This window comes from Engystomops pustulosus, chromosome 9, assembly GCF_040894005.1.
Source record: "Engystomops pustulosus chromosome 9, aEngPut4.maternal, whole genome shotgun sequence".
Taxonomy (NCBI): Eukaryota; Metazoa; Chordata; class Amphibia; order Anura; family Leptodactylidae; genus Engystomops; species Engystomops pustulosus.
In genome coordinates, this window is record NC_092419.1 from 52,251,385 (window position 1) to 52,395,563 (window position 144,179).

The following is a 144,179-nucleotide window of genomic DNA, read 5'->3' on the forward strand; positions in this document are numbered from 1 at the left end:
TAAAGTGATTGGTTACAGTTTAGTAAAATGAGGGGCAGAATGAAATGTATTAAATGAAACAGTCAGTGGGGCTCATTTTCTAAGGTTCGCAGAGCGCACTTCCGTCGGATTTTGGCGCACGCGACCGGATTTTGGTAAGCTGTGCTGGCTTCACTGCAGCGTGTGCCATCGGACGATATGACTGATTCGGACTGAGCACGGGATTTAACTTTCAAATTGTGTTGCAAGGCCAAGCACTTACATGCACCATGGAAAAGATGGTGAACTCTTTTGGACCTGAGTGTGGAAGCGGCACATTAGTGAATCGAGGTTCATTCTTAGTGAATCGAGGCACAGTGCTATTTCATTGGACAATGCCCTTTCGGTGAACTCCAGCGGCCGGCTAAGTATATGAGCCCCAGTGTGTTTAGGGTTAAACAACTGTAGGGCTTCTACCAGGCATACTGATATGTCAGGTCTCAGTGTATTTGTAAGCTGAGGAGAAGGAGGAGGGGGTCCTGCACACAGCATGGGGTCTTGTGTGGAGGAGAGCCAACAGCAGGATGAATGGGATGTAAACAAAGATCAGTGTTGTTACCATCCCTGATGGAAAATGTAGCAGAAGGATTATGGATGCCAATGAGTGTAGCAGAGTTATATTGGTGATGTCTAACTGGCGGCCTAACTTTCCAATATTCGCTGACTTGGGAAAAATTGAGTGCCAAAGTGACTGAAACCCTCTAGAAGCAGGTTGTCCATATGAAGGCCGAAAGGGGTGACCCTATCAGCCATAGCAAGGGAAGCAAGTCGTTCCAAGTCTGTGATTTCTAGAATATTGCAGGTTTACAATATCACAAACTTACTAAGTCCCCCAATAAGGCTGGTCAGCCTTGAAAGACAAAAGAGAGGACCAGAGAATGCAGAGAATCTCCATGGGTTATCATTGCAACACTGCAACTGGAATTATTCGCCAGTTCAGCACTGAAGAGGGTAAGGGCGCGTTCACATGATGCATTGCATCACGTTTTTTGATGCATTTTTGACCCATTACAAAGGCTTCAGCCTGGATCACATGCTGAGGTAACATTGCGTTTCCATTGCATTTGCAGAAATGCAATGTTACTTAAGGCTGAAGCCTTTGGAATGTGTCAAAAACGCATCAAAAAATGTGAGGCAACGCATCATGTGAACGCGCCCTCAGGATCTGTCTCATCATATAGGCGGCATAGATATATTAAGGTCCTTGCAATAGTCTTTTGTTTAAGTATTTGTGCCACTTGTGTCATGGCAACACTTTGTCCGGCAGTTTAGAAAACAATGCACCTAAGCGTGGTAATGCTTAGTAGGAGTTCACCACATTTATTGCTGACGTGCACCACAATTCTGGGCCATGGTCAATATTGCAAAAAACAATGGTGCAACTGTGCACACTCTTAAGAGCAGCGCAGATTGTGCCAGATAATTGAACCCTGTGTGCCACTATTTAATTATCTGTTGCAACCTCTACATTAGTGAGACATGTTGCATAGAGGCAGTTTGCACCACTTTTTCACTGGCCAATAGTGTATTGACATTTAAGAGCATTTTTTTACTGAAAGCCCATGAAGAGCATATTATGTCGACAGAGGAGAAGTTTTCTACAATTAATTTTAACGATAAAGGCAAGTTTACTTTATTTGGATTTGATGGGAAGCAAACTTGGGAAAATCTGAAGCCAAAGTTGGTCAAGAAGTCAGTGAAAGGTGTTGGAGGAAGTATCATGGTTTGGGAGGTGTTTTCTGCAGCAGGAGTTGGACCTCTCAAACAGCTACAAGGCAGGGTAATTGAAAGTGTGTTTCAAAAACTCTGTCAACAACACCTGGTTCTCTACTTGTACTTGCACTCAATCAGCCAGCATTTTCCATGCAGGACAATACTTTGTGTCACTTAGCTAGGAGGCTGGAGGACAGGAGGCCACAGTATGAGGAGGATGGAGGACAGGTGGCCACGGTAAGAGGAAAATAGAGAACAGGGGCCACACCATGTGAGGAAGGATGGGTGTAGGAGAACAGATAGTATTATGTATAAGTTTGGGGCGATAAATGAAAGTGAAAAATCAAATGTAATGGGAGGATAAAATTAAAAAGGGGTTTTATATGGATCCATACGAGAATTGGCCACAGTATGGGGGCATTATATTATGTGGGGACCATTATAGTTGATATTACACTATGCTTGCGGGTGGGGCTATAGGCGTGGCTTCGAAAAAAGGGGAGGGAATTTTTATACCTCTTTCTTTGATCAAAGGTTGGGAGGTATGGGAATAGTATATGTAAGTATACGGTGCTGCACATGAATCAGGACACGCAGTATATATATTCTGTATAATACATCGCCCCAAAATATATACAATTCTCCCTTTATAACTGCACCCCCATTAAATTTATACATAGTGCCCCCCTATGAAATATATATAGTCCCCCATCCCCACAAGCAGTGTCCATAGAACACAATGTAAACTTGAGGAATCGAGATATTCACCTGCTACATGTGAGCTCTGCCTTCTTCTACTGCTGTGATATTTTCCAGGCCCCAGCAGCATGATCAGGCAATGTCTAAATGCAGCTTAAGAGCCCCTATCTATACTCCGTTTTACTTTGTCATTTAATGACTTTATATTTTGCCTAGGTCTTATATTGGTTTCCTATTCACTGGGTTGTATTATTGGGATAAACCACGACAAGATAGTGTGATAACAGCATCAAGTGTGAAGTGGGTGATTTGCAGGGCCAGCAAGAGCCTCAAAGGGCCCTTTGCAGTGAACTCATGAGGTGGCATTAAAAATTCAGAACCTAACTAAAATATTCCATAGTTTATCATTCCAAAAAGCCTTGTTATTTTATAAACAGCCACCTAATAGTTTAATTATTTACACCCTATAAAATCTCCTTGGTTTTGGGGTGCCAATTAATATTAAATTAACAACAATATTCAATGGATATTTATAGGGGATTTATTAAGGGTACAATACAGGGAAATATACACTCACTGGCCACTTTATTAGGTACACCTGTCCAGCTGCTCGTTAACACTTAATTTCTAATCAGCCAATCACATGGCGGCAACTCAGTGCATTTAGGCATGTAGACATGGTCAAGACAATCTCCTGCAGTTCAAACCGAGCATCAGTATGGGGAAGGAAGGTGATTTGATGCCTTTGAATGTGGCATGGTTGTTGGTGCCAGAAGGGCTGGTCTGAGTATTTCAGAAACTGCTGATCTACTGGGATTTTCACGCAGAACCATCTCTAGGGTTTACAGAGAATGGTCTGAAAAAGAAAAAACATCCAGTGAGCGGCAGTTCTGTGGGCGGAAATGCCTTGTTGATGCCAGAGGTCAGAGGAGAATGGGCAGACTAGTTCGAACTGATAGAAAGGCAACAGTGACTCAAATCGCCACCCGTTACAACCAAGGTAGGCAGAAGAGCATCTCTGAACGCACAGTACGTCGAACTTTGAGGCAGATGTGCTACAGCAGCAGAAGACCACACCGGGTGCCACTCCTTTCAGCTAAGAACAGGAGGTTACAATTTGCACAAGCTCATCGAAATTGGACAGTAGAAGATTGGAAAAACGTTGCCTGGTCTGATGAGTCTGGATTTCTGCTGCGACATTCGGATGGTAGGGTCAGAATTTGGCGTCACCAACATGAAAGCATGGATCCATCCTGCCTTGTATCAACGGTTCAGGCTTGTGGTGTTGGTGTCATGGTGTGGGGAATATTTTCTTTGGGCCCATTGGTACCAATTGAGCATCGTTGCAACGCCACAGCCTACCTGAGTATTGTTGCTGACCATGTCCATCCCTTTATGACCACAATGTACCCAACATCTGATGGCTACTTTCAGCAGGATAATGCGCCATGTGTCATAAAGCTGAAATCATCTCAGACTAGTTTCTTGAACATGACAATGAGTTCACTGTACTCAAATGGCCTCCACAGTCACCAGATCTCAATCCAATAGAGCATCTTTGGGATGTGGTGGAACGGGAGATACGCATCATGCAAGTGCAGCCGACAAATCTGCGGCAACTGTGTGATGCCATCATGTCAATATGGACCAAAATCTCTGAGAAATGCTTCCAGCAACTTGTTGAATCTATGCCACGAAGAATTGAGGCAGTTCTGAAGGCAAAAGGGGGTCCAACCCGTTACTAGCATGGTGTACCTAATAAAGTGGCCGGTGAGTGTAACTAAACTAACTAAGAGACAGAGAGAGGGTAGGGGAGGAAGTGCTCTAACTAAAGATCTGTATACATTTTTATATTCATACACACATAGCCCACACACATTGCCCATCCCCATAACACCTCCACCACTGTCTTGGCAAATCTGATGGTGATGTAGAGACAATAGGTGGCATCCTTGCTTCCATATCTTCTTATCACACAAACTTGCAGGACAAGCAATTTGAATCTTTGTTTCCCCCGGATCTGGGAGAATCCCCAGGGGGCAATGACATGCAGTGTTTTCTTGTCATGATAGCCTTAGAACCTTCAGGCTTAATCACACTGCCCTTGTTATCAGATGAAGGCTGTTTATACGCTTCACTCTTCAATTCCATGGGCACTTACAGGGACCAACTTCACCAAATAAGCGAAGCGGGAACGCAGCCTGACAAGGTAATGTCTGTGCCAGCTCTAAAGGACTGAGGACTGAGCAAGATCCCACTATAACATTAAAGAGTGCACTCTTATTACACTGACATCAGATGATTCCATAGATCGGGACAGAACGCGTGGGAAGCCCTCCACCTCCTCCACAACCACTCCACCATTCTGTAGACTGACTACTACTACACTGACTGGTGTATTGCAGTTCCATATGTCGTGTTATATATTATGGCACCTTATGGTCTTGATGCCTTGTACCTTTATACTAAAAGGAAATTTCTTTGATAAGTACTTGTTTATATAGACTTGTGTACTATCTGGTACTAATATACAATATCAGGAGTGGTCTCAACATGTTTTTTGTGAGAGGGGGTGTTATTGGCCTACACTTACCTGTGTGGCCAACCATTTTTTTCATATATGTACTTGGTACATTTTTAATTGATTTTAATTCAGTGTTCCCTGTTTGAGACACAATGGGGGTCATTTACTAAGGGCCCGATTTGCGTTTTCCCGACGTGTCACCCGAATATTTCAGATTTGCGGCGATTTTTCCTGAATTGCCCCGGGATTTAGCCGCACGCGATCGGATTGTGGCGCATCGGCGCCGGCATGCACGCAACAGAAATCAGGGGGCGTGACCGTAAAAAAAATCTGACGGATTCGGAAAAACCGTCGCAATTTAAAAAAAAGTGTCGCTCGACACGTGCTTACCTCCACCCAGCGGAGGACGGTGAAGTTCAGTGCATTCCGATGAACTTCAGCGCAACAGCGACACCTGGTGGACGTCGGAGGAACTGCCTTAGTGAATCCCTGCCGGACCCGAATCCTCCGCAGAGAACGCGCCGCTGGATCGCAAATGGACCGGGTAATTAAATCTGCCCCAATATGTTTAATCAATAAAGTCTTTTTCACCTTGTATTATATCTGCCTTGGGACACACTTTCTTTCTTCTAATTTATGCATTCTCATATGGTGTGTCGGGATTTGTTTAATTAAACCCTTCCCGCCGCAGCCCTTTTTCGTTTTTGCGTTTTCATTTTTCACTCCCCACCTTCAAAAATCGGAGCTGTGTTATGGCTTATTTTCTGCATAACAAATTACGCTTCAAAATGGTGGTATGTAATGTTCCATGCCGTGTACTGGGAAGCGGGAAAAAAATTCCAAATGCAGTGGGCTTGGAATTTACGGATTTCACTGTATGCCCCAAATTACATGTCTACTTTATTCTTTGGGTCGGTATGATTACGGGGATAGCAAATTTGTATAGGTTTTATAATGTTTTTATACATTTACAAAAATTAAAACCTCCTGTACAAAAAAATTTGGGGGGATTTTGCCATCTTCTAATGCTAATAACTGTTTTATACTTTAGTGTGAAAAGCTGTGGGGGGTGTTGTTTTTTTGAGGCTTTTGATGATGTTTAGAAAGTTACCATTTTTAGGACTGTACGACCTTTTGATCACTTTTTATAGAATTTTTTTTTTAATGGCAAAAAAAGTACCATTTTCGACTTTGGGCGCTATTTTCTGTTACGGGGTTAAACGCAATGAAAAACCTTTATTATATTTTAATAGATCAGGCATGCGTCGATACTTAATGTGTTTATGATTTTTACTGTTTATTTATATTTGTATCAGTTCTAGGGAAAAGGGGTGATTTGAGTTTTTAGGTTTTTTATTATAATTTTTTTAAAACTTTTTATTTTTTATTTTTACTATTTTTCAGACTCCCTTGGGTACTTTAATCCTAGGTTGTCTGTACGATCCTATCATATACTGCCATACTACAGTATGTTAGTATATGGGTATTTTCCTCCTCATTCATTTCAATGAGGAGGAAGACCCGAGGCTGTCATGGATCGCCACTCCCTGATGACATCACTGGGAGCGTCCATCCTCGGCAAGATGGCGGCCCCATGCACAGCCATCTTTTTGAAGCCGCCGGCAGCTTTGCCTGCACCGATCGCGGGTGTTACTGGTAAGCCTTTGCTGCAATATGCAGCAAAGACATACCGGCTATGGAGAGGGCTCAGCCCGTGAGCCCTCTCCATGCACCCGGCATGTGACATACTATTACGTCACATGTCGGTAAGGGGTTAACAGATTTGGGTTGTGCAGGGTCCATTCTTTAATGGTGACAGAACCTGTTATGTTAAACGCTGATACATGTAGAAACCACCCAAAAGAGTGGAGAGGGTGTCGGCAGTAATTTTGCACTGACGTCACTGATCATTTTGCCCTTTTTTCACCCGTCGGTGTCCTCTTTCAATCGGTCAATAATCCATCAGTATTGCTAAAGCCAAAAACAAACAGGAGTCCAAAAGAGAGATGACCAGTTAATTGGATACTTGCATGTCCTCTGTGTTCTGTATCCACTCCTGCTTTTGGCTATCAATCCTGAAGCTTTTCATTCCTTCTGACAGATGAAATGAAGGGGAAAACCAAACATAGTGGTAACGTCATAGAGTGGTGGAGGGTGAAAACAGCATTATGGAAATCACAGGTTGTTCCTGGGAGACAGCGGTCAGTTGGCAGCAGCATGAGTAGGCCGCAGAGTGGCACAATGACAAACTATGGAGCTGGCAGCAACATGGTAGGCCACAGTGTAGCACAATGACCACAATGAGTGTGGGGGTGGCGGCAGCAACAACATGAGGTCAGAGAGTGGCACAATCCCAGTGTGTGTACGTGGGCCGCAGCATTATGAGGCCAGAGAGTGGCACAATGACAAATTCTGGTGGTGGCAGCAACATGGTAGGCCACAGTGTGGCACAATGACAGAATGTGAAGGTACCGGCAGCAGCAGCAGTAGGTCAGAAAGTGGCACAATGATAAAGTGTGGAGGTGGGTGACAATTCCAGTCCCTGGTAAAGATAGTGGGAGGCAGATGGAGCAACCGGCAGCAGATGTATGGCATCAGGTGGGTGGCAGCATCAGAATAGTGTCTGAGGCAGGTAGTTAGATTCCAGACTCATTTCTCAACGTTTGGGGGAGGTGTCATGGCTGATCTAATCTGATGCATAAGTCATTGGTGTCGAAATCCTGGCCGATCCATGCCTGATTCATCTTGACAAAGGTCAGTCTCTCCACAATACAGGTGGACAAGCGGTTTCTCCTTGGGGTAACGATGGCCCCCTGGACACTCTGGATCCACTCTCCTACAGCGTCCAGAGTCTGAACTTTAATTCTTGAAAAAGGGGATCCTTGTTCCCTGAAATGCATTGTGACTACCTGTTTTTTGGCCCTTTTAACAATGATAACACCTTTGGAGAATAGTTAGGCCGTGCGCCTACCGTTTTTAACCTACCTGAACCTACTCCTTGACTCCAACCAAAATTTTGCCCTTCTTTTCATCCGTCAGTGTCGACTTTCAATCGGTCAATAATACATCAGTATTGCTAAAGTCAAAAACAAACAGGACTTGATCCAAAACGGAGATTACCAGTAAATGGGATATTTGCATGTCCTCTGTGTTCTGTATCCACTCCTGCTTTTGGCTATCAACCCTGAAGCTTTTCATTCCTTCTGAAAGATGAAATGAAGGGGAAAACCCAACATAGGTCAAACATAGGTCAGAGAGTGGCACAATGACAAATTCTGGAGGTGGCAGCAACATGGTAGGCCACAGAGTGGCACAATGACAAAGTGTGGAGGTGGCGGCAGCAGCAGGAGGTCAGAGAGTGGCACAATCACAATGTGTGTAGGTGGGCGTCAGCCGTAGTAGCAGCATGAGGCCAGAGAGTGCACAATGACAAATTCTGGTGGTGGCAGCAACATCGTAGGCCACAGTGTGGCACAATGACAGAGGATGGAGGTACGGGCAGCAGCAGCAGTAGGTTAGAAAGTGGCACACAGTGTGGAGGTGGGTGACAATTCCAATCCCTGATAAAGATGGTGGGAGGCAGATGGAGAAACTGGCAGCAGATGTGTGGCATCAGGCGGGTGGCAGCATCAGAATAGTATCTGAGGCAGGTAATTAGAATCCAGACTAATTTCTCAACATTTGGGGGAGGCGTCATGGCTATTCTAATCTGATGCATAAAGAATTGGTGTGGTGAAATCCTGGCCAATCCACGCCTGATTCATCGTGACAAAGGTCAGTCTCACCACATTACGAGTGGACAAGCGGGTTCTCCTTGGGGTAATGATGGCCCACTGGACACTCTGGATCCACTCTCTTACAGCGACCAGAGTCTGAACTTTAAAGGAAACCTACCACTTGAAGTGGTAGGTGTAAGATGGGAATACTGAGCACCAGCTCAGGGTGAGCTGGTGCCGGAGCTTATTTTTGTTAAGTGTTTTAAACCGCTGTATCGCGGTTTAAAACACTTTTAAAACTTTATGGCTGAAGCTGCTTCGGCGCACTAAGCACGGGACCGTGTGTGCGGCTACATAAGAAGTGAAGGAGAGCTGCGCGCACGGTCGCATGCATGGTGCGCCGAAGCAGCTTCGGCTATAAAGTTTAAAAAGGTTTCCTTTAATTCTTGAAAAAGGGGATCCTTGTTCCACAAAACCCGTTGTGACTATCTGTTTTTCGTCCCTTTTAACAATTATAAAAATTTGGAGAATAATACCCTCGGTTGTGCCTACTGTTTTTGACCCCCCTGAACCTACTCCTTGACTCCAACCGACATAGCTTCCGGTGTTTGGAGAACACAAAAACCACTGACCACCATCCTACACGCCAACACTAGAGTTGTGCCTTATGCTGAGCACAACTCGACAAGGTGAGCAACCACCAACTACATTACATACCCGGAACCAAACAATATTACCTTATGAGCACTGTTTTGTTTCTACTATTCTTCAACACTACTGGCCGGGCAGGATAGCTTCTCTACTGCAAACCCTGCAAGTTGCGGTCACACATCAAGTTTGGCCGCCCAGTAGTCCAGAGTATCCTCTACCTGGGGTGGTAGAGTGCTGTCCAAGTAGGCCACCACCTGCAGGGTCTGCTCCATGTCCTGCTGCTGCTGCTGGTGGCGGCTATCCTCCTCACTAGGCGGGTGAATGAAGCTGCTCATTAAGGACTCCAGACTTAAGCTGCTGCTGATGGAGCTGCTACTGCTCCTACCCCTCCATCTCCCCACAGCAGCCGTGGCAGTAGTATGTGAGCGATGACTGCCAGGAATCCTCTGGACAGAACTGACAGAGGATGGACAATGGCGCACATAGGCGCAGCGGCCAACTGTCTGCACAGTATTCCTCTATAGTACGCCAGTTGTTCTTCCCTCTCGGCAGCTGGAAAAAAAAAGGCACCCATTTTGGACTGGTAGCGAGAATCCAAGAGGGTGAAGAGCCAAAAGTCATACCTATGCCGGATATTGACTATTTGGCTGTCACTAGTTAGGCAAAGCAGCATGCTGCGGGCCATCTGCGCAAGTGACTCTGAGGGACTCCCAGCCTCAGACTGTATCTGCACTGTATACTGCCATGGTGCTTCTGGGTCAAAGCGTTCAGCTGAGGGCTACTGCACAGAATTTAGGAAGTGGGGGAGCTCATTCTAGGGGTCACCCCTGACACAGACTGTCTGAACTAACATGTCATAACACTGTCCAACAAGCACAAGGGCTATTCGTGGATGGCCATCAAGAGGGGACTGGCCCTTGTTGGATTCCTTGGAACATGAATTCCAGAACTTTGTGCACTGGAGCACCATGACCTACTCTCTTGTGGTTTATGGTTTGTTTCAAGGAGCACAAACTGTGGGAGTGATCCAGGGTGCCTGGAGCCTTATCATTTATTTTAAGGACTTTATTTGGTACACCGGGAGATGCCTTTGTCTACTGTGGATTGTCAGCAGCTGGTTCTTAGAACTCTTAGGGAAAATACTATCTAGGATAGCCAGAGAGACAATAAGGAAGAGGAAAGTAAAGTCATTGGACTGTACCATCAAACTTATTTCCCTTGAAAAAGAGGAAATGGATGCCAGTGCCAACAACAATCACATTAGTATTCTACAACAATAATTGCTATGCAATTACAGGTAAATGAAAGGGCATAAGTCAAAGTATCATACATTTGCACATACATACAGCATATACTGTGTCGCAGCAAAGACAACAACATTGAAAGACAGACACAGAAGGGGGAAAAATAAGGAAGGGAACCTGCCAAAAGTCCACTTTCTTGTTTGAGCCATTTGCATAATGTATGCAAAAGTCCAAATCAAGTGAAAAGTGAGTGTTTTCTGGTGTTTGCCAGATAAACACAGCCTGAAATTCCTAACACACCTAATCTAAGCAAAGTCCAGCATTTCATACAAAAGTCCTGAACTTGTGCAAAGCGTAGATGTCTTGTAAAGTTCAAAAAAGCGGCTGCAGCCTGGATTCTCCCTGAGTGAGGCGGTGAGCGCCCGGGGAGGCGAACTGTGTCCTCACATGGACACTTGCTTAGACACTGCAGTATTGTCATTTGCCACCGATCAGTAAACTTAGGAGAATGGGGAGGAATTTGCCAGGTCTTCAGGAGTTAGCTCAGTGAAGCTTCTCCTTCTTGTTCTCCTGGTGTACCATATGGCATCTTTATAGCAATTTATAAGAAGCCAGGTGGCCTATATATTCTCTATGGCATGAGTGCCCTGGAACAGCCCATAAAGCACCATGTGGTGTGTCATGGAGCTTCTTGGCACAGAGTCTTGGAAATGGGGCTCCAGGGCGTCCAACAGGCTCTGAGCAAAGGGGCACCCCCAAAGCAGGTGCAGAGGGGTCTTCTCCATCTGGGGCAGTAGGGGGTGTTGCTCAGTCTTCGGGCATATGTGAAGGCCCGCAGGAGCACCCCCCCCTTGGATGGCCACCCATGTTATGTCCTGTTGAGCAGTCTGCCCCAAGACACGTTGGCCCAGACAGTCTGGGCCGTGTCCTGGGTGACTCCTGGAACTAATTCCAACAAATCTTTGGCTCGGATGAGCTTGTGCACGTTCTTTGGTTTCCACAGGTCGGGCTTGAGTCCCTCCAGTTGGTGCTTCCTCACAAAGCGGACGGCCTGGTCGTAGTACCAGTTGTAAGGGATGGAGCTGTCCCACTTGTCCCAGCCGAGCCCCCTCCAGAGGGGCAGGAGGAAAAAGCAGGACAGGGACTTTCCCGCAGATCTTGCAGAGTTCCTCAGGGTCCTGCGCACACAGTCGCAAACAAAGAAGATCCAGAGCAAAGTGGAGATGTCTGGGACACCTTTGCCCCCCTTGCTTGGCTCCTTGAACATGACCGCTCACTTGACCTGGTCCATCTTTGAGCCCCAAACAAAATGAAAAACGGTCCTGGTTACAGCCTTGCAGACGGGGGACAGGGGCAGCCACGCCTGCGCCGCATACTGGAGTACGGGCAGCACCTCGTTACGCAGGATGAGTGTTTTCCCCTCCAAGTAGAGCTGTCTGAGGCTCCACGGGGTGACTCTTATGTTGACTTTGGACAAGCGTTCTTAAGATTCACCCTTCGCATTAACAGCACACAGGAGTATAATTCTCAACTAGGAAATATAAACACTACACTAGCACACTGCTCGGTCAATGAACCTAACTAAACACACATTGCTTTTCAATTATGTAACAACAAACTATGAATTTGGGAAAGGATGTGGGGTGAAAGGGGAGAGGGTGGGGGTAACACTTGCCTGAAGCTTTATTGAAATACAGACACACAAGGGGGAAAAAGAGGAAGGGGAAACTGCCAAAAGTCCACTTCCTGGTTTGGGCTATTTGCATAATTTATGCATAACCCCTGCAAACAAAAGAAATCCAGAGCAAAGTGGAGATGTCTGTGACACCTTTGCCCCCATTGCTTGGCTCCTTGAACATGACTGCTCGCCTGACCCGGTCGATCTTCGAGCCCCAAACAAAATGGAAAACGGTCCTGGTAACGGCCTTGCAGATGGGGGTTGGGGGTGGCCACACCTGGGCTGTGTACTGGAGTACGGGCAGCACCTCGTTACGCAGGACAAGAGTTTTCCCCTCCAGGGAAAGCTGTCTGAGGCTCCACAGGGTGACTCTGGTGTTGACTTTGGCCAAGCGTTTTTGACAGGTCTTCAGGGCTGCGCCTTCCTTCCTTAACCAAATCCCCAGAACCTTCATGAAATCCTGCTGGATGGTGAAGGGGAAAGGGGCAGAAGAAGCGAGCTGTCAGTCTCTGAAAAGCAAGGCCTCCGACTTCTTGCAGTTGACTTTTGCCCCCAAAGCCTGTCTGAACTCCTCGCAGGTCTGGACGAGCGTCATCACCGAACTCCAACACCGGCCGGAGCAGAAGACATGTCGCGTTGTCCATGTATAGCGAGCACTTAACCTTGTCGCGTCCCGGTCCCTGTGCGGTGATCCCTCTGATCTCTTTGTTCTACCGGATGGACTCTGCGAACAGCTCTATAACTCAAACAAAAAGAGCTGTGGATGTCAAGGTACATTAGGTCAACAAATGAGCAGAACGTCTTACCCAACCCCTACCTGTGCAGGGCCCGGCCCATGAAGCGGTGCGAAACTTGAATTCTTTTGAGCATTCCCGGGAATTATGGGACTTTTGCCTCATTTGCGTGTATTATGCAAATTGTGGCAATTAGGAAGTAGAGACCTACAATCCTCTCCTTCCTCCAATTTTCCTTTTGGTGGCTCTGTATTTTTAATAAAGCTACAGCCCTGTGCCCCCCCACGCTCCACTTCTTCCTTCTCCCCATTCCTCACTGTCACCATTATTGAAATTACATGTGTATTTGATGTGATGCATTTATTGAGTTTGTGTGCTAGAGTAATATTACATTGTGATGTAGAGCATTGGTGCACAACCTATTTCAGTCCGGCAGCATTGTCATGGCGCTACCCTTCATAAGGCTGCACTATTAACCAAAACTATTAACCAAGATGCGCCATAGTACAGAGTAAATACCCCCCAGAAAGCACTACTGAATAATACTGCATTTGTATAATAAGTAACACAGACCTCAGAGCAGAGTACAATACAGCGCACAAACAATGGTGGAAATTGTCTGAACCCATGCAGCAGGTAATTGTGAATAACTGGCAGGAGCATGGGCTCTGGTAGATCCCAGTACTGTGCCCTGCCCAGTATTCAAGTTCCCCCATTCCTACTCCCTGTTCTAGTCCCCCCTTCTACCCCCAGTTCTAGTTCCCCCCGCTGCCCCCAGTTCTAGTCCCCCCCCCTTGCCCTCAGTTCTAGTTCCACTCCTGCTGCCCTTAGTTCTAGTTCCCCTCCCCAAGTTATTAGAATCAAATGTTGCCCTATGCAGACAGTCTACATCACATGTCATGAAAGGATTAACCAGTTCAAGACTTGGCCATTCTTCATGTTTTTTTTTTAATTTTTTTATTTCTTTGGGGGGTTACACGGGGCTTCTGAATCCAACACAACAGAGACACTTACACTAATTGTTTTCACCTCACTGCATATTATAGAAGCAGATCTAAGTAGCTACATGTTTATAAAGCAAAGTAAATGTTCTTTTCTCATCTAGAACTAACCTGGATACAGCAGTACAAGAGGCATTTGGCATGTACACCTTGCATAACTGCAAGTGTGCAGAATGTGGAGGAGGCTTATGAAGCATATTGACCAGTGGCACGTTATTCAAGCTATGACTGAACACCATCCCCAAGACTCATCACAGGTCATTGGAACATGACACAAACTGCTCTTATGGAAGAATTGTAGAAGGATATCACTTTGTTACTGTCCTGGGTAACAGCCTGGTGATGGTGTGGGGGCCTAAATCCTGCTGACCTCACAAATCTGTGTAAAAAATGTGTGCCTTAGGGGACATCAACACAGGCTCTATTTGCATTGGGTTCCCTGCACAAGGCTCATTGCTGCGTAATCCTCTGCAATATACAGTACAAGCATACAAACATAATACTTTATCTCATCCACATGCGTTGTGTTGTAGCACAAAGGTTGCTCTACAACAAATGCTGATGTACAACCATTGCAGACAATTTTTGCTGCAATAATATTTTTGTTGAAAATTCCGCATTGGCTTTGACCCATAAAGTTTTTGCCTCTTCCAATGATAATGTTGAAATTACTGTATACTAATATAGCGCCATTTATTGGGGTTGCGTCAATAATATGTCTCATTGCTAATACTACATGCAGTGTGAGTTCCCACCAAATCAATATTCTGTTTATAAACCATTGGTCGCTAGATAAACACATGTCTACTACTAGATAACACACGTCTACGGTCTGCCTATGATAAAGTGTTTCATTACAAATACAAAATATATCATTCCCATTTTCATCAGCTATGATCAGCGTTCTCTAACTTACTATGTTTGTGCCCATGTCTCTCTAGAGTCTGTTGCATGGCAACCAACCTGCCTCATGGAGCAGATACCTTACACCCACCCACTGAATCAACTGGTCTATTAAATTTAAGCTGTTTCTTCATGTAACATGGTTCACCCCCTCTATTGTATTTTATTAGAAACCCTGGTATTTTCTAATTATTTTCGTACAAACATTTGACAAAATAAAGGTTCCATGTACTTTGTATACCACAAGTGAATCAATTTGCTTCAGTCAGGTTGTGCTGAGGTGAGAAGCGTGGTGAAAAAGATGTCAAAGCTTATTAGTTATATTTCTGGACCCGTCAATTATTATACAGAAAATGAATTGTTTTCCGTAACACCATGTGGATATTGTGAAGGTGAATCAAACATGAGTAAGCTCTTTATAGGATGATAATATAAAGTATCCGAAAGGCAGGGGTTCACCTTCGTCCTCACGGGTGTAGATGAAAGATAGGACTATATCCACAGCACTATCCGATCCAATAAAACAATTTTATTATAAATAAAATGAATTAAATCATAAGCTTAAGACAACGTGTTTCGCGTCCTACTGCATGGACACTTCGTCAGGTCTGAATTGCTCTTTCCGGCATAGCGATATAAATATCCATTTTACAGGAAATTATGTCATACAGTCTCTAGTATTCTGATTTAAAAACACTTCATGTTAATTATAATCCTATTGTACATATATCATATTAATATATTATGCAGTATAAACACAGGAACTAAATATGTTTGTGCCCCTCTGATCGAGGAGGAGGGTCCTATGGAAATTAGCTAGTTGGTGGAAGGCAAGGTTCTGGAAGTGGTACTTGGAACGCTAATGGAATGCAAAATTCCGGAAGTGCCACTATGACGATTCAGTCACGTGATCGGACTTCGTTACAATGACCCGTAGTGTTGTTTACAGAATGCCATTGGTGTATATATGCCCCGTAAAGGAACTGGATCTAACAACTTCATGTCCTGCAGAGAGTTAGATATAGAAAAATCCTGATACGCTAAGGGTAAGTATAAAACTAAAATTAAAGTCACAAATGTGTTTAAAAAGATTAAAAAGAGGGGAGTTACATAATGGTTTCAGACACTTCATTCATACCTTCAGGACAAAGGGTCTGTAGCTTAAAGTATATTTCCCTACGACATAAGGTCTGGAATCTATTATTGCCACTTTCTCTGGAATATAGTCTATGGGCAGGAATGTGAGTAGATTTTCATTTTTATGATGTTTAAGCAGAAAGTGTTTTGAAAGACCATGCTTAAGGAAACCTTTTTTGATATTGTTTCTGTATCCAGTGACCCGATCATGTAGTTCCTGTGTGGTCCTTCCTATATACTGGAGGCCGCACTGACATTCTGCTAAATAGATCACATAACTAGACTTACATGACAGTTTTTATCGTATAGGACTGCTGGTTGACATTAGATCTAAAGGAAACGGCTTCGTTTTTAATAATGGAACAACACAAACACAGCTTATGGTTGCATCTCTTGACCATTGGAGTGCCGTTTTTTGACATGTTGGTATTCGTATCACCTATTGCTTTGTGTTGCTTAATTTGGCTAGGGGCCAAAATATTCTTAAGGGTTGAGGCCCGTCGGTAGGTGATTTTAGGCTTAGAAGGAAGAACAGTATTAAGGATTTTATCTTTTTGTAGAATGGGCCAGTGCTTGTTTAGTATTTTCGTGATCTCCCTAAACTTATCGTTATAACGAGTCATGAAGTTAAGAGAGTGGTCATTTGTCTGAGCCTCCATATGTTTCGATTCTGATGTTTTTTTTGTGAGACAATCCTGTTGAGTTAGGGTACTGGTCTTTTTGTACGCTTGTTTCAAAATGTACTTGGGGTACCCTTTTTCTAGAAACCATTCTTTTAGAATTATAGATTGCTGTTTAAAAACATGTGGGTCAGTACAATTTTTTCTGACTCTCGTGTACTGACTGAACTGTAGACTATAGTAATTCAAATAGCTATTTGTATTTACTTTTTTTTAAAAAAAAGTAGATGTATAGATAGATTGATCTTTAATATATAGATTAAGGTCCAAAAATGTGATGGAGTCTTTTTGATGTTCTGCGGAAAAAGATATCCCCCAGTCATTTGCACAAAGATATTTAGAGAAGGCGATGGCATCTTCCGGTGACCCTGTCCATATAAAGATAAGGTCATCTATATAATGACGATAAAAATGTATATATTGTCTATATGGATGGTCACATAATGGGGCACATTTACTAAGGGTCCGCAGCCGCGAATCCGTTGGGTTATTCCCGAATATTTCCGCTTTGCGCTGTATTTCACGGGATTGTGGCGCACGCGATCGATTTTTGGCGCAATCACGCCGACTTTCACGTGACAGAAATCGGGGGGCGTGGCCACCGGACAACCCGAAGGATTCGGAAAAACCGCGGAATTTAAAAAGCCATTTGTGTCGTAAGATCAAGCACTCACATACACCAGAAAAAAGCAGGTGAACTCCGGCGGACCTCGCCGCAGCAGCGACACCTGGTGAATATCGGCGCACGGACCTTAGTGAATCCCGGCAGAACCCGAATCAGCGTCGGAGAACCTGCCGCTGGATTGCGACTGGACCGGGTAAGTAAATGTGCCCCAAAATGTATTTGGTCTCCAACGCCCCCATAAACAGGTTTGCATAGGCCGGTGCCAGTTTTGTGCCCATCACTGTTCCACATGTCTGATGAAACAGGGCAGTATTATAGGAAAAATAGTTGTTCTCTAATATTAACGTAAGGAGTTCCAAAAGTAGAGATTTGAAGTCGGGTAGAAGGGTGTTCACACTATACAGAGCAAACACCCACGATGTGCACCACCAAAGGATTAAAGTACAGGCAGTCCCCGGGTTACGTACAAGATAGGGTCTGGAGGTTTGTTCTTGGCATTTGGAGTTTAAACATTTTTTGCTGTAATGGGACCAAGGGTTATCATTAAGCTTCATTACAGACACCTTACAGCTGATTATTGCAGTCTGGGAATATAGTAAAGCATTCAGAAAGCTTCATCAGAGGTCAGAGGGGTCTGTCTGTAACTATGGGTTGTCTGTAAGTCGGGTGTCCTTAAGTAGGGGACCGCCTGTATATATGAAGGGGGGTTTTGGGGAGGAGGGAAAAGTTGTGAGTGTATCACTTTAAAATGTAACTTTTATTTGTTCTTACATTAAAATAACCAAGACTTGTGTGCGTCTACATACACCATGAGGTTCCAGTGTGGTAATGCAAACCACACTTAATCAATGTCACCGTGGCTATGCACCGTGGCTATGCACTGGCTCACTATTGGTATGTATGCTAGCACTGTTCCTCAGTTAATTGTCCCTATTCTAGGGGCCCCTAGAAGAAGCCAGGGTGACCTGGCGAAACACGTGTCAGGACACTATTCACTAATCAATGCTCACAGAATAGGGACAATTATTAAGAGGACGTGACATTGGATTACAGGAGGACTGATCAAACTAAGGGGACCTCCTCCTGTATTACTGTCCCAGGCTTACAGTATATAGCCACGGTGACATTGATTAAGTGTGGTTTGAATTACCACACTGGAACCTCATGGTGTATGTAGACGCACACGAGTCTTGGTTATTTTAATGTAAGAACAAATAAAAGTTACATTTTAAAGTGATACACTCACAACTTTTCTCTCTTCCCCAAAATCCCCCCTTCATATAGAGATTTGAAGTTGTCAGTAAGGGATAAATCATTATTAAGGTATAATTCAATACCTTTTATACCAATCTTATGTTTAATATTGGAATATAGAGATGTGACATCTAGTGTAAGGAATGAGAAGGATGCCGGAAGATCCAAATTACAAAGTTCGCTAATCAGCTGGTCTTTAAGATAACTAACCAATTTAATGACATACGGCTGAAGATATAGATCCACAAAATCGGAAATGTTCCAAGTAGCGGAACCCATACTCCATATAATGGGGCGTCCTGGAGGTGTTTCGGCATTTTTATGTATTTTAGGCAGGAAATAGAAATGAGACATGGACGGAAAAGGGACAAAAAGGAATTTTTGTTCCTCTTTTGTAATGGTGTGAGACAGCAAATCTGCATCCAGTATTGTTTTAATTTTCTTTTTAAGTGCAGGAAGAGGATTGGTACTGATTTTCATATAATAATTGGGATATGATAGAATTTGACAAGATTCTTGTTCATAGTAAGCATGAGTAAGAATGACAAGTCCTCCGCCTTTATTGGCCGGGCGGAACACAATGGGGCAGATTTATCAAGCAGTCTGAAAGTCAGAATATTTCCAGTTGCCCATGGCAACCAATCACAGCTCCCCTTTAAAATATTCATGAGCAGTGGTGAAATGAAAGCTGAGCTGTGATTGGTTGCCATGGGCAACTGGAAATAGTCTGACTTTCAGACTGCTTGATAAATCTGCCCCAATGTCCCTATTTGCTGCCAATTTTTTGAGCGCTAGAGTTTCGCCTTTAGTAAGATTTTTATTTTTCATATTGTGACTGGGGTTTAGAGAGATGTTACCTTTATTTCTTCCACTGGTAAGTGATTTAAAATCTTCTTGTATCATATCGTGGAAGAATTTGATGTAATGACCTTGATCATGCACAGGATAAAATTTAGATTTATTTCTAACTTTGGAAGGGTTTTCTTCTGAGGGCTTAGGGTCATTGGTTGCCAAATCCCCATTAAGAGTAGCGGAATTTAGATCTTTTTGCTTATCTGACAGGGCAAAGTAACGTTAATTTCCTAATGAACATATTTATGTCTAAAAAAAAGTTCTAAATCATTAGGGGGGCTGATTGGGGCATAAAGACAACCCTTTCGATAATAACGATGTATCATCAGGGGTTAGAACATAATCAGTTAGATTAAAGATTTTTACTGAACTTGTTTGTTCGGGTCTTTGTTTGATTTTTATTTTATTTTGTCCTCCTCGTGTCCTCCGTTTGTTTTTTTCTTTTCTTTTGTTGGTAGAGGTTGAAAAAACGATTAAATTTTCCTAGTTCTCATAGATGTAGCCGGTAACGACTGTGTACTGGTTAGCAAAGAGCCGGGGCATGGCACAACCATGGGACTGGTACCTCTAATTGTGGGACTATGTGAACATGAGTAAATGCTGATGTTAGTAATATCATTTTGTAAATCAGTGGGTGGTGGGGAGTGGGGGTCTTTTTACCGGTAGATTTTTATTGATGGAATAGTGTGCTGTAGGCTGAGACCCCGTGGGCCTCTCTGATGGTAATGTGTCTCTACTCTTTATAGATGGTGTGGTGCTTTTTGTAGATGATATCATGCTCTTGCCCAGATTAGATGTATGTATATTGGATGAAGTATCTGTACGATTATTCCTATTGTTTTTGGTATTCCTATGCCAGATCCAAATTTCCGAAAATATGTTTAACAGATTCTCTCAACATTGTGAGAAATCACAGTCCTCAGGGAAAGAGGACAAAAAACTGGGTCTTAGCCCACGAGATGTATACATCTCCAGGAATATAATGTCCACAGAGAGTTGTAATTCCTCTTTGAGACAAGTCTCAAGAGTATGTCAACATCGATCAAGTCTCTTCTTCATTGAAGGTTCCACATTCCGTGACTGGATCCGGGACCAAGGTCCTATTGTTCATAGATAATTGCTGTATCGTCATTGTGGCACTTCCGGAACCTTGCGTTCCACCAACCAGCTAATTTCCATAGGACCCTCTTCCTCGATCAGAGGGGCACAAACGTATTTTGTTCCTGTGTTTACACTGCGTAATATAGTAATATGATACATGTATATTAGGATTATAATTAACATGAAGTGTTTTTATGTCAGAATACTAGAGATGGATATTTATATCGCTATGCCGGCAAGAGCAATTCAGACCTGACGAAGCGTCCATGCAGTAGGACGCGAAACGCATTGTCTTGAGCTTATAATTTAATTGATTTTATTTATTTATAATAAAATTGTTTTATTGGATCGGATAGTGCTGTGGATATAGTCCTATCTTTCATCTACAACCGTGAGGACGGAGGTGAACCCCTGCCTTTCGGATACTTTATGCTTTCAACCCGGTATTTTCCAACCGGGAAGGACTAGGCTGCGTCCGATATGTGATTCTACAGTGTTGTGCCTGTCTGCACAACACGCAAAGGTGAGCGCGATATATACATTTTTAAGCAACAGCGATCTGTTTTAGAATTTATTACACCAGAGAGCGCTTGTTTATCTTCCTTTTTAGGATGATAATATAGTGGGCTATCCTATTTATTTAGACCCCTACTAACTTTGTACCCTCAAGATATATTTAGCTCCACACAATTAACAAAAAATGTTTAAGTCCAACCCATAACCCTACTATGAAGGCATAAATCCCCACATAACCCCATATTAGTTAAAAAGTTGCCTCTTTACTCGTTCGCCGGTACAAGCTGTTGTGAGACAAAATCCTAAGCCAGCCAACTGTTGCTAATCGTGTGTTGCTGGATTTTATGAAATGCCTATTTTACTACATTTGTAAGTAGAAGATTTAAATAAACAGAGAACTTTAAACCCCTTGCCTCCGACACCAGTTTTCACCTCTGTGACTAGGTCCTATTTTTAGAATCTGATGTGTAACGATAATTGGCAATAACTTTTGAATGTTTTAAAATATCCAGGAGACCGTTTTCTTGTGACACATTGTACTTCAAGTTCAAGTTCTCAATTTTCAAAGTTTGAAATGTTCGGCTTTCCAGGCAGATATTCAGACCACCCAAAAAGCTTGATATCTAATATTTCCAGAATGTCTGTGTCAGGATCAGTTGTAGTGGATCCTCTGTACCACCATGGATGATGACGTAAGCCGAACCGGAGTCTAAGTGGTAACCGGTTTTCACCAGAGCCCGCCACAAAGCAGGATGGACTTGTTGTGGCGTGATACCACCAGGTCATTCCACAGGCCCAGCAATGTCCGCGGTGGCGACCAAGGCGAAGCACAGAATCGTAAGGCAAACTCGTGGTCGGGAACAGGCAGGAGATCGAGACAGGTTGCAAAGAAACGGAGTCGGGGACATAGCAGTAGGTCAGGACAGGCAGCACGGGATCAGAGTCAAAAAACGGAATCGGGGTCACAATGTGGTCACAACTTTTCTAGGATGATGTGAGGCAATTTTTCTCATTTTCATGAAAATCACCAAGACTCATGTTTTGAGGGACAACTCAGCTCTCAGCTTTCAAGTGACTTTAAGAGGCTTAAATAAGTTTTTCCCCATAAAGCAATAGCTCTTGGGATGTAAAACAAAATTGGGGCAGATTTACTTACCCGGTCCATTCGCGATCCAGTGATGCGTTCTCTGCGCTGGATTCGGGATTGGAGTTCACCGAGCCGGGCTGAGTGAAGGTAAGTGCAAGCTCCGCGAAAGTTTTTTTGTTTTAAATGCGGCGGTTTTTCCGAATCCGTTGGGTTTTCGTTCGACCACACCCCCCATTTCTGCCGTGTGCATGCCAGCGCCGATGCGCCACAATCCGATCGCGTGTGCCAAAATCCAGGGGCAATTCAGGGGAAATCAGCGCAAATCGGAAATATTCGGGTAACACGTCGGGAAACCGCGAATCGGGCCCTTAGTAAATGACCCACATTATCTTTGTTACCTATATTTGATAGTTTCATTGCTATACCCCTCTTATCTTAGTGCTGCTTCCTCTGCCTGTTGACAAGCCCTGGAGTCCATAGTATAAACAAACTCTAAAAACTCTATGGACTCCTGGGAGGGACTCTCTCTGTGTATGTAGCAGGATTGGATGTGCTGCACAGAATTCTTCAGAGCTTTCTCTGTCTCTCTCTCTGCACCTCATGCTGCTCCATTCCCCCACCTTGTACTCCGCACTGAGTCCTCTGATAAAGATATTTGTCAAACACTTTCAGAACAGAAAATGACATAACTTTGGAAAGAAAAGGATGAGCAGCACAAAGTAGCCATCTTCTGTTTGTCTTTAACCGGTTCGCGACCACCCGCCGTGTATTCACGGCGGCGGTCGCGTTCCGATGCATGGAGAGGGCTCGCGGGCCGAGCCCTCTCCATAGCCGGTAAGTCTCTGCTTCATATTGCAGCAAAGGCTTACCGGTAACACCCGCGATCGGTGCCGACACCGATCGCGGGTGTTTTCTTGCTGATCGCCGCCGGCTTCAAACAGATGGCGGTGCATGGGCGCTCCGTGACGTCATCAGGGAGTGCCGATCCGTCGCCATGGTAGCTTCGTGTCTCACGAAGACCCGAAGCTACTTCGGGTTAACCCATTCATTACAATGTGCTATCAGTAAAATCCCCATATACTGCCATACTGTACTGGAGCTGGCACACGGAACAGGAACACAGAATACGCTGTAGACACAGGACCGCTGGAGACACAGGACAGCCGGAGACACAGGCACTGGAACACGGAGGAACATTGGTAACACTGCAGACACAGGAACAAGGAGGGCTTTCACTTCACAGGGATGGCTTGAAGATCCGGCGGGTAATGATGGGAACCCTGGGGTACACCACTCATAACTGGTGACCATTCCGAGTAGAAATCATTGACCACAACTCTCTGGATACAATCCTTCAGCCAGTTCTCAATCCAATTGCAAATGATTCCTGCCAAACCAATAGACCTTATTTTACCCATCAGGCGTCTATGAGGGACAGCGTCAAATGCCTTTGCAAAGTCCAAGAACACAATGGGGCTCATTTACTAAGGGTCTGCGAACCACGATTCCGTCAGGTTTCCCGACATTTTTCTGTTTTGCAGGATGCATGACTCACACTGGCACCACCCACGTCAGAAGTTCTTTCTTCTATCATATAAACGGAGCTAAAAAAAAATAGCCATGAATAAGGGTATAGTTCTTACCCGAAAAGCGTAGGAGATTTCTCTTTTACCTTGATGTACCCTGTGTGACTGTGTCTATCCGTAATGAAGATAATAAAGATTTGGATATTTTAACATTACAAGTGGATCTTGATGTCTTGGAGCCGGATCGTGTGTTTTTCTATTGTACTAAGTCCAAAGGAAGCTGGAGGAACAGAGCTCGATTAGTCCACTTGTCAAGGGGTATAATTCACTCCAGGTGAGCTGTCTTACAACACTTTGTTTGCTAAAAAAAAGTAGCTCCGCCTTCTCTTGGTCTCCAGTCACCGATGCCCCATTTTAAGAATAAAGGGGTCAAACTTGCTCTGGCCCATTTTTTTTGCCTTGATATACTTAAAACATTTCTTGGGATTTGTTTTGCTATCATTGGCCACCTATCTTTCATTTTGTATTTTGGCTGATTTGATTTCATTTTTACAGATTTTGGTAAGTTTTTTTGTAAGTATTACAAAAGCCGTAGGTGACCCATCAGATTTGTATTTTTTGCCCTATTTTTATCATTAATTGCCCTTTTAGCTGCAGATGTAAGCTGCCAGGGGTGTAATCTCGCCCGTCTATACTTGTTACCTATTGGAATAAATGTAGAAATATAATAATAATAATAACAATAATAATAATAATAATATAATAACCCCCGATAGATTTGAATTTCTCCCATTTAATATTAATAGCATCACATGACAGAGTCTGATCCACATGCAGCCCTAAATTTCTGGAAATTAGCCCTCTTAAATTTCAAAGTTTTCGATTTTCCCATCTGGTTTAGCTTTTTACAGTTTAACCCCTTAAGGACGGAGGGTTTTTCGGCTAATTTCTCGCTCTCCAACTTCAAAAATCCATAACTTTTTCATTTTTACGTGTACAGACCTGTGTGAGGGCTTATTTTGTGCGTAACAAATTTTACTTTCCCGTAATGTTATTTATTTTAACATGCCGTGTACTGCGAAGCTGAAAAAAATTCCAAATGTGGAAAAATTGAAAAAAAACCGCACGTGCGTCACGTTCTTGTGGGCTCAGTTTTTACGACTTTCACTCTTCGCTCCAAATAACACGCCTACTTTATTCTTTGGTTCGGTGCGATCGCGGTGATACCAAATTTATATAGATTTTATTGTGTTTTAATACATTTTCAAAAATTAAACTAATGTGTACAAAAAAAGAAAAAAATTTTTTTGCCATCTTCTGACGCTAATAACTTTTTCATACTTTGGCGCACAGAAATGTGTGAGGGGTCATTTTTTGCGAAATGAGGCGACGTTTTCATTGCTACCATTTTGAGGTCTGTGCGACATTTTGATCATTTTTTATTTCATTTTTTATGTTATGTAAAAAGGTGTAAAAGTCGCATTTCGGACATTTGGGCGCCATTTCCCGCCTCGGAGGTCACCGCCGGCCGTAACCGTTTTTATATTTTGATAGATCGGGCATTTTGGGACGCGGCGATACCTAATATGTCTGTGATTTTTACTGTTTGTTATGTTTTATATCCGTTCTAGGGAAAGGGGGGTGATTTGAACTTTTAATATTTTATTAATTTTTTTTATTTTTTAAACTTTTTTTTTTCTTTTTTTTTTCACTATTTTTTAGACCATCTAGGGTACATTAACCCTAGATAGTCAGATCGCTCCTACCATGTACTGCAATACTACAGTATTGCAATATATGGCATTTTTGCAGGTCATACATTACAATGAGCCACTGGCATGAACCTGCATAAACCATGTAGCCTCGTGTCAAAAGAAGACCCGAGGCTACCATGGTAACCGATCGCCGCCCCCCGATGCCGTTCGGGGGCATGGCGATCGAAAAAAAGATGGTGGCGCCCGCGCGCCGCCGTCTTTTAAACGCCGCCCGCGACTTTGCGGGCGGCGTTTAGAGGGTTAATAGCCGCGATCGTTGCAAGCACCGACCGCGGTTATTAGCGGTGGGGGTTTTGTGCAAAATGCAAAAACCCCCACCTCTGTATGAAGAGGACTCAGCCCGTGAGCCCTCTTCATACATCCCTTATACCTCTGCGCCGTAGAGCTACGGCGCAGAGCGTTAAGGGGTTAAGAGGAAAATAATTATATTATGATCGCTGTTCCCAAGGGGTTCCCGGACACTGACATTTTGGACAATCTCCGCATTTTTAGAAATCACAAGGTCCAACAATACATAACCTTTTGTGGGATCTTCTAGAATTTGCACCATAAAATTTTCCTGCAGAAAGTTGATAAAATGTCTGCCTTCACAGATGAAGACGAGCCCTGACCCCAATTTATTTTTGGAAAGTTAAAGTCTCCCATTATCATTACTGTTCCCTTCTGTGCAGCCCGCCCCATCTGTTTATATAGGTGACCATCTATTTGATCAGAGATGTTAGGGGGTCTATAAATTGCACCAAAAATTATTTTCTCAAAGCTCTTCTGGCTTTGAATTTCAACCCACAAAGTTTCAGCCTCATCACACTCTTTGGAGACCACTGTCTCATTCACAATCGCTTTTAAGTCTCTTCTGACATACAGACATACACTACCCTCTCCTATTACACATACACATACACCACCTCCTCTCCTATTTGCCCTGTCTTTCCGAAAGAGTGTAAAACTTTGAATATTAACACCTCAATCATGTGATGCTTCGAGCCATGTCTCCACTACACCAACAACATCCAACTGTTCCTCTAATACCAGAGCCTCAAGCTCACCCATTTTTCCATCTGATACTTCTGGCATTTGTGAACATACACTTTATTTTTCCAGTAATTTTAGTGGCACATACATCCTCACCATTGTTTTGTAACTTGTGGATCCCCTTATCCACCGCCTTAGTACCCCATACACCGCCCAACTTCACCACCCACCTTTAGTGTCTACCCCTTTAGTGTCTTCCTTTTCCTCCTCCCCCAATCCTAGTTTAAATACTCCGCCACCCCTGCTAAGAATCTTCTCCCCCAGGACAACAGCCCCCTTCCATTTATCTGCAGAAAACAGCTTATACCCCAATGAAAAGTCAGCCCAGTGCTCTAGGAACCAAAATCCCTCAACAGGATCTGAGCCATGCATTTAACTCCCTGAGCTCCTGCTGTCTGCTCTGTGTAGCTGCATGGCATACATGGAATACTACCTTGGAGGTCCTTCCCTTAAGCAGAACAGATTTGTATTGTTACATTGTACAGGCTATTGTTCAGGCTATGAGATACTTCATTTTGGGGAGTCTATAGCTTATTCATAAGATTTTATTAAAGGGCTTTTTCCGGGAATATGAACTTCTGCTACAAAAACCTCATAATGCTATAAATAAATGAATACAACAAAACTCAATGTCATTAATCACAAAATGGAGCTTAAATAGTTTGCTTTTATGATTCACAAAATGTTATGGGATTTCAAAAATAGGTGTAGATATCTCAAAGATTGCTACCATCTACAACTCCCATGATCCTTCAGTTCTCAGTAATCGGTCCTACCTCTAACAGAGTGTTCTTCTCTGTTACCATAGTAATGATGCGTGTAATTGCCATCACTGCACATTACCTAACTGCGATAATGTCTCACCACGACACTGGCCATACACTGGCCATATTGGTTGCACTTCAAGCAACTGACTGTCACGGGTGCTCCCGCGATCCCTGTCTCGGATGGCGGGTGCACCCGTGCCGCTCTGGGGTCCGGTTCCCGGCTGCACTCACCTCCCCCGGCTCCAGCGGCGTCCTCGCAGCTCCCACGGCTCCTAGGGGGCGCGCATGCTGGTTCGCTAAAATTTAAAGGGCCAGCGCGCCAATAATTGCCACTGGCCTGATTTAAATTCCAGCCCCTTTCTGTTGCTCTTGCTGGATCTTCAAACTCCCTAAAGAGAAAGCTCCTGTGATTCCTGCGTTCCTGTGGTCCTGTGTGCCAGTCCGTTCCTGTGGTCCTGCGATTCCTGATGTGAGTCCTGGTGTGCCTTCCTGTGCTATTCTCTTGCCATCTCTCCGGGTACAGACTGTCTCCTGTGTTACTACCTTGGCAGCCACCGCGGGCTAGTCGCACCTGTGGAACGACCTGGTGGTTTCCCGCCGAAGCAAGTCCATCCCGCTTTGCGGCGGGCTCTGGGGAACACCGGGTTCCACTTAGGCTCCAGTCCCAGGTCGGCTGGTACCATCTCCCGGGGTGGTCCAGAGCGTCCACAGACTCTCAGTCCTGAGAGTAAGATCTGGCCATGGACCCCGCCAAGGAGCCATGTCAGATACTGGCTGAACTTTCGAGTGTTGTCGCCTGGCAGTCGAAGCAGATTGCTGCCCAAGGAGAACTTTTAGGCCAAGTCGCTTCCACTCTTCAACAGCTGCTTGACTCCAGGCCTCAGCAACATGTTCCGGTGACTACTCCTGTAGCAGTTTCATTGACTACTCCTGCGACTTCGCCTGTCATCCCGGGTTGTTCGCCGGCACCAGAACCTAGGATGAGTCTCTCTATGCCTAACAAATATGATGACGATCCCAAATAGTGCTAAGGATTCATCAACTTGTGCTCACTGTATATTGAACTAAAGTCATCTCAGTTGGTCAGCGAGCGTTCCAAGGTGGCGTTCATCATCAGCCTCCTCACTGGGAAGGCCCTGGCCTGGGCTACTCCTCTGTGGGACAGGAACGATCCAGTTACGGCCACCCTTTCCAACTTCCTGGCAGAGTTCCGGTCCGTGTTTGATAAGCTAGCAATGTGGAAACAGCATTAATGAACCTACGCCCTGTCCTCACGGGTTAAGGATTCTTTGGCTGCCCGTGATCTGCCGACTACTCTGAGTGGTCTTATCACCTTGGCCACCCGTATTGATGTGCGGTTCTTGGAACGAGCTGAAGAGTTGTGGCACGAGCGTCCTCTAGTCCAGCTTCCATGTCCACGGTGCTCCAGTTTTCCAGCAGCCATTCCAGTCTCCCGTTACTCAGTCTGCTGGTGAACCTATGCAGGTTGATAGAGCTAGACTTACACCTGGGGAATGATCCAGACATTTCCAAGAACACCTTTGTCTATACTGTGCCATTTCCAAGCATCTCATCGGGACTTGTCCAGTGCGTCCCCAACGTCTGGGAAACGGCAGCACTTAGGGCTTTTGGGAGAGACGTCCCTAAGTGTGAATTCAGCTTCTCCACGTCTGATTATTCCGGTGCTTCTCAGTATTGGCACCAGTGCTCCCGTGCAGGTCTCAGCATTCCTGGATTCCGGTTCGGTGGGGAACTTTGTGGATGCCGCTCTCGTTTCCCAGCATCACATTTCGGTGGTTCCCCTCAAGTCTCCCCTCGTAATTTCTCGTAAGCGGACAGCGCACGGAACCTATCCGACTTCAGGTTGGAGCCTTACATCAAGAAGATTTGGTCTTCTATGTCTTGCCTCGCTCCACGTCAGCTCTTCTTCTGGGTCTTCCCTGGCTCCAGCTCCATGCCCCGATTCTCAATTGGAACACTGGTGAAATCCTGCGTTGGAGTCCTGAATGCCAATCCCGATGTATGGTGGCTCCACTTCCGGTCTTATCCTCTTCTGTGTCTTCCAACTCTCTGGAGGGTCTGCCAGCTTGTTACCGGAACTTTTCTGCTGTTTTTTCTAAGAAGCAAGCGGAGACCTTGCCACCACATCGTCCCTATGATTGCCCAGTGGATCCCCTGCCTGGCACCACCCCTCCCAGAGGTCGAGTCTATCCACTTTCGGTTCCAGAGACAGTTGCCATGTCTGAATACATCAAGGAGAACCTGCAGAGGGGATTCATACGCAAGTCCTCCTCTCCGGCTGGTGCAGGTTTTTTCTTTGTCACCAAGAAGGAAGGCTCCTTACGTCCCTGTATAGACTATCGAGGGCTGAACAAGATCACAGTTAAAAATCGCTACCCTCTGCCGTTGATTACGGAACTTTTTGATCGCCTACGCGGTTTCAGGGTGTTCTCCAAGCTGTATCTTCAGGGTGCATACAATCTCATCCGGATCCACAAAGGTGACGACTAGAAGACGGCGTTTAATACCCGTGACGGACATTTTGAATACTTAGTAATGCCCTTCGGACTGTGTAACGCCCCTGCCGTTTTTCAAGAATTTGTGAACGACATTTTCCGGGATCTTCTCTATACGTGTGTCGTGGTCTACCTGGATTACATTTTGGTATACTCTCCAGAGACACGTACGTCAAGTTCTTGGTCGACTTTGTGCCAAACATCTGAACGCCTGTCAAGGAGATATTAATTGTGAATGTATAAGATTGGTTTAACTATAGGGTAATTACAAACTTTGTTTAAATATTTGGCATCTATTGAAGCGTCCAGGCAGCTTTTATGACATCCTGGAGCTTTAACAGCCTGATAACCTCTGAACTGAAGACTGGTCTGTTCAGACCCCAAAGGACATTTGGTCTCCCTACCCCCCCCCCCCCCTCTTCTGCATCAGGATTTGGAAACAAAAGACTGTTTAAATATTCCTGGACTCTCCCCCCTCATTAAAACTGACCCTCTGGACTAATTAATGAATGGGAGGTTCTGAAATCTGAACCAAACTGAGAAGTTATAAAACAATATGAAATCCAAGAATTGGTGTTCACATTTTGGGGGCTGCTTGACAAGCTGAGTGTGTTCCTCATTTCTCCCACCTCCAGGGATCAGGATTTACTTTAAGTTTGTAAGTTTCTGTTATTTTCTCCCTTTTTATTTTATAACTGTTTTGCCGTGTTGTGTGTCATTTTATTTTATAATTCTTTTGTTTTTAATATCTTTTTATGCACTGATCAACTTTTTGTAATTAAAGCTTTTCACTTTAATTTTGGTCCCTGTATGCTCTGCGAACTCATAGCCTTGTGAAGTGTGGTTAACTGTGTGACTGCTGGAGTGCTGAGTGTGCATGTCTAGTGGTGTGACAAAGTGACTGCTTGAGAGCAAGAATTGATGTAGAGTGGGATACTTATTGGTCCCAGTATAAATGCAATAAGTGGTGGCAGCGGGTCTGGTCCTGGGGTGCTGGAGCTGTATGAGGTGTGATTTATGCTCAATTTGTGTCCTGAGTGAAAGGTGAGCGCAAGTTTGAGTAGGCTAAATTAACCCGTACAGTTGCACCCCAAGTCCCAAGTTATCTTGAGGTGGATGCAAAATCCGTAGGAGCTGGAGCGGTGCTCTTCCGGAAAGGGCCTAAGGCCGAACTTCCACATGCGTTATTTTTTCCAAGACCTTTTCCCCAGGTGAAAGAAATTATTCGATTGGAGACAGGGAGCTGTTAGCCATCAAGCTTGCGCTAGAAGAATGGCACTATCTTCTGGAAGGTGCTCTCCATCCCGTGAGTGTGTACACTGACCACAAAAACTTGTTATACCTTCAGAAAGCCCAGTCCAGTTGGTATCAAAATTCTGGCGTTCCTTATGTCACCAACTGCAGGTCAACCTTGAGTTTTCATCTGCCTATTATCCGCAGTCTAATGGTCAAGTGGAGAGGGCGAACCAGACCTTGGGCTGCTACCTCCGTCACTTCGTTTCAGCCCATCAGGACAACTGGGCTGACCTTCTACCTTGGGCTGAGTTCTCCTACAATTCCCTGGACTCGGGGTCTACCGACTCGGCTCCGTGGTCTATGGAGACGTCTATGGACGTATTCCTCGCCCGCCTCTCCCGTTGTCTACTCCCTCCGATGTCCCTGCGGTAGAAGAATTGGTGCAGGACCTCAAGTCTATTTGGGACCAGACCCGCCAGTCTCTTCTACGAGCTTCTGACTTACCAAGATCCAGGATGATAAGAAACGTCGACTTCCTCCTGTCTTCTCTCCTGGTGATAAAGTATGGTTGTCCTCCAAATACGTCCGGCTTAAGATACCCTGCTAAAAGCTTGGTCCTCGGTTCCTTGGTCCCTTTGAGGTAATCAAGCGCATCAATCAAGTAGCCTACAAGCTCCGCCTTCCTCCATCTATGCGCATCCCGAACTCCTTCCATGTCTCCCTCCTGAAGCCAGTCATCTTGAACCGCTTCTCCCAGCAATCCCCTCGTCCTGCTTCTGAAGCGGATTCCCCAGATGTCTATGAAGTTAAGGAGGTTCTGGACATGAAGATCATAGGGGGTAAGCGGTTCTTTCTTCTAGACTGGAAGGGGTTCGGGTCTGAGGAGAGATCTTGGGAGCCCGAGGAGAACATTTTGGATCGGACTCTCCTCCAGAGATTTCTTGGGACCAAGAAGAAGAGGGTAAGGCCAAAGGGGTGCACCCGTGCCACTCTAGGGTCTGGTTCCCGGCTGCACTCACCTCCCCCGGCTCCAGCGGCGTCCTCCGCAGATCCCATGACTTGGCGCGCGTGTCCCTGTTTCCTAGGGCACGCGTGCGCTGGCTCCCTAAGATTTAAAGGGCCAGCACGCCAATAATTGATGCTGGCCTGATTTAAATTCCAGCCCCTTCCTATTGCTCTTGCTGGATCTTCAAACTCCCTGAAGAGAAAGCTCCTGTGATTCCTGTCTGTTCCTGTGGTCCTGCGTTCCTGTGTGCCAGTCCGTTCCTGTGGTCCTGCGTTCCTGAGTGCCAGTCCGTTCCTGTGCTACTGCGTTCCTGTGTGCCAATCCGTTCCTGTGGTCCTGCGTTCCTGTGTGCCAGTCCGTTCCTGTGGTCCTCCATACCTCTGTGCCAGCTCCTGCGATTCCTGACGTGAGTCCTGGTGTGCCTTCCTGTGCTATTCTTCTGCCGTCTCTCCGGGTACAGACTGTCTCCTGTGTTACTACCTTGGCAGCCACCGCGAGCTAGTCGCACCTGTGGAACGACCTGGTGGTTTCCCACCGCAGCAAGTCCATTCCGCTTTGCGGCGGGCTCTGGTTCCACTTAGGCTCCGGTCCCAGGTCAGCTAGTACCACCTCCCGCGGTGGTCCAGAGGGTTCACAGACTCTCAGTCTTGACACTGACTACAACCAAACATAGTGATGATCACAAGACCTGCGCAGGCAGGTGCATGATATGTGATGTAGACATTTCACCAGCGGCCATCTTCTGTCCTGCGTCTTCGCTCCTGGGACAAAGTCACAGGAGTGATTAAAGAGCCAGTGGCATTTTAATTCTCCACCAATGTCCATATTTCGGTTAAGGGAAGCAAACTTTTAAGAAAGAAAGAAATGACATATTAGCTTATATTTTATTTACTTATTTGAATATGAATTAGGCTTATTCCTGGAATACCCCTTTAACTATTTCAAGGTGAACACAGAGAAAATCATCAATTTTTGTTTTGGATTTTTAGCACTTTTTCTGCTCACTGTAACATAAAATGTAATATGTTATCTTTATTCTCTGGTTCACTACAATTATGGTGATCCCTTATTTATGTAGTATACTAGCTGTAGCTCCAGGCGTTGCCTGGGATAGTAAATAACTGTTCTTAGCTGTAACAAAATAGAATGGGTAAACAAAAAATATCTACAGACTGTCTCAGACTATCTCTGTCACTGAATGTCTCCATCACTCGCCGTCTCTGTCACTGACCATCACTGACTGTCCCTTTTTTATAAACTTTTTTGACTGTCTGTGTCTCCGACCGTCTTTTTGAGTGACTGTCTCTGGCAGTCTCTTTCAGTGACGGTATGTCTCTGGCAGTCTCTTTCAGTGACTGTCTATCTCTGGCAGTCTCTTCCAGTAACTGTCTGTCTCTGGTAGTCTCTTTCGGTGACTGTCTGTCTCTGGAAGTGTCTTTCAGTGACTATTTGTCTCTGTCAGTCTCTTTTGAGTGTCTCTAGCACTCTCATTCCAGTGACTATTATACTCTTATTCCAGTGACTGTCTTTGACACTCTCATTCCAGTAACTGTCTTGGGCATTCTCATTCCAGTGACTGTCTCTGTCTCCGACTTGTCAATTTGGGAGATTTATCAGAAGTGTCTGAGAGTAGAACTACTCTAGTTGCCTATGGCAACCAATCAGAGCTCAAGTTTCCTTTTTGCACAGCTGTTTATAAATTACAGCTGAACTCTGGTTTCCACGGGCAACCGGAACAGTTTTACCTCAGACATTTCTGATTAATCTCCCCCTACCTCTGTATCCTTATCCATATTACCTCACACATAAGTGTCTTTTACTTATTGGCTATAGTACGAATCACAGCTCAGAGCTCATATTATTGACCTGTTGCAGAATAGCAACCAATCACGGCTCAGCTGCCAACTGCCACAGCAGCAGACAATGGCTCCTGTTTATGGTGGTTAATAAGTGGATTTTGGAAAGCGAGGGGTTAAAATTTCGTCTCAAAACCTGTGTAAAATTTGGTGATTGTTAATGCGACAGTACAGATTCCTTTATCGGACATACACACTTTCAGCTTTATATATTACAGATGTTTAGTTTGCCCAATCCTACTGAATATCGACAACTTTTCAGAGGCATAACTTCTGTATTCTTCTGTTGACAGGCGCTTAAAGGTCTTATTTTTTGCAAAAAGAATTGTTTTGCTAAAGTTTTTAGTGTTTTTTTTTTACGGAATTTTATAAAATTAAGATTTGCTGAAAATGACTCTATTAATGCATAGAGGAAAATTACTTTTAAGAGTAGCTGTCGACCCCAGAAGGTTCCAGCCTTTATGACCAAGACAACATTTCATCTTTTACAATGAGTCATTTGAAGCTGCCCACTCATATAAAATAAATGTTGAAATCAGCATATCCCCATCTCCCCACACACAATAACAATGCACCACTGGCTCCTCTGGGCTTGCAAGTTTATGGGGGAGTGATGGGAGACGGCTGCCAGTATAATGCTCATTCATACAGCATATTTTTCCTGTGAGTATAAGATGAAGTCAATTCACTGCAAACTTTAAAATGATAAAAACACACACACAACCCAACACTTAAAGGGTAGGGCTAGTGTAGACGTATTTGTCACTAAGGTGCATTGTTCACTGCTTCCTTAATTCTCACATAAGCCCCAGGGCGAATCAATAAGCAAAGGTAAGTGCTAGTATCTCATTATTCATTACATCTAGCCATTCTCATCCCCATTCAGATCCCTGGCTTGTAGTGTCACTACATATAGACCCTAAATCCCTAATACTTCATAACCCTACATGTATTTCACTCAGACATGAGTTCTTCAGGGGTTAAAGTAGGTCTGTAGATTTAGTTTTTAATGCCTCCGGCATTAGATTATAGCCATGGCCCGCCCCCAGCCCGCCCAGATTTATAGCGCTAAATGCACCTCTGGGTAATTCCCACAAATCCATATCCACCCAATCCACACAGAACAACAGTCCATCATGTGACCACAGCCTCCGCATCATCACCAAGCGCCGATCCCCCCAGGGTATCATATGACATTGTCACATGATCAGCAGGGCGGGGCAAGGGGCAGAAGCAATGGTCACAGTGAGACAGGAATCAAAGCCACACCCACTAGCAGGACTAAGGCGGACTTAACTTTCCGGCTTCCCATAGAGGTAAAGCATCAACCCATTGGGGCACATTTACTTACCCGGTCCATTCGCGTTCCAGCGGCGGCTTCTCGGACGAGCGTTTGGGTCTTCCGGCGATTCATGAAGGTCCTGCGCCCGATGTCCACCAGGTGTCACTGCTGCGCCGAGGTCCGCCGAGTTGCGTCGGAGTTCACTGATCTCTTCCTGGTGCATGTGAGTATGGCCCGTGCGACCAATTTTTTGTTTTAAATGTGGCGTTTTTTCCAAATCTGTCGGGTTTTCGTTCGGCCACGCCCCCCCCGATTTCCGTCGTGTGCAGGCCAGTGCCGATGCGCCACAAGCCAATCGCGTGCACCAAAAACCCGGGGCAATTCATGGAAAATCGACGCAAATCGGAAATATTCGGGTAACACGTCGGGAAAACGCAAATCGGGCCCTTAGTAAATGACCCCCATTGAAACAATTGTAGGTAGACAACCAATATGATTCACAAAAAAGGTGCACTCATATCCAACCCCATAATCCACATTACTCCAAGAATCCACATCTAAAGAATGTATCATAACTCCAATAGGGATTCCTATGAACATTCTGCACTTCTGCACTTGATGTTCATTCCCTCTATGAAGCATGCATAGGAGACAAAATCATTAATACCATTTGATTTTACCAAATCCAGATAGAAAGTCCACTGAGCCTCTTTTTTAAAGGATCAGTTTGCCCCACTCGCCACCTCTTGTTGACGATCTTACGAGTTCGATCCCTTGAAAAGTCAGGCATTTCGAATTTCCCTGATGATTCTGCCATACATGTTTTGCAATAGGGGTGGAGGTTGCAATGGCAAAGGAGGTTTTCCCTACATAATCCATAGGACATAAACATGTTGCCAGATACCCCCTTCCCCCCAAGGAGCAGTTGATAAAGTCTCGGATTGAATATTCCTTTCCAGTGTGGGCGCTTCTAATAACTTTAGATTGTCTACATGCTGAATGGCGACCACATTTGAAAGAGTCATTTGGTTTCCAATCCAGCCATATTACATCTGATTTAATTGGTGCCAGGAAGCTATGGACCAGCAAATCCCTCAAATTTCTACCCCCCTATATGTTATCACTAGAGATGGGAGAATCGATTCTAACGAAGTGGAATTCATTTAGAATTTCAGGAAAACTTCGGTTCTGCACGAATTCAAAGTTTATGGTGATTCGTGGGAACAAATTTTTTTTTCCCCCTTTATTAGCAAAATGGCTGCAAGCACAATGGGGAACATTTACTTACCTGTCCTGTTGACGCCGCCGATCCAGAATGTCCGACGATTCACTAAGATCGCGCGTCCAATTTCCTGCATGTGTCACTTCCCCACTGAGGTACGCCGGAGTTCAACATCTTCTTCCCGGTGCATGTAGGTGCTAATCTTACGACACAATTTTGAAAGTTAAATTCCGCGGTTTGTCCGAATCAGTCGGGTTACCCGACGGCCACGCCCCCATTTGTGTCGCATGCAAGCAAGTGCCGATGGGCCACAATCCGATCGTGTGCGATAAAAACCCGGGGCAATTCAGGGCAAATTGGAAAAATTTGCGAAACCCGATGGAAATGTGTCCGACAGACCCTTAGTAAATGTGCCCCAATGTGTTACATGGGGCAGAGAACTCTGGGAAGAAGAAAGGAACACCCTCGATCACATGTGCAGACATGTAAGCATGTGATATGATAAAGTGATTTTTTTCACAAAGTCCAGGGTGTCAGTTTTTGGGGTTCTGTATTCCCCAAATTTCAATTCTTTTTTGTTGCGCATGCGCAGAACTCCGGCTTCTCGGACGAGGGTGTGCAGCTACGAGGAGCTGCGAGCCGAAGATATCAGGGTAGGAGGAAAAGCCATACAGGGTGAAACCCAGGGATGGGCGAGAACGTGCTGGCGTCCCATGTTGGAGTTTTACATGCACATTTTTATTGCTCTTTTGTGAGTATGCTTTTAATCTAAATAAATCCTGAGTGTTAAACTGTACTACGCTATCTGCGGGTGAATTTCTTCCAGCGATCTACCGCAACATATGTTGCATACAGAGGAGGTCACAGGAAAAACGCAGCAGTGTTGATCTGAATAGCGGTATATTCCTATTGGAGGATTCAGGAATTTGTGCTGGAGGAGTGTGAACTACTTTGTGAGTGACATATTGGAAGAAGAAGGACTCACGGAAGCAAGAGAATCGGCAGCTCCGGTCAGAACTTATTTTCTATGATGTACAATCCTGTTGACAACATGCTCCTGGACTGGGCCATTCTTAGGTACCTCAGAAGGCAGTCACATATAATCAAAAAGAATCTGTCACGGGTGCTCCTGCGACCCACCTTCCGGGTCGCAGGCGCACCCATGCCCTCTCTGCTGCTCCGGTCCCCCGACGGCTCACTTACCTCGCCGTGATCCAGCACTGACTCCTCCGTGCACCTTGAAATTTAAAGGGCCAGTGCGCCGATAATTGGCGGTGGCCGGCCACCTGCTCTATTTAAATTCCAGCCCCTCCCTGTGTTCCCTGCCGGATCTTTGTGCCTTGTGCCCTAGAGCAGTGATGGCGAACCTACGACACGCATAGCCATTTTCAGTGACACGGCGCCCGCTGGAGAAAAATTGCTGTAGTGCAGGGGCGAACTGTTCGGGGCTGTCTGGGGCCGGTCCGGCTGACTGGCAAGCAACACCGTCTGACGTCCAGTGATGTGGTCTGCAGCGAGCATCTGCATCTCAGTCAGAGAAATCGCAGCTGCTGCTCCTGTCTTCCCATCCTGTGCAAGCAGTCCCGGCTTGCACAAAAGCGACCTGTGATGCACCTGCGCGGGAACATCTTCTACACAGGAGCTGAAGCGACCTGAAGAGGAGCGCTGAGGCATCGTTGGAGCACTCACAGTCCTGTCTCTGTCTAAGGGCATTAGAGGGGGTTAATGTGCACTGCTTTAGGGAAGGGGGTCAATTTTGTCCGTTATATGTTCATTTAGCCTAAAATATACATATTTCCAAAAGATAAAAAGAGAAAAACCACCATACAATTTGTTATGCAATTTCTCCCGAGTACAGAGACCCCCCACATGTGGCCGTTACTTGTTTTATGGGCGCACAGCGAGGCGCAGAAGGGAAGGAGCACCCGGCAGCTCCCAGGATTTTAGTTTTCTCATTGGCCCCTTTTGTAGGCTACAAAATTTTATTTGATATTTTCTAAGTATAACAAAAATCGTTTTTTTCCTAAAGGTGATACACTACGCGAGTTAGGCTCGTTATTTTCGCGAATTTTGACACGCCAAGCTCAAAAGGTTGGCCATCACTGCCCTAGAGAAAGCTGTGTTCCATGCCCTTTGCTGTTATTGTGATTTCCGATTGTGACCCCGATTCCATTCATGACTACGCTCCACCTCTGCCTGTCTTGACCTCTTGCTACGTCCCCGACTGATTCCGTGCTGCCCGTCCTGACCTCCTGCCTGTCCCCGACTATGATTTTGCTCAACGTCTTTGTACCTCGCCTTGGCTGCCACCGCGGACAAAGTCACGCTTGTGGAACGACCTGGTGGTAAAAAAAGACAAATGCCAGCTCACCTCCCCAACTGGTGTCAAGTCCGGCACGGGTCACCTCTCTGCTGGGGTATAACAATTGCGGGAGAAAAGAAATGCACGGTCCAGCCAGGCTCCAAACACCGAGAGTTTCTTTATTTATTGCATATTCTTGAATCAAGTAGTCCACTCAGACAGACTGATAAAATGCCTATGCGTTTCGGACAGTCCCCTTGTCCTTAGTCATGGCTAAAGTACAATGAAATGGCTACACATTTATAACCCAATACAATCAATGGTACCTCCCCCCCCAAAAATCACAGCCATTTCCGTTGCTGCCTACGTTAAACATAATGCTCATATCCAAACATCTGGTGATACAGCAATCCTAAATTAGATTAGAGATGCCCAAGGTAGAAAAACAGAAACATCATATAATATCTCACAGTATAAAACGTTACATCAGATCGAATGGGGAAATCGCGGTATCACGGACGAATCATGTCACGTCACATGACTTAAGTCAGTTGACACGTCCAGACCACATGATCCTGTCACGCCATGCTATGAGTTGTATAGCAACCCATGGATGCATTAGCCTTGTTTTGAGTCCTGATCATGGGAGGCTATGCACCACTCGAGGATTGTTGCGGCGAAGGGACTGGGACGAGGAGGAATCCTGTCGGCACCGCAGCGGAGATCCAGGACGAAAACCTGAGGAAGACAACGAGGTTCGAGCAGCACCGGCGGGGATCCAAGCGGCGCAGCCGAGACAACTCCCCCAAACGTCAGGGTAGGTGCCAATAAATCTGGGATAAACAGAATAGAGAAAAGGGATTAAAATTGTGGCTAGTAATAAAAACAACAATTTGAACACATAAATCAATTAAAAGAAATAACAGAACACCAAACCAGAACTGGTACTGTATAAAATACATTGTTAGGAGCAATACTTCCCATACATCATTATAACATCTTGTAATGCATCAGAGCCTAGGGGAAAGACATAACACAGATTAATAGTGGTATATTAACTACCTTCTCATATTAAGTCATTGTGGAAAACAGGTTTCTAAGGAAAAAATCCAATAAGCCTCTCTATTGGCTAGGTGGGCTCCAGTGTTACAACCCCTAATGTTCATGTGGACCTTTTCAATGACATAAGTGCTAAGTGAGCGAGTGTCCCCATTATGTACTTTGACAAAATGTTGTGATGCACCAGATAGGTTCCAACCCTCGGGATTCAAGATATCGCGTAAAGGCTCCGAGAACCTAACTTTAAATTTACGGGTCGTGTGTCCAACATACATTAGGTTACACGTAGTACAATGTAGAATGTACACTACATTGTCAGAATTAGAGTTCAAGAATTTTTTTATGAAATATTTCCACATGCCATCACTAGAAGAAAAGGACTTCTTTTTGTTGTTTGCAAATTTACATGTATGACAGCGGGAGACACCACATTTATAGAAACCCTGGGTAGATAGCCAAGTTGATTTAGGTTGTGTGGTAAATAAAGAAGGGGACAGTAAGTTCCCTAAACTTTGGCCTCTCCTAGAGACAATCCTACAACCATTATTAAGGATCTTCTCAAGTATGGGACCTGTTTTAAGTAGGGGGATATGTTGATTAACAATGTTGGAGGTAGCCTTGAACTGTGAGCTAAACTGCAAAACCAGTGTAGGGGTGTAGGAGAAGTCAGAGACCCTATTGCGATTGTAACTTAGTTTACCAGGTTGTTGTGGATATATAAGGTTGTTTCTTCTCCTGTTAATGACTCTATTATAAGCTCTCTCTAGTGTCCACTTAGGCCAGCCCCTGCTTCTCAATCTGTTACATACTTGTGTTGCCTCCGTGCAGTATAAAGAAGTATTGCTGCAATTCCTCCTCACCCTTGTTAACTCCCCCACAGGAATGGCCTGAATCGTATGAGGTGGGTGTTGAGATTTGGCGTGTAAGATTGTATTACCTGCCGTAGGTTTGCAGTATGTTCTGGTGGTAATATTTGCACCGCTAGTGACGTGTAGGGATAAATCAAGAAAGGAAATTTCACTTCCTTTCACAAACTCTACATTCTCTGAGGAATGCTTCCAGCACCTTGTTGAATCTATGCCACGAAGAATTGAGGCAGTTCTAAAGGCAAAAGGGGGTCCAACCCGTTACTAGCATGGTGTACCTAATAAAGTGGCCGGTGAGTGTATTTTATACAGTACCAGTTCTGGTTTGGTGTTCTGTTCAGTCTTTTAATTGATTTATGTTTTCAAATTGTTGTTTTTATTACTAGCCACAATTTTAATCCCTTTTCTCTATTCTGTTTATCCCAGATTTATTGGCACCTACCCTGACGTTTGGGGGAGTTGTCTCGGCTGCGCCGCTTGAATTCCCGCCGATGCTGCTCAAGCCTCGTTGTCTTCCTGAGGTTTTTGTCCTGGATCTCTGCTGCGGTGCGCACAGGATTCCTCCTCGTCCCAGTCCCTTCGCCGCAACAATCCTCGAGTGGTGCATAGCCTCCCATGATCAGGACTCAAAACAAGGCTAATGCATCCACGGGTTGCTATGACGTGACACGTGACGGGATCATGTGGTCTGGACGTGTCACCTGACTTAAGTAATGTAACGGGACAAGATTTGTCCCTGATGCCGCGATTTCTCCATCCGATCTGATGTAACATTTTATACTGTGAGATATTATATGATGTTTCTGTTTTTCTATCTTGGGCATCTCTAATCTAATTTAGGATTGCTGTATCACCAGATGTTTGGATATGAGCATTATGTTTAACGGATTGTAGGCGGCAACGGAAATGACTGTGATTTGTGGGGGAGAGGTACCATTGATTGTACTGGGTTATAAATGTGTAGCTATGTCATTGTACTTTAGCCATGACTAAGGACAGGGTGACTGTCCGAAACGTGTAGACATTTTATCAGTCTGTCTGAGTGGACTGCTTGATTCAAGAATATGCATTTCTTTTCTCCAACGACCTGGTGGTACCGCACCATAGCAAGTCCAACCCGCTTTGCGGCGGGCTCTGGTGAAAACTGGGTCCACTGAGATTCCGGTCCCAGGTGTCGGCTTACGCCATCGTCTGCGGTGGTCCAGTGGGTCCACTACCCCAGAAGCCTGACAGGAACCAAAGAGGACTGTTTCCATATGCTGACCTGCAACGTGCATCTTCACTTTTGACTATCTTAGCCCTGGTTTGAGGAAATGACCCCTAAGTAATGGCTCTTTGTGACACTACAGTAGGTTTTGTCTTTTCCTTGTTTCTTAATACCATTTTCCTTTTGTTTTCTTATATTATTTTATGTTCTGCCACAGGTTTGTAAATTTGTTTACATCCCTGCATTTCGAGTTCCTGTTGGGTGTTTACACCCTTTTACAGATTGTACAAATGACCTGATAACTGATCGGGGAGTGTCGGAGAGCTGCAATGCTACCTGTGATGACTGCAGAGGATTGAATCGTTGGAGTGTGCCTTCAGGATTATGTGGCTTAGTAATAAAAATGTAAACCTCCATGTTTGTATTAATTTGCAATTAACTCTGGACAGTGTTATCTGCTAAGCAAAAATATGAACAAAGTCAGTATGTGGCAGTATGGAAAAGATGGTGTACCACACTGCTGTGAACAGAAATCTGGCTATCCAGTTGATATACACTCACTGGTCACTTTATTAGGTACACCATGCTAGTAACGGGTTGGACCCCCTTTTGCCTTCAGAACTGCCTCAATTCTTCGTGGCATAGATTCAACAAGGTGCTGGAAGCATTCCTCAGAGATTTTGGTCCATATTGACATGATGGCATCACACAGTTGCCGCAGATTTGTCGGCTGCACATCCATGATGCGAATCTCCTGTTCCACCACATCCCAAAGATGCTCTATTGGATTGAGATCTGGTGACTGTGGAGGCCATTTGAGTATAGTGAACTCATTGTCATGTTCAAGAAACCAGTCTGAGATGATTCCAGCTTTATGACATGGCGCATTATCCTGCTGAAAGTAGCCATCAGATTGTGGTCATAAAGGGATGGACATGGTCAGCAACAATGATCAGGTAGGCTGTGGTGTTGCAACGATGCTCAATTGGTACCAAGGGGCCCAAAGAGTGCCAAGAAAATATTCCCCACACCATGACACCACCACCACCAGCCTGAACCGTTGATACAAGGCAGGATGGATCCATGCTCTCATGTTGTTGACGCCAAACTGACCCTACCATCTGAATGTCGCAGCAGAAATCCAGACTCATCAGACCAGGCAACGTTTTTCCAATCTTCTACTGTCCAATTTCGATGAGCTTGTGCAAATTGTGGCCTCAGTTTCCTGTTCTTAGCTGAAAGGAGTGGCACCCGGTGTGGTCTTCTGCTGCTGTAGCCCACAGAACTGCCGCTCACTGGATGTTTTTTCCATTGCATCCTTTATGTGTCTTCTCCCTCTGGTAATGGTCCTGAGTCGACACCTGCCTTTTTAAAAAAAAAAAAAAAAAAAATAAGATTGAGCACATTGTTATAGACAGCATGCATGGTATCATTGCAACAGATTATGCACTTCTACTAATAGGGGTCAGAGGACCCCCTGGACCACCGCGGGAGATGGTACTAGCCGACACCTGGGACCGGAGTCTAAGTGGCACCTGGTCTACACGAAAGCCAACTGCAAATTGGGATGGTCTTGGGGACCTGGGCAGCGCCACGGAGAGGGGCACGGGTGGTCCCGCGATCAGTGACATGGATAGTGGGGGCACCCATGACTTAAAGACACCCACATGGCACAATATGAAGTGGTAAGTAGGGGCTCCTTGAATGCAATCCATTTTGGGGGTGGAGGGTTTAAAAATCTTACCAAGTTCTTTTCTTTTTTGAGAGCTGCTCCAACTCCACTCATCTGGAAGCATAAGTGCAGTTATCTCCTTCCACACTGTACGTTTTGCCACTGTCAGCATAGAACTGCTCCCTCGTCTTACAGTAGTGGATGATGCTGCAGTAACGTAATCAGTTTCTGTACATACATTATTTTATCTTCTGAAAAACCTAGCTAGGTCAGGCCCTCCCACTTGACCTGGTCTGCTGGACAAACCAACACAAATACGGCCTTTATACATTGGACAAAATAGTGCCACCATATGTGGCATATGGAGAATCTGTACCGCAAACACTTAAAAAATAGGATATACTCTATTTTTTATCTTGCAGTATGACAGCAAGTGCATGGTGCAGAGAGAAATACTGTGATGAGATACATAGCCGCATTTCCTATTGAAGTCAATGGGGCCATTTTTAGACTCAAAAATAATTACGGTGCCAGTTGTGTGTATGAGGCCTAAGGTCACCAGAATTTTTATTAGCTTCTAAAACACGTTGGGGCTCATTTACTAAGGGTCCGCGTCGGACAATCTCATCCGGACCGGTAAGTAAATATGCCCCGTTGACTTTAATGGGAAATACGGCATAGCTCACTGCACCTTGAATTTTCTGTGCAACCATAACACAAAAAAATATAACAGGTCCTATCTGTTGAAGTTTTGCGTCACTGTCTCTGCACTGCAGTGGGTTGCCTAGGAGAACAGGCCACGCAAGTGCTAGCTCACTCTATTTTTTGCTGATAAGGCTCACTGACGGTGTCTTACAAGCAACAGATTGGTGACACATGGCCTGGCCTCAAAAACGGGGCAACAAAATGCATAGGGTCATGTGCATGAGGCCTAAGGCTAAGAAGCAGCCAAGGATTCAAACCTTGAGATCTTTCCCTATACCAGTCTTCAGCTGGTATTCTTTCCCAAACCTGAATTCCCTTGTTTTCTGTCTTTGTATGTGATCACTGGTGGAATGACTACTGTTTTGACCTTTTTACGTTCTTTGAAAGTTGACATATTCTTCACTTGTGACTTTTGGTGTGGACTTGGACATAGTTATTGATTTTGATCTTGACGTACAATGCTGGTCTTAGATAATGTTGGCCTGTTGTTGGCTTGGACAGCTTGCATGTGTGTTATGAATATGACTATATTTTCTAATTAAAGTTATTCAAGACAGCAGGGGCGTTACTAGGGTGGTAAAAGATACGGGGCATGGGCCCCAATGCATATGTAGCTCTCTTACAGTAATGCCCCCTCCTGTACATAACTCCCTCACATGTGGTTGTGCCAATAACAACTTTACTGAGGGTGTATACAGCTACTGAAACCACAAGAGAAATCCCTACTTTTTCCCTCCAGTGACTGCAGGTGACGTGTCCTTCATCTTCTCCATTAAGCCCAGCATCATCACATCTTATGTTCCTCATTGTCCCTACATCTTGGACAGTGTTATCCTGCTGCTGCTCCTAACAATCTCCCCCAAATAACGTAAGGCTTGCATTTAACAACACCAAGAAATGTGAACACGCCCCAAGAAGAGGGATCCTCCCTCTTAGGTACTATGAGAATATACTAGAGAATCTTAGAGACCGTGGGGGTCATTTACTAAGGGCCCGATTTGCGTTTTCCCAACGTGTTACCCGAATATTTCCGATTTGTGCCGATTGTACCTGAATTGCCCCGGGATCTTGGCGCACGCGATCGGATTGTGGCGCATCGGCGCTGGCATGCACGCGACGGAAATGGGGGGGGCGTGGCCGAACGAAAACCCGACGTATTCGGAAAAACCACTGCATTTAAGAACCGAAAATGTGTCGCTTGAGAAGCGCTTACCTTCACCTGGTCCAGCTCGGTGTATTCCGACGCGTTCAGATGATTTTCAGCGCAGCAGCGCCACCTGGTGGACGGCGGAGGAACTACCTTCATAAATCCCGTCCGGACCTGAATCCTGTTCAGAGAACGCACCACTGGATCGCGAATGGGCCGGGTAAGTAAATCTGCCCCCGTGTGTGTGATTCTTTGCATACACATTATATAATATGTATTTATATATTAATACTAAAATTAGAAGCAGAGATTATTACATTCAGAGTGAGACACAGGTTTTATTGTGCAATCCAAAACATGTGTATGCTTACAAGGACTCATTCATTCCTGTTCTTACAGGGTCCTTCTCTCAAAAGAAGGTAGATCTAAAAAACAGAAGCAATAGAAAATAGAATTACATAATAATAAACATTTTATGCAACATATATGTTTCTATGTTTTTTTTTTTATTACATAGTTTACTCAAAAAGTGTTGGGTAAAATCTGTGCATTTGTTTTTATTTTTAGGGAAAATATATAATAATCCATATGTGGAAAGCATAACAATTTTTCATTAAAGAATTATATATTAATGTACTCCGGAGGGCAGAAATTATCATTGGATTTTGTTTGGAAGCCTGGATATGAGATACTTACTTGATGTTGGAAGGTAAGCACGAAAAGTGTTCCCTTTTTAATCTGGTAGAGGGCGCTCTTATCAAGAAGCTATGAACATGTTGTTTTAGTTATCTCCAGTTCTTGTTGTACACTATGAAAACAATTTCTTGCTCTAATGATTGTAGACTGAATTTCTCTTAGCATAGTAGTATGAGTAATGCTTCTACTTCTTTACCTGTAATGATTTTTTGATTACTAGTTTATTTTGCTTTTACTGTTTTTATACACTTTTGTTTTAACCTGTTGGCGCTCAGCGTCCGATATATCAGACGATGAGCGTGGTGACTTAGCGCTCAGTGTCCGATATATCGGACGCTGAGCTGATGCTGGTTCAGCTCAAGATCTAAACCAAACCGGCATCGGGAAACATCGGGTGCCAGCTATAACTAATAGCCGGCACCCCAGTGTAACATCCGCGGATGGAGTGGGCTCCGATTGCGGGTGTTTAACCTGTTAAATGCGAGGGTCAGCGCGACCGCGGCATCTAACATGCCTCTGGTGGGTCTTTCCCACCACAATGCCCCCCCCCCCAAACCGCTTTGGGGGGTTGCCGATCGGACCCCAGAGATGACTGCAGGCACTGCCGATAAGATGGCGTTTGTGATGTCATCTTACAGGCAGAGTGTCAGCCTATGCATGTGCATAGGCTGACATTGCAAATACCCTGCTAATACCCTGCAATACATCAGCATTGCAGGATATTATCATGAACAAGCAATCAGATGATTTATCAGATGATAAATCACTAAAAATGCCCATAAGCCCCATAACACATAGAGACATATAACGCAAAAAATCTAAATCATAACACAAACCCCACATATATATATATTATAACAATATCCGTAAAAACCCATAGAATAAAACTAAATAATTATTGAACCCACACAATGAAAAAAAACTGTTAAATACCTGCCAAAAATTATTATTTTAACCTATTGAATACTACAAAAAAATGCAATAAAAAGTGATTTAAAAAAACATATGTACTCCAGAATTATACGAGTGCAAAGTACAACATCTCCCGCAAAAAAGAAGCCATCAACCAGCTCTGTAGCCACAAAAGTTAAAAAAGGTTATGCCACTTGGAAGACGGCAATGCAAAAATAGATTTCTTCCCACATTAGGGTTTTATTTGGCAAATTTAGCAAAACTTAAGAAAAAATATTCATTTATGGTATCCCCGTAATCGTATCGACCCATAGAATAAAGATAACATGATTATTAGGATTTACGGTGAACACAGAAAAAAAAGGAAAAAATCCAGTACAGAATTGATTATTTTCTACTCCTGCCCTCAAAAAAAAGTTCAAAATTTTCAACAATAGGGGATACCAACCCCAAAATGCTAACACTGGAAAAAGCATCTCATCCTGAAAAAAAATGCCGTCACATGGCCTCAACAATGAAAAAGCGAAAATTTTATAGCCTGCAAAAGGGGCCAATGAGGAAATTAAAATCCTGGCAGCTGCAGCGCCCTCCTTCCCTACTGCGCCTCGCTGTGCGCCCATAAAACAATTCACGGCCACATGTAGGGGGTCTCTCCACTCAGGAGAAATTGCTGAACAAATTGTATGGTGGATTTTATCTTTTTATCTTTTGGAAATGTGTAAATTTTAGGGCTAAATGAACGTATAACCGGCACAATTTGACCATTCTAAATTTCCCCTCCATTTTGATTTCATTACTATGAAGATCTCAAGGGGTTAACAATCTTCCTAAAAGCGGTTTCTGATAGCTTGAGGGGTGCAGATTTGAAAATGGGTTGATACATAGGGTTTTTTTGATGCAAAATATGTAAAATTTCATTAAAAACGGTATTTATCCCCAAAATAGTCAATTCTGAAAATACGGAAAATCGCTATTCGATTTGTAGGCCGCGTGACATCAAAATAAATTATCCAGACATTTCAAAAATTATGAAAATGTAAAGTAGACATATGGGAAATGTTATTCAGCAACTTATTTAGGTGGTAAATCTATCTGCCTGAAAACACAATGATTTCAAATTTCGACAATGGCAAATTGTTAAAAAAATTTCATTTTTTCTTTTTTTTGTAAATTAAACGCAAAACTTATCTGCCAAAATTTACAACTAAAATGAAGTACAACATGTGGGGAAAAAACAATCTCAGAATCGCTTTGATAAGTAACAGAGTTCAAAAGTTATAACCATATAAAGCGACACAAGTCAGAATCCAAAAAAAACGGGCTGAGCCTTAAGCTTTAAACTGGCTGCGTCCTTTATTTATCATTATTATTACTGTTGGAACTATTGTATTGAGACACATTTTGTACTGCACTGCGGAGACCTAATTTTGTTACATAAAGAAATTATTACTTTGAACTATGAAAGGATTTCTCAGGAAGGTTTACACTGATCTCATCCATGTTAGTTTGGTCATCTTGTTAATCCTCAGAGAAATGTTTTGTTTTTGTGTTATCGTTTGTTTACTCCCCAACTTCCAAGCGCCCCTGCACTTCTTACTTGTAGAACAAATTACAGTTTTTAGTGACATCATTTAATTTCCCATGCAAGGTAGTGGAAAGCTGTGAAAAAAATCAAAATCCTGCAACATTTTTGAAAACAAAACTTAATTGCAATGTTTTCTTAGGCTCTTTGTTTTTACAGCTTTTTCTACGCGGTCCAAATTACACATCCCCTTATGCAGCGGTGCCTAACCTCCAGCCCGCAAATCCTCAAGTTGACACCTCTTGCAGGGCCAGGATGAGGGGTAGGCGAGCAAATAGGTTACCAGTCTCGTCTATTGCTTTTTGCATGCCACCCCGGCCCTCCATAGCGATCAGCGGTGTGCATCCTTAGATAATGGTGATCCTGCTACTGCCTGTGTCCAGGGCCGGTGTTAGGGGAGGAAAACTGGGCAATTGCCCAGGGTACCCTGTTCTAAAGGTGCCCCCAGCATGTGAACTTTTGTGGGCAGAGGATGTATTGCTCTTTAAATGCCTTGGACATTTCTCTTTGTGCGTATTTGTGGGTGTTATATTTTTTAACTTTTTTTAACATACCCCATTGCTAGGGAACAGCGAAAACATTGCCAAACTATGTTGGGATTCGTTCTTGTTTTTGAGGTGGGATTAACTTTCTTGCCCCCTTCCTGCAGGCTTGGGATTTTTCATTTATTGATTTCAGAAAGTTTTCCCTGTTCTCTATTTTGGGATCCATTGCCATTTTTGGCTTGGAGTTAATTCCCTAGCCCACTTCTGAATCATTTCATATTTTTGGTTTGGGAGTATTTTACTAGGGTCTCCTAGGAAAATTCCTACTCATAGTTTGGGATTTTTCCATTATCCCCTCTGTTGGGATGTTTTTTGAAAGCTGTCCTTGTCTCCTTTGTTGGATAGACTTCTCAATTGTGATTTGTCCTACTTATTTTTCCTGCTGGGATCCATTCATGAACACATGAGCCTAATGAACAGAAAAATATCTTGCAATCTTTTTCATATGACACTTTCCTCCGTTGATGGGGATATTCTCATGTTGTACACCTGGAAGGGCTGCATTTTGACAAAGTAAAGTGCCTTCCTTTTCACATTTCAGTGACTTCCTCTGATCGCTATTGTTTTTCTAATTGCAGGGGAAGCTGAGGATGACTATGAAATGCTTCCCACTGAGTACAGCAGACTCCCATTGGTCTGCTATTCACAGGCTTTTGTATGACAGAAAGAAAGTCACTGGAAGAAGCTGTTCTTACACATGTCATTAAAGCAGGGTGGTCCAAGTTCGGTTTTCAAGGGCAACAAGGACAGAAGATTTTTAAAGGAAAACACAGAATGAATGTTTTGGTTATAATATCATAATATAAAATGAGGAATACACATAAAGGCCATTTAGTTTGTACTTTTAGCCCATGTTTTTATCCAACTCCAGTTCTCTTAAGTAAAAATGGCTTTGAATCACACTGGGGCTTATTTATTAATCAGGTTATGCCAAAAATGTTCTACTCTAGGGAAAGTTCTTAGGATGTAAGATCAATTTTATGCCCCTATAAAAGATGTCAGCAACAAAGTGTTTAATTGTTTGATAACTGGATATTTTAACAATTGGATAGCCAATTACAAGACTAAGCTATAGACATGAGTGGAGCTGCAACACCCTGTGTATAAGGCCGGTGGCACACATGATGTTTTGAACCCGTTTTTGGACCGTTTTAAGCAGTCCGTTAAAAAAGGCATGCATTTTTGACCAGTTTTGATAATTGGTAAAACCGGTTAAAAACGGACTGCTTAAAAACGCCACATGTGCCGCCAGCCTAAGGTATAAATATGACACTAACCCAATTGAAATTTTATAATGATTCGGAATTGTGTAGAATATATGAAAAAGGCTGCATTCACACTACAGTATGGGGGACGTATATAAGGCCGATATACGTCCCCCATACACTTCTATGGGCTCGCGGCGCCCTACGGGAGTGTTACGGTGCCGCACACGTGCGGCACCGTACCGCTCCGTAGCCCGGGAAAAGACAGGACATGTCCTATCTTTTCCCGTATTACAGCGCCGCGGCCATACATCGCTATGGTGCGGCGGGCTCACGGCAGTGTGCATGTAGCCAAAGTCTGATACATGTCATTTCACAAGCTATGGATGTGACTTCCATGTGAATTAGGATTTGAAACACTTCATTCAGCAGGTTCCACTCCCCCTGAACAAAACAGCGCAGCAGCAAGTGTCTTTTTTTCCAAGGAGGAAAGGAAGGTAAATGAAAGTGTAACGGGAAACTCCTGATGCAGTTGTGAGCTAAACCTTAGTGAGGATAAATAAATTGCATCTACCACAGTCTAATACAAACTACATCTGTTGCCACAATCCCTGCCTCATCACAGTTGGGTCGCAGTCATGGGGTGAGTTTAAATTGCACCATGAAACACAATTTAAATGCAGCTGGTTATCTGTCTCTAATGAAACACACACAATCAGAAAGAAGCATCAATGATTGATTGGTATTATAAAAGCCATGGCCCCCTGTCACGGCAGATACATCAAGAGGCATAGGCTGCGCAGACTTGGCGCAGTGTTGCATAAAAACCAGAGAGCAAATGTCATGCCAACCCACTGCACTGATGGCCATGCCCCTCCATACCTAGCCGTAAAAATTATTTCAGTGCTTCTACGTGAGGCTGCTTTCACACATTCAGTAGGGTGGATCATAATGGGTGAGAACATATCATTGAGTGGCGCTGCTACTACTATTTTTCACTCCACTCCTGATTTGGACATCGGAAACTGATGTGTGAAATACTAAGGCAACATTCACACGAACGTATGGATATGTTTGCCGCGATGGAGAGGAGGAGTGGTGACCCCTTCCCTCTCCATAGCGATGCATGACGCACAGAGCCGTAACACAGGAAAAGATAGGACATGTCCCATCTTTTCCCAGTGTCTGGAGCGGTATGGTGCTTGGTGAGCCCAATGCCTCCCCCCTCCATTGTATTAGCCGGTGCTTGTTCCTGCATGCAAGTATTGAAATGCATCTGCAATCAAGTTCCTTCTGACTGCGTTTGAATTGTGTCTTCAGTGTGAACCTGGCCTTAGGGCTCATACACACCACAGGGTTTTACGGACCTGCCCTAGTTATATTTTCCAGCTAGTACAGGCCCAGATGGCACATTGTCCTAGTCGCCCTTCATGCCAAGAGTTGGAGCCACTGAATTTTCCCACATTGGGCACATCACATGCCGCACTTTCAACTATAAATCTGCGTTATTAATTTTTTTACTTGAAAAATTTCATGTTATGTGTTTTGTAGAAGCTTCTGGTTTGGACATACAAATGCTCCATCCATAATAGTGTAGTGTGAATGCAGCTTGAGCCTGCATCTTCTGTCGTCCCTGATATCTCCAGCCCATCCATCTCTCCCCTCACACTAATAAGCCATTGATGAATGCAGGGAGCGGTGAGGCATGGACGAGGACATTAACACTCTCCCCAGCAGGGCCACACACACTCATTAGAAAGCCTAATACATGATGATCCGCCGCCTCCTTCTCCTGTCAGCCCCTTCACATCATTAGCTCCTGCAAATTGATTAACACTGGGATGTTGTGCACTAGGCTGGGAGGCAGCAGGAAGTGAAGGGAGCACGGGCGCGCGGTGCCTACTGGGAGATGTAGTCCCAGGCGCGCACACGGCTTACACAGAGACCTCGGCACAGCCTACGTTTCCCGGCGGCACCTGGGAGCGTCACTTTGCTGGATCGCAGCCTGTGCTTACATTTGTGTCCATTGTATTGTGCTGTAGATTTCAGCGGCCGCCTGTATTGCAGAGCGCTGAGTATGGGCGATGAGCAGGAGATCATGTGTAAGCTGGAGAGCATCAAGGAGATCAGGTGAGGACAAGGCATTGTTGTGGACGTGCAGGTTCTGAGTAGTGTGCACAGTGCACCTACCATCTCACAGCATGGATGCCCCAGCCATCCCTAGACTCCATCAATCCACCTATAGTCTGGGGATTGGACAATCCCTACCAGAATTGAATGTTCATTGTATAGTCATTGTATATGTGTGCACCATCCTGCAACATTGTAGAAAATGTCATTGATGTACAGTATTTTCTAAAGAAGAACTGTGGCTATAGGTGGGATTTTACATAGCAATTGCCTCCAGGATACAACATATGTACTGCACTAGCATAGTGTATAGACTGATAGCGAGAAGTATATGTGGTCATAGGCAATAAAGAATATAACTGTTTTATTTCTCTACAATGTCCCCATCCTTGCAAAATCTATAGCACCGTATATATTAACATAGCATTAGTTCATTGGGACCAGACACTATGGAAAACTCAAGGTTAACGCTCAATGGATGTCTGCTATACTGTAAGGAAGAAGGGTTATGATATATGCAATAGGGAAGGGGGATACAACTGGTTAATGCAAATACCTGATATATCCAAAAACTGATTGTGGTTGATGTAGGTGGCGGGATTGTGTTTCTTTCATTGTGTATCTTGTAATTGACCATTATTATTATTATTATTATTATTATTTAGTATAAAATCACATTGTTGTTGAGAACCCAGTTAGTCACTTCAAGTAAAGGGGTTAATTCTCGCTTTGAGCCGTGGGGGAGTATATTCACTGATTTCACAATGTGACCAGTCAAGAGATTCTCACCCCTTTCACAGGCTTTTAAATGTCTCTTGTACATGTACAATGGCTAGAAGCCTTTCCAGTGGGAGTCAAGAGTCACCGCATCTGTGGACAATAGGGGAAGGCACTAAATGCATCTGCTTTCACTGATTAGTATTCACTTTCCCATTACGATGGTGATACTACAGTCAACAGATTGTTCTTTTTCCGGATCTTCTTTGTAGACTTTCCTAAGATATGTATTTTACTAGAAATAAGGTACATTCACATAATCTTGCAGTAGCAAAATGTTCTGCATATTGCTAACATGGAAAATGTGTTGCACTTTCAGGCTCAAATTTTTTTTTTTTTTTTTTTTTTTTTTTGTGTGTGTGGTAGTAGAATCACTGCAATAAATTACTACACGTGAATTAATGTTTACTTCTTTGTTGGGAGCCGGCATTAAAGTAGAACAAATTTGGCAATTTGGAATTAAGGAAATAAGAAATTGAAAAATTCCACCATCAGTGTTTACTCCAAGAATTCCCCTTCAAGACCTTTTACATTAAATAGTCTATTCATATAAAAATCCAAATCATGTTTGAAGGCAATGGTATGAGCTGATTATTATCAAAATTACATTGTTTCTTTGATATGAGTATATTTATCTATCACATATGAGAGGCAATAATCAAACTCATGACTATTAAAGGGATGTAAAAGAAGGCCCTTGTGCCTACTGGAAATGTTTCTTGTAGCTGTCAAAAGATCTTATAATAACATTCAGCCCTGCAGGCAACTTCAAACACTGCTTCCCTGCTAATACATCAGCGCACTACAGGCTGCTGTCTATGTAAGTGTATACTCTAGAAATGAGATGCAATCTAGAAGACCGTATACATTTTATGAACTAACTGCACGAGACCAGATTTTGACAAAACTTACAGCTTACAACATAGAGCAGGAATTTTCCATGTTTTATTTTATCTTGGGCAGGGCTGGATTATACTGAGGGCTCCAGGAATATGCGCCCCGGGCCCCCACCACTCTACTCATAAGGGCTCCCCTGCCACCAGTGTCTTTGGGAGTGATGCGCAGCCGCGGTGCCAGTCTCCAAGTTGTTACAGTGACTCACTGGCTCTGTCAGTGAGAGCATGCCCGTCCAGCCACACTCAATCGCTTTCTGCATGGCACATGCTTTTAAGAGCTGCGCTGCATTCAGAGTGACACTTACCCCCTCCCCGTCCCTCCCCAATATTACCTAACATTGGTTGGCTGAACTGGTTGCCAGCCAAGTCCTAGCTAATCAGTGTTCGATTTACTTCTTCAGATCACTCATTCCGATCTGTGAGAGGATGAGAGAGGACACTCAGGAAAGTGGTGACTGGGATTAGTAGTCAATACAACTGCCACTGTGCCAGCCAGGCCAGCAGCTAGGCTAACATGTAGGTAGGAGTAAATTTAGAATATTTAGAATATTAATGGTATATTGGAATTGTAATATGTACCACTATGAATGCTACATTCAGTGGGGGCCCCACTATATATGTTTTACCTTAATCATGGGCCTCATTAACCCATGTATGGGGATCTCATGACCTCACCAGTAAACAATACAGCTGCAAAACACAGATATCATTGTGTGGGTGCCATATAATCCCAAGCAGTGCCACCTACATGCCCTAATGAAACCCATCCAATTATCTCACACCTTAGCCTCCTGGTGAAAGCAAAGCTAACAAAGGCAAGGTCTGGAAGTCCAGCCCCAGCCCCCTCCTATCTAATATCATATATTATCCCAGATATTTGCTTGATTCCCTTTTGGAATGTAAATAACCACTGTCTATTATAGAGCTAATAGACCTACAGCATATTCTGCATGACATAAATTTTGCAGCCCTGAAATGCATTCTCTATTTTACTTGGATATTCTAATGTCAAAAGACTTCATGCACATGGATGAAACCATTATTTCTCCAAGAATTCTGCTGCAGGTGCATCTGCTCCTTAGGCAAGCTTTGTTTTCCATAACTGTGTACCGCACATAATTATATCCAGGTCCCAGTAATATATTTGGAAATTGGTGAGATCATTTTCCAGAAATACCCTATATAATATAAACGGTTTTACAATAAATATGTAGACAAAATTTCCACAGTGTTAATAACATAAGAAACACCTTGTATCCGAATAATTCTTGCTCCCCATTCAAGATAAGTTTTCTTATATCTCATATATGGAATGTACTGTATGTGTGGGCCTATATTAGGTTTTGCATGTTTTGACAGCTGCACATACATGTTTATGTTCTTTATATACCATACACGATCTGTGCTGAAACCTAGTCCTCTCCAGCAGCATCGGCATGTGGTAGAATGACTTCAACAATGTATATTGATCAGGAACAGTGAAATTGTTTGAGTTGACCACCCAAAATTACGTTGAAATGAATAGTGGTCTTCTCACTATAAAGATGGCCACTGGATCAGATGTTACATTAAAGGGGTTGGCCAATATTTATGATTGATGACCTATTTTGCACAGGAACATGGTCGGAAGATGATGGCTCCTTTTTCCTGTATTGTGTGGAAGCAAAAAACACAAATATTAAGGAACTCATTTTATTCCAATTGCTTTTCTTAAAATAATAATCTGAATTCTATTTCCTTTTGTAAAAAAATAAATAAAAGTATTTGTCTAGTCTTTATACGCCTGCTTCAGAGCGTTTAGATGGAGAGGATGTTGGGTAACATTATCAGTCCTTCTTGTCCTCTCTATTAACAAGCATGCGTGATGTTTGAAGCTCCGTCATGTTGCCATTGTTGTTATTCTAGGAACAAGACTCTTCAGATGGAGAAGATAAAGGCTCGTCTCAAAGCAGAGTTTGAATCTTTGGAGTCAGAAGAAAGGCATCTCAAGGAGTATAAGCAAGAGATGGATCTTCTACTTCAGGAAAAAATGGCCCACGTGGAGGAGCTGAGGCTTATACATGCTGATATTAATGTGGTATGTGCTATACTTTATACAGACTGCTTGTATCAATGATTTTTTTTGTATAGTTTTGGTCACTAGGGTATCATAGTGGATAAGGCTGGATTGACAAAATGGGTTTTTTTCCCCAAAAATATGTGATGCCTCTCTAAAAAGGCATTCAGACTCTCTTACTGTAAAGAATCCCCGTTTATGTAGATGGTAGAAATGCCTCTCCTCTAGGTGTAGAGGAAGCCCCCTGTCTATGGTGATGGTAGAAGCTCCTTTTCTTTAGGTGTATAGGATACCCTCTGTCTATGGTGATGGTAGAAGCTCCTCTTCTCTAGGTGTAGAGGATGCCCCGTGTCTATGATGATGGTAGAACCTCCTCTCCTCTAGGTGTAGAGGATGCCCCCTGTCTATGGTGATGGTAGAACTACCTCTCCTCTAGTTGTAGAGGATGCCCCCTGTCTATGGTGATGGTAGAACCTCCTCTCCTCTAGGTGTAGAGGATGCCCCGTGTCTATGGTGATGGTGGAAGCGCCTCTTCTCTAGGTGTAGAGGATGCCCCCTGTCTATGGTGATGGTAGAACCTTCTCTTCTCTAGGTGTAGAGGATGCCCTCTGTCTATTGTGATGGTAGAAGCTTCTCTTTCCTAGGTGTAGAGGATGCCCCCTGTCTATGGTTATGGTAGAAGCTCCTTTTCTCTAGGTGTAGAGGATGCCCCCTGTCTATGGTGATGGTGGAAGCGCCTCTCCACTAGGTGTAGAGGATGCCCCGTGTCTATGGTGATGGTGGAAGCGCCTCTCCTCTAGGTGTAGAGGATGCCCCGTGTCTATGGTGATGGTGGGAAGCGCCTCTCCTCTAGGTGTAGAAGATGCCCTTGTCCTGGTTACTGGCCTAGGTATAAAAAGATCTTTGGAGAGATCCCTGTACTAACCATTTATATTTCTACATTGTAATGAGGTTTCACCTGAGCAGTCATTTGTCTAAGCAGAATAATTCCAAATTTAGTAATCTATCATTGTATACTATTTGCTTAATAAACTTTGTTGCTCTTCTCTGCAGCCATTGAAGTCCATCGGTGTCCTATTATACCAAGTTATTATTTTTTTTTATTTGGGTCATGGGGTTATTACATTTGGGCTTGCCTGTTTTACACTAGTTTTTAAGGGTTGTCCAGAGGTTGAAAAATATGGCTGCTTTCTTCTTAAGGCAGTGTCACACCTTACTGATATTGCATCTCAGCTATATATAAATAAATAGAATTTCGTTGCAATACAATGTACTACCCATGGTAAGAAGAGGAGGTGTTTTTGAAAGAAACCAGCCATGGTTTTTCTACATCCAGACAATCGCTTTAAGACAATTATAGTATATCCTAGTGCTCCTAATATATAAGTTACCTGTATATAGCAAACAAATGGCTAAACAATATATACTTAGGTTAGTAGAGTGGATAGGTCAATATCTCTGAATTCCTTTGGCAATTACAGAGAACACTCCCTGGATCAATGGTCAGTGAGTAATATAATATGTTTACATAGTTGTGTTCTTTCCAAGATCTCATTCAATTAATTGCTAAGTATAATTTGTTGACCATTTTTGCACTTTAAAGGGGTTAAGTGAATTTCTCATTGTGTTTAACACTACATTTTAAAGGGGACCTACCACCACGATTCTACCTATAAAGGTAGAATGGGTGGTAGGTGGATGAATGGGACGTAAGGATAGCCCTTTTTGGGCTAATCCTTACGTCCCGGCTATCCTTTTGTAAACTTTATCAGTTGATATGCTAATTTATTTAAGCGGCTACTGGGGTGTGGAGTAGCCGGACATGAGGCTACTAGTCGCGGCTACTCCACGCCCCAGTAGCCTCGTTCCTCCGCCTACCAGGTAATCTTCGGCGTGCCGCTCCTCGTAGCTGCGCGCCCTCGTGCGAATATCCTGCGTTCTGCGCAGGACGCAGGCCTACGGGTGCGCGGCCGTAGCTCCGAGGCTCGGACGAGGGCGCGCAGCACCCGAAGATTACCTGGTAGGCGGAGGAACGAGGCTACTGGGGCGTGGAGTAGCCGCGACTAGTAGCCTCATGTCTGGCTACTCCACGCCCCAGTAGCTGCTTAAATAAATTAGCATATCAACTGATAAAGTTTACAAAAGGATAGCCGGGACGTAAGGATTAGCCCAAAAAGGGCTATCCTTACGTCCCATTCGTCCACCTACCACCCGTTCTACCTTTATAGGTAGAATCGTGGTGATAGGTCCCCTTTAAAGCAGATATGATGCCCTATGCACAGGCATTATACTATGAGGACAGGTCCATTCTATTGTTAGTTTAAATCATACAAAAAGAGAAAAACTTGTGATATCAGTGTCCTGATATAATTGGCACCCATTAAACAAGGTTATAGTTTTCGTTTGTTCCTACACTCTGTGACCCAATTCTTCATTTTCTATGAGCGTACCCCTGGGGGACATCCTACATAGATTCCTGTATGATACATGCAAGGCTCAGTGATTTATGTCCTGTGCCTCATGATTTTAGAAATAAATATGTATTGCATTAACATCTTCAGGGCACAAGCATAAAAAAGGACATTTGTTTGAATCGGTTTCCCATATTTCTTGATGCTTCAGTTCACATTCCAGTCATCCATACCGGAATTCAAATTGCTGGTTAAATGTCATAGAAACATAATTGTTTGTGACATTATTATCACAGAGAAGATTTGTTGTAATTGTAACTATGATTTACAAACATAAGCTTTGCATCATTTTCCGCAATAATCCAACAACGTTCACTCCAAGGAAAGAAGCAAAATCATTACAAGAAGCAAGCGTGCGCTATTTTGCGATTTACTTTTTTTGGGGTATTTGGCCATTATCAGAGTATGCCCATTAGTCACAAATGTTAACGGTTACATGCCAATGTTAAAGGGGTTGGCCACTTCATATTTTTTGTAATATGTGTGGAAGGTAGGATATCAGATAATTTGTCAATATACAGTGCATATGGAAAGTTACATTTTTCACTCTGTTTCATTGCAGCCAGGTAAGAGTTTTTTTTTTTTTTGCTCATTAATGTACACTTTTCTACCCCATCCTGGCAGAAAAAAAACAGAATGCGGATACAGTGGATAACAAGAAAAACTGAAATATTACTTGGTCATAACTATTAACCCCTTCGTGTCTAAGCCATTTTAAACCATTAGGACCAGGCCTGATTTATAAAATTTGCCCTGTGTCATTGTAGGAGGTTATAACTTTTTGACACTTTAACATATCCAGGGGATTTTGAGATTGTTTTCTCGTCACACATTGTACTTCAAAGTAATAGAAAAATTTTGATAATATCTTTTGTGTTTAGTTATGAAAAAAATTGAAATTTGGCAAAAATGTTTAAAAATTCTTCATTTTCATAGTTCAGAATTTTCTGCTTTTCAGGCAGATAGTCATAGCACCCAAGTAACTTTATAACTAACATTTCTGGAATGTGTACTTTATATCGGCACAGGGTTTTATGCATCCTCTCTCTTTTCTAGGTTGTTAGGAGGTTCAGAATTTTGGGAGCAATTTTTCTCATTTTTATGAAAAACGCCAAAACCCTTATTTAGAGACACCTCCTCAGCTTTAACTGACTTTGAGAGGCCTAAACAGCAGTAAAACCCCATAAATTATGCCATTTTAGAAGATACACCCCTCAATGTGTAAAAAAAATCAACTTTAAGAAGTATGTTAACCCTTTAGATGCTTCACAGGGGTTAAAACAAAATGGAGGTCTAATTTACAAACTGTAATTTTTTTTAGACAATATATTAATTTTGGCCAAAAATTTAACCGTCACAAAGTATTAAATGACAAAAAAACTCCACAAAGTTTGATACCCAATGTCTCCCGAGTCAGAGGATATGTGGTGGTGACTGCTGTATGGGCGCACGGCCAGGCATAGAATGGAAGCTGGGCCATTCAGAGCAGATCTGCAATGTCACGTTTTACAGGCTATAAAATGTTTATTTTTTTGTAATTTGGACATATGGGAGATTATTTTTTTGTGGATGAGATCCACCTTTCAGGTACAAAATACAGGGGGGGCTCAATAGCTAATAATCAGATTTTATTAACTCTTTGTTGGTGGTGGTTAAAAAAAATCATTCATTCTTGTTTATGGTTTTTAGCATTTTTTTCCTCGGACTTTCACCGTACCATAAAAATAATGTGTTATTTTTATTCTATGGGACATCACGATTATGGCGATACCACATTTGTATGGCTTTTTTATGGTTAACTTGTTTTGTAGAATATAGAAATGTTTACAGCGCTGGTTTAGAGCTTATTTTTTGCGGGACAAGCTGTACTTTTTCTTGGTATCATGTTAGGGTACATTTTACTTTTTGATCACTTTTTATGCACTTTTTATGAGGTCAGATGTGAAAATGTAATAATTTTTGTGAGTTTTTGTGTTTTTTTTTTTTTTTTTTTTTACGGCGTTCACCGTACGGGTTCACTGACCATTTTTATTCTATTGTACGGGTTGCTACGGACGTTGTGATATCCAATATGTTGTGTTTTTTGGTGATTTTCACTTTTTTTATGTTTTATTTGATTACTGCATGGGACTTGAACTTAAGGGGACTTTTATTCTTTTTAAATAATTTTTTTTAGTTGCACTTTTTTTTTTTTTTACTTTTACTGTTTTATTTTGTCCCAGGGTGGGACATGAACAAGTGATCATTGATTTAAAGGTAAAGTATAAATGACTGGTGTTGGTGACTGAGACCCCTGAGGAAGCTGCGGCTAGCAGCGGAATGCGTGGGCCGACTCCTCCTGGGCCCTCATCCCCATCTTACACCTTTTTGGTAACACTCATTGGCATTGGCTTGCGGTTTTAGATCTATGCACTTTATTCCATCACTGGTTTGTGCCGGCGTGGATGGATATTATGCCTAGTGAGCGCACAGATTGTTGCACACCCTCATGCTAGATCTGCTGGCTGTGGTGACCCTACTCCAGCTCCCACACACCTGCCTGGCTCTTATATTTTGGAGTTAGTGTTGTGGGGTTTGTTTGTTGGGGGCCCAGGTCTGGATGACCTGACATTATCAGGTGTCAGGCTCCAATTGGTTCTTTATTCATGGGTGCACTGGGTTTGCATCCTTTTTAAATGTTTTTATCTTTTTGTCCTATTGATGTTTGCTTTATGTCTATATATGTATTGAAATAAAGTATTTTTGTTTTTTGCTACATGACACATGCTTTCTTGTTTCTAATTTGCATATAGTCTTGGTGACTGGTGATTTTCGTCCTCCAAGTACTACATACAAAAACTCCTACGTAGAAAAAACAGGCTAATATTGTCAGGCCAATATATTCATCGTTTATAGAAGGTGTTCACTATAACCAACGAATCCGCCTGTGCACACTCGGCTTGATTGAGAGCCATGTTAGTTGAATGGGGATAGGGAAATGAGCTGTTGTCTCACGCACAATAAGGTCATACAACAACTATGTAATCTGTGTGGTCAACTTCACACTGTTTATGTACATAGTATGAGCCAGAGAAATCTTGGTAAATGGAAATCAATGGATATTGTGATTCACAACGATTGAGGGTATTCTTTTTTAGATATTGATGTTGAGCACCTTTGTGCATTATAGAAAAGTTACATTTTTGCGCCTGCTTTTATATCTCTGGTTATCAATGATAAAAGGTTCTGCCATAGTGACATCATATTCTATACTGCAGATGGAAAATACGATCAAGCAGTCTGAGAATGACTTGAACAAATTGCTGGAGTCCACTCGGCGCTTGCATGAAGAATACAAACCTCTGAAAGAGCATGTAGATGCCCTAAGAATGACTCTTGGTCTACAAAGACTGCCGGACCTGTGTGAGGAGGAGGAAAAGCTATCCCTAGAGTAAGTGGTACAGATTTTGGTTTATTTTGTTACAAATTTCCGTTGTAACATATGATTGACAAATACCCCAAAAATATATCTAATCTATATCTCTGATAGACCCTGATGTTGTAGGGTCAGAGCTAAGAACGGTAAGAAAGAACAGCTCTACTTTTGAAGAACACAGTTTCATTTCTGTTGCGTTAAACAGCCTTGGGGATGACAGGCTAGTGATGGGTTGTACATGAACGATCCGGCTCTTTCGCGGGAACCACCTGAGTTGGTTCCCTTCAGTGAGACGATAGCATTTTAACCTCGTCTCTAATCGGCTCACCATGCCCCCTCTAACCCGATAAAATAGGATTAAAAGTGGAGTGCAGCGGAGGACTCAGTGGCCTGAGGCTCCCTAATATATATTTAATAGGGGGGCGTTCAGGAGCCAGAAGAGCCAGTTCTCCTTAGTGGAGCCTAATGATCCAGCTCACTAAGAAGAACCAGACTTCCCATAACTATCACAGGCAGCTTTCGTCAGGAGATGATCATGTGGAGATGCCTGGAAAATAAACACACTGGGGTAGATTTATCTAGCTGGCTGAAAGTCAGAATATTCCTAGTTGTCCATGGCAACCAATTACAGCACAGCTTTCATTTTACCAGTTTCGTTTTACCCCATAAAAAATTTTACTTCCATGCACAGACACAGTATGGTGGCCTTGAAGGAAACCTGCCACCTCTGGTATTAGCATTTCCTCTTTTATTTTAATATTTTCCTGTTTCCAAAATCCTATGAAAATGAGCGGAGATGGCAATTTTTCCCAGAGATGTTGTTTTGGGGGGGAAGAGCTACCAATATTTTGGGCTTTATAGCATCTAGGTTCTGGTATTGCAGTAAAGATGAAGATCCCGCATTTCAATGCACATTACATGAAGAAAATTCTGTGGTTGAATACAACCCACTGTGAGATAAATACCACCAAATACAAAAATAACAATGATAACCACAATGTTCCCATTCTCTGACAACAGATGGACCATATAAATGTATGAAGAACTGGCGGGGTTATCCCCATCTATAGTGTTTATGGCATATCCACAGGATATCAATTCACACTGTGCCAGGTGGCCGCAGGGAAGCGGTGATCCACCCACCAATGTGCACTGGCCAAAATGGGAAGTGTGCATGAGGCCTTATGTTGAATGTAACATTGCATTTTCTATTGTAGCTATTTTGAAAAACAGAAAGCAGAGTGGCAGACAGAGCCTCAGGAACCGCCTATACCAGAGTCCCTGGCAGCAGCAGCCGCGGCCGCCCAACAGCTACAAGTAGCCAGAAAACAGGATACCCGACAGACGGCGACATTCCGCCAGCAGCCGCCTCCCATGAAGGTAACTAAGTACCATGTGTGATGTAAGATACTGTTATAGCAGAGGAGACTTTCCCGCTCATGAAACTTGGTCTACATGACTCCTGAATTTAAAGGGGTTGTCCACTTTCAGCAAATAATTGATATTATTTGTGTAAGGAAAAGTTATACAGTTTTCCAATATACTTTATGTATCAATTTGTCATAATTTTCTAAATCTCTGCTTGCTGGCCTTCTATAAAAAGCTGACATGTTTACTTCCAATGCTTAGGAATCTGTCCATAGTCTTGTGATGGACATGCAGGTGCACAAGCCGTTATTATCAGAGCTGTGTGATATAATAATCTGTGCACCTGCATGTCAATCACAAGACCATAGTCAAACACTATTGAAACAAAACTATTGAAGTAAAATATGACCTTGCTCCTATTGTCATCTGCTGCAATGTTGTCAGTGGTTCTATATGCGCCTGATATTATCCACAACCTCGCCACTGTAATCATCACAGATCTAATTCCTCTCTTTAACCTTTTACTATCCACTGGTATCATTCCATCTTCCTTTTAAACATACAACTGTAACGCCCATCCTAAAGAAGCCATCCCTGGACCCGTCTTCTCCTTCTCAAAGAAATCACACCCAGACAAAGTATGGTATAATATCTCAATCTCTGTGGAGCACTGATGCCATGCAAGGCTAGGCAGATGTGAGATGATTTATTAGCATCACAAAGGATTATACAGAAACTTTCAGTGGGGCAGGACCTGGGCTTGGTTAGGTAAAGATAAAGAAGTTATGTCCATAGTTCATTGGTTGGTAAAATAACACATGGACATCGTAGAAACAAAGGCTCTGTTTCCCTGGAGTGGGTAGTATTGTAAATCAGTCCAGGGATCCTCACATTCTACTCTGCACAGGAGTGTGGTATCATACTGTTATCAACCTTCATCCACAGTTTAGCATTAGTTTCAGAAATTTAGCAAGCATATAAAAATAAAAGCATTTTCATAAATTATACAGCAATACTCCACAAACATGTCCACCTTGAACTATCTTCCTATCTTTCCCTCCAACTCGCTCTTTGACAAACTACAATCTGGTTTTCAACCGATCAAAGTGTTCACTGATGCCAAGGCAAAACACTGCTACTCTGTCCTCCTCCTCTTTGATCTGTCTTCTGCTTTTGACCCTGTCGACCATTCTCTCCTGGCCCTGATGCCATGTTCTCTCCTGGTTCTCCTCATACCTCTCCAACCGGACGATCAGTGTCTATCACTCACATGCAACCTCTTTACCTCGTTCCTTCTCTGTTGGCGTCCCTCAAGGTTCTATTCTGGGACTCCTACTCTTCTCCATCTACACCTGTGGCCTAGGACGTCTAATTAAGTCCCATGGCTTACCACTCGTATGCAGATGACACACAGATCTATATCTCTGGTCCAGATATCTCGTGTCAGAGTGTCTATTTGCCATATTCTTCTTCTCTTCCTGATTTCTAAATGTTTACAAAACGGAACTCCTCATCTTTCCTCCACCTAACACATCCCTCCCACCAGACTTAATCATCACAATTCACAGCTCCACACCCCCCCCCCCCCCAATTCCTAAAGTTGGCCCCTTTTCCTAGATCACATATAAAAACCGTAAAACTCATAGACATGATAGGTATCATCACGTCCCAAAATGCCCATTCAATCACAATATAAAAAAGATTCCCAGCCATGAACACTGTAACGGAAAATAGCGCCAACACGTCCGAATCGCCATTTTTTCCCCAATCTTTCCATTTACGGATATTTGAATAAAAAATGATCAAACCGTCATATAGGTCCATAATTGATATAAATTAATACGCCAGCATGTACTGCAAAAAATGACAGCTTGCGTAGGTACATTAAAGTGTGAAAAAGTTATTGGCCTCAGAATTTGGCAGAATGGAAAATATTTTTTATGTACAAAAGATTTACATTTTTTTTTAAATCTATTAAAACCTAATAAAATCTATATAAATTTGGCATCCCTGTGATAATACGGACCCAAAGAATAAAGAGAAAATGTGATTTGGAGTGCAGATTAAAACCCGAAAAAACAGAGCCCACAGGAAAACGTCACAAATGTTTTTTTTTTTGTTTGTCCATTACGCCGTACTTGAAATTTGTATCCAGCTTTTCAGTACATTCCATGGAATATTAAATGGCACCACTTAAAAGTAAAATTTGTTCCTCAGATAACAAGCCCTAACACATCTCTGTAAACGAAAAAATAAAAAAGTATTGCTTTTGGTATTGCAAAGACATCACCCACCAGAGCCCCTCAGGCTCATTAGCATAATTTAAAAGTTTAGTTTAGAAGGAAGGAGGCCATGGATATAAGAATATTACAGTCTCAGTGCCTGTTTTTATCCATGCTTGATTTTGATGGTAGATTGTCTTTAAGGTAAAAGCAGCTAAACTCCTAAGTGAAGAAGTGCAGGGGTACCACAAGTTGGTTACTTATAGCAGATCATCAAATTGTGTTATTACATGGATTTTCCAGGAATTCATGGATGGCTTACAAAAGATGAAAATGCTAAATGTTGTCAGCAGTACTGTCAGTACTGCTTATGTGGACCTATTTAGTAAAAAACATTCTTGTTTAATATAGTTTATGAAATTCTCTTAAAAACTGGTGGGTGTGCTTAGCTGAACTAATATATATATATATATATATATATATATATATATATATATATATATATATATATATATATATATATATATATATATATATATATATATATATATATAATTATATTTATTCTCTTAAATAAAAACTTTAACCGAATATGTATTTTATTTCCCCAGGCCTGCTTGTCTTGTCACCAGCAGATCCACCGCAATGCACCTATTTGCCCACTCTGCAAAGCAAAGAGCCGGTCTCGGAATCCAAAGAAACCAAAGCGAAAGCAAGATGAATAGATGACTGTAGTCTCTTCTTAAACCTGAAAAGTCCCATGTTCCCTTCCATACTTTCTAGTAACAATGTAACCATGCTCGCCCCGAAGCCTGTGAAACCTTGAACTGAACGTGTGGTGTTTTTCTATTTAACGTGTTGTAAGCACAATGGGCTTTGTTTTGTTACCGTGGCGCAGTTTTAGCATACAACAGAGCTGCAAAACAAATCCAAATACTGTACCTGTTTTTGCTGTAACTGTGCTACAACCATACATTCCCAGTGTTTGTTGTAATTTTTTTTTTTTTTAGTTAAAAAAAAAAAAAGGAAAAGAAAAAATATTGACGTTTTGGTGCTATTTTCACATTCTGCCCTTCAAACAAAAAAATTCCGTTGCCATCAGAGGATGAGAACAATGTGCAATTATATTAGACAAAAAAACACTCAAAGTGATTACTTTAGAAAGCCCCAATTACATGCCTCTTACAAGCAAATGGATCGATAAAATAAAAGGGAAGAAAAAAAATCATAGTAAAAATGTATTGTGTACTTGTATTTGTGTTTCCAAGATAAAGTGTCTGCTGGAAATTTTCTTTGCAGTGTATTAATAAGATTAGGAGCTGATAAGAATTGGATGGAAAGAGATCTACTTGTATTGTAGTAGTGAATTGGTTTCTAATGTAAAAATATTTCTTGCATATTCTGTAACCACAGGGAAACAAAGTACACAGTTGTCAGGGCCGGCGCAAGCACTAGGCATAATTGGGCAATTGTCGGGGCCCAGAACGGTTTGGGGGTGGGGCCCACATAAGGCTGTACATAATCCAATGGGGTGAGGGTAGGGTCTATCTAATGAATCCATAGGGTGTAAGGGGGGATTTATATAAGATAACCATGAAGGGGCCTTTTGGTATGATAAATTCGGGAACAGGACACTGTTTTAGTTGCTGAATTTTTAATGGCGCTACATGAGTTCAGTGCAAAGAGGCCCACTGAGGCTCTGTCGCACAAGGGCCTACTGAAACCTGGAGCGGACCTTGACAATTGTGTCAATAGAACCTCTGAAAAATCTGGCCCATGTTTTTTAACATGGCTGGTGCAATCTGTTCATGAATCTGTTGTAAAATCGCATGAGAAAACGGTCTAAAAAAACCTCAAACTATGGTTATATAGGGTTATAGAGTTTGTGACTGGTATTACAAAAGGAGTATGGTCTCGGTAAGGGGGAGAGTCACCTAAGTTGTGTTGAATTGGTTCTAAGTTCTATATTTCTGGACAGGAATTGGAAAACGCTAAACACATTTGTTATGGTCTACCTTTTCTTACAGATAAATATTAACACTGCTGCTCATGTGCAAATGCAATGCCTGGTGTATTCATCAATCTGTTTATGATAGTAAATGTGCACAAAATCTGTCAAAAACAACCGGCATCACGTTTAGCTTTGGCGACTGTAATAAGGGGTAGAAGATGCCAAGTTAGACTAAGGCTACCAGTACCTAAATGTTTTAAACCTGTGGAATGTAAACTTTAAAAATGATGCTAATGAGTGATACATTTTCCCTCGTTGTTACAATGAGCAGAGCAGGTCTCCCCTCTCCCTGCAATTCCTGCTGCTATATTACACAAGTAGACATGCTCTTTTTGTAGAAACCCATCAAAAGACATCATTGAGTGGCTCTGGAAACACTCCCCAAAGCCTCTCGGACTCATTAGTATTGTTTTAAAAGTTTATTTTAAAAGTTTATATAACAAATATAGGAAGATTACCACAGTCACAGAGCATGGATCAATGAGTAAGTGTCCCTGGTTTATCATGATAGATTTTTATAGTAGATTTCCTCTAAACCAGGGATGCACAACCTTTTTCGGCCCAAGGGCTGCATTGTCATGCCACTACCCTTCATGGGGCCGCACAATTAACCAAAACCTTAGGTGTGCCAAAAACCACAGTACACAGTGAATACCCCCCAGAAACAATTACAGCATTCAGTACTGAATGTGAAGATGTTTTTTAAGTAACTTAGACCTCAGAGCAGACTACGAGGGCGGTTCAATAATACCCGTGTTAGAAATGAAGACACCATTTCTTAAAATTTTTTTTAAAAAATTTTCAACATAGTCTCCTTTTAGAAAGATACACTTCTCCCAACGTTCCTGCCATTTTTTTTTTAACCCCTCCAAAAAATAGGATTTGTTGAACTCTCCAAAATACACCTCTGTCTTGGCGATGACTTCCTTGCGAAGCCATTTCTTTATGTTAGGGAACAAGAAAAAGTTGCAGGAAACCATATCGGGTGAATACGGTGGGTGTGGCAGCAATGCATCGTGCAATTCATGCAGTTTGGCGGCGACAACTGCAGATGAATGTACTGGTGCGTTACTGTGGTGAAGAAGCACCTTTTTAGCCAAATGCGGCCGTGTCTCCTTCAATTTTTTTTGTCGTAGAGGTCTAATAACTCACTGTAGTATTATCCAGTGATCGTTCCTTTTCCTAAAAAAAACTATGAGGATGACGCCGTTCGCATGCCAAGAAATCGTCGCCATGACCTTTCCGGCCGATGGGACCGTCTTCGCCTTCTTTGGAGCAGATTCACCGGGAGAAATCCAGTGTTTTGATTATTGCTTAGTTTCTGGTGTGTAATGATGAATCCAGGTTTCATCAACGGTGAGAACTCGACGCAAAATCTCCTTTGGATCTCACTTAAATTGCTCCAAACATTGCTTTGAACAGCCGCATCCGCTTGTTGTCCACCATGAGCAATTGCAGCACCCATCGGTCCGACGATTTTGTTCATTGCCAACTTATCATGTAAAATAATTGCCGTTCCGGTCGCAACACCTACGGCCTCTTCTACATCGTGCACTTTCGTTCAGCGATCAGCGAGTATCATGACGCTGACTTTTTATGATTTCCTCGGTAACCACGTCTGGCAGGCGTCCTGGACGCTCCTCATCAAAAACGGATGTTTGCCCACTTTTATTTTTTAATCCACTCTTTTTTATTAAACATTTTTTCAGTTTACAACAAGCATCATAAAACAAATACCCCCACCCTCCAGAGACCGTACAGCATAAAAGGATCTTATTTACATACAATTTACATTATACATCATACATTATGTGATGGGGTTATCATTGTATACAGAAGCAGACCAAATCCATGACCTCCAATGACATTCACATCAATAAGGCTTATGACGGCCAGTTTCCGTTTGCAATAATTACACTATGTTTCCCATATCATATGAAGTGTTAAATGGGTTCCTGCGCAGGTGCACAGATGGGAGTCCCGGCGAGTCGAGCCAAGGCCCCCATATTTTCTCAAATCGCTTTTCAGCCTTTCTCTTAATATATACCCCCTTCTCTAGCCTAATTATCCTGTTCATTTTATTAATAAATTCCTGTTTAGTAGGAGGAGCAGCCTGTATCCAGTGATACGCAATCAGTTTTCTCGCTTGGTATAACATACGAGCAATGCCTAGTCGAGGTCCCCTTTCATCTGTTACTTCATCTACCCAACCCAGAATGCAAACCATAGGAGTGGCAGGGATTTGCACATCATATACCTTTTGTACAAGATCCAGTACCTCCTTCCAAAAGGTACCCAGTTCAGGACATTCCCACATCATATAGAGTAGATGTGCCCCGTCACTACCACATCTGGGGCAACAATCATCCCCCCTTATGCCAATTCTACACAACCACACTGGCGTCTTATATGTTCTGTGGCATAGGAATAATTGAGAGAGCCTATGCTTCTCGCTTGGAGATAGGTCTGGTGTCCAAGCTAGAATGGAGGTCCATTGTTCGTCTGTTATGGGCCCAATATCAGCTTCCCATTTAGATCGGACTGTTAATGGGAATTTTTTATGATATTCATCTAATAGTTGTCTATATATAAGCGATATTGTTCCCCTACCACTTCCTGGGGAGACCAAAGTGTTAATGACTAAATGGTTTTTAATCGTCAGTGGGGTACTTTTCATTTGAGTATCCAGGGCATGCCTTAACTGGAGATACCTATAAAACATGTTATGTGGCAACTGATACTCCTCCCGTAGCTGCTCAAAGCTCTTCACCACCCCATCAGATACTACTTGTCCTACCCTATGAATCCCTTTATTTTCCCATACCCCTACTTCTTGTAATTTATTTACTTCGGTGAATTGTGGGTTCCTCCATAAAGGAGTGATCTTTATACAGCCCTCCAGTCCAAGCATCAGCTTAGCTCTCCTCCACACCTCTATTAATAAAGCTACCGTAGGGAGCATGTCCGGGGGTCGGGTCTGGGCACCTATTTCCAGTAGGTAGAGAGGGGGTCTCCCACCATTACAGTGGGACAGAAGGCGCTCCACTGTTATGAAACTACCCGGTTGTCCCCAGCCCTTCAGCTGTTGTAGCTGGGCAGCCAAAAAATACAAGTATGGATTGGGCACTGCTAATCCTCCTTCATCTTTTGCCCTTTGTAACATTTCCCGCCGAATGAGGGCCACCTTCTTACGCCAGATCAAAGACCTATATATACTTTGTATACGGTAAAAATATGTCATTGGGATCCACACTGGTGAATTATGCAATAAATAAAGAAATTGTGGCATCAGAACCATCTTTGTTAAGTTTGCTCTCCCCACTACAGACAGTGGCAACTTACACCACGCATCTACCTTTTCCAGAACCCTGGCCAACATTGGTTGAATGTTCAAAGATATATAATCTTTAGGGTTGGGTGATACCCACACACCCAGGTACTTGAATGTGGATACTACCTGTAGCTGACCTGTGTTGAAGTTCTCAGGAAGAGGGTCTGTTCGCCCACATTTAAATTGGTTAAACCAATATCTAACTGTGGTCATAGATGGCAAAATGTCCCCCTAGACAGCATCCAACTTTGCTTTAATCTCCTCACATTTTTTCCCCATCCAAAAACAAAAAGCTAATTAACAAACGATACTGCTCCTTTTCCATCTTGGCAAAAATCACGAAACACGTCTTACTCAAATGGCTGCCAAATCCAAACTTGCCTATCAATCAGTCTGCAATTTGTTTTTCCGTTGTTTGATAAATGGCAGCACACCAACTTGCCTCAGGAACGCCCTCTGTCGTCAAACACTGGTTCTTATTGAACCGCCCTCATACAATAAAGTGATAAGAAGAAGATATTAATGATGGTGGAAATTGTCCGAACCCATGCAGCAGGTAATTGTCTATAAATGGCTGCATGCAGGGGCTCTGGTAGAACCAAGTACTGTGCCCTACCTACAGCCAACCAGATATTTATATTTATTATCTGCTGCACTGGACCGATTCTAACCTTTTTTCTGCCTGAGGTGAAAAGAATATAACTACTATATTACTACCCCTGTGTACAAAAATGTACAAGAATATAACTACTATAATACTGCCACCTGTGTACAAGAATATAACTACTATAATGCTGCCCCCTGTGTACAAGAATATAACTACTATAATACTGCCCCCTATGTACAGGAATATAACTACTATAAAACTGCCCCCTATGTACAAGAATATAACTACTATAATACTGCCCCCTATGTACAAGAATATAACTACTATAATACTGCCCCCTATGTACAAGAATATAACTACTATAATACTGCCTCCTATGTACAAGAATATAACTACTATACTACTGCCTCCTATGTACAGGAATATAACTACTATAATACTGCCCCCTATGTACAAGAATATAACTACTATAATACTGCTCCCTATGTACAAGGTATAACTACTATAATACTGCCCCCTATGTACAAGAATATAACTACCATACTACTGCCTCCAATGTACAGGAATATAACTACTATAATACTGCCCCCTATGTTCAAGAATATAACTACTATAATACTGCCCCCTATGTGCAAGAATATAACTACTATAATACTGCCCCCTATGTACAGGAATATAACTACTATAAAACTGCCCCCTATGTACAAGAATATAACTACTATAATACTGCCCCCTATGTACAAGAATATAACTACTATAATACTGCCCCCTATGTACAAGAATATAACTACTATAATACTGCCTCCTATGTACAAGAATATAACTACTATACTACTGCCTCCTATGTACAGGAATATAACTACTATAATACTGCCCCCTATGTACAAGAATATAACTACTATAATACTGCTCCCTATGTACAAGGTATAACTACTATAATACTGCCCCCTATGTACAAGAATATAACTACCATACTACTGCCTCCTATGTACAGGAATATAACTACTATAATACTGCCCCCTATGTTCAAGAATATAACTACTATAATACTGCCCCCTATGTACAAGAATATAACTACTATAATACTGCCTCCTATGTAGAAGAATATAACTACTATAATACTGTCCCCTATGTACAAGAATATAACTACTATAATACTGCCCCCTATGTACAAGAATATAACTACTATAATACTGCCCCCTATGTACAGGAATATAACTACTATAATACTGCCCTCTATGTACAGGAATATAACTACTATAAAACTGCCCCCTATGTACAAGAATATAACTACTATAATACTGCCCCCTATGTACAAGAATATAACTACTATAATACTGCCCCCTATGTAAAAGAATATAACTACTATAATACTGCCTCCTATGTACAAGAATATAACTACTATACTACTGCCTCCTATGTACAGGAATATAACTACTATAATACTGCTCCCTATGTACAAGAATATAACTATTATAATACTGCCCCCTATGTACAAGAATATAACTACTATACTACTGCCTCCTATATACAGGAATATAACTACTATACTACTGCCTCCTATATACAAGATTCTAACTACTATAATACTGCCCCCTATGTACAAGAATATAACTACTATACTACTGCCTCCTATGTACAGGAATATAACTACTATAATACTGCCCCCTATGTTCAAGAATATAACTACTATAATACTGCTCCCTATGTACAAGGTATAACTACTATAATACTGCCCCCTATGTACAAGAATATAACTACTATACTACTGCCTCCTATGTACAGGAATATAACTACTATAATACTGCCCCCTATGTTCAAGAATATAACTACTATAATACTGCCCCCTATGTACAAGAATATAACTACTATACTACTGCCTCCTATGTACAAGAATATAACTACTATAATACTGTCCCCTATGTACAAGAATATAACTACCATAATACTGCCCCCTATGTACAAGAATATAACTACTATAATACTGCCCCCTATGTACAAGAATATAACTACTATAATACTGCCCCCTATGTACAGGAATATAACTACTATAATACTGCCCTCTATGTACAGGAATATAACTACTATAAAACTGCCCCCTATGTACAAGAATATAACTACTATAATACTGCCCCCTATGTACAAGAATATAACTACTATAATACTGCCCCCTATGTAAAAGAATATAACTACCATAATACTGCCTCCTATGAACAAGAATATAACTACTATACTACGGCCTCCTATGTACAGGAATATAACTACTATAATACTGCCCCCTATGTACAAGAATATAACTACTATAATACTGCTCCCTATGTACAAGGTATAACTACTATAATACTGCCCCCTATGTACAAGAATATAACTACTATACTACTGCCTCCTATGTACAGGAATATAACTACTATAATACTGCCCCCTATGTACAAGAATATAACTACTATAATACTGCCCCCTATGTACAAGAATATAACTACTATACTACTGCCTCCTATATACAGGAATATAACTACTATACTACTGCCTCCTATATACAGGAATATAACTACTATAATACTGCCCCCTATGTACAAGAATCTAACTACTATAATACTGCCCCCTATGTACAAGAATATAGCTACTATAATACTTCCCCTATGTACAGGAATATAACTACTATAATGCTGCCCCCTGTGTACAATAATGTAACAAACATAATACTGTCCCCTGTGTACGAGCATATAACTATGCTCCTCAAGCTTCTCCTCTATGCAGCAGGGAAGGTCCTGCAGCACAATGTACTTACTGCACACTTGTTTTATTGATAAAATGGCGGCCCTGCTGCTGCTCTAGAAGCTGCAGGCGGCAGGACGGGGGCCACAAACTGAGGGTCGGCAGACCACGGGTTGTGCTCCCCTGCTTTAAACAAACTTATCATTTACCCTCAAGTAAAAAGTTTAACATTTATTACGTTAAATCCTGCAGACAAACAGATTGAGCTCCAAGGACTTGGAGTTGAAAAATGATCACATTATTTCTTAAAGGACATCTACCTCCAGGATGAAGGATTGTAAACCAAGCACAAATACATGCTGGTGTGTGCCCCCTCTTGCTGGATCTGCTTTTCTTTTAGCTTCTTATGCTCGTTTTTTAAAAAAAAAAGGTTTTTAAAAGATTTTAAAATTATGCAAATGAACCCGAGGGGCTTCACCATTCAAAGGTGTTAAAGGAAACCTACCATTTCAAATGGTCAGTGTAAGCTGTAAACACCGAGCACCAGCTCAGGGTGAGCTGGTGCCGGTGCTTAGTTTCGTTAGTGTTATAAACCACGGTATCGCGGTTTTAACACTTTTTAAACTTTATAGCAGAAGCTGCTTCGGCGCTGCGCGCGACCGTGCGCACGCAACGCCTGCGGCATTTCCTATGTAGGCGCGCGCACGATCGCAGTTTCTGCTATAAAGTTTAAAAAGTGTTAAAACCGCGAAACTAAGTACCGGCACCAGCTCACCCTGAGCTGGTGCTCGGTGTTTACAGCTTACACCGACCATTTGAAATGGTAGGTTTCCTTTAAAGGGCACCTACCACCCCTATTCTACCTATAAAGGTAGAAGGGGTGCTAGGTGAATGGATGGGACGTGAGGATAGCCCTTTTTTGGGCTAATCCTCACGTCCCGGGTGTCTTTTAGAAAACTTTATTGTAGCTATATGCTAATTTTTTTATTCGGCTACTGGGGCGTGGAGTAGCCGGACATGAGGCTACTAGTCGCGGCTACTCTATGCCCCAGTAGCCATGTTACTCCGCCTACCAGATGGTGACAGGTTCCCTTTAACCCCTTAAGGACGCAGCCATTTTACAGCTTAAGGCTCAGTCCCATTTTTTGGATTCTGACCTGCGTCTCTTTATATGGTTATAACTTTTGAACACTTTTACTTATCAAAGCGATTCTGAGACTGTTTTTTCCCCACATGTTGTACTTTATTTTAGTGGTAAATTTTGGCTGATAAGTTTTGCGTTTATTTACAAAAAAAAGAAAAAAATGATGAATTTTTAGAAAAATTTGCCATTTTCGAAATTCAAAATCACCACGTTTTCAGGCAGATCGATTTACTACCTAAATAACTTGCCGAATAACATTTCCCATTTGTCTACTTTACATTTTCATAATTTTTGAAATGTTTGGATAATTTATTTTGACGTCACGCAGCCTACAAATCGAATACAGGCGGTCCCCTACTTAAGGACACCCGACTTACAGACAACCCATAGTTACAGACGGACCCCTCTGCCCACTGTGACCTCTGGTGAAGCTCTCTGGATGCTTTAAAATAGTCCCAGACTGCAATGATCAGCTTAAAATTGTCTGCAATGAAGCTTTATTGATAATTCTTGGTCCTATTACAGCAAAAAAATTTGAAACTCCAATTGTCACTGGGGCAAAAAAAAAAAATTGTCGGGAACTACAATGATAAAATATACAGTTTCGACTTACATACAAATTCAACTTAAGAACAAACCTACAGTCCCTATCTTGTATGTAACCCGGGGACTGCCTGTAGCGATTTTTCGTATTTTGAGAATTGACTATTTTGGGGATAAATATTGTTTGAAATTAAATTTTACATATTTAGCATCAAAAACCCCCTATATAACCAACCCATTTTCAAATCTGCACCCCACAAACTATCAGAAACAGCATTTACAAAGATTGTTTACCCCTTGAGATCTTTATAGTAATTGAATCAAAATGGCGGTGAAATTTAGAATGGTCAAATTTTGTCGGTTATACGTTCATTTAGCCCTAAAATTTACACATTTCCAAAAGATAAAAAGAGAAAACCCACCATAAAATTTGTTCTACAATTTCTCCTGAGTGCAGCGACCCCCCACATGTGGCCGTTACTTGTGTTATGGGGGCACAGCGAGGCGCAGAAGGAGCACCCTGCAGCTGCCAGGATTTTAGTTTCCTCATTGGCCCCTTTTGAAGGCTATAAAATTTTCGCTTTTCCGTTATTTGGGCCATGTGACGGCATTTTTTTTTTTGCGCGATGAGATGCTTTTTCCAGTGTTACCATTTTGGGGTTGGTATCACCTATTGTTGAAAATTTAGGAACTTTTTTTGAGGTCATGAGTAGAAAAGCATCAATTCTGTACTGGATTTTTTGCTTTTATTTTTTTTCGTGTTCACGTATAGCCTAATAATCCTGTTATCTTTATTCTAGGGGTCGATACGATTACGGGGATAACAGACATGAATATTTTTTTTTTATGTTTTACTAAATTTGCCAAATAAAACCCTAATGTGGGGAAAAATCTATCATTTTTGCATCGCCGTCTTCCAAGTGGCATAACATTGTTACGTTCTTGGCTACAGAGCTGGTTGATGGCTTGGTTTTTGCGGGACATGTTGTTCTTTGCAACAGTATCATTCTGGAGTACATATGTTTTTTTTAATCACTTTTTATTGCATTTTTAGTGGGATATAATAGGTAAAAATCATAATTTTTGGCAGGTTTTTAACGTTTTTTTTTACGGCCTTCATCATATGGGTTCAATAGTTTTTTAGTTTTATTCTATGGATTGTTACGGACGCGATGATACTATATATGTGGGGTTTGTGTTATGATTTAGACTTTTTTGAGTGTTATATGTCTCTTTATATGTTTTGGGGCTTATGGGCATTTTTAGTGATTTCTAAAGTTATTTTTTATTGAAAAACATTTTTTACTTGATCCACCATGGAATATGAACAAGCAATCATCTGATTGCTTGTTCATGATAATACTCTGCAATACTGATGTATTGCAGGGTATTAGCAGTGCCAGCCTATGCAGATGCATAGGCTGACACTTTGCCTTTAAGATGATGTCACAGACGCCATCTTAAAGGCACTGCCTTCAGGCTTCTCTGGGGATCGGACCCCAGAGGTGCCATAGCAGCGATCGCCCCCCCCCCCCCCCCGAAAATGGCGCGGGGGGGCCGATTGTGGGGTAAAGACCCCCGAAAGGCATGTCAAATGCCGCGGTCGCGTTGACCGCGGCATTTAACGGGTTAAACGCCCGCGATCGGAGCCCACTCCAACCGCGGGTGTTAGCCGGGGATGGCAGCGGTAGATTACCGCTGAAATCCCGCGGCTAACGATGCCGGTTCGGCTGCTATGCAGCGCTGAACCGGCATCGTCTCTGCGCAGTAGCTGTACTGCGCTGAGCGCTATTCGCGGGACTCAGCGCAGTACAGCTACGGCGCAGAGCGCTAAGGGGTTAAGGCTTAGTCCCATTTTTTGGATTCTGACATACGTCTCTTTATATGGTTATAACTTTTGAACTCTGTTACTTATCAAAGTGATTCTGAGATTGTTTTTCCCCACATGTTGTACTTCATTTTAGTGGTAAATTTTGGCTGATAAGTTTTGCGTTTATTTGCAAAAAAAAAGAAAAAATGATGTTGTACCACCTAAATAAGTTGTTAAATAACATTTCCCATATGTCTACTTTACATTTTCATCATTTTTGAAATGTCTGGACAATTTATTTTGATGTCACGCGGCTTACAAATAGATTATTGATTTTCCGTATTTTCAGAATTTGCTATTTTGGGGATAAATACTGTTTTGAATTAAATTTTACATATTTACCATTAAACCACCCTACATAATCAACCCATTTTCAAATATGCACCCCACAAACTAGAAACAGCTTTTAGGAAGATTGTTAACCCCTTGAGAAGGGAAGGAGCGCCCTGCAGCTGCGAGGATTTCAGTTTCCTCATTGGCCCATTTTGCAGGCTATAAAATGTACGCTTTTTCGCTATTAGGGCCATGTGATGGCATTTTTTTTGCGGGACGAGATGCTTTTTCCAGTGTTAACATTTTGGGGTTGGTATCTCCTATTGTTGAAAATTTAGGAACCTTTTTTGAGGTCAGGAGTAGAAATGCATCAATTCTGTACTGGATTTTTAACTTTTTCTTTGTGTTCACCAAATAGCCTAATAATCATGTTAATAGTCATGTTTTACTAAATTTGCCAAATAAAACCGAAAAAATCTATCATTATTTTTGCATCGCCGTCTTCCAAGTAGTATAACATTTTTACTTTTTTTTTCGGCTACAGAGCTAGTAGATGGCTTGTTTTTTTGGGACATGTTGTATTTTTATTGCATTTTATGTGGGATTATAATCATAATTTTAATCATAATAATCATAATTTTTGGTGCGTTTTTTTTAAAGTTTTTTTTACAGCGTTCATCGTATGGGTTCAATAATTATTTCATTTTATTCTAGGGATTGTTACGGATGCGGTAATGCTATATAAGGGGGGTTTGTGTTATGATTTAGACTTTTTTGAACGTATATGTCTTTATATGTTTTGTGGCTTATGGGCATTTTTATTGATTTATAAACTTATTTTTTTTTATTGAAAAACCTTTTTTTTTTTTTTTTTTAAACTTTTTTACAGTTTCCACCATGGGACCTGAACAAGCAATCTTCTGATTGCTTGTTCATGATAATAATTTGCAATACTGATGTTTTGCAGGGCATTATCAGTGCCAGGCTATGCACACTGACGCCATCTTAATGGCACTGCCTTCAGGCATTGTGGGGGGGCGATTGTGGGGGAAAGACCCCGCAAAGGCATGTTAAATGCCGCGGTCGTGCTGACCATGGCATTTAACGGGTTAAGCACCCGCGATCAGAGCCCACTGTTACCCAGGGAGGTCAGCGGTAGATTACCGCTGACATCCCGCGACCCCCGATGCCAGCTCGGCTCCGGTGCAGAGCTGAACCGGAATCGTCTCCGCCCAATCATATCTTAGTTAATCCCTGAGCTGAGTGGTTTTGCTAAAAAAACAATTATACCTAAGGTAGAATAATTTTTTTAGAATTTTTTATGGTCTGTATTATTGGACACTATTCATTGAGGCACTCAGGGCCGATTCTAGCATATTTGCTGCCTGAGGCGAATATTAAAAAGCTGCCCCCCCTCCCCCACACTCCTGTTCCATTGCCCGCTCCCTGTTCAGTAAATGCTGAAAACTTTACAAACAATTAACATCCCCACAGGCAGCTCACTGACACTGTGTGACTGACTGACAATCTCTTCCATCGGGAGGACTTTATTCCAGGTTCTCCAATCCATGACGTATCAATGCTGAATTCACAGCCGGATATCTTCAGCTCCATGCAGCATCTCCACCCGGCGTCCCTAAAAATACCACAGTCACTTACAGTATGAAGTCTCCTGGATAACAACACTGCACCCCTAAATAATATATACCCCTCACGACACAACTGACCGCACGCTCCCCCACATATAAAACATGCCTTCATTATACATATATATTCTACTGGAATTATAGCATGTACAGCACCAATCAATATACAACACCCCTTATTTATTAATACAGCCCCCCCAACATTTGTTTTACATGATGCAAAGTAGTCTATTGTATTTTATAACTAATATATCCCACCCTGTTATTATGTTACATGTGATTTTATATAGAGTATTACCTTGATTAATGTAAATATATAGCACCCCCTAATGAATATATATATATATATATATATATATATATATATATATATATAATTTATTTTTATAGGCCCCCCAGCATAAACGGTATCCGGCCCCATATAAATATATACAGCCCCCTCCCAGGAAAATAAGAATCTGGCCCCATATAAATATATACAGCTCCCCAAGATAAACAGAATATGCCCCCCATATAAATATATACAGCGCCCCCCAGATTAAACAGAATCTGGCCCCCTGTATAAATATATACAGCCCTCCCAGAATAAACAGAATCTGGACACTCATATAAATATATAGAGACCCCCCCCAAGATTAAACAGAATCTGGCCCCATATAAATATATATAGCCCCCCCCCCCAAGATAAACAAAATCTGGCCCCCCATATAAATATATACAGCCCCCCAGAATAAACAGAATCTGGCCCCCCATATAACTATATAAAGCCCCCCCCCAGTGTAGTAAGAATTTTGCCCCTCATATAAATATATACAGCCCCCCCAGGAAAAATGGGATCTGGCCCCTCATAAATATATACAGCCCCCCAGTAGAAAAAGGAATCTGGCCTCATATAAGTATATATAGAAGCCCCCCCCCCCCTCCGTTACAGCAGTAATCACCCCCTAATATATATATGTCCACATTTAATTAATAATTCAACAATAAAAATTATAAAACTTATACTTACCCCTCACGACAGGGTGCTCCCACGGCTCCCGGCTCCTGTCTTCACGCGACTATTCTAGCAGGCGCAGCTCCACTGAGTGACACAGGCGGCGTGACGTCATCATCCACCGCCTGTGTCCCTGCATTGTATGGAGCGACGACAGCAGCCTTAAAGGTGCTGCGTCGCTCCGAACGTAAATCGCACCTGTTTCTTAACGGGCACCCGAATCGCCCACATTAGAGCGGCAAAATGCTGCTCTTAAAGGGTTTTATTGAATGAGCATAAGTCAAAGTTACATACATTTGCACAGACATACAGCGTATACTGTGTCGCAGCACAGACCACGACACGACATATATAATAAATTAAGATTCATACGTAGTGTTGACAGCACACAGGAGTATAATCCTCAACCATGGCATGAAAACACTATACTTGCACACTGCTCTCTCAATTGACCTAACTAAACACGCATTGCATTTCAATTATGGCGACGACAAAGTGTAAAAACGGAAAAGGGTGCGGGGTGGAAGGGGAAGGGGTGGGGGTAACACTTGCCCGAAGCTTTATTGAAGGACAGACACAGAAGGGGAAAAAACAAGGAAGGGAACCTAGCAAAAGTCCACTTCCTGGTTTGGGCCATTTGCATAATGTATGCGTGACCCAGAATCCCCTGTAAAAGTCCAAATCCAGTGGAAAGTGAGTGTTTTCTGGTATTTGCCAGATAAACACAGCCTGTAATTCCTAACACACCTAATCTAAGCAAAGTCCAGCATTTCATACAAAAGTCCTGAACTTGTGCGAAGCGTAGATGTCTTGCAAAGTCCAAAAAAGCGGCTTAAAGGGGTCCGCATTCTGCCGCCCGAGGTGAGATTTTCATCTCGCCTCATGGCAGATGCGGCCCTGGAGGCACTTCTAGACCCCCAAACTAAAGGCCTTCATTTGAGTTGCTCTATATGATGATATTGAAATAAGTCAAAGGCTTCTGTGAATTATAATTAACCCCCCTCTCCCTGACCTTGTGAATTGATTCAGGCTGCACAACCCCTTCCTAGTCTGTCCTATAGTAAACATGCCTCCCTGCACACATCATTCACAGCCCTTTCTGTGCTGCAGCTTAGCAGGAGGCGTGTAGTGGGCGTGTTTACAAGAGGACAGAGAAGGAAGGGGGTGTTGTAGCCTGTCTCAGGACAGCTCAGGAACACCCGGCTGACTCAATTCACAGGATTTTATAATTCACAAGAGCTGTTTACTCATCTCAATATTGTCAAGCAGAGCAGCTCACTACAGAATATGCAGAAAATCCACTTGGCTACATAACTAGCCTGCCTCACAAGATTCTTCTCCTGCACACTATTGCTTCTTCTGTCCGGTAGCATTTAAGTGAATGTGATTTGAAAAAAGTAATGTAGACAATGCATTTTTTTTTAATCTGCACAGAAAATTGTTGTTCAATGCAGAAAATAAAATAATCACCACGCCTCTTGTGCGTCCTTGTTGATTTTGCATGCTTTTGAAGTTCATGGGTATGTGAAAACTTGCTTCATATCTGCAACAAATCCCCACCATGATGCAGATTTTTGCTTGAAACATCATCAGTAAAAACTGTATGTGAAAAAACAAGTGTAAATCTGAATCAGAAGCAAATAACAAATAACACAGGTTTATGTGAATTTTTCACATAACAATCCATGACGTCTGCAGATAGCCTTACAGTGTAGGTAGTTTGGAGTCCACTTTCAGATTTATTTAGGGGTTCTGGTTGGGTATTTAAAAAAGAGGTCTAGTCTGAGGTCAGATTTTTCTAGGGTGTGTGATCTATATATTGTTATTCAAGGTTATGATTAACCCCTTGTTGCAAACCACCATAATAGTTCACTGGCTCACTGTCTAAGACCTCTACAGACTGCATGGGTGTTTGCTGCAATATGCACCTATGGCTAACAGGCGTTAACCTGTTAAATTCCTCTGGCATTCCTCCCTGTGATGTCATTGTGGAGCACCAATCTGTAACTATGACAGCCTGGAGTCTACATAAGACTCAAGGACCTGTCATTTATGGCACATTGTTACAGATGCTTAGCTAGACTGATATATAATGCAATACAGTATTATTGCAGTATATTCAAAGAACAATCAGACCCCTTTGGGTTAAATTTCCATAGGGGTGCTGAAAAACAGTAAAAAAAATCTAAAAAAAACCCATTTAAAAAAAAAATAGAATTTTTCCTAGAACTGATACAAAAAACATTAATTAAAAACAGTTATTTCCATTGGTGAGCTTCATAATGGAAAATAGTGCCTAAATGTTTTTCAAGTGGCTGGTTACATTTAAAACGTGAAGCGAACACTCAGGCTTCACTCACTAAATCCTTGTGCACATGAACATGTAGTTTTCATGGGCTGCAAACAATGGACCCTGTCAATTAAATTAAAGTTATCTTTGAGAACTTCTATTATACAGCAGTACAACTATCCCTATTTTGTTCCTCCCCATGCCTGTAAAGTTCCACAGTCCTTTGTAAATTTGACTCACTATCTATGCAAGAGCAGGCCCCATGTTTAGACGCCGCCGAACTGAAAGAACATGAATATGCATAGATGATGTGTCAGCTTTACAATTGAACTGTGAAACTTTACAGTCATTGGGAGGAACAATATAGTTTTCAAAAATATATTTTTCAGTTAGTGTGGGTTTGTTTAACTGACAGGTTCCCTCTAAGGTCTTCATACACACCGATGATTACCTCAAAAACATTCTTCTGCTTTATTTGAACCCTGTGGCTTTTCTGCAATTACGCTAGAATATATTGATTGAAGTCTTTGCAACATACTAAGGTATATATCACAACCTTAATCTTTCTAAAGTACTGTAGTAACTGCAGACAAGTATTTTGCCTTCTTTCTTTGTCTCTTTTTTAATTTACTTTTACCATAAAGACCACAGAAATAAACTTTACCATTGACTTGAAATTCCTTGGCTATACACTAGGTGGAGATCATGCATTATTTATTGCTGCAGTTGTAGACTGATGATTTTAAACATTTCCCAAACAGTCAGTGTTATATAAGAATGTTTCATATATCTTCACCTTGTCATGTATTTTAACAAACCAACAAAATAAATGGAAGAAACAAGAGAAATTGATAAACAAAGTTGCTAAAAGTAAAGTATGGGAGCAAAGCAATATCAGTTTATGTACATGTGTGTGTTTTCTGTCTGTAGTCACATTTAGTACATATTTCATAAAATGTTACAGTAGAAACACAGTCAGAATGCTAATAAATGGACATTGCTCCAAAAAAAAAATGTAAAAAAATCGCACTAGTCGTTTCAGCCTTTTGGTCTCTCCAATCATTGAAAATGCATAGCAATAGAATCAGTTTGTAAATAAATAAAACACAATGGGGCACATTTACTTACCCTATCCAGTCGCGATCCCACGGTGTGTTGTCCTACGAGGATTTGGGTCCGCCGGGACTCACTAAGGTTGTGCGCCCGATATCCAGCAGGTGTCGCTGCTGCGCCGAGGTCCGCTGGAGTTCACCTTCTTCTTCCTAGTGCATGTAAGAGCTTGATTTTGCAACACAAATTCTTTTTTAAATTCCACAGTTTTTCCAAATTTGTCGGGTTGTTTGACGGCCACGCCCCCCGATTTCTGTCAAGTGAAAGCCGGCGCCGATGCAACACAATCTGATGTGTGTGCCAAAATCCCGGGGGAATTTGTCGCAAATCGGAAATATTCAAGAAACCCAGGGAAAGTGCGGCGTTCGGACCATTAGTAAATGAGCCCCAATGACTATGAACAAACATACTGGGGCAGATTTACTTACCTGGTCCATTTGCGATCCAGCGGCGCGTTCTTTGTGGTGGATTCGGGTCTTCCGGCGATTCACTAAGGCAGTTCCTCCGACATCCACCAGGTGTCGCTGCTGTGCTGAAGTCCGCTGAGGCCCGCCGGAGTTCACAATCCTATACTTGGTGAAGGTAAGACACTTTTTTTTTTTTAAATGTGGCAGTTTCTCCGAATCCGTCGGGTTTTCGTTCGGCCATGCCCCCTGATTTCTGTCGCGTGCATGCCGGCGCTGATGCGGCACAATCCGATCGCGTGCGCCAAAAACCCGGGGCAATACAGGGAAAATCGGCGCAAATCGGAAATATTCGGGTAATACGCCGGGAAAACGCGAATCAGGCCCTTAGTAAATGACCCCCATTGTGTATAGAAGGAATTTAGGCTGTATGAAATGCACGTTCCGCATAGAAGCTAATATAGTTTTAGTGAAATTCTCTAAATGAATTAAATTACCATTCATTGTCCAAAAATATGATCTATGTATTACGAATCATGAAAAACATTCCATCCATTCACTATTGGAGTCCAGGTCGAGGTGGTGGAGGGATGAGCGAGGGAAGCCTGGTGCCTGCCATGCTTACGGGAAAAAATAGAGCATGCTCTGTCTTTTTTGAAGTGACTGTACATTATGGTGACACACATGTGTGCTTACTGTACAGTGGCCGGGCGCCCTAGTTAGCCCTAATATGTTTGTTTAAACTGGGCCTAAGCCCAGATTAAGCATCAGATGTCACATGCTGATGCTTGTAGTTCTTCAGCTGCAGTGTATATTCATTATCAGTAAGAAATATACCGGTATTCTAGATCCTCATTAACTGTCACTAAGAACATTGTGCTAATTAGATAATATATGCATTCATTAATTCTCTTGCCTAAATTTAATATCTTCTTATTTCAGGTTCTTTGGGACCCAATTAATAGGAAACATGCAAAGTAACAAAACATCAGTGAACATTGCCATGGAAACTGTAACCAAATGAGTATTCACAGACTATTCCGCCACCCTGTATGAGATACCGGCTTTCAATCTCTGAAAGATTTAAGTTCTCTCTGATGTTTGATGTCTAAAGGTGAATAGAAATATATTTAATGAACAAGGGAGATCTAAAGCAGTTTTTCCTGACTTATACATAAGCTATTAAAAAGAAATATACACTTGTAGCTAAAAACAGCAATTTGCAAACACACTGCATCCAGTCAATGTTTATTTACTGAGGAAAGTGCGGTGCATTAACCTGTATGTTTCCTAGATGCCAAAATGCCTTTACTGACTGTAAAAAAGGAAAACGGCTAAAAAATGTGATGGTTTATAAATATCTCAAAGGTTGTTACAAGATGGTTTGATCTATGATCTCACATTTTGGTAATTTCAAACGAAGTGCTGTCAACAACTATAAAATCATCAGATAAGATCAGCAGAAAAAAATGGAGCTGATTCCTATGGTGTTTATATGGAGCAGTGAGGAGAAATTAGTGTTTATAAGATTGAACATCATCCTGTATATTATGGCACTAAAAGGAACCTTCTATATAAATTAATGCTGCATTCACATAGCCATATGGGGGATGTATATATGGATATACGTCCCCCACAGACGTCAATGGGTGCGCGGCGCAGTACGGAGCAGCGTTCACCTCCTCCTACTCTCCCTGGCGCCGACATGTGCCCGCCGTGCTACGGTAAGGTGGGCAAACCTTAGTGTGAATGTAGCCTAATGCTGAGAATATTGTGCGGTACAATCTCCTATCTGCAGATTGTGCATAGTTTCTGATGTGCAGTCTGTGTCGGACTGGCCCACCAAAGAGCCAAAGAATACTCCTGTGGATCCCGTCTCTAACACATTATAATGGGTGCCAAAGATCCAGCAGAAAACAAAACCATTTGGAAGTGAATGGTGCAATCATTTACCAATATGATCAATTTCTTATAGGTTTATAAACAAATATGATTTATTGATAAAACATTCTACAAGCAGATATTATGGATGGAGGGTGGGCCATTAAGATCAACACCTTTTGTTGGTTCAGCATACCCCAAACCACATTGGTGACATCACAGCCCCCTTAACACCAAGATTGCCTATAAAAGCACTTATCAAATGTGTACTACTGCTGGAACCTAAACAGCTGCTGGAACAGCTAAATATGTAATTCCTGATGACAGGTTTCTTACTCTTACTTCCCTGACAATACTCATTAGGACATCACAATAATGTATTACGAAATCATGTCCTATCATTTGCCGGAATATGGCGCCGTGCGCCATATATTACTATGGTGAGGGGGGAGGGTGAGCGGCGCTAATCCCCTCCTCTTCTCCCCGGCGCCCCTGTATGTCCATCACGGTACGGCGGGCATACATTGTGTGAATGTAGCCTAAGAATAAGTGTACCCTTAGGATTGTCATCACAATTCCCATTATGTGAACACATTGCTCCTTTCATGATATCACACTGCTATGATGACATCACAATGGTCTCTCTATGACTTAAGAAAGGCCCTTTACGACATCACAATGTCATTCAATAGTGATATCTAACTAGAAGACCACTATTTACATAGATAAGTTGAATTATGCCAGGATGTTTTGTTTGTACGCCCCTGGCCCTTACACAGATCGCCGAGAGCTGGTGACATCACTGGTTCTCTGCAAATCTCGTGAATGCAAGAAGACTCCATTCCTTGTGCAGCCGGCTGGGTAGCAGTGAGGCTCCGCAAGTCATGGAATCATCTTGCATTCACAATATTAGCAGATATTTGGTGACCAGCTCTCTGCAAGTCCTGTAGGTGGTACCAGCAGACCAATGCAGGGCCCAGGGCCATTCATAAATTACATCACAGCAGAGCCGAGCACCTCAGGCTAATTGGAATATTTTAGTTTTCTTCAAATGCAGCCATTTTTTTTTAGAAATAATAAACTAAAATTACTGCATGGGGATGGGTGGGGAATATTAATCATGTACCATCAGTAAATCTGATAGTACATGTCCTTTAAAGGAAACCTACCATTTGATTTGATGTATTATGAAGCAAACATACCTTCAGACTGCTGTGGCTACACTGATGCAGGATCATATCTTGGTTAGTCCCTGTGCTGAGTGGTTTTGCAAATAAAATAGATATAACTTTATGATAATGAAGCTCTGCGCCTGCCTGGCTGCTCCAGTGCTTGCTTCCATGCTTCTCCTAGCAGGAGAGTTTTTCTCTGCACCGGATGATGATGCAATCACTTTTCTCCCTGCCACTCAGAATAATCAATTGTTGCACCATCCCCCAGCTGCTGTGTATGAGTGATCCAGCTCAGGTGGATTAGTTCATGTCTTGACTAACCTCCATTTGTAATTACAAGTTCCGTGTATAATGTGTTTATCTTGGCAGCCATGCTGATCCAGCTTTCCCAAGGTCCTGAATGTTATAATTGTTTTTTCAGCAAAACCACTCAGCTCAGGGATTAACCAAGATAAGATCCTTCATCAGTGTAGCTACAACATTCTCAAGGTATGTTAGCTTCATGCATTAAATCAAATGGTAGGTTTCGTTTAAGGAAATCTACCACCAGGATCTAGCATTGTAAACCAAGCACATGTACATGCCCATGAGTGCCCCATCTGGCAGGATCTGTTCGTCTTTTAGCTCCTTATGCCATTATTGGTATGAAAATGGAGCCTGATGCCCCAAAGGATCATTTGCATACTTTTTAAAGCAAAAAGAGGATGCACACTCTAGCACATAAGTGTACTTGGTATACAATCGTTCATCCTGGTGGTAGATTTCACTAGTATCATTAGATTATTCTGGCTACATTTTGCTCCTTCATCTGCAATCATTACCCTTTGGAACTATATCATGCCCCTAAAACAAACATAAAAAATGACAACTGTTAAAAGCACTAAGATAATTCTAAATTTTATTTTCACATAATATAAGACATGGCCTCATACAACAGGAATGAAAGTCTAATGAGGGGTGAGCAACATAAATGTCACATTCCAGAGGTTATATCACAAGCCTCTGATGTTTAATCACTAGTAATTGCTTCTAGTAATGGCTTCTTTGACATGTATTGATCTACTTACAGATTTTACACTTGTTTCTAGTCTTGCTAACAGCCATATTTCTTCAGAAGGACAACATATACTTGTGTTTATGGTTTAGTCACATTCTATCAAATTCCATAAGTAAAGTCACAGTCTAGAACTCCATGTACATTTCATCATTAGATTGTCTTTGTATTGTAGACTGAAGAGTTATTCCAATTTAGCAAATAAAGTTTTTTTTTAAATATATATAATAACATTTTTTGCAATATTCTAATATCATTTTCATAATAATTTCTTACAAATTTTGGGAATTTTTATTTCAGGAACCCTTATTGTTTGCTGGCAAATGTTCTTTCACTCAAAGTTTGGATCCATTTAACTTATCGGTTGAGAGTTTTCCAGAGTATACAGTTAATGCACTTGTGCATTACAGCTGGACATAAAACACACCTGGTGCGGAATGCAAATTTCAGTCTTGTTTTCGTGGTCCTCAAGTAGCAACCTGCACAGCCAGTGGACACAAGTCGTGAGCTGAAAATAATACATTTTTCTTTCGGACATAAAGCGCAGCTTTAGTATTTCTGTGTAAGTTATTTATGTATTTACACAAATAGTAATAAATAGCCACTAGGCACTTTGGTAGTCCACAGTTTGGTTTATGCTTTCATTCTTATTGTCTAGATTAATATGCACTTTTTATTTAGGCACATCACATTCATTTTCTATTATATTTGATATATATAAAGTTTTATGTAACTTATAGTAGGTGTATATTATATGGGGTGCACGTATATTATATTATAACAATGTTCAATCATGAATAAATATATACAAAATAACTTTTAGAATAATAAATATAGTAAACTGGTATGTCACTTTATAATATTGAGACATCACATATTTAAATGTTTCTATATCTAAGGAGGTATAATTGGTGCACATCATGTCAAAATATTTTTGTATAGAATATTGTGATTTTTACATTTTTTATTTATTGAAGTGGTAAATTGAGTTCTAACACTTTAGTATCCTGTTGTTATTTGTATTTATGGTTTTATTGTTATCTTTTGTTGTTGAATATTGGAAATGTACTTATATTTATGAATCATTCATTATCAGCACACTAATTATTATGCACAGTTTATTATAAGGAATGACAATATCTGTATGGGGGGTATGAGATAACTAGATGCTTTATTGAATAAGCATTAGTCAAAATTACATACATTTGCACAGACATAAAACACATACTGTTTAACAGCACAGACCACTATATAACACATACAATCATTTAAGATTCATACATAAAGTCAACAACACACAGGATTTATTGAACAAGCATAAGTCAAAGTTATATTCCATTGCACAAACATCCAGCACATACCATGTCATAGCACAGCAAGGCACATAATAATTCATACATAGTGTTGACAGCACAAACCAGTATTATACTCAACTTTGCCATGAAACAATATACTAGCTCATTGCTCACTCAATTGACCTAATTAAACACGCATTGCATTTCAATTACGGCGACGACAAAGTGTAAAAATGGAAGAGGGTGCGGGGTGGAATGGGAGGGGGTAACACTTGCACGAAGCTTTATTGAAAGACAGACACAGAAGGGGGAAAAATAAGGAAGGGAACTTAGCAAAAGTCCACTTTCTAGTTTGGATCATTTGCATAATGTACGCGTGACCCAGAATCCCCTGTAAAAGTCCAAATCAAGTGAAAAGTGTTTATCTGGCAAACGCCAGAAAACACTCACAGCCTGCAATTCCTAACACACCTAAACAAACAAGCCCCATTTGCATAATGTGTGTGTGACCCAGAATCCCCTGTAAAAGTTCAAATCAAGTGAAAAGTGAGTGTTTTCTGGCATTTTCTAGATAAACACAGCCTGCAATTACTAACACACCTAATCTAAGCAAAGCATTTCATACAAAAATCCAGAACTTGTGCAAAGCGTAGATATCCTGTAAAGTCCGAAAAAGCGACTTCCGCCTGGATTCTCCCTGAGGGAGGCGGTGGGCGCCCGGGGAGGCGAACCTAGCTCACAGCAGGGATTCCTAATCCAGTTAGGCATTAGCCTGACTTGCGCTTACTGTGTCCTCACAGTAAATTGACTCCTGCTAAAGAACTACAGCGTTGGCGCTTCTTGTTAGTAAACCTAACGCCTCTACCTATAGAAGCTACACTTTGCACATGTTCAGGACGTTTGTATCAAATGCTGGACTTTGCTTAGATTAGGTGTCTTAGGAATTGCAGGCTGTGTTTATCTGGCAAAGGCCAGAAAACACTCACTTTCCACTAGATCTGGACTTTTACAGGGGTTTCTGGGTCACGCATACATTATGCAAACGACCCAAACCAGGAAGTGGACTTTTGCTAGGTTCCCTTCCTTGTTTTTCCCCCTTCTGTGTCTGTCTTTCAATAAAGCTTCGGGCAAGTGTTACCCCCACCCCTTCCCCTTCCACCCCGCACCCTTTTCCGTTTTTACACTTGGTCGTCGCCGTAAGTGAGATGCAATGCGTGTTTAGTTAGGTCAATTGAGCGAGCTGTGTGCTAGTACAGTGTTTTCATGGCACAGTTGAGGATTATACTCCTGTGTGCTGTCAACACTACGTGTGAATCTTAATTTATTGTATATGTCATGTATACGCTGTATGTCTGTTGAAACGTATGTAAACTCTGACTTATGCTCATTCAATAAAGCCTCTACCTATAGAAGCTGCCCCAGACTTCCAGGTGTGGAATTATGACCGGTGGAAGGTGATATGTTCTGCCTGGGAGTTTCATCTCTATTGGCCATGGAACAAAGCTCCACTCCCATGTCTGCCGATGTGTTGGAACAGAGTCTCTCCTTGTTGAAAATGCCCCAGACTACCAGGTGTGGAATTATGACCGGTGGAAGGTGAGATGTTCTGCCTGGGAGGTTCAACTCTATTGGCCATGGAACAAAGCTCCACTCCCATGTCTGCCGATGTGTTGGAACAGAGTCTCTCTCCCTAAGTTACTGGCAGACACTCTCCTTGTTGAAAATGCCCTAGACTTCCAGGTGTGGAATTATGACCAGTGGAAGGTGAGATGTTCTGCCTGGGAGGTTCAACTCTATTGGCCATGGAACAAAGCTCCACTCCCATGTCTGCCGATGTGTTGGAACAGAGTCTCTCTCCCGAAGTTACTGGCAGAGACTCTCCTTGTTGAAGGTGCCCCAGACTTCCAGGTGTGGAATTATGACCGGTGGAAGGTGAGATGTTCTGCCTGGGAGGTTCAACTCTATTGGCCATGGAACAAAGCTCCACTCCCATGTCTGCCGATGTGTTGGAACAGAGTCTCTCTCCCTAAGTTACTGGCAGAGACTCTCCTTGTTGAAAATGCCCCAGACTTCCAGGTGTGGAATTATGACCGGTGGAAGGTGAGATGTTCTGCCTGGGAGGTTCAACTCTATTGGCCATGGAACAAAGCTCCACTCCCATGTCTGCCGATGTGTTGGAACAGAGTCTCTCTCCCTAAGTTACTGGCAGAGTCTCTCCTTGTTGAAAATGCCCCAGACTTCCAGGTGTGGAATTATGACCGGTGGAAGGTGAGATGTTCTGCCTGGGAGGTTCAACTTTATTGGCCATGGAACAAAGCTCCATGTCTGCCGATGTGTTGGAACAGAGTCTCTCTCCCTAAGTTACTGGCAGAGACTCGCCTTGTTGAAGGTGCCCCAGATTTCCAGGTGTTGAATTATGACCGGTGGAAGGTGAGATGTTCTGCCTGGGAGGTTCAACTCTATTGGCCATGGAACAAAGCTCCACTCCCATGTCTGTCGATTTGTTGGAACAAAGTCTCTCTCCCTAAGTTACTGGCAGAGACTCTCCTTGTTGAAAATGCCCCAGACTTCCAGGTGTGGAATTATGACCGGTGGAAGGTGAGATGTTCTGCCTGGGAGGTTCAACTCTATTGGCCATGGAACAAAGCTCCACTCCCATGTCTGCCGATGTGTTGGAACAGAGTCTCTCTCCCTAAGTTACTGGCAGAGACTCTCCTTGTTGAAAATGCCCCAGACTTCCAGGTGTGGAATTATGACCAGTGGAAGGTGAGATGTTCTGCCTGGGAGGTTCAACTCTATTGGCCATGGAACAAAGCTCCACTCCCATGTCTGCCGATGTGTTGGAACAGAGTCTCTCTCCCTAAGTTACTGGCAGAGACTCTCCTTGTTGAAGGTGCCCCAGACTTCCAGGTGTGGAATTATGACCGGTGGAAGGCGAGATGTTCTGCCTGGGAGGTTCAACTCTATTGGCCATGGAGCAAAGCTCCACTCCCATGTCTGCCGATGTGTTGGAACAGAGTCTCTCTCCCTAAGTTACTGGCAGAGACTCTCCTTGTTGAAAATGCCCCAGACTTCCAGGTGTGGAATTATGACCGGTGGAAGGTGAGATGTACTGCCTTGGAGGTTCAATTCTATTGGCCATGGAACAAAGCTCCATGTCTGCCGATGTGTTGGAACAGAGTCTCTCTCCCTAAGTTACTGGCAGAGACTCTCCTTGTTGAAAATGCCCCAGACTTCCAGGTGTGGAATTATGACCGGTGGAAGGTGAGATGTTCTGCCTGGGAGGTTCAACTCTATTGGCCATGGAACAAAGCTCCACTCCCATGTCTGCCGATTTGTTGGAACAGAGTCTCTCTCCCTAAGTTACTGGCAGAGACTCTCCTTGTTGAAGGTGCCCCAGACTGCCAGGTGTGGAATTATGACTGGTGGAAGGTGATATGTTCTGCCTGGGAGTTTCAACTCCCATGTCTGCCGATGTGATCGAACAGAGTCTCTCTCCCTTAGTTACTGTCAGAGACTCTCCTTGTTGAAAATGCCCCAGACTTCCAGGTGTAGCATTATGACCGGTGGAAGGTGAGATGTTCTGCCTGGGAGGTTCAATTCTATTGGCTATGGAACAAAGTTCCACTCCCATGTCTGCCGATGTGTTGGAACAGAGTCTCTCTCCCTAAGTTACTGGCAGAGACTCTCCTTGTTGAAAATGCCCCAGACTTCCAGGTGTGGAATTATGACCGGTGGAAGGTGAGATGTTCTGCCTGGGAGGTTCAACTCTATTGGCCATGGAACAAAGCTCCACTCCCATGTCTGCCGATGTGTTGGCACTGAGTCTCTCTCCCTAAGTTACTGGCAGAGACTCTCCTTGTTGAAGGTGCTCCAGACTTCCAGGTGTGGAATTAAGACCGGTGGAAGGTGAGATGTTCTGCCTGGGAGGTTCAACTCTATTGGCCATGGAACAAAGCTCCACTCCCATGTCTGCTGATGTGTTGGAACAGAGTCTCTCTCCCTAAGTTACTGGCAGAGACTCTCCTTGTTGAAAATGCCCCAGACTTCCAGGTGTGGAATTATGACCGGTGGAAGGTGAGATGTTCTGCCTGGGAGGTTCAACTCTATTGGCCATGGAACAAAGCTCCACTCCCATGTCTGCCGATGTGTTGGAACAGAGTCTCTCTCCCTAAGTTACTGGCAGAGACTCTCCTTGTTGAAGGTGCCCCAGACTTCCAGGTGTGGAATTATGACCGGTGGAAGGTGAGATGTTCTGCCTAGGAGGTTCAACTCTATTGGCCATGGAACAAAGCTCCACTTCCATGTCTGCCGATGTGTTGGAACAGAGTCTCTCTCCCTAAGTTACTAGCAGAGACTCTCCTTGTTGAAAATGCCCCAGACTTCCAGGTGTGGAATTATGACCGGTGGAAGGTGAGATGTTCTGCCTGGGAGGTTCAACTCTATTGGCCATGGAACAAAGCTCCACTCCCATGTCTGCCGATGTGTTGGAACAGAGTCTCTCTCCCTAAGTTACTGGAAGAGACTCTCCTTGTTCAAGGTGCCCTAGACTTCCAGGTGTGGAATTATGACCGGTGGAAGGTGAGATGTTCTGCCTGGGAGGTTCAACTCTATTGGCCATGGAACAAAGCTCCACTCCTATGTCTGCTGATGTGTTGGAACAGAGTCTCTCTCCCTAAGTTACTGGCAGAGACTCTCCTTGTTCAAGGTGCCCCAGACTTCCAGGTGTGGAATTATGACCGGTGGAAGGTGAGATGTTCTGCCTGGGAGGTTCAATTCTATTGGCCATGGAACAAAGCTCCATGTCTGCCGATGTGTTGGAACAGAGTCTCTCTCCCTAAATTACTGGCAGAGACTCTCCTTGTTGAAAATGCCCCAGACTTCCAGGTGTGGAATTATGACCGGTGGAAGGTGAGATGTTCTGCCTGGGAGGTTCAACTCTATTGGCCATGGAACAAAGCTCCATGTCTGCCGATGTGTTGGAACAGAGACTCTCTCCCTAAGTTACTGGCCGAGACTCTCCTTGTTGAAGGTGCCCCAGACTTCCAGGTGTGGAATTATGACCGGTGGAAGGTGAGATGTTCTGCCTGGGAGGTTCAATTCTATTGGCCGTGGAACAAAGCTCCACTCCCATGTCTGCCGATGTGTTGGCACAGAATCTCTCTCCCTAAGTTACTGGCAGAGACTCTCCTTGTTGAAAATGCCCCAGATTTCCAGGTGTGGAATTATGACCGGTGGAAGGTGAGATGTTCTGCCTAGGAGGTTCAACTCTATTGGCCATGGAACAAAGCTCCACTCCCATGTCTGCCGATGTGTTGGCACAGAATCTCTCTCCCTAAGTTACTGGCAGAGACTCTCCTTGTTGAAAATGCCCCAGACTTCCAGGTGTGGAATTATGACGGGTGGAAGGTGAGATGTTCTGCCTGGGAGGTTCAACTCTATTGGCCATGGAACAAAGCTCCATGTCTGCAGATGTGTTGGAACAGAGTCTCTCTCCCTAAGTTACTGGCAGAGACTCTCCTTGTTCAAGGTGCCCTAGACTTCCAGGTGTGGAATTATGACCGGTGGAAGGTGAGATGTTCTGCCTGGGAGGTTCAACTCTATTGGCCATGGAACAAAGCTCCACTCCCATGTCTGCTGATGTGTTGGAACAGAGTCTCTCTCCCTAAGTTACTGGCAGAGACTCTCCTTGTTGAAAATGCCCCAGACTTCCAGGTGTGGAATTATGATTGGTGGAAGGTGATATGTTCTGCCTGGGAGTTTCAACTCTATTGGCCATGAAACAAAGCTCCACTCCCATGTCTGCTGATGTGATCGAACAGAGTCTCTCTCCCTAAGTTACTGGCAGAGTATCTCCTTGTTGAAAATGCCCCAGACTTCCAGGTGTGGTATTATGACCGGTGGAAGGTGAGATGTTCTGCCTGGGAGGTTCAACTCTATTGGCCATGGAACAAAGCTCCATGTCTGCCGATGTGTTGGAACAGAGTCTCTCTCCCTAAGTTACTGGCAGAGACTCTCCTTGTTGAAAATGCCCCAGACTTCCAGGTGTGGAATTATGACTGGTGGAAGGTGATATGTTCTGCCTGGGAGTTTCAACTTTATTGGCCGTGAAACAAAGCTCCACTCCCATGTCTGCCGATGTGATCGAACAGAGTCTCTCTCCCTAAGTTACTGTCAGAGACTCTCCTTGTTGAAAATGCCCCAGACTTCCAGGTGTGGAATTATGACCGGTGGAAGGTGAGATGTTCTGCCTGGGAGGTTCAACTCTTTTGGCCATGGAACAAAGCTCCATGTCTGCCGATGTGTTGGAACAGAGTCTCTCTCCCTAAGTTACTGGCAGAGACTCTCCTTGTTGAAAATGCCCCAGACTTCCAGGTGTGGAATTATGACCGGTGGAAGGTGAGATGTTTTGCCTGGGAGGTTCAACTCTATTGGCCATGGAACAAAGCTCCACTTCCATGTCTGCCGATGTGTTGGAACAGAGTCTCTCTCTCTCTCTCTCTAAGTTACTGGCAGAGACTCTCCTTGTTGAAAATGCCCCAGACTTCCAGGTGTGGAATTATGACCGGTGGAAGGTGAGATGTTCTGCCTGGGAGGTTCAACTTCATTGGCCATGGAACAAAGCTCCACTCCCATATCTGCCGATGTGTTGGAACAGAGTCTCTCTCCCTAAGTTACTGGCAGAGACTCTCCTTGTTGAAGGTGCCCCAGACTTCCAGGTGTGGAATTATGACCGGTGGAAGGTGAGATGTTCTGCCTGGGAGGTTCAACTCTATTGGCCATGGAACAAAGCTCCACTCCCATGTCTGCTGATGTGTTGGAACAGAGTCTCTCTCCCTAAGTTACTGGCAGAGACTCTCCTTGTTGAAAATGCCCCAGACTTCCAGGTGTGGAATTATGACCGGTGGAAGGTGAGATGTTCTGCCTGGGAGGTTCAACTCTATTGGCCATGGAACAAAGCTCCACTCCCATGTCTGCCGATGTGTTGGAACAGAGTCTCTCTCCCTAAGTTACTGGCAGAGACTCTCCTTGTTGAAGGTGCCCCAGACTTCCAGGTGTGGAATTATGACCGGTGGAAGGTGAGATGTTCTGCCTAGGAGGTTCAACTCTATTGGCCATGGAACAAAGCTCCACTCCCATGTCTGCCGATGTGTTGGAACAGAGTCTCTCTCCCTAAGTTACTAGCAGAGACTCTCCTTGTTGAAAATGCCCCAGACTTCCAGGTGTGGAATTATGACCGGTGGAAGGTGAGATGTTCTGCCTGGGAGGTTCAACTCTATTGGCCATGGAACAAAGCTCCACTCCCATGTCTGCCGATGTGTTGGAACAGAGTCTCTCTCCCTAAGTTACTGGCAGAGACTCTCCTTGTTCAAGGTGCCCCAGACTTCCAGGTGTGGAATTATGACCGGTGGAAGGTGAGATGTTCTGCCTGGGAGGTTCAATTCTATTGGCCATGGAACAAAGCTCAATGTCTGCCGATGTGTTGGAACAGAGTCTCTCTCCCTAAGTTACTGGCAGAGACTCTCCTTGTTGAAAATGCCCCAGACTTCCAGGTGTGGAATTATGACTGGTGGAAGGTGATATGTTCTGCCTGGGAGTTTCAACTCTATTGGCCATGAAACAAAGTTCCACTCCCATGTATGCCGATGTGATCGAACAGAGTCTCTCTCCCTAAGTTACTGTCAGAGACTCTCCTTGTTGAAAATGCCCCAGACTTCCAGGTGTGGAATTATGACCTGTGGAAGGTGAGATGTTCTGCCTGGGAGGTTCAACTCTATTGGCCATGGAACAAAGCTCCACTCCCATGTCTGCCGATTTGTTGGAACAGAGTCTCTCTCCCTAAGTTACTGGCAGAGACTCTCCTTGTTGAAGGTGCCCCAGACTTCCAGGTGTGGAATTATGACTGGTGGAAGGTGATATGTTCTGCCTGGGAGTTTCAACTCTATTGGCCATGAAACAAAGTTCCACTCCCATGTATGCCGATGTGATCGAACAGAGTCTCTCTCCCTAAGTTACTGTCAGAGACTCTCCTTGTTGAAAATGCCCCAGACTTCCAGGTGTGGAATTATGACCGGTGGAAGGTGAGATGTTCTGCCTGGGAGTTTCATCTCTATTGGCCATGGAACAAAGCTCCACTCCCATGTCTGCCGATGTGTTGGAACAGAGTCTCTCTCCCTAAGTTACTAGCAGAGACTCTCCTTGTTGAAGGTGCCCCAGACTTCCAGGTGTGGAATTATGACCGGTGGAAGGTGAGATGTTCTGCCTAGGAGGTTCAACTCTATTGGCCATGGAACAAAGCTCCACTCCCATGTCTGCCGATGTGTTGGAACAGAGTCTCTCTCCCTAAGTTACTAGCAGAGACTCTCCTTGTTGAAAATGCCCCAGACTTCCAGGTGTGGAATTATGACCAGTGGAAGGTGAGATGTTCTGCCTGGGAGGTTCAACTCTATTGGCCATGGAACAAAGCTCCACTCCCATGTCTGCCGATGTGTTGGAACAGAGTCTCTCTCCCTAAGTTACTGGCAGAGACTCTCCTTGTTCAAGGTGCCCTAGACTTCCAGGTGTGGAATTATGACCGGTGGAAGGTGAGATGTTCTGCCTGGGAGGTTCAACTCTATTGGCCATGGAATAAAGCTCCACTCCTATGTCTGCTGATGTGTTGGAACAGAGTCTCTCTCCCTAAGTTACTGGCAGAGACTCTCCTTGTTCAAGGTGCCCCAGACTTCCAGGTGTGGAATTATGACCGGTGGAAGGTGAGATGTTCTGCCTGGGAGGTTCAATTCTATTGGCCATGGAACAAAGCTCCATGTCTGCCGATGTGTTGGAACAGAGTCTCTCTCCCTAAATTACTGGCAGAGACTCTCCTTGTTGAAAATGCCCCAGACTTCCAGGTGTGGAATTATGACCGGTGGAAGGTGAGATGTTCTGCCTGGGAGGTTCAACTCTATTGGCCATGGAACAAAGCTCCACTCCCATGTCTGCCGATGTGTTGGAACAAAGTCTCTCTCCCTAAGTTACTGGCAGAGACTCTCCTTGTTGAAAATGCCCCAGACTTCCAGGTGTGGAATTATGACCAGTGGAAGGTGAGATGTTCTGCCTGGGAGGTTCAACTCCATTGGCCATGGAACAAAGCTCCACTCCCATATCTGCCGATGTGTTGGAACAGAGTCTCTCTCCCTAAGTTACTGGCAGAGACTCTCCTTGTTGAAGGTGCCCCAGACTTCCAGGTGTGGAATTATGACCGGTGGAAGGTAAGATGTTCTGCCTGGGAGGTTCAACTCTATTGGCCATGGAACAAAGCTCCACTCCCATGTCTGCTGATGTGTTGGAACAGAGTCTCTCTCCCTAAGTTACTGGCAGAGACTCTCCTTGTTGAAAATGCCCCAGACTTCCAGGTGTGGAATTATGACCGGTGGAAGGTGAGATGTTCTGCCTGGGAGGTTCAACTCTATTGGCCATGGAACAAAGCTCCACTCCTATGTCTGCTGATGTGTTGGAACAGAGTCTCTCTCCCTAAGTTACTGGCAGAGACTCTCCTTGTTCAAGGTGCCCCAGACTTCCAGGTGTGGAATTATGACCGGTGGAAGGTGAGATGTTCTGCCTGGGAGGTTCAATTCTATTGGCCATGGAACAAAGCTCCATGTCTGCCGATGTGTTGGAACAGAGTCTCTCTCCCTAAATTACTGGCAGAGACTCTCCTTGTTGAAAATGCCCCAGACTTCCAGGTGTGGAATTATGACCGGTGGAAGGTGAGATGTTCTGCCTGGGAGGTTCAACTCTATTGGCCATGGAACAAAGCTCCACTCCCATGTCTGCTGATGTGTTGGAACAGAGTCTCTCTCCCTAAGTTACTGGCAGAGACTCTCCTTGTTGAAAATGCCCCAGACTTCCAGGTGTGGAATTATGACCAGTGGAAGGTGAGATGTTCTGCCTGGGAGGTTCAACTCTATTGGCCATGGAACAAAGCTCCACTCCCATGTCTGCCGATGTGTTGGAACAGAGTCTCTCTCCCTAAGTTACTGGCAGAGACTCTCCTTGTTCAAGGTGCCCTAGACTTCCAGGTGTGGAATTATGACCGGTGGAAGGTGAGATGTTCTGCCTGGGAGGTTCAACTCTATTGGCCATGGAACAAAGCTCCACTCCTATGTCTGCTGATGTGTTGGAACAGAGTCTCTCTCCCTAAGTTACTGGCAGAGACTCTCCTTGTTCAAGGTGCCCCAGACTTCCAGGTGTGGAATTATGACCGGTGGAAGGTGAGATGTTCTGCCTGGGAGGTTCAATTCTATTGGCCATGGAACAAAGCTCCATGTCTGCCGATGTGTTGGAACAGAGTCTCTCTCCCTAAATTACTGGCAGAGACTCTCCTTGTTGAAAATGCCCCAGACTTCCAGGTGTGGAATTATGACCGGTGGAAGGTGAGATGTTCTGCCTGGGAGGTTCAACTCTATTGGCCATGGAACAAAGCTCCACTCCCATGTCTGCCGATGTGTTGGAACAGAGTCTCTCTCCCTAAGTTACTGGCAGAGACTCTCCTTGTTGAAAATGCCCCAGACTTCCAGGTGTGGAATTATGACCAGTGGAAGGTGAGATGTTCTGCCTGGGAGGTTCAACTCTATTGGCCATGGAACAAAGCTCCACTCCCATGTATTCCGATGTGTTGGAACAGAGTCTCTCTCCCTAAGTTACTGGCAGAGACTCTCCTTGTTCAAGGTGCCCTAGACTTCCAGGTGTGGAGTTATGACCGGTGGAAGGTGAGATGTTCTGCCTGGGAGGTTCAACTCTATTGGCCATGGAACAAAGCTCCACTCCTATGTCTGCTGATGTGTTGGAACAGAGTCTCTCTCCCTAAGTTACTGGCAGAGACTCTCCTTGTTCAAGGTGCCCCAGACTTCCAGGTGTGGAATTATGACCGGTGGAAGGTGAGATGTTCTGCCTGGGAGGTTCAATTCTATTGGCCATGGAACAAAGCTCCATGTCTGCCGATGTGTTGGAACAGAGTCTCTCTCCCTAAATTACTGGCAGAGACTCTCCTTGTTGAAAATGCCCCAGACTTCCAGGTGTGGAATTATGACCGGTGGAAGGTGAGATGTTCTGCCTGGGAGGTTCAACTCTATTGGCCATGGAACAAAGCTCCACTCCCATGTCTGCTGATGTGTTGGAACAGAGTCTCTCTCCCTAAGTTACTGGCAGAGACTCTCCTTGTTGAAAATGCCCCAGACTTCCAGGTGTGGAATTATGACCGGTGGAAGGTGAGATGTTCTGCCTGGGAGGTTCAACTCTATTGGCCATGGAACAAAGCTCCACTCCCATGTCTGCCGATGTGTTGGAACAGAGTCTCTCTCCCTAAGTTACTGGCAGAGACTCTCCTTGTTCAAGGTGCCCTAGACTTCCAGGTGTGGAATTATGACCGGTGGAAGGTGAGATGTTCTGCCTGGGAGGTTCAACTCTATTGGCCATGGAACAAAGCTCCACTCCTATGTCTGCTGATGTGTTGGAACAGAGTCTCTCTCCCTAAGTTACTGGCAGAGACTCTCCTTGTTCAAGGTGCCCCAGACTTCCAGGTGTGGAATTATGACCGGTGGAAGGTGAGATGTTCTGCCTGGGAGGTTCAATTCTATTGGCCATGGAACAAAGCTCCATGTCTGCCGATGTGTTGGAACAGAGTCTCTCTCCCTAAATTACTGGCAGAGACTCTCCTTGTTGAAAATGCCCCAGACTTCCAGGTGTGGAATTATGACCGGTGGAAGGTGAGATGTTCTGCCTGGGAGGTTCAACTCTATTGGCCATGGAACAAAGCTCCACTCCCATGTCTGCTGATGTGTTGGAACAGAGTCTCTCTCCCTAAGTTACTGGCAGAGACTCTCCTTGTTGAAAATGCCCCAGACTTCCAGGTGTGGAATTATGACCGGTGGAAGGTGAGATGTTCTGCCTGGGAGGTTCAACTCTATTGGCCATGGAACAAAGCTCCACTCCTATGTCTGCTGATGTGTTGGAACAGAGTCTCTCTCCCTAAGTTACTGGCAGAGACTCTCCTTGTTCAAGGTGCCCCAGACTTCCAGGTGTGGAATTATGACCGGTGGAAGGTGAGATGTTCTGCCTGGGAGGTTCAATTCTATTGGCCATGGAACAAAGCTCCATGTCTGCCGATGTGTTGGAACAGAGTCTCTCTCCCTAAATTACTGGCAGAGACTCTCCTTGTTGAAAATGCCCCAGACTTCCAGGTGTGGAATTATGACCGGTGGAAGGTGAGATGTTCTGCCTGGGAGGTTCAACTCTATTGGCCATGGAACAAAGCTCCACTCCCATGTCTGCCGATGTGTTGGAACAGAGTCTCTCTCCCTAAGTTACTGGCAGAGACTCTCCTTGTTGAAAATGCCCCAGACTTCCAGGTGTGGAATTATGACCGGTGGAAGGTGAGATGTTCTGCCTGGGAGGTTCAACTCTATTGGCCATGGAACAAAGCTCCACTCCCATGTCTGCTGATGTGTTGGAACAGAGTCTCTCTCCCTAAGTTACTGGCAGAGACTCTCCTTGTTCAAGGTGCCCCAGACTTCCAGGTGTGGAATTATGACCGGTGGAAGGTGAGATGTTCTGCCTGGGAGGTTCAATTCTATTGGCCATGGAACAAAGCTCCATGTCTGCCGATGTGTTGGAACAGAGTCTCTCTCCCTAAATTACTGGCAGAGACTCTCCTTGTTGAAAATGCCCCAGACTTCCAGGTGTGGAATTATGACCGGTGGAAGGTGAGATGTTCTGCCTGGGAGGTTCAACTCTATTGGCCATGGAACAAAGCTCCACTCCCATGTCTGCTGATGTGTTGGAACAGAGTCTCTCTCCCTAAGTTACTGGCAGAGACTCTCCTTGTTGAAAATGCCCCAGACTTCCAGGTGTGGAATTATGACCGGTGGAAGGTGAGATGTTCTGCCTGGGAGGTTCAACTCTATTGGCCATGGAACAAAGCTCCACTCCCATGTCTGCTGATGTGTTGGAACAGAGTCTCTCTCCCTAAGTTACTGGCAGAGACTCTCCTTGTTCAAGGTGCCCCAGACTTCCAGGTGTGGAATTATGACCGGTGGAAGGTGAGATGTTCTGCCTGGGAGGTTCAACTCTATTGGCCATGGAACAAAGCTCCACTCCCATGTCTGCCGATGTGTTGGAACAGAGTCTCTCTCCCTAAGTTACTGGCAGAGACTCTCCTTGTTGAAAATGCCCCAGACTTCCAGGTGTAGCATTATGACCGGTGGAAGGTGAGATGTTCTGCCTGGGAGGTTCAACTCTATTCGGCATGGAACAAAGCTCCACTCCCATGTCTGCCGATGTTTTGGAACAGAGTCTCTCTCCCTAAGTTACTGGCAGAGACTCTCCTTGTTGAAAATGCCCCAGACTTCCAGGTGTAGCATTATGACCGGTGGAAGGTGAGATGTTCTGCCTGGGAGGTTCAACTCTATTGGCCATGGAACAAAGCTCCACTCCTATGTCTGCTGATGTGTTGGAACAGAGTCTCTCTCCCTAAGTTACTGGCAGAGACTCTCCTTGTTCAAGGTGCCCCAGACTTCCAGGTGTGGAATTATGACAGGTGGAAGGTGAGATGTTCTGCCTGGGAGGTTCAATTCTATTGGCCATGGAACAAAGCTCCATGTCTGCCGATGTGTTGGAACAGAGTCTCTCTCCCTAAGTTACTGGCAGAGACTCTCCTTGTTCAAGGTGCCCCAGACTTCCAGGTGTGGAATTATGACCGGTGGAAGGTGAGATGTTCTGCCTGGGAGGTTTAACTCTATTGGCCATGGAACAAAGCTCCACTCCCATGTCTGCCGATGTTTTGGAACAGAGTCTCTCTCCCTAAGTTACTGGCAGAGACTCTCCTTGTTGAAAATGCCCCAGACTTCCAGGTGTGGAATTATGACCGGTGGAAGGTGAGATGTTCTGCCTGGGAGGTTCAACTCTATTCGGCATGGAACAAAGCTCCACTCCCATGTCTGCCGATGTGTTGGAACAGAGTCTCTCTCCCTCAGTTACTGTCAGCGTCTCTCCTTGTTGGTGTGGAAGTATTACCGGTGGAAGGTGATATGTTCTGCCTGGGAGGTTCAACTCTATTCGGCATGGAACAAAGCTCCACTCCCATGTCTGCCGATGTGTTTGAACAGAGTCTCTCTCCCTCAGTTACTGGTAGAGTCTCTCCTTGTTGGTGTGGAATTATGACCGGTGGAAGGTGATATATTCTGCCTGGGAGGTTCAACTCTATTGGCCATGGAACAAAGCTCCACTCCCATGTCTGCCGATGTGTTGGAACAGAGTCTCTCTCCCTAAGTTACTGGCAGAGACTCTCCTTGTTGAAAATGCCCCAGACTTCCAGGTGTAGCATTATGACCGGTGGAAGGTGAGATGTTCTGCCTGGGAGGTTCAATTCTATTGGTTATGGAACAAAGTTCCACTCCCATGTCTGCCGATGTGTTGGAACAGAGTCTCTCTCCCTAAGTTACTGGCAGAGACTCTCCTTGTTGAAGGTGCCCCAGACTTCCAGGTGTGGAATTATGACCGGTGGAAGGTGAGATGTTCTGCCTGGGAGGTTCAACTCTATTGGCCATGGAACAAAGCTCCACTCCCATGTCTGCTGATGTGTTGGAACAGAGTCTCTCTCCCTAAGTTACTGGCAGAGACTCTCCTTGTTGAAAATGCCCCAGACTTCCAGGTGTGGAATTATGACCGGTGGAAGGTGAGATGTTCTGCCTGGGAGGTTCAACTCTATTGGCCATGGAACAAAGCTCCACTCCCATGTCTGCCCATGTGTTGGAACAGAGTCTCTCTCCCTAAGTTACTGGCAGAGACTCTCCTTGTTGAAGGTGCCCCAGACTTCCAGTTGTGGAATTATGACCGGTGGAAGGTGAGATGTTCTGCCTAGGAGGTTCAACTCTATTGGCCATGGAACAAAGCTCCACTCCCATGTCTGCCGATGTGTTGGAACAGAGTCTCTCTCCCTAAGTTACTAGCAGAGACTCTCCTTGTTGAAAATGCCCCAGACTTCCAGGTGTGGAATTATGACCAGTGGAAGGTGAGATGTTCTGCCTGGGAGGTTCAACTCTATTGGCCATGGAACAAAGCTCCACTCCCATGTCTGCCGATGTGTTGGAACAGAGTCTCTCTCCCTAAGTTACTGGCAGAGACTCTCCTTGTTCAAGGTGCCCTAGACTTCCAGGTGTGGAATTATGACCGGTGGAAGGTGAGATGTTCTGCCTGGGAGGTTCAACTCTATTGGCAATGGAACAAAGCTCCACTCCCATGTCTGCCGATGTGTTGGAACAGAGTCTCTCTCCCTAAGTTACTGGCAGAGACTCTCCTTGTTCAAGGTGCCCCAGACTTCCAGGTGTGGAATTATGACAGGTGGAAGGTGAGATGTTCTGCCTGGGAGGTTCAATTCTATTGGCCATGGAACAAAGCTCCATGTCTGCCGATGTGTTGGAACAGAGTTTCTCTCCCTAAGTTACTGGCCGAGACTCTCCTTGTTGAAGGTGCCCCAGACTTCCAGGTGTGGAATTATGACCGGTGGAAGGTGAGATGTTCTGTCTGGGAGGTTCAATTCTATTGGCCGTGGAACAAAGCTCCACTCCCATGTCTGCCGATGTGTTGGCACAGAATCTCTCTCCCTAAGTTACTGGCAGAGACTCTCCTTGTTGAAAATGCCCCAGACTTCCAGGTGTGGAATTATGACGGGTGGAAGGTGAGATGTTCTGCCTGGGAGGTTCAACTCTATTGGCCATGGAACAAAGCTCCATGTCTGCCGATGTGTTGGAACAGAGTCTCTCTCCCTAAGTTACTGGCAGAGACTCTCCTTGTTCAAGGTGCCCTAGACTTCCAGGTGTGGAATTATGACCGGTGGAAGGTGAGATGTTCTGCCTGGGAGGTTCAACTCTATTGGCCATGAAACAAAGCTCCACTCCCATGTCTGCTGATGTGTTGGAACAGAGTCTCTCTCCCTAAGTTACTGGCAGAGACTCTCCTTGTTGAAAATGCCCCAGACTTCCAGGTGTGGAATTATGACCGGTGGAAGGTGATATGTTTTGCCTGGGAGTTTCAACTCTATTGGCCATGGAACAAAGCTCCACTACCATGTCTGCCGATGTGTTGGAACAGAGTCTCTCCTTGTTGAAAATGCTCCAGACTTCCAGGTGTGGAATTATGACGGGTGGAAGGTGAGATGTTCTGCCTGGGAGGTTCAACTCTATTGGCCATGAAACAAAGCTCCACTCCCATGTCTGCCGATGTGTTGGAACAGAGTCTCTCTCCCTAAGTTACTGGCAGAGACTCTCCTTGTTCAAGGTGCCCTAGACTTCCAGGTGTGGAATTATGACGGGTGGAAGGTGAGATGTTCTGGCTGGGAGGTTCAACTCTATTAACCATGGAACAAAGCTCCACTTCCATGTCTGCCGATGTGTTGGAACAGAGTCTACCTAAGTTACTGGCAGAGACTCTCCTTGTTGAAAATGCCCCAGACTTCCAGGTGTGGAATTATGACCGGTGGAAGGTGAGATGTTCTGCCTGGGAGGTTCAACTCTATTGGCCATGGAACAAAGCTCCACTCCCATGTCTGCCGATGTGTTGGAACAGAGTCTCTCTCCCTAAGTTACTGGCAGAGACTCTCCTTGTTGAAAATGCCCCAGACTTCCAGGTGTGGAATTATGACTGGTGGAAGGTGAGATGTTCTGCCTGGGAGGTTCAACTCTATTGGCCATGGAACAAAGCTCCACTTCCATGTCTGCTGATGTGTTGGAACAGAGTCTCTCTCCCTAAGTTACTGGCAGAGACTCTCCTTGTTGAAAATGCCTCAGACTTCCAGGTGTGAAATTATGACCGGTGGAAGGTGAGATGTAATGCCTGGGAGGTTCAATTCTATTGGCCATGGAACAAAGCTCCATGTCTGCCGATGTGTTGAAACAGAGTCTCTCTCCCTCAGTTACTGGCAGAGACTCTCCTTGTTGAAGGTGCCCCAGACTTCCAGGTGTGGAATTATGACCGGTTGAAGGTGAGATGTTCTGCCTAGGAGGTTCAACTCTATTGGCCATGGAACAAAGCTCCACTCCCTTGTCTGCCGATTTGTTGGAACAGAGTCTCTCTCCCTAAGTTACTGGCAGAGACTCTCCTTGTTGAAGGTGCCCCAGACTTCCAGGTGTGGAATTATGACTGGTGGAAGGTGATATGTTCTGCCTGGGAGTTTCAACTCTATTGGCCATGAAACAAAGTTCCACTCCCATGTATGCCGATGTGATCGAACAGAGTCTCTCTCCCTAAGTTACTGTCAGAGACTCTCCTTGTTGAAAATGCCCCAGACTTCCAGGTGTGGAATTATGACCGGTGGAAGGTAGGATGTTCTGCCTAGGAGGTTCAACTCTATTGGCCATGGAACAAAGCTCCACTCCCATGTCTGCCGATGTGTTGGCACAGAATCTCTCTCCCTAAGTTACTGGCAGAGACTCTCCTTGTTGAAAATGCCCCAGACTTCCAGGTGTGGAATTATGACCGGTGAAAGGTCAGATGTTCTGTTTGGGTGAACATCTTCCACCAGTCATAATTCCACACCTGGAAGTCTGGGGCATTTTCAACAAGGAGAGTCTCTGCCAGTAACTTAGGGAGAGAGACACTGTTCCAACACATCAGCAGACATAGGAGTGGAGCTTTGTTCCATGGCCAATAGAGTTGAACCTCCCAGGCAGAACATCTCACCTTCCACCGGTCATAATTCCACACCTGGAAGTCTGGGGCATTTTCAACAAGGAGAGTTTCTGCCAGTAACTTAGGGAGAGAGACTCTGTTCCAACACATCGGCAGACATGGAGCTTTGTTTCATGGCCAATAGAGTTGAACCTCCCAGGCAGAACATCTCACCTTCCACCGGTCATAATTCCACACCTGGAAGTCTGGGGCATTTTCAACAAGGAGAGTCTCTGCCAGTAACTTAGGGAGAGAGAGACTCTGTTCCAACACATCGGCAGACATGGGAGTGGAGCTTTGTTCCATGGAGAATAGAGTTGAACCTCCCAGGCAGAACATCTCACCTTCCACCGGTCATAATTCCACACCTGGAAGTCTGGGGCATTTTCAACAAGGAGAGTCTCTGCCAGTAACTTAGGGAGAGAGACTCTGTTCCAACACATCAGCAGACATGGAGCTTTGTTCCATGGCCAATAGAGTTGAACCTCCCAGGCAGAACATCTCACCTTCCACCGGTCATAATTCCACACCTTGAAGTCTGGGGCATTTTCAACAAGGAGAGTCTCTGCCAGTAACTTAGGGAGAGAGACTCTGTTCCAACACATCGGCAGACATGGAGCTATGTTCCATGGCGAATAGAGTTGAACCTCCCAGGCAGAACATCTCACCTTCCACCGGTCATAATTCCACACCTGGAAGCTTGGGGCATTTTCAACAAGGAGAGTCTCTGCCAGTACCTTAGGGAGAGAGACTCTGTTCCAACACATCGGCAGACATGGAGCTTTGTTCCATGGCCAATAGAGTTGAACCTCCCAGGCAGAACATCTCACCTTCCACCGGTCATAATCCCACACCTGGAAGTCTGGGGCATTTTCAACAAGGAGAGTCTCTGCCAGTAACTTAGGGAGAGAGACTCTGTTCCAACACATCTGCAGACATGGGAGTGGAGCTTTGTTCCATGGCCAATAGAGTTGAACCTCCCAGGCAGAACATCTCACCTTTCACCGGTCATAATTCCACACCTGGAAGTCTGGGGCACCTTCAACAAGGAGAGTCTCTGCCAGTAACTTAGGGAGAGAGACTCTGTTCCAACACATCGGCAGACATGGGAGTGGAGCTTTGTTCCATGGCCAATAGAGTTGAACCTCCCAGGCAGAACATCTCACCTTCCACCGGTCATAATTCCACGCCTGGAAGTCTGGGGCATTTTCAACAAGGAGAGTCTCTGCCAGTAACTTAGGGAGAGAGACACTGTTGCAACACATCGGCAGACATGGGAGTGGAGCTTTGTTCCATGGCCAATAGAGTTGAACCTCCCAGGCAGAACATCTCACCTTCCACCGGTCATAATTCCACGCCTGGAAGTCTGGGGCACCTTCAACAAGGAGAGTCTCTACCAGTAACTTAGGGAGAGAGACTCTGTTCCAACACATCTGCAGACATGGGAGTGGAGCTTTGTTCCATGGCCAATAGAGTTGAACCTCCCAGGCAGAGCATCTCACCTTCCACCGGTCATAATTCCACACCTGGAAGTCTGGGGCACCTTCAACAAGGAGAGTCTCTGCCAGTAACTTAGGGAGAGAGACTCTGTTCCAACACATCGGCAGACATGGGAGTGGAGCTTTGTTCCATGGCCAATAGAGTTGAACCTCCCAGGCAGAACATCTCACCTTCCACCGGTCATAATTCCACACCTGGAAGTCTGGGGCACCTTCAACAAGGAGAGTCTCTACCAGTAACTTAGGGAGAGAGACTCTGTTCCAACACATCGGCAGACATGGGAGTGGAGCTTTGTTCCATGGCCAATAGAGTTGAACCTCCCAGGCAGAGCATCTCACCTTCCACCGGTCATAATTCCACACCTGGAAGTCTGGGGCACCTTCAACAAGGAGAGTCTCTGCCAGTAACTTAGGGAGAGAGACTCTGTTCCAACACATCGGCAGACATGGAGCTTTGTTCCATGGCGAATAGAGTTGAACCTCCCAGGAAGAACATCTCACCTTCCACTGGTCATAGTTCCACACCTGGAAGTCTGGGGCATTTTCAACAAGGAGAGTCTCTGCCAGTAACTTAGGGAGAGAGACACTGTTCCAACACATCGGCAGACATGGGAGTGGAGCTTTGTTCCATGGCCAATAGAGTTGAACCTCCCAGGCAGAACATCTCACCTTCCACCGGTCATAATTCCACGCCTGGAAGTCTGGGGCACCTTCAACAAGGAGAGTCTCTACCAGTAACTTAGGGAGAGAGACTCTGTTCCAACACATCGGCAGACATGGGAGTGGAGCTTTGTTCCATGGCCAATAGAGTTGAACCTCCCAGGCAGAACATCTCACCTTCCACCGGTCATAATTCCACACCTGGAAGTCTGGGGCACCTTCAACAAGGAGAGTCTCTACCAGTAACTTAGGGAGAGAGACTCTGTTCCAACACATCGGCAGACATGGAGCTTTGTTCCATGGCGAATAGAGTTGAACCTCCCAGGAAGAACATCTCACCTTCCACTGGTCATAGTTCCACACCTGGAAGTCTGGGGCATTTTCAACAAGGAGAGTCTCTGCCAGTAACTTAGGGAGAGAGACTCTGTTCCAACACATCGGCAGACATGGGAGTGGAGCTTTGTTCCATGGCCAATAGAGTTGAACCTCCCAGGCAGAACATCTCACCTTCCACCGGTCATAATTCCACACCTGGAAGTCTGGGGCACCTTCAACAAGGAGAGTCTCTACCAGTAACTTAGGGAGAGAGACTCTGTTCCAACACATCTGCAGACATGGGAGTGGAGCTTTGTTCCATGGCCAATAGAGTTGAACCTCCCAGGCAGAACATCTCACCTTCCACCGGTCATAATTCCACACCTGGAAGTCTGGGGCACCTTCAACAAGGAGAGTCTCTGCCAGTAACTTAGGGAGAGAGACTCTGTTCCAACACATCGGCAGACATGGGAGTGGAGCTTTGTTCCATGGCCAATAGAGTTGAACCTCCCAGGCAGAACATCTCACCTTCCACCGGTCATAATTCCACACCTGGAAGTCTGGGGCATTTTCAACAAGGAGAGTCTCTGACAGTAACTTAGGGAGAGAGACTCTGTTCGATCACATCGGCAGACATGGGAGTGGAGCTTTGTTTCATGGCCAATAGAGTTGAAACTCCCAGGCAGAACATATCACCTTCCACCAGTCATAATTCCACACCTGGAAGTCTGGGGCACCTTCAACAAGGAGAGTCTCTGCCAGTAACTTAGGGAGAGAGACTCAGTGCCAACACATCGGCAGACATGGGAGTGAGTGGAGCTTTGTTCCATGGCCAATAGAGTTGAACCTCCCAGGCAGAACATCTCACCTTCCACCGGTCATAATTCCACACCTGGAAGTCTGGGGCACCTTCAATAAGGAGAGTCTCTACCAGTAACTTAGGGAGAGAGACTCTGTTCCAACACATCGGCAGACATGGGAGTGGAGCTTTGTTCCATGGCCAATAGAGTTGAACCTCCCAGGCAGAACATCTCACCTTCCACCGGTCTTAATTCCACACCTGGAAGTCTGGGGCATTTTCAACAAGGAGAGTCTCTGACAGTAACTTAGGGAGAGAGACTCTGTTCGATCACATCGGCAGACATGGGAGTGGAGCTTTGTTTCATGGCCAATAGAGTCGAAACTCCCAGGCAGAACATATCACCTTCCACCAGTCATAATTCCTCACCTGGAAGTCTGGGGCACCTTCAACAAGGAGAGTCTCTGCCAGTAACTTAGGGAGAGAGACTCAGTGCCAACACATCGGCAGACATGGGAGTGGAGCTTTGTTCCATGGCCAATAGAGTTGAACCTCCCAGGCAGAACATCTCACCTTCCACCGGTCATAATTCCACACCTGTAAGTCTGGGGCATTTTCAACAAGGAGAGACTCTGCCAGTAACTTAGGGAGAGAGACTCTGTTCCAACACATCGGCAGACATGGGAGTGGAGCTTTGTTCCATGGCCAATAGAGTTGAAACTCCCAGGCAGAACATCTCACCTTCCACCGGTCATAATTCCACACCTGGAAGTCTGGGGCATTTTCAACAAGGAGAGTCTCTGCCAGTAACTTAGGGAGAGAGACTCTGTTCCAACACATCGGCAGACATGGGAGTGGAGCTTTGTTGCATGGCCAATAGAGTTGAACCTCCCAGGCAGACCATCTCACCTTCCACTGGTCATAATTCCACACCTGGAAGTCTGGGGCATTTTCAACAAGGAGAGTCTCTGCCAGTAACTTAGGGAGAGAGACTCTGTTCCAACACATCGGCAGACATGGGAGATGAACTTTGTTCCATGGCCAATAGAATTGAACCTCCCAGGCAGAACATCTCACCTTCCACCGGTCATAATTCCACACCTGGAAGTCTGGGGCACCTTCAACAAGGAGAGTCTCTGCCAGTAACTTAGGGAGAGAGACTCTGTTCCAACACATCGGCAGACATGGGAGTGGAGCTTTGTTCCATGGCCAATAGAGTTGAACCTCCCAGGCAGAACATCTCACCTTCCACCGGTCATAATTCCACACCTGGAAGTCTGGGGCATTTTCAACAAGGAGAGTCTCTGACAGTAACTTAGGGAGAGAGACTCTGTTCGATCACATCGGCAGACATGGGAGTGGAGCTTTGTTTCATGGCCAATAGAGTTGAAACTCCCAGGCAGAACATATCACCTTCCACCAGTCATAATTCCACACCTGGAAGTCTGGGGCACCTTCAACAAGGAGAGTCTCTGCCAGTAACTTAGGGAGAGAGACTCAGTGCCAACACATCGGCAGACATGGGAGTGAGTGGAGCTTTGTTCCATGGCCAATAGAGTTGAACCTCCCAGGCAGAACATCTCACCTTCCACCGGTCTTAATTCCACACCTGGAAGTCTGGGGCATTTTCAACAAGGAGAGTCTCTGACAGTAACTTAGGGAGAGAGACTCTGTTCGATCACATCAGCAGACATGGGAGTGGAGCTTTGTTTCATGGCCAATAGAGTCGAAACTCCCAGGCAGAACATATCACCTTCCACCAGTCATAATTCCTCACCTGGAAGTCTGGGGCACCTTCAACAAGGAGAGTCTCTGCCAGTAACTTAGGGAGAGAGACTCAGTGCCAACACATCGGCAGACATGGGAGTGGAGCTTTGTTCCATGGCCAATAGAGTTGAACCTCCCAGGCAGAACATCTCACCTTCCACCGGTCATAATTCCACACCTGTAAGTCTGGGGCATTTTCAACAAGGAGAGACTCTGCCAGTAACTTAGGGAGAGAGACTCTGTTCCAACACATCGGCAGACATGGGAGTGGAGCTTTGTTCCATGGCCAATAGAGTTGAAACTCCCAGGCAGAACATCTCACCTTCCACCGGTCATAATTCCACACCTGGAAGTCTGGGGCATTTTCAACAAGGAGAGTCTCTGCCAGTAACTTAGGGAGAGAGACTCTGTTCCAACACATCGGCAGACATGGGAGTGGAGCTTTGTTGCATGGCCAATAGAGTTGAACCTCCCAGGCAGACCATCTCACCTTCCACTGGTCATAATTCCACACCTGGAAGTCTGGGGCATTTTCAACAAGGAGAGTCTCTGCCAGTAACTTAGGGAGAGAGACTCTGTTCCAACACATCGGCAGACATGGGAGATGAACTTTGTTCCATGGCCAATAGAATTGAACCTCCCAGGCAGAACATCTCACCTTCCACCGGTCATAATTCCACACCTGGAAGTCTGGGGCACCTTCAACAAGGAGAGTCTCTGCCAGTAACTTAGGGAGAGAGACTCTGTTCCAACACATCGGCAGACATGGGAGTGGAGCTTTGTTCCATGGCCAATAGAGTTGAACCTCCCATGCAGAACATCTCACCTTCCACCGGTTTTAATTCCACACCTGGAAGTCTGGGGCATTTTCAACAAGGAGAGTCTCTGACAGTAACTTAGGGAGAGAGACTCTGTTCGATCACATCGGCAGACATGGGAGTGAATGGAGCTTTGTTCCATGGCCAATAGAGTTGAACCTCCAAGGCAGAACATCTCACCTTCCACCGGTCACAATTCCACACCTGGAAGTCTGGGGCATTTTCAACAAGGAGAGTCTCTGCCAGTAACTTAGGGAGAGAGACTCTGTTCCAACACATCGGCAGACATAGAGCTTTGTTCCATGGCCAATAGAGTTGAACCTCCCAGGCAGAACATCTCACCTTCCACCGGTCATAATTCCACACCTGGAAGTCTGGGGCACCTTCAACAAGGAGAGTCTCTGCCAGTAACTTAGGGAGAGAGACTCTGTTCCAACACATCGGCAGACATGGGAGTGGAGCTTTGTTCCATGGCCAATAGAGTTGAACCTCCCAGGCAGAACATCTCACCTTCCACCGGTCATAATTCCACACCTGGAAGTCTGGGGCATTTTCAACAAGGAGAGTCTCTGACAGTAACTTAGGGAGAGAGACTCTGTTCGATCACATCGGCAGACATGGGAGTGGAGCTTTGTTTCATGGCCAATAGAGTTGAAACTCCCAGGCAGAACATATCACCTTCCACCAGTCATAATTCCACACCTGGAAGTCTGGGGCACCTTCAACAAGGAGAGTCTCTGCCAGTAACTTAGGGAGAGAGACTCAGTGCCAACACATCGGCAGACATGGGAGTGAGTGGAGCTTTGTTCCATGGCCAATAGAGTTGAACCTCCCAGGCAGAACATCTCACCTTCCACCGGTCATAATTCCACACCTGGAAGTCTGGGGCACCTTCAATAAGGAGAGTCTCTACCAGTAACTTAGGGAGAGAGACTCTGTTCCAACACATCGGCAGACATGGGAGTGGAGCTTTGTTCCATGGCCAATAGAGTTGAACCTCCCAGGCAGAACATCTCACCTTCCACCGGTCTTAATTCCACACCTGGAAGTCTGGGGCATTTTCAACAAGGAGAGTCTCTGACAGTAACTTAGGGAGAGAGACTCTGTTCGATCACATCGGCAGACATGGGAGTGGAGCTTTGTTTCATGGCCAATAGAGTCGAAACTCCCAGGCAGAACATATCACCTTCCACCAGTCATAATTCCTCACCTGGAAGTCTGGGGCACCTTCAACAAGGAGAGTCTCTGCCAGTAACTTAGGGAGAGAGACTCAGTGCCAACACATCGGCAGACATGGGAGTGGAGCTTTGTTCCATGGCCAATAGAGTTGAACCTCCCAGGCAGAACATCTCACCTTCCACCGGTCATAATTCCACACCTGTAAGTCTGGGGCATTTTCAACAAGGAGAGACTCTGCCAGTAACTTAGGGAGAGAGACTCTGTTCCAACACATCGGCAGACATGGGAGTGGAGCTTTGTTCCATGGCCAATAGAGTTGAAACTCCCAGGCAGAACATCTCACCTTCCACCGGTCATAATTCCACACCTGGAAGTCTGGGGCATTTTCAACAAGGAGAGTCTCTGCCAGTAACTTAGGGAGAGAGACTCTGTTCCAACACATCGGCAGACATGGGAGTGGAGCTTTGTTGCATGGCCAATAGAGTTGAACCTCCCAGGCAGACCATCTCACCTTCCACTGGTCATAATTCCACACCTGGAAGTCTGGGGCATTTTCAACAAGGAGAGTCTCTGCCAGTAACTTAGGGAGAGAGACTCTGTTCCAACACATCGGCAGACATGGGAGATGAACTTTGTTCCATGGCCAATAGAATTGAACCTCCCAGGCAGAACATCTCACCTTCCACCGGTCATAATTCCACACCTGGAAGTCTGGGGCACCTTCAACAAGGAGAGTCTCTGCCAGTAACTTAGGGAGAGAGACTCTGTTCCAACACATCGGCAGACATGGGAGTGGAGCTTTGTTCCATGGCCAATAGAGTTGAACCTCCAAGGCAGAACATCTCACCTTCCACCGGTCACAATTCCACACCTGGAAGTCTGGGGCATTTTCAACAAGGAGAGTCTCTGCCAGTAACTTAGGGAGAGAGACTCTGTTCCAACACATCGGCAGACATAGAGCTTTGTTCCATGGCCAATAGAGTTGAACCTCCCAGGCAGAACATCTCACCTTCCACCGGTCATAATTCCACGCCTGGAAGTCTGGGGCACCTTCAACAAGGAGAGTCTCTACCAGTAACTTAGGGAGAGAGACTCTGTTCCAACACATCGGCAGACATGGGAGTGGAGCTTTGTTCCATGGCCAATAGAGTTGAACCTCCCAGGCAGAACATCTCACCTTCCACCGGTCATAATTCCACACCTGGAAGTCTGGGGCATTTTCAACAAGGAGAGTCTCTGCCAGTAACTTAGGGAGAGAGACTCTGTTCCAACACATCGGCAGACATGGGAGTGGAGCTTTGTTCCATGGCCAATAGAGTTGAACCTCCCAGGCAGAACATCTCACCTTCCACCGGTCATAATTCCACACCTGGAAGTCTGTGGCACCTTCAACAAGGAGAGTCTCTACCAGTAACTTAGGGAGAGAGACTCTGTTCCAACACATCGGCAGACATGGGAGTGGAGCTTTGTTCCATGGCCAATAGAGTTGAACCTCCCAGGCAGAACATCTCACCTTCCACCGGTCACAATTCCACACCTGGTAGTCTGGGGCATTTTCAACAAGGAGAGTCTCTGCCAGTAACTTAGGGAGAGAGACTCTGTTCCAACACATCGGCAGACATAGAGCTTTGTTCCATGGCCAATAGAGTTGAACCTCCCAGGCAGAACATCTCACCTTCCACCGGTCATAATTCCACGCCTGGAAGTCTGGGGCACCTTCAACAAGGAGAGTCTCTACCAGTAACTTAGGGAGAGAGACTCTGTTCCAACACATCGGCAGACATGGGAGTGGAGCTTTGTTCCATGGCCAATAGAGTTGAACCTCCCAGGCAGAACATCTCACCTTCCACCGGTCATAATTCCACACCTGGAAGTCTGGGGCACCTTCAACAAGGAGAGTCTCTGCCAGTAACTTAGGGAGAGAGACTCTGTTCCAACACATCGGCAGACATGGGAGTGGAGCTTTGTTCCATGGCCAATAGAGTTGAACCTCCCAGGCAGAACATCTCACCTTCCACCGGTCATAATTCCACACCTGGAAGTCTGGGGCATTTTCAACAAGGAGAGTCTCTGACAGTAACTTAGGGAGAGAGACTCTGTTCGATCACATCGGAAGACATGGGAGTGGAGCTTTGTTTCATGGCCAATAGAGTTGAAACTCCCAGGCAGAATATATCACCTTCCACCGGTCACAATTCCACACCTGGAAGTCTGGGGCACCTTCAACAAGGAGAGTCTCTGCCAGTAACTTAGGGAGAGAGACTCTGTTCCAACACATCGGCAGACATGGAGCTTTGTTCCATGGCCAATAGAGTTGAACCTCCCAGGCAGAACATCTCACCTTCCACCGGTCATAATTCCACACCTGGAAGTCTGGGGCACCTTCAATAAGGAGAGTCTCTACCAGTAACTTAGGGAGAGAGACTCTGTTCCAACACATCGGCAGACATGGGAGTGGAGCTTTGTTCCATGGCCAATAGAGTTGAACCTCCCAGGCAGAACATCTCACCTTCCACCGGTCTTAATTCCACACCTGGAAGTCTGGGGCATTTTCAACAAGGAGAGTCTCTGACAGTAACTTAGGGAGAGAGACTCTGTTCGATCACATCGGCAGACATGGGAGTGGAGCTTTGTTTCATGGCCAATAGAGTCGAAACTCCCAGGCAGAACATATCACCTTCCACCAGTCATAATTCCACACCTGGAAGTCTGGGGCACCTTCAACAAGGAGAGTCTCTGCCAGTAACTTAGGGAGAGAGACTCAGTGCCAACACATCGGCAGACATGGGAGTGGAGCTTTGTTCCATGGCCAATAGAGTTGAACCTCCCAGGCAGAACATCTCACCTTCCACCGGTCATAATTCCACACCTGGAAGTCTGGGGCATTTTCAACAAGGAGAGTCTCTGACAGTAACTTAGGGAGAGAGACTCTGTTCGATCACATCAGCAGACATGGGAGTGGAGCTTTGTTTCATGGCCAATAGAGTCGAAACTCCCAGGCAGAACATATCACCTTCCACCAGTCATAATTCCACACCTGGAAGTCTGGGGCACCTTCAACAAGGAGAGTCTCTGCCAGTAACTTAGGGAGAGAGACTCAGTGCCAACACATCAGCAGACATGGGAGTGGAGCTTTGTTCCATGGCCAATAGAGTTGAACCTCCCAGGCAGAACATCTCACCTTCCACCGGTCATAATTCCACACCTGTAAGTCTGGGGCATTTTCAACAAGGAGAGACTCTGCCAGTAACTTAGGGAGAGAGACTCTGTTCCAACACATCGGCAGACATGGGAGTGGAGCTTTGTTCCATGGCCAATAGAGTTGAAACTCCCAGGCAGAACATCTCACCTTCCACCGGTCATAATTCCACACCTGGAAGTCTGGGGCACCTTCAACAAGGAGAGTCTCTGCCAGTAACTTAGGGAGAGAGACTCTGTTCCAACACATCGGCAGACATGGGAGTGGAGCTTTGTTGCATGGCCAATAGAGTTGAACCTCCCAGGCAGAACATCTCACCTTCCACTGGTCATAATTCCACACCTGGAAGTCTGGGGCATTTTCAACAAGGAGAGTCTCTGCCAGTAACTTAGGGAGAGAGACTCTGTTCCAACACATCAGCAGACATGGGAGATGAACTTTGTTCCATGGCCAATAGAATTGAACCTCCCAGGCAGAACATCTCACCTTCCACCGGTCATAATTCCACACCTGGAAGTCTGGGGCACCTTCAACAAGGAGAGTCTCTGCCAGTAACTTAGGGAGAGAGACTCTGTTCCAACACATCGGCAGACATGGGAGTGGAGCTTTGTTCCATGGCCAATAGAGTTGAACCTCCCAGGCAGAACATCTCACCTTCCGCCGGTTTTAATTCCACACCTGGAAGTCTGGGGCATTTTCAACAAGGAGAGTCTCTGACAGTAACTTAGGGAGAGAGACTCTGTTCGATCGCATCGGCAGACATGGGAGTGAGTGGAGCTTTGTTCCATGGCCAATAGAGTTGAACCTCCCAGGCAGAACATCTCACCTTCCACCGGTCACAATTCCACACCTGGAAGTCTGGGGCATTTTCAACAAGGAGAGTCTCTGCCAGTAACTTAGGGAGAGAGACTCTGTTCCAACACATCGGCAGACATAGAGTTGAACCTCCCAGGCAGAACATCTCACCTTCCACCGGTCATAATTCCACACCTGGAAGTCTGGGGCACCTTCAACAAGGAGAGTCTCTGCCAGTAACTTAGGGAGAGAGACTCTATTCCAACACATCGGCAGACATGGGAGTGGAGCTTTGTTCCATGGCCAATAGATTTGAACCTCCCAGGCAGAACATATCACCTTCCCCCAGACATAATTCCACACCTGGAAGTCTGGGGCACCTTCAACAAGGAGAGTCTCTGCCAGTAACTTAGAGAGAGAGACTCAGTGCCAACACATCGGCAGACATGGGAGTGGAGCTTTGTTCCATGGCCAATAGAGTTGAACCTCCCAGGCAGAACATCTCACCTTCCACCGGTCATAATTCCACACCTGGAAGTCTGGGGCATTTTCAACAAGGAAAGCCTCTGACAGTAACTTAGGGAGAGAGACTCTGTTCGATCACATCGGCAGACATGGGAGTGGAGCTTTGTTTCATGGCCAATAGAGTTGAAACTCCCAGGCAGAACTTATCACCTTCCACCAGTCATAATTCCACACCTGGAAGCCTGGGGCATTTTCAACAAGGAGAGTCTCTGCCAGTAACTTAGGGAGAGAGACTCTGTTCCAACACATCGGCAGACATGGAGCTTTGTTCCATGGCCAATAGAATTTAACCTCCCAGGCAGAACATCTCACCTTCCACCGGTCATAATTCCACACCTGGAAGTCTGTGGCACCTTCAACAAGGAGAGAGACTCTGTTCCAACACATCGGCAGACATGGGAGTGGAGCTTTGTTCCATGGCCAATAGAGTTGAACCTCCTAGGCAGAACATCTCACCTTCCACCGGTCATAATTCCACACCTGGAAGTCTGGGGCATTTTCAACAAGGAGAGTCTCTGCCAGTAACTTAGGGAGAGAGACTCTGTTCCAACACATCGGCAGACATGGAAGTGGAGCTTTGTTCCATGGCCAATAGAGTTGAACCTCCCAGGCAGAACATCTCACCTTCCACCGGTCATAATTCCACACCTGGAAGTCTGGGGCATTTTCAACAAGGAGAGTCTCTGACAGTAACTTAGGGAGAGAGACTCAGTGCCAACACATCGGCAGACATGGGAGTGGAGCTTTGTTCCATGGCCAATAGAGTTGTACCTCCCAGGCAGAACATCTCACCTTCCACCGGTCATAATTCCACACCTGGAAGTCTGTGGCACCTTCAACAAGGAGAGAGACTCTGTTCCAACACATCGGCAGACATGGGAGTGGAGCTTTGTTCCATGGCCAATAGAGTTGAACCTCCTAGGCAGAACATCTCACCTTCCACACGTCATAATTCCACACCTGGAAGTCTGGGGCATTTTCAACAAGGAGAGTCTCTGCCAGTAACTTAGGGAGAGAGACTCTGTTCCAACACATCAGCAGACATGGAGCTTTGTTCCATGGCCAATAGAATTGAACCTCCCAGGCAGAACATCTCACCTTCCACCGGTCATAATTCCACACCTGGAAGTCTGGGGAACCTTCAACAAGGAGAGTCTCTGCCAGTAACTTAGGGAGAGAGACTCTGTTCCAACACATCGGCAGACATGGAGCTTTGTTCCATGGCCAATAGAATTGAACCTCCCAGGCAGAACATCTCACCTTCCACCGGTCATAATTCCACACCTGGAAGTCTGGGGCATTTTCAACAAGGAGAGTCTCTGCCAGTAACTTAGGGAGAGAGACTCTGTTCCAACACATCGGCAGACATGGAGCTTTGTTCCATGGCCAATAGAGTTGAACCTCCCAGGCAGAACATCTCACCTTCCACGGGTCATAATCCCACACCTGGAAGTCTGGGGCATTTTCAACAAGGAGAGTCTCTGCCAGTAACTTAGGGAGAGAGACTCTGTTCCAACATATCGGCAGACATGGAGCGTTGTTCCATGGCCAATAGAGTTGAACCTCCCAGGCAGAACATCTCACCTTCCACCGGTCATAATTCCACACCTGGAAGTCTGGGGCATTTTCAACAAGGAGAGTCTCTGCCAGTAACTTAGGGAGAGAGACTCTGTTCCAACACATCGGCAGACATGGAGCTTTGTTCCATGGCCAATAGAGTTGAATTTCCCAGGCAGAACATCTCACCTTCCACTGGTCATAATTCCACACCTGGAAGTCTGGGGCACCTTCAACAAGGAGAGTCTCTGCCAGTAACTTAGGGAGAGAGACTCTGTTCCAACACATCGGCAGACATGGGAGTGGAGCTTTGTTCCATGGCCAATAGAGTTGAACCTCCCAGGCAGAACATCTCACCTTCCACACGTCATAATTCCACACCTGGAAGTCTGGGGCATTTTCAACAAGGAGAGTCTCTGCCAGTAACTTAGGGAGAGAGACTCTGTTCCAACATATCGGCAGACATGGAGCGTTGTTCCATGGCCAATAGAGTTGAACCTCCCAGGCAGAACATCTCACCTTCCACCGGTCATAATTCCACACCTGGAAGTCTGGGGCATTTTCAACAAGGAGAGTCTCTGCCAGTAACTTAGGGAGAGAGACTCTGTTCCAACACATCGGCAGACATGGAGCTTTGTTCCATGGCCAATAGAGTTGAATTTCCCAGGCAGAACATCTCACTTTCCACCGGTCATAATTCCACACCTGGAAGTCTGGGGCATTTTCAACAAGGAGAGTCTCTGCCAGTAACTTAGGGAGAGAGACTCTGTTCCAACACATCGGCAGACATGGGAGTGGAGCTTTGTTCCATGGCCAATAGAGTTGAACCTCCTAGGCAGAACATCTCACCTTCCACACGTCATAATTCCACACCTGGAAGTCTGGGGCATTTTCAACAAGGAGAGTCTCTGCCAGTAACTTAGGGAGAGAGACTCTGTTCCAACACATCGGCAGACATGGGAGTGGAGCTTTGTTCCATGGCCAATAGAGTTGAACCTCCTAGGCAGAACATCTCACCTTCCACACGTCATAATTCCACACCTGGAAGTCTGGGGCACCTTCAACAAGGAGTGCCTCTGCCAGTAACTTAGGGAGAGAGACTCTGTTCCAACACATCGGCAGACATGGAAGGGGAGCTTTGTTCCATGGCCAATAGAGTTGAACCTCCCAGGCAGAACATCTCACCTTCCACCGGTCATAATTCCACACCTGGAAGTCTGGGGCATTTTCAACAAGGAGAGTCTCTGCCAGTGACTTAGGTAGACTCTGTTCCAACACATCGGCAGACATGGAAGTGGAGCTTTGTTCCATGGCCAATAGAGTTGAACCTCCCAGGCAGAATATGTCACCTTCCACCGGTCATATATCCACACCTGGAAGTCTGGGGCATTTTCAACAAGGAGAGTCTCTGCCAGTAACTTAGGGAGAGAGACTCTGTTCGATCACATCGGCAGACATGGGAGTGGAGCTTCGTTCCATGGCCAAAAGAGTTGAAACTCCCAGGCAGAACATATCACCTTCCACCAGTCATAATTCCACACCTGGAAGTCTGGGGCATTTTCAACAAGGAGAGTCTCTGCCAGTAACTTAGGGAGAGAGACTCTGTTCCAACACATCGGCAGACATGGGAGTGGAGCTTTGTTCCATGGCCAATAGAGTTGAACCTCCTAGGCAGAACATCTCACCTTCCACACGTCATAATTCCACACCTGGAAGTCTGGGGCATTTTCAACAAGGAGAGTCTCTGCCAGTAACTTAGGGAGAGAGACTGTGTTCCAACACATCGGCAGATATGGGAGTGGAGCTTTGTTCCATGGCCAATAGAGTTGAACCTCCCAGGCAGTACATCTCACCTTCCACCGGTCAGAATTCCACACCTGGAAGTCTGGGGCATTTTCAACAAGGAGAGTCTCTGACAGTAACTTAGGGAGAGAGACTCTGTTCCAACACATCGGCAGACATGGGAGTGGAGCTTTGTTCCATGGCCAATAGAGTTGAACCTCCTAGGCAGAACATCTCACCTTCCACACGTCAGAATTCCACACCTGGAAGTCTGGGGCATTTTCAACAAGGAGAGTCTCTGCCAGTAACTTAGGGAGAGAGACTCTGTTCCAACACATCGGCAGACATGGAGCTTTGTTCCATGGCCAATAGAATTGAACCTCCCAGGCAGAACATCTCACCTTCCACCGGTCATGATTCCACACCTGGAAGTCTGTGGCACCTTCAACAAGGAGAGAGACTCTGTTCCAACACATCGGCAGACATGGGAGTGGAGCTTTGTTCCATGGCCAATAGAGTTGAACCTCCCAGGCAGAACATCTCACCTTCCACCGGTCATAATTCCACACCTGGAAGTCTGTGGCACCTTCAACAAGGAGAGTCTCTACCAATAACTTAGGGAGAGAGACTCTGTTCCAACACATCAGCAGACATGGGAGTGGAGCTTTGTTCCATGGCCAATAGAGTTGAACCTCCCAGGCAGAACATCTCACCTTCCACTGGTCATAATTCCACACATGGAAGTGTGGGGCACTTTCAACAAGGGGAGTCTCTGCCAGTAACTTAGGGAGAGAGACTCTGTTCCAACACATCGGCAGACATGGAGCTTTGTTCCATGGCCAATAGAATTGAACCTCCCAGGCAGAACATCTCACCTTCCACCGGTCATAATTCCACACCTGGAAGTCTGGGGCATTTTCAACAAGGAGAGTCTCTGCCAGTAACTTAGGGAGAGAGACTCTGTTCCAACACATCGGCAGACATGGAGCTTTGTTCCATGGCCAATAGAGTTGAACCTCCCAGGCAGAACATCTCACCTTCCACCGGTCATAATCCCACACCTGGAAGTCTGGGGCATTTTCAACAAGGAGAGTCTCTGCCAGTAACTTAGGGAGAGAGACTCTGTTCCATTATATCGGCAGACATGGAGCTTTGTTCCATTGCCAATAGAGTTGAACCTCCCAGGCAGAACATCTCACCTTCCACCGGTCATAATTCCACACCTGGAAGTCTGGGGCATTTTCAACAAGGAGAGTCTCTGACAGTAACTTAGGGAGAGAGACTCTGTTCCAACACATCGGCAGACATGGGAGTGGAGCTTTGTTCCATGGCCAATAGAGTTGAACCTCCCAGGCAGTACATCTCACCTTCCACCGGTCAGAATTCCACACCTGGAAGTCTGGGGCATTTTCAACAAGGAGAGTCTCTGCCAGTAACTTAGGGAGAGAGACTCTGTTCCAACACATCGGCAGACATGGAAGTGGAGCTTTGTTCCATGGCCAATAGAGTTGAACCTCCCAGGCAGAACATCTCACCTTCCACCGGTCATAATTCCACACCTGGAAGTCTGGGGCATTTTCAACAAGGAGAGTCTCTGCCAGTAACTTAGGGAGAGAGACTCTGTGCCAACACATCGGCAGACATGGGAGTGGAGCTTTGTTCCATGGCCAATAGAATTAAACCTCCCAGGCAGAAAATCTCACCTTCCACCGGTCATAATTCCACACCTGGAAGTCTGGGGCATTTTCAACAAGGAGAGTCTCTGCCAGTGACTTAGGTAGACTCTGTTCCAACACATCGGCAGACATGGTAGTGGAGCTTTGTTCCATGGCCAATAGAGTTGAACCTCCCAGGCAGAACATCTCACCTTCCACCGGTCATAATTCCACACCTGGAAGTCTGGGGCATTTTCAACAAGGAGAGTCTCTGCCAGTAACTTAGGGAGAGAGACTCTGTTCCAACACATCGGCAGACATGGAAGTGGAGCTTTGTTCCATGGCCAATAGAGTTGAACCTCCCAGGCAGAACATCTCACCTTCCACCGGTCATAATTCCACACCTGGAAGTCTGGGGCATTTTCAACAAGGAGAGTCTCTGCCAGTAACTTAGGGAGAGAGACTCTGTGCCAACACATCGGCAGACATGGGAGTGGAGCTTTGTTCCATGGCCAATAGAATTAAACCTCCCAGGCAGAAAATCTCACCTTCCACCGGTCATAATTCCACACCTGGAAGTCTGGGGCATTTTCAACAAGGAGAGTCTCTGCCAGTGACTTAGGTAGACTCTGTTCCAACACATCGGCAGACATGGTAGTGGAGCTTTGTTCCATGGCCAATAGAGTTGAACCTCCCAGGCAGAACATCTCACCTTCCACCGGTCATAATTCCACACCTGGAAGTCTGGGGCATTTTCAACAAGGAGAGTCTCTGCCAGTAACTTAGGGAGAGAGACTCTGTTCCAACACATCGGCAGACATGGGAGTGGAGCTTTGTTCCATGGCCAATAGAGTTGAACCTCCTAGGCAGAACATCTCACCTTGCACACGTCATAATTCCACACCTGGAAGTCTGGGGCACCTTCAACAAGGAGAGTCTCTGCCAGTAACTTAGGGAGAGAGACTCTGTTCCAACACATCGGCAGACATGGAAGTGGAGCTTTGTTCCAGGGCCAATAGAGTTGAACCTCCCAGGCAGAACATCTCACCTTCCACCGGTCATAATTCCACACCTGGAAGTCTGGGGCATTTTCAACAAGGAGAGTCTCTGCCAGTAACTTAGGGAGAGAGACTCTGTGCCAACACATCGGCAGACATGGGAGTGGAGCTTTGTTCCATGGCCAATAGAATTAAACCTCCCAGGCAGAACATCTCACCTTCCACCGGTCATAATTCCACACCTGGAAGTCTGGGGCTTTTTCAACAAGTAGACTCTGTTCGAACACATCGGCAGACATGGGAGTGGAGCTTTGTTCCATGGCCAATAGAGTTGAACCTCCCAGGCAGAACATCTCACCTTCCACCGGTTTTAATTCCACACCTGGAAGTCTGGGGCATTTTCAACAAGGAGAGTCTCTGACAGTAACTTAGGGAGAGAGACTCTGTTCGATCACATCGGCAGACATGGGAGTGAGTGGAGCTTTGTTCCATGGCCAATAGAGTTGAACCTCCCAGGCAGAACATCTCACCTTCCACCGGTCACAATTCCACACCTGGAAGTCTGGGGCATTTTCAACAAGGAGAGTCTCTGCCAGTAACTTAGGGAGAGAGACTCTGTTCCAACACATCGGCAGACATAGAGCTTTGTTCCATGGCCAATAGAGTTGAACCTCCCAGGCAGAACATCTCACCTTCCACCGGTCACAATTCCACACCTGGAAGTCTGGGGCACCTTCAACAAGGAGAGTCTCTGCCAGTAACTTAGGGAGAGAGACTCTGTTCCAACACATCGGCAGACATGGAGCTTTGTTCCATGGCCAATAGAGTTGAACCTCCCAGGCAGAACATCTCACCTTCCACCGGTCATAATTCCACACCTGGAAGTCTGGGGCACCTTCAATAAGGAGAGTCTCTACCAGTAACTTAGGGAGAGAGACTCTGTTCCAACACATCGGCAGACATGGGAGTGGAGCTTTGTTCCATGGCCAATAGAGTTGAACCTCCCAGGCAGAACATCTCACCTTCCACCGGTCTTAATTCCACACCTGGAAGTCTGGGGCATTTTCAACAAGGAGAGTCTCTGACAGTAACTTAGGGAGAGAGACTCTGTTCGATCACATCGGCAGACATGGGAGTGGAGCTTTGTTTCATGGCCAATAGAGTCGAAACTCCCAGGCAGAACATATCATCTTCCACCAGTCATAATTCCACACCTGGAAGTCTGGGGCACCTTCAACAAGGAGAGTCTCTGCCAGTAACTTAGGGAGAGAGACTCAGTGCCAACACATCGGCAGACATGGGAGTGGAGCTTTGTTCCATGGCCAATAGAGTTGAACCTCCCAGGCAGAACATCTCACCTTCCACCGGTCATAATTCCACACCTGTAAGTCTGGGGCATTTTCAACAAGGAGAGACTCTGCCAGTAACTTAGGGAGAGAGACTCTGTTCCAACACATCGGCAGACATGGGAGTGGAGCTTTGTTCCATGGCCAATAGAGTTGAAACTCCCAGGCAGAACATCTCACCTTCCACCGGTCATAATTCCACACCTGGAAGTCTGGGGCATTTTCAACAAGGAGAGTCTCTGCCAGTAACTTAGGGAGAGAGACTCTGTTCCAACACATCGGCAGACATGGGAGTGGAGCTTTGTTGCATGGCCAATAGAGTTGAACCTCCCAGGCAGAACATCTCACCTTCCACCGGTCTTAATTCCACACCTGGAAGTCTGGGGCATTTTCAACAAGGAGAGTCTCTGACAGTAACTTAGGGAGAGAGACTCTGTTCGATCACATCGGCAGACATGGGAGTGGAGCTTTGTTTCATGGCCAATAGAGTCGAAACTCCCAGGCAGAACATATCATCTTCCACCAGTCATAATTCCACACCTGGAAGTCTGGGGCACCTTCAACAAGGAGAGTCTCTGCCAGTAACTTAGGGAGAGAGACTCAGTGCCAACACATCGGCAGACATGGGAGTGGAGCTTTGTTCCATGGCCAATAGAGTTGAACCTCCCAGGCAGAACATCTCACCTTCCACCGGTCATAATTCCACACCTGTAAGTCTGGGGCATTTTCAACAAGGAGAGACTCTGCCAGTAACTTAGGGAGAGAGACTCTGTTCCAACACATCAGCAGACATGGGAGTGGAGCTTTGTTCCATGGCCAATAGAGTTGAAACTCCCAGGCAGAACATCTCACCTTCCACCGGTCATAATTCCACACCTGGAAGTCTGGGGCATTTTCAACAAGGAGAGTCTCTGCCAGTAACTTAGGGAGAGAGACTCTGTTCCAACACATCGGCAGACATGGGAGTGGAGCTTTGTTGCATGGCCAATAGAGTTGAACCTCCCAGGCAGAACATCTCACCTTCCACTGGTCATAATTCCACACCTGGAAGTCTGGGGCATTTTCAACAAGGAGAGTCTCTGCCAGTAACTTAGGGAGAGAGACTCTGTTCCAACACATCGGCAGACATGGGAGATGAACTTTGTTCCATGGCCAATAGAATTGAACCTCCCAGGCAGAACATCTCACCTTCCACCGGTCATAATTCCACACCTGGAAGTCTGGGGCACCTTCAACAAGGAGAGCCTCTGCCAGTAACTTAGGGAGAGAGACTCTGTTCCAACACATCGGCAGACATGGGAGTGGAGCTTTGTTCCATGGCCAATAGAGTTGAACCTCCCAGGCAGAACATCTCACCTTCCACCGGTTTTAATTCCACACCTGGAAGTCTGGGGCATTTTCAACAAGGAGAGTCTCTGACAGTAACTTAGGGAGAGAGACTCTGTTCGATCACATCGGCAGACATGGGAGTGAGTGGAGCTTTGTTCCATGGCCAATAGAGTTGAACCTCCCAGGCAGAACATCTCACCTTCCACCGGTCACAATTCCACACCTGGAAGTCTGGGGCATTTTCAACAAGGAGAGTCTCTGCCAGTAACTTAGGGAGAGAGACTCTGTTCCAACACATCGGCAGACATAGAGCTTTGTTCCATGGCCAATAGAGTTGAACCTCCCAGGCAGAACATCTCACCTTCCACCGGTCATAATTCCACACCTGGAAGTCTGGGGCACCTTCAACAAGGAGAGTCTCTGCCAGTAACTTAGGGAGAGAGAATCTATTCCAACACATCGGCAGACATGGGAGTGGAGCTTTGTTCCATGGCCAATAGATTTGAACCTCCCAGGCAGAACATATCACCTTCCCCCAGTCATAATTCCACACCTGGAAGTCTGGGGCACCTTCAACAAGGAGAGTCTCTGCCAGTAACTTAGGGAGAGAGACTCAGTGCCAACACATCGGCAGACATGGGAGTGGAGCTTTGTTCCATGGCCAATAGAGTTGAACCTCCCAGGCAGAACATCTCACCTTCCACCGGTCATAATTCCACACCTGGAAGTCTGGGGCATTTTCAACAAGGAGAGACTCTGCCAGTAACTTAGGGAGAGAGACTCTGTTCCAACACATCGGCAGACATGGGAGTGGAGCTTTGTTCCATGGCCAATAGAGTTGAAACTCCCAGGCTGAACATCTAACCTTCCACCGGTCATAATTCCACACCTGGAAGTCTGGGGCATTTTCAACAAGGAAAGCCTCTGACAGTAACTTAGGGAGAGAGACTCTGTTCGATCACACCGGCAGACATGGGAGTGGAGCTTTGTTTCATGGCCAATAGAGTTGAAACTCCCAGGCAGAACTTATCACCTTCCACCAATCATAATTCCACACCTGGAAGCCTGGGGCATTTTCAACAAGGAGAGTCTCTGCCAGTAACTTAGGGAGAGAGACTCTGTTCCAACACATCGGCAGACATGGAGCTTTGTTCCATGGCCAATAGAATTTAACCTCCCAGGCAGAACATCTCACCTTCCACCGGTCATAATTCCACACCTGGAAGTCTGTGGCACCTTCAACAAGGAGAGAGACTCTGTTCCAACACATCGGCAGACATGGGAGTGGAGCTTTGTTCCATGGCCAATAGAGTTGAACCTCCCAGGCAGAACATCTCACCTTCCACCGGTCATAATTCCACACCTGGAAGTCTGGGGCATTTTCAACAAGGAGAGTCTCTGCCAGTAACTTAGGGAGAGAGACTCTGTTCCAACACATCGGCAGACATGGAAGTGGAGCTTTGTTCCATGGCCAATAGAGTTGAACCTCCCAGGCAGAACATCTCACCTTCCACCGGTCATAATTCCACACCTGGAAGTCTGGGGCATTTTCAACAAGGAGAGTCTCTGACAGTAACTTAGGGAGAGAGACTCAGTGCCAACACATCGGCAGACATGGGAGTGGAGCTTTGTTCCATGGCCAATAGAGTTGAACCTCCCAGGCAGAACATCTCACCTTCCACCGGTCATAATTCCACACCTGGAAGTCTGGGGCATTTTCAACAAGGAGAGTCTCTGCCAGTAACTTAGGGAGAGAGACTCTGTTCCAACACATCGGCAGACATGGAGCTTTGTTCCATGGCCAATAGAATTGAACCTCCCAGGCAGAACATCTCACCTTCCACCGGTCATAATTCCACACCTGGAAGTCTGTGGCACCTTCAACAAGGAGAGAGACTCTATTCCAACACATCGGCAGACATGGGAGTGGAGCTTTGTTCCATGGCCAATAGAGTTGAACCTCCTAGGCAGAACATCTCACCTTCCACACGTCATAATTCCACACCTGGAAGTCTGGGGCATTTTCAACAAGGAGAGTCTCTGCCAGTAACTTAGGGAGAGAGACTCTGTTCCAACACATCGGCAGACATGGAGCTTTGTTCCATGGCCAATAGAATTGAACCTCCCAGGCAGAACATCTCACCTTCCACCGGTCATAATTCCACACCTGGAAGTCTGGGGAACCTTCAACAAGGAGAGTCTCTGCCAGTAACTTAGGGAGAGAGACTCTGTTCCAACACATCGGCAGACATGGAGCTTTGTTCCATGGCCAATAGAATTGAACCTCCCAGGCAGAACATCTCACCTTCCACCGGTCATAATTCCACACCTGGAAGTCTGGGGCATTTTCAACAAGGAGAGTCTCTGCCAGTAACTTAGGGAGAGAGACTCTGTTCCAACACATCGGCAGACATGGAGCTTTGTTCCATGGCCAATAGAGTTGAACCTCCCAGGCAGAACATCTCACCTTCCACGGGTCATAATCCCACACCTGGAAGTCTGGGGCATTTTCAACAAGGAGAGTCTCTGCCAGTAACTTAGGGAGAGAGACTCTGTTCCAACATATCGGCAGACATGGAGCTTTGTTCCATGGCCAATAGAGTTGAATTTCCCAGGCAGAACATCTCACCTTCCACCGGTCATAATTCCACACCTGGAAGTCTGGGGCATTTTCAACAAGGAGAGTCTCTGCCAGTAACTTAGGGAGAGAGACTCTGTTCCAACACATCGGCAGACATGGGAGTGGAGCTTTGTTCCATGGCCAATAGAGTTGAACCTCCTAGGCAGAACATCTCACCTTCCACACGTCATAATTCCACACCTGGAAGTCTGGGGCATTTTCAACAAGGAGAGTCTCTGCCAGTAACTTAGGGAGAGAGACTCTGTTCCAACATATCGGCAGACATGGAGCGTTGTTCCATGGCCAATAGAGTTGAACCTCCCAGGCAGAACATCTCACCTTCCACCGGTCATAATTCCACACCTGGAAGTCTGGGGCATTTTCAACAAGGAGAGTCTCTGCCAGTAACTTAGGGAGAGAGACTCTGTTCCAACACATCGGCAGACATGGAGCTTTGTTCCATGGCCAATAGAGTTGAATTTCCCAGGCAGAACATCTCACCTTCCACAGGTCATAATTCCACACCTGGAAGTCTGGGGCATTTTCAACAAGGAGAGTCTCTGCCAGTAACTTAGGGAGAGAGACTCTGTTCCAACACATCGGCAGACATGGGAGTGGAGCTTTGTTCCATGGCCAATAGAGTTGAACCTCCTAGGCAGAACATCTCACCTTCCACACGTCATAATTCCACACCTGGAAGTCTGGGGCATTTTCAACAAGGAGAGTCTCTGCCAGTAACTTAGGGAGAGAGACTCTGTTCCAACACATCGGCAGACATGGGAGTGGAGCTTTGTTCCATGGCCAATAGAGTTGAACCTCCTAGGCAGAACATCTCACCTTCCACACGTCATAATTCCACACCTGGAAGTCTGGGGCACCTTCAACAAGGAGTGCCTCTGCCAGTAACTTAGGGAGAGAGACTCTGTTCCAACACATCGGCAGACATGGAAGGGGAGCTTTGTTTCATGGTTAATAGAGTTGAACCTCCCAGGCAGAACATCTCACCTTCCACCGGTCATAATTCCACACCTGGAAGTCTGGGGCATTTTCAACAAGGAGAGTCTCTGCCAGTGACTTAGGTAGACTCTGTTCCAACACATCGGCAGACATGGAAGTGGAGCTTTGTTCCATGGCCAATAGAGTTGAACCTCCCAGGCAGAATATGTCACCTTCCACCGGTCATATATCCACACCTGGAAGTCTGGGGCATTTTCAACAAGGAGAGTCTCTGCCAGTAACTTAGGGAGAGAGACTCTGTTCGATCACATCGGCAGACATGGGAGTGGAGCTTCGTTCCATGGCCAAAAGAGTTGAAACTCCCAGGCAGAACATATCACCTTCCACCAGTCATAATTCCACACCTGGAAGTCTGGGGCATTTTAAACAAGGAGAGTCTCTGCCAGTAACTTAGGGAGAGAGACTCTGTTCCAACACATCGGCAGACATGGAGCTTTGTTCCATGGCCAATAGAGTTGAACCTCCCAGGCAGAACATCTCACCTTCCACCGGTCATAATTCCACACCTGGAAGTCTGTGGCACCTTCAACAAGGAGAGTCTCTACCAATAACTTAGGGAGAGAGACTCTGTTCCAACACATCGGCAGACATGGGAGTGGAGCTTTGTTCCATGGCCAATAGAGTTGAACCTCCCAGGCAGAACATCTCACCTTCCACTGGTCATAATTCCACACCTGGAAGTGTGGGGCACTTTCAACAAGGGGAGTCTCTGCCAGTAACTTAGGGAGAGAGACTCTGTTCCAACACATCAGCAGACATGGAGCTTTGTTCCTTGGCCAATAGAATTGAACCTCCCAGGCAGAACATCTCACTTTCCACCGGTCATAATTCCACACCTGGAAGTCTGGGGCATTTTCAACAAGGAGAGTCTCTGCCAGTAACTTAGGGAGAGAGACTCTGTTCCAACACATCGGCAGACATGGAGCTTTGTTCCATGGCCAATAGAGTTGAACCTCCCAGGCAGAACATCTCACCTTCCACCGGTCATAATCCCACACCTGGAAGTCTGGGACATTTTCAACAAGGAGAGTCTCTGCCAGTAACTTAGGGAGAGAGACTCTGTTCCATTATATCGGCAGACATGGAGCTTTGTTCCATTGCCAATAGAGTTGAACCTCCCAGGCAGAACATCTCACCTTCCACCGGTCATAATTCCACACCTGGAAGTCTGGGGCATTTTCAACAAGGAGAGTCTCTGCCAGTAACTTAGGGAGAGAGACTCTGTTCCAACACATCGGCAGACATGGAGCTTTGTTCCATGGCCAATAGAGTTGAACCTCCCAGGCAGTACATCTCACCTTCCACCGGTCAGAATTTCACACCTGGAAGTCTGGGGCATTTTCAACAAGGAGAGTCTCTGCCAGTAACTTAGGGAGAGAGACTCTGTTCCAACACATCGGCAGACATGGAGCTTTGTTCCATGGCCAATAGAGTTGAATTTCCCAGGCAGAACATCTCACCTTCCACCGGTCATAATTCCACACCTGGAAGTCTGGGGCATTTTCAACAAGGAGAGTCTCTGCCAGTAACTTAGGGAGAGAGACTCTGTTCCAACACATCGGCAGACATGGGAGTGGAGCTTTGTTCCATGGCCAATAGAGTTGAACCTCCTAGGCAGAACATCTCACCTTCCACACGTCATAATTCCACACCTGGAAGTCTGGGGCATTTTCAACAAGGAGAGTCTCTGCCAGTAACTTAGGGAGAGAGACTCTGTTCCAACATATCGGCAGACATGGAGCGTTGTTCCATGGCCAATAGAGTTGAACCTCCCAGGCAGAACATCTCACCTTCCACCGGTCATAATTCCACACCTGGAAGTCTGGGGCATTTTCAACAAGGAGAGTCTCTGCCAGTAACTTAGGGAGAGAGACTCTGTTCCAACACATCGGCAGACATGGAGCTTTGTTCCATGGCCAATAGAGTTGAATTTCCCAGGCAGAACATCTCACCTTCCACCGGTCATAATTCCACACCTGGAAGTCTGGGGCATTTTCAACAAGGAGAGTCTCTGCCAGTAACTTAGGGAGAGAGACTCTGTTCCAACACATCGGCAGACATGGGAGTGGAGCTTTGTTCCATGGCCAATAGAGTTGAACCTCCTAGGCAGAACATCTCACCTTCCACACGTCATAATTCCACACCTGGAAGTCTGGGGCACCTTCAACAAGGAGTGCCTCTGCCAGTAACTTAGGGAGAGAGACTCTGTTCCAACACATCGGCAGACATGGAAGGGGAGCTTTGTTCCATGGCCAATAGAGTTGAACCTCCCAGGCAGAACATCTCACCTTCCACCGGTCATAATTCCACACCTGGAAGTCTGGGGCATTTTCAACAAGGAGAGTCTCTGCCAGTGACTTAGGTAGACTCTGTTCCAACACATCGGCAGACATGGAAGTGGAGCTTTGTTCCATGGCCAATAGAGTTGAACCTCCCAGGCAGAATATGTCACCTTCCACCGGTCATATATCCACACCTGGAAGTCTGGGGCATTTTCAACAAGGAGAGTCTCTGCCAGTAACTTAGGGAGAGAGACTCTGTTCGATCACATCGGCAGACATGGGAGTGGAGCTTCGTTCCATGGCCAAAAGAGTTGAAACTCCCAGGCAGAACATATCACCTTCCACCAGTCATAATTCCACACCTGGAAGTCTGGGGCATTTTCAACAAGGAGAGTCTCTGCCAGTAACTTAGGGAGAGAGACTCTGTTCGATCACATCGGCAGACATGGGAGTGGAGCTTCGTTCCATGGCCAAAAGAGTTGAAACTCCCAGGCAGAACATATCACCTTCCACCAGTCATAATTCCACACCTGGAAGTCTGGGGCATTTTCAACAAGGAGAGTCTCTGCCAGTAACTTAGGGAGAGAGACTCTGTTCCAACACATCGAAGACATGGGAGTGGAGCTTTGTTCCATAGCCAATAGATTTGAACCTCCCTGGCAAGACATCTCACCTTCCACCGGTTATGATTCCACACCTGGTAGTCTGGGGCATTTTCAACATGGAGAGTCTCTTCCAGTAACTTAGGGAGAGAGACTCTGTTCCAACACATCGGCAGACATGGGAGTGGAGCTTTGTTCCATGGCCAATAGAGTTGAACCTCCCAGGCAGAACATCTCACCTTCCACTGGTCATAATTCCACACCTGGAAGTGTGGGGCACTTTCAATAAGGGGAGTCTCTGCCAGTAACTTAGGGAGAGAGACTCTGTTCCAACACATCGGCAGACATGGAGCTTTGTTCCATGGCCAATAGAATTGAACCTCCCAGGCAGAACATCTCACCTTCCACCGGTCATAATTCCACACCTGGAAGTCTGGGGCATTTTCAACAAGGAGAGTCTCTGCCAGTAACTTAGGGAGAGAGACTCTGTTCCAACACATCGGCAGACATGGGAGTGGAGCTTTGTTCCATGGCCAATAGAGTTGAACCTCCCAGGCAGAACATCTCACCTTCCACTGGTCATAATTCCACACCTGGAAGTGTGGGGCACTTTCAATAAGGGGAGTCTCTGCCAGTAACTTAGGGAGAGAGACTCTGTTCCAACACATCGGCAGACATGGAGCTTTGTTCCATGGCCAATAGAATTGAACCTCCCAGGCAGAACATCTCACCTTCCACCGGTCATAATTCCACACCTGGAAGTCTGGGGCATTTTCAACAAGGAGAGTCTCTGCCAGTAACTTAGGGAGAGAGACTCTGTTCCAACACATCGGCAGACATGGAGCTTTGTTCCATGGCCAATAGAGTTGAACCTCCCAGGCAGAACATCTCACCTTCCACCGGTCATAATCCCACACCTGGAAGTCTGGGGCATTTTCAACAAGGAGAGTCTCTGCCAGTAACTTAGGGAGAGAGACTCTGTTCCATTATATCGGCAGACATGGAGCTTTGTTCCATTGCCAATAGAGTTGAACCTCCCAGGCAGAACATCTCACCTTCCACCGGTCATAATTCCACACCTGGAAGTCTGGGGCATTTTCAACAAGGAGAGTCTCTGCCAGTAACTTAGGGAGAGAGACTCTGTTCCAACACATCGGCAGACATGGGAGTGGAGCTTTGTTCCATAGCCAATAGATTTGAACCTCCCTGGCAAAACATCTCACCTTCCACCGGTTATGATTCCACACCTGGTAGTCTGGGGCATTTTAAACAAGGAGAGTCTCTTCCAGTAACTTTGGGAGAGAGACTCTGTTCCAACACATCGGCAGACATGGGAGTGGAGCTTTGTTCCATGGCCAATAGAGTTGAACCTCCCAGGCAGAACATCTCACCTTCCACCGGTCATAATTCCACACCTGGAAGTCTGGGGCATTTTCAACAAGGAGAGTCTCTGCCAGTGACTTAGGTAGACTCTGTTCCAACACATCGGCAGACATGGGAGTGGAGCTTTGTTCCATAGCCAATAGATTTGAACCTCCCTGGCAAAACATCTCACCTTCCACCGGTTATGATTCCACACCTGGTAGTCTGGGGCATTTTAAACAAGGAGAGTCTCTTCCAGTAACTTTGGGAGAGAGACTCTGTTCCAACACATCGGCAGACATGGGAGTGGAGCTTTGTTCCATGGCCAATAGAGTTGAACCTCCCAGGCAGAACATCTCACCTTCCACCGGTCATAATTCCACACCTGGAAGTCTGGGGCATTTTCAACAAGGAGAGTCTCTGCCAGTAACTTAGGGAGAGAGACTCTGTTCCAACACATCGAAGACATGGGAGTGGAGCTTTGTTCCATAGCCAATAGATTTGAACCTCCCTGGCAAAACATCTCACCTTCCACCGGTTATGATTCCACACCTGGTAGTCTGGGGCATTTTCAACATGGAGAGTCTCTTCCAGTAACTTAGGGAGAGAGACTCTGTTCCAACACATCGGCAGACATGGGAGTGGAGCTTTGTTCCATGGCCAATAGAGTTGAACCTCCCAGGCAGAACATCTCACCTTCCACTGGTCATAATTCCACACCTGGAAGTGTGGGGCACTTTCAATAAGGGGAGTCTCTGCCAGTAACTTAGGGAGAGAGACTCTGTTCCAACACATCGGCAGACATGGAGCTTTGTTCCATGGCCAATAGAATTGAACCTCCCAGGCAGAACATCTCACCTTCCACCGGTCATAATTCCACACCTGGAAGTCTGGGGCATTTTCAACAAGGAGAGTCTCTGCCAGTAACTTAGGGAGAGAGACTCTGTTCCAACACATCGGCAGACATGGAGCTTTGTTCCATGGCCAATAGAGTTGAACCTCCCAGGCAGAACATCTCACCTTCCACCGGTCATAATCCCACACCTGGAAGTCTGGGGCATTTTCAACAAGGAGAGTCTCTGCCAGTAACTTAGGGAGAGAGACTCTGTTCCATTATATCGGCAGACATGGAGCTTTGTTCCATTGCCAATAGAGTTGAACCTCCCAGGCAGAACATCTCACCTTCCACCGGTCATAATTCCACACCTGGAAGTCTGGGGCATTTTCAACAAGGAGAGTCTCTGCCAGTAACTTAGGGAGAGAGACTCTGTTCCAACACATCGGCAGACATGGAGCTTTGTTCCATGGCCAATAGAGTTGAACCTCCCAGGCAGAACATCTCACCTTCCACCGGTCATAATTCCACACCTGGAAGTCTGGGGCATTTTCAACAAGGAGAGTCTCTGCCAGTAACTTAGGGAGAGAGACTCTGTTCCAACACATCGGCAGACATGGAGCTTTGTTCCATGGCCAATAGAGTTGAATTTCCCAGGCAGAACATCTCACCTTCCACCGGTCATAATTCCACACCTGGAAGTCTGGGGCATTTTCAACAAGGAGAGTCTCTGCCAGTAACTTAGGGAGAGAGACTCTGTTCCAACACATCGGCAGACATGGGAGTGGAGCTTTGTTCCATGGCCAATAGAGTTGAACCTCCTAGGCAGAACATCTCACCTTCCACACGTCATAATTCCACACCTGGAAGTCTGGGGCATTTTCAACAAGGAGAGTCTCTGCCAGTAACTTAGGGAGAGAGACTCTGTTCCAACACATCGGCAGACATGGGAGTGGAGCTTTGTTCCATGGCCAATAGAGTTGAACCTCCTAGGCAGAACATCTCACCTTCCACACGTCATAATTCCACACCTGGAAGTCTGGGGCACCTTCAACAAGGAGTGCCTCTGCCAGTAACTTAGGGAGAGAGACTCTGTTCCAACACATCGGCAGACATGGAAGGGGAGCTTTGTTTCATGGCCAATAGAGTTGAACCTCCCAGGCAGAACATCTCACCTTCCACCGGTCATAATTCCACACCTGGAAGTCTGGGGCATTTTCAACAAGGAGAGTCTCTGCCAGTGACTTAGGTAGACTCTGTTCCAACACATCGGCAGACATGGAAGTGGAGCTTTGTTCCATGGCCAAAAGAGTTGAAACTCCAAGGCAGAACATATCACCTTCCACCGGTCATATATCCACACCTGGAAGTCTGTGGCACCTTCAACAAGGAGAGTCTCTACCAATAACTTAGGGAGAGAGACTCTGTTCCAACACATCGGCAGACATGGGAGTGGAGCTTTGTTCCATGGCCAATAGAGTTGAACCTCCCAGGCAGAACATCTCACCTTCCACTGGTCATAATTCCACACCTGGAAGTGTGGGGCACTTTCAACAAGGGGAGTCTCTGCCAGTAACTTAGGGAGAGAGACTCTGTTCCAACACATCGGCAGACATGGAGCTTTGTTCCATGGCCAATAGAATTGAACCTCCCAGGCAGAACATCTCACTTTCCACCGGTCATAATTCCACACCTGGAAGTCTGGGGCATTTTCAACAAGGAGAGTCTCTGCCAGTAACTTAGGGAGAGAGACTCTGTTCCAACACATCGGCAGACATGGAGCTTTGTTCCATGGCCAATAGAGTTGAACCTCCCAGGCAGAACATCTCACCTTCCACCGGTCATAATCCCACACCTGGAAGTCTGGGACATTTTCAACAAGGAGAGTCTCTGCCAGTAACTTAGGGAGAGAGACTCTGTTCCATTATATCGGCAGACATGGAGCTTTGTTCCATTGCCAATAGAGTTGAACCTCCCAGGCAGAACATCTCACCTTCCACCGGTCATAATTCCACACCTGGAAGTCTGGGGCACCTTCAACAAGGAGAGTCTCTGCCAGTGACTTAGGTAGACTCTGTTCCAACACATCGGCAGACATGGAAGTGGAGCTTTGTTCCATGGCCAATAGAGTTGAACCTCCCAGGCAGAATATGTCACCTTCCACCGGTCATATATCCACACCTGGAAGTCTGGGGCATTTTCAACAAGGAGAGTCTCTGCCAGTAACTTAGGGAGAGAGACTCTGTTCGATCACATCGGCAGACATGGGAGTGGAGCTTCGTTCCATGGGCAAAAGAGTTGAAACTCCCAGGCAGAACATCTCACCTTCCACCGGTCATGATTCCACACCTGGAAGTCTGTGGCACCTTCAACAAGTAGAGAGACTCTGTTCCAACACATCGGCAGACATGGGAGTGGAGCTTTGTTCCATGGCCAATAGAGTTGAACCTCCCAGGCAGAACATCTCACCTTCCACCGGTCATAATTCCACACCTGGAAGTCTGTGGCACCTTCAACAAGGAGAGTCTCTACCAATAACTTAGGGAGAGAGACTCTGTTCCAACACATCGGCAGACATGGGAGTGGAGCTTTGTTCCATGGCCAATAGAGTTGAACCTCCCAGGCAGAACATCTCACCTTCCACTGGTCATAATTCCACACCTGGAAGTGTGGGGCACTTTCAACAAGGGGAGTCTCTGCCAGTAACTTAGGGAGAGAGACTCTGTTCCAACACATCGGCAGACATGGAGCTTTGTTCCATGGCCAATAGAATTGAACCTCCCAGGCAGAACATCTCACTTTCCACCGGTCATAATTCCACACCTGGAAGTCTGGGGCATTTTCAACAAGGAGAGTCTCTGCCAGTAACTTAGGGAGAGAGACTCTGTTCCAACACATCGGCAGACATGGAGCTTTGTTCCATGGCCAATAGAGTTGAACCTCCCAGGCAGAACATCTCACCTTCCACCGGTCATAATCCCACACCTGGAAGTCTGGGACATTTTCAACAAGGAGAGTCTCTGCCAGTAACTTAGGGAGAGAGACTCTGTTCCATTATATCGGCAGACATGGAGCTTTGTTCCATTGCCAATAGAGTTGAACCTCCCAGGCAGAACATCTCACCTTCCACCGGTCATAATTCCACACCTGGAAGTCTGGGGCATTTTCAACAAGGAGAGTCTCTGCCAGTAACTTAGGGAGAGAGACTCTGTTCCAACACATCGGCAGACATGGAGCTTTGTTCCATGGCCAATAGAGTTGAACCTCCCAGGCAGAACATCTCACCTTCCACCGGTCATAATTCCACACCTGGAAGTCTGGGGCATTTTCAACAAGGAGAGTCTCTGACAGTAACTTAGGGAGAGAGACTCTGTTCCAACACATCGGCAGACATGGAGCTTTGTTCCATGGCCAATAGAGTTGAATTTCCCAGGCAGAACATCTCACCTTCCACCGGTCATAATTCCACACCTGGAAGTCTGGGGCATTTTCAACAAGGAGAGTCTCTGCCAGTAACTTAGGGAGAGAGACTCTGTTCCAACACATCGGCAGACATGGGAGTGGAGCTTTGTTCCATGGCCAATAGAGTTGAACCTCCTAGGCAGAACATCTCACCTTCCACACGTCATAATTCCACACCTGGAAGTCTGGGGCATTTTCAACAAGGAGAGTCTCTGCCAGTAACTTAGGGAGAGAGACTCTGTTCCAACACATCGGCAGACATGGGAGTGGAGCTTTGTTCCATGGCCAATAGAGTTGAACCTCCTAGGCAGAACATCTCACCTTCCACACGTCATAATTCCACACCTGGAAGTCTGGGGCACCTTCAACAAGGAGTGCCTCTGCCAGTAACTTAGGGAGAGAGACTCTGTTCCAACACATCGGCAGACATGGAAGGGGAGCTTTGTTTCATGGCCAATAGAGTTGAACCTCCCAGGCAGAACATCTCACCTTCCACCGGTCATAATTCCACACCTGGAAGTCTGGGGCATTTTCAACAAGGAGAGTCTCTGCCAGTGACTTAGGTAGACTCTGTTCCAACACATCGGCAGACATGGAAGTGGAGCTTTGTTCCATGGCCAATAGAGTTGAACCTCCCAGGCAGAATATGTCACCTTCCACCGGTCATATATCCACACCTGGAAGTCTGGGGCATTTTCAACAAGGAGAGTCTCTGCCAGTAACTTAGGGAGAGAGACTCTGTTCGATCACATCGGCAGACATGGGAGTGGAGCTTCGTTCCATGGCCAAAAGAGTTGAAACTCCCAGGCAGAACATATCACCTTCCACCAGTCATAATTCCACACCTGGAAGTCTGGGGCATTTTCAACAAGGAGAGTCTCTGCCAGTAACTTAGGGAGAGAGACTCTGTTCCAACACATCGGCAGACATGGAGCTTTGTTCCATGGCCAATAGAATTGAACCTCCCAGGCAGAACATCTCACCTTCCACCGGTCATGATTCCACACCTGGAAGTCTGTGGCACCTTCAACAAGGAGAGAGACTCTGTTCCAACACATCGGCAGACATGGGAGTGGAGCTTTGTTCCATGGCCAATAGAGTTGAACCTCCCAGGCAGAACATCTCACCTTCCACCGGTCATAATTCCACACCTGGAAGTCTGTGGCACCTTCAACAAGGAGAGTCTCTACCAATAACTTAGGGAGAGAGACTCTGTTCCAACACATCGGCAGACATGGGAGTGGAGCTTTGTTCCATGGCCAATAGAGTTGAACCTCCCAGGCAGAACATCTCACCTTCCACTGGTCATAATTCCACACCTGGAAGTGTGGGGCACTTTCAACAAGGGGAGTCTCTGCCAGTAACTTAGGGAGAGAGACTCTGTTCCAACACATCGGCAGACATGGAGCTTTGTTCCATGGCCAATAGAATTGAACCTCCCAGGCAGAACATCTCACTTTCCACCGGTCATAATTCCACACCTGGAAGTCTGGGGCATTTTCAACAAGGAGAGTCTCTGCCAGTAACTTAGGGAGAGAGACTCTGTTCCAACACATCGGCAGACATGGAGCTTTGTTCCATGGCCAATAGAGTTGAACCTCCCAGGCAGAACATCTCACCTTCCACCGGTCATAATCCCACACCTGGAAGTCTGGGACATTTTCAACAAGGAGAGTCTCTGCCAGTAACTTAGGGAGAGAGACTCTGTTCCATTATATCGGCAGACATGGAGCTTTGTTCCATTGCCAATAGAGTTGAACCTCCCAGGCAGAACATCTCACCTTCCACCGGTCATAATTCCACACCTGGAAGTGTGGGGCACTTTCAATAAGGGGAATCTCTGCCAGTAACTTAGGGAGAGAGACTCTGTTCCAACACATCGGCAGACATGGAGCTTTGTTCCATGGCCAATAGAATTGAACCTCCCAGGCAGAACATCTCACCTTCCACCGGTCATAATTCCACACCTGGAAGTCTGGGGCATTTTCAACAAGGAGAGTCTCTGCCAGTAACTTAGGGAGAGAGACTCTGTTCCAACACATCGGCAGACATGGAGCTTTGTTCCATGGCCAATAGAGTTGAACCTCCCAGGCAGAACATCTCACCTTCCACCGGTCATAATCCCACACCTGGAAGTCTGGGGCATTTTCAACAAGGAGAGTCTCTGCCAGTAACTTAGGGAGAGAGACTCTGTTCCATTATATCGGCAGACATGGAGCTTTGTTCCATTGCCAATAGAGTTGAACCTCCCAGGCAGAACATCTCACCTTCCACCGGTCATAATTCCACACCTGGAAGTCTGGGGCATTTTCAACAAGGAGAGTCTCTGCCAGTAACTTAGGGAGAGAGACTCTGTTCCAACACATCGGCAGACATGGAGCTTTGTTCCATGGCCAATAGAGTTGAACCTCCCAGGCAGAACATCTCACCTTCCACCGGTCATAATTCCACACCTGGAAGTCTGGGGCATTTTCAACAAGGAGAGTCTCTGCCAGTAACTTAGGGAGAGAGACTCTGTTCCAACACATCGGCAGACATGGAGCTTTGTTCCATGGCCAATAGAGTTGAATTTCCCAGGCAGAACATCTCACCTTCCACCGGTCATAATTCCACACCTGGAAGTCTGGGGCATTTTCAACAAGGAGAGTCTCTGCCAGTAACTTAGGGAGAGAGACTCTGTTCCAACACATCGGCAGACATGGGAGTGGAGCTTTGTTCCATGGCCAATAGAGTTGAACCTCCTAGGCAGAACATCTCACCTTCCACACGTCATAATTCCACACCTGGAAGTCTGGGGCATTTTCAACAAGGAGAGTCTCTGCCAGTAACTTAGGGAGAGAGACTCTGTTCCAACACATCGGCAGACATGGGAGTGGAGCTTTGTTCCATGGCCAATAGAGTTGAACCTCCTAGGCAGAACATCTCACCTTCCACACGTCATAATTCCACACCTGGAAGTCTGGGGCACCTTCAACAAGGAGTGCCTCTGCCAGTAACTTAGGGAGAGAGACTCTGTTCCAACACATCGGCAGACATGGAAGGGGAGCTTTGTTTCATGGCCAATAGAGTTGAACCTCCCAGGCAGAACATCTCACCTTCCACCGGTCATAATTCCACACCTGGAAGTCTGGGGCATTTTCAACAAGGAGAGTCTCTGCCAGTGACTTAGGTAGACTCTGTTCCAACACATCGGCAGACATGGAAGTGGAGCTTTGTTCCATGGCCAATAGAGTTGAACCTCCCAGGCAGAATATGTCACCTTCCACCGGTCATATATCCACACCTGGAAGTCTGGGGCATTTTCAACAAGGAGAGTCTCTGCCAGTAACTTAGGGAGAGAGACTCTGTTCGATCACATCGGCAGACATGGGAGTGGAGCTTCGTTCCATGGGCAAAAGAGTTGAAACTCCCAGGCAGAACATATCACCTTCCACCAGTCATAATTCCACACCTGGAAGTCTGGGGCATTTTCAACAAGGAGAGTCTCTGCCAGTAACTTAGGGAGAGAGACTCTGTTCCAACACATCGGCAGACATGGAGCTTTGTTCCATGGCCAATAGAATTGAACCTCCCAGGCAGAACATCTCAATTTCCACCGGTCATGATTCCACACCTGGAAGTCTGTGGCACCTTCAACAAGGAGAGAGACTCTGTTCCAACACATCGGCAGACATGGGAGTGGAGCTTTGTTCCATGGCCAATAGAGTTGAACCTCCCAGGCAGAACATCTCACCTTCCACCGGTCATAATTCCACACCTGGAAGTCTGTGGCACCTTCAACAAGGAGAGTCTCTACCAATAACTTAGGGAGAGAGACTCTGTTCCAACACATCGGCAGACATGGGAGTGGAGCTTTGTTCCATGGCCAATAGAGTTGAACCTCCCAGGCAGAACATCTCACCTTCCACTGGTCATAATTCCACACCTGGAAGTGTGGGGCACTTTCAACAAGGGGAGTCTCTGCCAGTAACTTAGGGAGAGAGACTCTGTTCCAACACATCGGCAGACATGGAGCTTTGTTCCATGGCCAATAGAATTGAACCTCCCAGGCAGAACATCTCACTTTCCACCGGTCATAATTCCACACCTGGAAGTCTGGGGCATTTTCAACAAGGAGAGTCTCTGCCAGTAACTTAGGGAGAGAGACTC

The 144,179-nt window shown here is 45.1% G+C and overlaps 1 protein-coding gene and 1 long non-coding RNA gene across 3 annotated transcripts; both read left to right on the forward strand.

Moving 5' to 3' along the window:
* Positions 1 to 15,845: 15,845 nt before the first annotated feature.
* On the forward strand, positions 15,846 to 49,866 carry LOC140077769 (uncharacterized). The gene is made up of 3 exons (XR_011849836.1): positions 15,846 to 15,927; positions 45,877 to 46,018; positions 49,623 to 49,866. It is a non-coding gene; the product is annotated as an uncharacterized lncRNA (long non-coding RNA).
* Positions 49,867 to 52,097: 2,231 nt separating this feature from the next.
* Positions 52,098 to 67,608, forward strand: ZC4H2 (zinc finger C4H2-type containing). 2 transcript variants are annotated; one of them, XM_072123713.1, is made up of 5 exons: positions 52,104 to 52,379; positions 55,958 to 56,129; positions 61,837 to 62,009; positions 63,212 to 63,374; positions 66,196 to 67,126. In XM_072123713.1, exons 1-5 carry the CDS (start codon positions 52,327 to 52,329, stop codon positions 66,307 to 66,309), a joined length of 675 nt encoding a protein of 224 aa, XP_071979814.1. In that variant the 5' UTR covers positions 52,104 to 52,326; the 3' UTR covers positions 66,310 to 67,126. The 2 variants fall into 2 exon arrangements, with proteins under 2 accessions (XP_071979816.1, XP_071979814.1); XM_072123715.1 differs by lacking the exon at positions 63,212 to 63,374 and having other exon boundaries at positions 52,098 to 52,379; positions 66,196 to 67,608.
* Positions 67,609 to 144,179: the final 76,571 nt, after the last annotated feature.

What these genes read in the sequence shown, in the direction of transcription:
- ZC4H2 (XM_072123713.1), top strand. Translation starts at nt 52,327, where the DNA reads ATGGGCGATGAGCAGGAGATCATGTGTAAGCTGGAGAGCATCAAGGAG. An exon ending in TACATGCTGATATTAATGTG is followed by an intron (nt 56,130 to 61,836) that starts GTATGTGCTATA and finishes TCTATACTGCAG; the next exon opens with ATGGAAAATACGATCAAGCA. An exon ending in GAGGAAAAGCTATCCCTAGA is followed by an intron (nt 62,010 to 63,211) that starts GTAAGTGGTACA and finishes TTTCTATTGTAG; the next exon opens with CTATTTTGAAAAACAGAAAG.